At 46.4% G+C, this 104,801-nt stretch overlaps 3 protein-coding genes across 7 annotated transcripts; 2 read left to right on the top strand and 1 right to left on the bottom strand.

Annotated features, from left to right (window-relative positions):
- Window positions 1-8,823: 8,823 nt before the first annotated feature.
- Window positions 8,824-55,824, top strand: CDKL2 (cyclin dependent kinase like 2). Of its 3 annotated transcripts, XM_026653250.2 has the most exons (15): window positions 8,826-8,880; window positions 9,771-9,915; window positions 11,127-11,323; window positions 19,426-19,620; window positions 20,738-20,916; window positions 21,855-21,967; window positions 24,136-24,275; window positions 25,942-26,030; window positions 28,922-29,051; window positions 34,386-34,678; window positions 37,572-37,665; window positions 39,208-39,325; window positions 39,504-39,610; window positions 40,294-40,397; window positions 55,485-55,824. In XM_026653250.2, the coding sequence occupies exons 2-14, from the start codon at window positions 9,849-9,851 to the stop codon at window positions 40,351-40,353; spliced, it is 1,782 nt and encodes a 593-aa protein (XP_026509035.1). In that variant the 5' UTR covers window positions 8,826-8,880; window positions 9,771-9,848; the 3' UTR covers window positions 40,354-40,397; window positions 55,485-55,824. The 3 variants fall into 3 exon arrangements, with proteins under 3 accessions (XP_026509034.1, XP_026509035.1, XP_026509033.1); XM_026653249.2 differs by lacking the exon at window positions 55,485-55,824 and having other exon boundaries at window positions 8,824-8,880; window positions 9,767-9,915; window positions 40,294-42,761; XM_026653248.2 differs by lacking the exon at window positions 55,485-55,824 and having other exon boundaries at window positions 40,294-42,761.
- THAP6 (THAP domain containing 6) lies at window positions 49,361-56,681 on the bottom strand. Its single transcript, XM_026653251.2, has 5 exons — window positions 56,595-56,681; window positions 55,899-56,024; window positions 51,530-51,737; window positions 50,697-50,822; window positions 49,361-50,263 (listed from the first exon to the last, which is right to left on the bottom strand). The coding sequence occupies exons 2-5, from the start codon at window positions 55,976-55,978 to the stop codon at window positions 50,009-50,011; spliced, it is 669 nt and encodes a 222-aa protein (XP_026509036.1). The 5' UTR covers window positions 55,979-56,024; window positions 56,595-56,681; the 3' UTR covers window positions 49,361-50,008.
- A 197-nt stretch (window positions 56,682-56,878) lies between these two features.
- On the top strand, window positions 56,879-67,407 carry RCHY1 (ring finger and CHY zinc finger domain containing 1). Of its 3 annotated transcripts, none has more exons than XM_024208698.2 (9): window positions 56,879-56,960; window positions 57,758-57,877; window positions 59,199-59,314; window positions 60,956-61,034; window positions 61,610-61,654; window positions 61,823-61,881; window positions 63,075-63,101; window positions 63,602-63,722; window positions 65,663-67,407. In XM_024208698.2, the coding sequence occupies exons 1-9, from the start codon at window positions 56,898-56,900 to the stop codon at window positions 65,789-65,791; spliced, it is 759 nt and encodes a 252-aa protein (XP_024064466.2). In that variant the 5' UTR covers window positions 56,879-56,897; the 3' UTR covers window positions 65,792-67,407. The 3 variants fall into 3 exon arrangements, with proteins under 3 accessions (XP_024064466.2, XP_024064467.2, XP_024064468.2); XM_024208700.3 differs by lacking the exon at window positions 56,879-56,960 and adding an exon at window positions 57,254-57,349; XM_024208699.2 differs by lacking the exon at window positions 63,075-63,101.
- Window positions 67,408-104,801: the final 37,394 nt, after the last annotated feature.

Below are 104,801 nucleotides of genomic sequence, written 5' to 3'. Positions count from 1 at the left end.
TTAAACACTAAACACTTTCTTATACATTTTAACATCTACTTTGTATGATAGTAACACAAAGTGAGCTGGTCTGTCTTCCAGCTGTGAGTTTCTGTTCTTAGCGGACACCTGCGGCCTTGGCCAGAGCTGGTACTTGGCTTCCCAGCAGCACAACTGCTGTTTGTGTTATCTGTGATTGTGGGTATTTTATTCTTGGCAGCCATAATAGGCAGAAGAAAAAGTTAGTTACAGCTCCAGCATGCTTGTCTGCCATATTTGGAGTTCCACTGTTAGTGGATAAAAATACAGCCTTTAGTTAAACCGTGCCATATTTATGCAACAATGGTTCTTATATTAGTCCTGGAATACTTCACATTTCATCTGCCTGGTAGTAAACTACTCTTATTAAAATGCATTCCAGGATCATCAGCCCTCAGGAATAGGATAAACCCATGGCTGGTTATTTATGGCTCTCCTATTCATTACTTTTAATGCTCAAAGGCCACAGTAGACATGGTTTGAGTATCACATTACCCCTTCACCGACTTAAGAGGTAAAATATCTTGTCTTTGCTATTAAGATGTGTAAACCTGTTTATGCTGGCATGTCTGCAACCTTCCGAGTACTTCCAATCCTTTAACTTGTGTGTAGTTTTACAATCCATCTTCCCCAAATGTAAGTGCCTGTAGTTAGATACTTCACTCGGGTTGTCTGCAGATACCTTGCCTGAATATAAACTGTTGTGATCTCAAACTGGTAAATTGGCTATTCTGCATATTCAAAGGATGCAGCCAAAAAATAATAATAAAGTGGGGGATTAAAAGTTCAAAGGGCCTTTTTGATTCTGAAATGGTTAAAGAGCAATTTAATGTTCATTATGGGCTGAAACATCTCATAAGGTGGTCACTTTGTAGTATGACAAGTTTTTTAAATATCTAGTGCATACAAAGATTGTGTAGGATGTCATTTTTAACTGACAAAGTGGGGACATTTTGTAAACTTAGTCTAGTCACTTCTTGCTTCATGCAGGGATTCTATATCTGTCTTTGAAACTAAATTGGAGTGATTGTTAAAAGTGGCTATGGAGCAGATGCATCAACTCTCTTGTAAGTATCTTCATAGTATTATATGCCAGAACATATAATATCATAGTACTGGTGTGATTAATTTAGTTTTGGAAGATAGTGCTTGGGGGCTGATCAGTACTGAAAATAAGATTTAAACTTTGCTTTTTTTTTTTAATGCTCTAACATTCTAATCTTGAATATTAATTTCCTGGTACAAAACACGTGTCAATTCAATTAGCTTTGTGTCCAGAGGACTTCAGGTGCTGAGTCGTATACATGAACCATCACACTGCATTCAAATACATAGGTTCAAATTATTGTGCATTTTTAAAAAGTTGTTGACAGTGGCTGCATCTCAAAATTAAATCTCGTTAACTATCAGAGCAGGGTTTTGCTCTGTTTCTCAATACGAGTTGGTGACAAAGACCAAATGCAGGAAGTCTTTCAGCGTAAGCCATGCATTCTTTCTGTTATGTAGAGTAAATGTTTAGTACACTTGGCAATATTGAAAGTGGTGTCGTCTGTGTGCGGCCCCTTCTCGAACTCGACATATGTTGTGCAGGTCAGAGAGGGTTCCAGATGTTAATATCATAATTGTTTAATAATCCTGTTTAATCTGTTTATAAGCACCTAAAGGATAATAAGGTAATAAGTAATAACCAACATGGATTGTCAAGAGCAAATCATGCCAAATCAGCCAGGCTGGGTTGATTTAAATCAACTTTTTTCCTGTTTGTACTACTTACCTTGTAAAGAAAGATGCAGTCTCATTGGTTGATGTAACCCTTAAAACATGTTGATATACAATTAGAGCCTTTACACTAGATTTGGGACACCTTTTTGAGACCTGGGAAGGTAAATTATAATTCTATTCACTTATTTAAGCAATTACATAGCTTAATATTTTCAGATTCTAATTGTACACTATTAGTATATTAGAAAGTAGTGAATGATATATTGCTTATTTGCTAACTTTTTGCTCATGATTTGTCAAGCTGCCTTAGGATAACTGGAATTAAACATACAATACAGCATATAAGATTTATTTTTATTAAAACAATCTTAAGAGTTTTGGATACATAAACTTCTTATCAAAATATTTCACATTTACAACTAAATGACCTATCAAAACAGAGGGATTAACTGTCAGTGAACTAAACTGATTATTCCAGGCTCACCTGGGAGAATTTTCAAATATGTCTTAAGCGAAAGTTACTGGATCTTACGTTCCTACTTGCCTAAATCTCTTGGACATTCTCCAGGTTACTTAGGCTGTCCTTCAAACTTTTAAACTAGTAGATCTCATCCACCCCCTTGTTTTTATTCATTTTAAGCAGGTTTCCTTTTAAAAATAAAACATTATTTAAATCAAATAATTCAATGGATACTAAATTAATTTTTTCAATTTTTTTCATTGACTTCAGGGTAGATAAAATTAATCTAATTTCCGCCTTTGACTGGATTACTGGCCTAATGCATGGGAGAGGCTGTTGACACAGTCCCATGTGATAGTCTCAGCTCTAGCTCACCCGTGGTCAGAGATCCCGTGGTGGTCAGGGGAAATGCTACAAAGACACACTGAAAGCATATCTTAAGAAAACTCTGGATGTCACAAGCTGGGAAGAGCAAGCCACCAACTGACTCCAGTGGCGCCATATCCTCCATCAGACAGTGGCCCGCTTCGAGGAGACGCGCCTTGGCCTTCAAGCTGAAAAGAGAGAGGAGGAAGGAAAAAGAAATAACTTTCTCCCAGCAGGCCACTGGCCTGCCACAAAATGTCTGTATCTACTGCGGGCGGATTTGCAGTTCCAGGATTGGACTCCTGAGTCATCTCTGGACCCATATGTAAATCTGTGGTAGAGATCACCCTTGAATCGAGGGATCGCCAATCAATCACATGATAGTCTCATAAGCAAACTAGGGAATGTGGTCTAGATGAAGTTGTTATAAGGTGGGTGAACAACTGATTGAAAATCTAGTTATCATTGGTTTGCTGTTTAAAATGGGGGAATATAATAGGGTCCCGTATGGGTCAGCCTTGGGTCCAGTACTAGTCAACGTTTTAATTACTTGGATAATGGAGTGGAGAGCATGGTTCTAAAAGATGTGGATAACACCAAGCTGGGAAGGATTGCAAGCACTTTGGAGGACAGGATTAGAATTAAAAATTACCTTGACAAATTGGAGAAGATGAAATTCAATCAAGACACAAAGTACTAAGGAAAAATCAAAGGCACAACTGCAAAATGGGGACTGCCTGGAGTGGCGGTAGTACTGCAGAAAAGGATCTGAACCGAACATGAGCCAGCAATGTGGTGCTGCTGTGCAAAATAAAAAAAGGCTAACATCCTGCGAGGGTGTATTAACAGGAGTGTCATGTAAGACACGGGAGGGAATTCTGCTCTACTTGGCACTAGGGAGGCCTTGGCTGAAATACTGTGTCCAGTTTGGTGCTACCCATAAACTGGAGAGAGTCCAGAGGAGAGAAAGGAATGATCAAAGGTTTAGAAAACCTGCCCTGAGGGAAGGGTTAAAAAGACTGGGCATGTTTAGTCTTGAGGAAAGAGGGAGTGGGAGGGGACTTGGTAGCAGTCTTCAAATATGGTAAGGGCTGTTATAAAGAGGATGGTGATCAATTATGCTCCAGGGTCACTGAAGTTAGAACAAGAAGTAATATAATTAACTTGCAGGAGGGGAGATTCGTTAGATACTAGGAAAAACTTCCCAACTATAAGGATAGTTAAGCAGTGGAATAGGCTTCCAAGGGAGGCTGTGGCTGTTTTTTCAGAACAGGTTAGACAAACAACTTTCAGAGATGGACTTGGTTTACTTGGTCCTGCCTCTGTGCAGGGGATTGGACTAGTGACCTCTTGTGATCCGTGTTGCAGCTCTACATTTCTGTGGTTAACTGTTTTTATTGAGTGGTTACAATGAGTGATCGTCCTGAGGGGGGGATAATTTAAAAAATGAAGTTGGATCAAGGAGACTACAGATTAAATTACAGTATGTGCTGAGGCTTTCAGCAAAACACTCCAGCTACTTCATTGCACACATTTACTTACAAGCCTTTGAACTATTTGCTAGAGGAAAATGTTTTTTCAAGTGTTAATGTCTTTGCTCTACAGGCAAACTGCAAGAATCTGGAGTGTTTCTCTTCCTCTACTATGATTACAAATTCTGCATTTTCGCATCAATGTAGACTTGGCTGTGAGTAGTCAGTCTCCTTTATCTACTATTCCAGTGTGTGAACACACCTAAAACCAATCGGCAGTACTGGGAAGGAATTTGGCTAATGTGACTTCAAGTTGACCCACCTTATTTCATTTAAGGCGTCTTGATTTTTCTGACCCCTTCCAGATGTGGCCTGTGCCCAAGTCCATATGTGTGTGCTGGTTGGCTCTCTTTTTTTTTGCATTGGGTTGTTGTTTTGTAGACTGGTTTAATGGTCTGCGCTCTGAAGTGAGTCCTGATTGCCTCTCCTGCCTGAGACAGTTGCCAGTTTTCCCTCCATACAGGTTTCTTGATGCCATGTTTCTAATATCTGCCTGTGAATTAACAGCTCGGCCTTTGGGATACTCAGACTCCCTGTATGTTTATTGCAAACACATTCTATTGTATTGAACTGACGACAAGTAAGTGTTTCACTAACATTGTTCCACTCATTCACACAGCAGAGCTGTTTTCCCACAGACTGTTTCTGTATCCATCCTTCTTGACAACCACGTTTTGTTTGTGTGCCTTCTCTTGATAGGTGAGTGCTTCTTTCATGCTATCATGTCTGCTGCAGCTAACAACCTTGGGGGAAATCCAGCATTGCTGCCCCAAACTATGTAAGTGGTTCTGAGTGTCTGTTTAGCAATGTCAGTATTCTCTTGGTGCCCCAACCAAGTCCAGCACAGATGCTTGGATGGGGGAGCTTTTTCTTCTATTTGCTATTCTGATACAGAGAGGTTCATGTTGCTCAAGGACAGAGGTGGTGGAGGGGCAGGCCTGGATTCCTCTCCATGAGCCAGTGCTGCTCACTGAAACACTGCTTCAGAGAACAAGGAAGGTCTTGCAAAATGTCACTATGGTAAGGATGGCCCAGAGCTCAGGGAAGTATCCAGGTGAGAGCAGGATTGACCATTACATTTGCCTGCAGCAGCATTGGAGGCACTTATATCACACTTCTCCCTGCTTTGTCCAACTGCCTCTAGACTGGGGTAAGCCCTGATTGCCCAGTTAGCCTACTTGTTCTAACATATATCCAAACATGCAACGGTCTGTACGTGCTGATTGATACGAAGTTTTGGTCACAGTCCAGAACACCAGGCCTCTTGCTGCTGCTGCCTCCACATATCAACTGGCCTCTTCTTAGCTTGGCTCTTCCTTGCCCTTTGCCATCCTCTATCATGCCAATCTCTTGTTCACCTTTTCCTCTGGCAAATGACCTGTATTTCCATCCAGCAGGCCACACTTTCAACGCCTACAGCTTCTGGATCTCCAGGACCTCTGGCCTCACTTCCTGCTGAAATGGAATTTATCATGTAACTTTTTTTTATTCCCATGTTGATCTGTAGTGGGATACGAGGCTGGTTGCTGGTTTCCCTTTAAATCAATGAGTAGTAGGTGATGCCCCTTAATGTAACTTTAGCCATCTCCCTATGTTCCATTTTGTCGGTGAGGTGGACAGTAATAGACTGTTGCCTGTGTGAGCAAGTGTGCTTGGAGGCCAGATGCATAGTGATCTACTGTAACTTTTTTGAAGCACTCTTACAATCTTTTCCAACTGAAAAGCTAATATTGCTCTGTTGGTACCAGGGTGGTTCCAAGACCTTGCGGTAACTAGGTTATCAAAGGCTATCCCTATGGCTGGAAATCGCTTCAGCATTTGTATGCAATAAAGTAAGGAAGGGAAAAGTTCTCTGTGTAGTATTGCGGGAGAGCAATGCTGAGGAAATAATAGGGAAAGGATGGAAGGACTAAATACTGTACTTCTAACCGTGGCTTGGCTGATAGCCACCTGCTGTAGCTGAGTGCAGTGATTACAGCCCCCATGCTGTAGGCAAGCAATAAAACAACCAAGGAATTTGAGTGTGTGCCTAGACTGAGGTTAATGTTTCACTGTCCTAAAAAGGCTGTAATGCATAACCAAAGCCCCAGGTACCCTGTTGCAAACTTGACCTAACTTCTGCAGTCAACCTTCCTTCACCCTGTTGTAGACTAGCAATTGAGGCGCAGATGCCCTGATGTAAAGCTTGTGTTTTGGTCATTTGAGGCTATCAGCAAAATCTGTTAATAACCAGAGAGTTTCTTCTCTACGGCTTCATACTTTTAAAGTTTTCCATGTCATAGTAACTGTTTTGACTGACGCTGCTGTATCTTATGGCACTTGTGTAAGCTCTATGTGCAAAAACAGGGTCCCTTGCTCAAGGCCGGTGATTCTATTTCACGTGACACACCTTTCCCAAGCCTTGTGTCCTGAGAATAAAATGCTGCACACTATCTTGTGGTAGGGTTTACTTAGCTGCTAGTTACTCTAGTTTCAGTCTTTGCTCCCTCGCTCTGGTCGGCTAGGCCTCAAGTCTCTTTCAGGCTTATGTTGATAGGCTAAGGCAACTGTTTTTCCACTGATAATAGTTGGTGACCTGGGCACTTTTACATAGGCGGGGTGGAGATTAAATTAATGATTTATATCACTGAAGTAAGTCTAATGAATGATAAAATGGGACACTCCCCCTGACCAAGCTACATCCATTTGCAATAACTTCCAAAGATCATGCAAATCTCAGCTTGGCCTATTCAGTCATATGAGACATTGCATCATAGGCTGCAATTCCCATCATTTCTGGTCGATGAAAGGATGCTAACAATTCCATATAGCAATTCATACTTCTCATAATTCCCAAAGGGCAGCATTGGTCTACCTTCTAGCTTTTCTTCAACAAGTGAAGTGAGATTAAATAGCATAGCCCTGAGCCTCGTGTCCTCAGCTAATTGGGCATTTGCCCCCTCAGAAATGAGGCGTATGTAAAAGGTGTGAAATAGATGCTGACAACAGCATCAAGACTGCAGGTGCTTTCATGCCCTAGGGTAATAGTACTGGTGACTCCTTTCACACAGCAAACCTATGAGGGTAACCCCTCCTCCTTATACATTTAAAACCTTTTTTTAAAAAAAATATTTAACACTATTATAAAAGCCGAAGGCAAAGTGGGGTTTGTGGGTGGAGGCTGATAACTCACACCTCACGCCCCTATAAAAACCTTGCAACCCCCTCAAGGGTCACAATTTGAGAGCCTGTTCTCTAGGGCATGGACTGGGCTTGAAGTGATCCAAAAAAGCATGTTCCCTCCACACCTGCTGTTCAGGTGCTGTGTTTCCAGCCTGTTTCTAACCATGCTGCATTAGATGGTTTAAATCTGTCTATGTGCAATTAGGCAGAAGGGGTGAGGGGTCTGTCCAGGCGTGAGGCACGTGGGTTAAGGAGCTAGGACAGACTAGCAGGTCTGATGTGGTTGAGGGTATAATAAAGGCTATGGAAGGCGTACCAGTCTCACTGCCCTAATCTGTTTAGCTATTATCACCATTACTTGTTAACGAGAAACTGCTGAGCTTGAATTGATATGCAAACTAGCTACAATCAATTTAGGCTACAGAGGGTCCGGTGGCACCTTTAAGACTAACAGAAGTATTGAAGCATAAGCTTTCGTGGGTGCATGCCCACTTCATCAGATGCAAGTCTTGCGTCTGATGAAGTGGGCATGCACCCCCGAAAGCTTATGCTTCAATACTTCTGTTAGTCTTAAAGGTGCCCCTGGACCCTCTGTTGCTTTTTACAGATTCAGACTAACAGGGCTATGCCTCTAATAATCAATTTAGGCTTGAATAGAGACTGGGAATGGCTGAGCCATTACAAACAGTGAATCTATCTCCCCATGTAAATATTCTTACACTTATCAAACTGTCTGTACTGGGCTATCTTGATTATCACTTCAAAAGTTTTTTTTTTCCCTCTTAATTGGCCTCTCAGAGGTGGTAAGACAACTCCCACCTGTTCATGCTCTCTGTATGTGTGTATATATATCTCCTCACTATATGTTCCAGTCTATGCATCCCATGAAGTGGGCTGTAGCCCACGAAAGCTTATGCTCAAATAAATGTTAGGCTCTAGGGTGCCACAAGTCCTCCTGTTCTTTTTTCGGGGACGATGTTACTGGACGGCGTTTGCATAAGCCATTGCCTCTACCTAAGCGTGAAGAGACTTGCTTATAACGCTGGTAGAGAGAAAACCCTTGAAACTTTATTGAAACGTGACAGGATGAGCTGCCCAACCCCCGGCTGCTCCAGGGTGCAGCTCGGGAAGGTGCCAGTCATTGGCGACGGGGGGTGACTGGGACCCGGGATGGCAATGGGGAGGCGCTCAAGGCTCGTTTCCCCCCAGACCCGGCAGAGCGAAGCTCGGAGCAGGGGCCTGGGACGCGTTTTCAGGGGAGGGGCTCGCCTCGATGGCCCTTGCACGTGCACGTGCCCCTGCCCCTGCCTCGCGCGCACGGCCCCGGGGCCTCCCTCCGGCTCCCGCACGCGCTGCTGCTGGGGCCGGCTCCGGGCGGCCCCGCCCTCTGCCCGGCCCGGGCGGCGGTGTGTGTACAGCTGAGCCGTTGCCCCTGGCTACCGCCGCTCGCGCTCGCTGCCTGCTCGGGCCTTCGCCTGCCCCGCTGGCTGGCTGCGCGCGCGCCCGCCCGCCCCCGTAGCGGCTGGTGTCCCCGCGCGGCCTTTGCGCCTGGCGCGCGGCCGCTCCGCTCCGCCGGGTGAGCGCGCGCGCGCGCGGCTGGCGGAGAAGCGCTCGGGCCAGGTGGGTGACAATGGGGGAGGCTGCTCCCCACGCCGCGCGGGGCCCGGGCAATCCTGCCCTGGGGAGCCCAACCCACGAGCCACTCCTTGCCCGCGCTGCGGCCAGGGCGGGGGGCAGGTGTGCGGCGGGGGGCTGGGTGTAATGGGGGCGCCCCCTGCATGGGGGCGCGGGCGCAGGTGTGTGGCGGGGGGCTGAGTGTAATGGGGGCGCCCCCTGCATTGGGGCAGGGGGCAGGTGTGTGGCGGGGGCTGGGTGTAATGGGGGCGCCCCCTGCATGGGGGGGGGGGGGCAGGGGTGGGGGGGGGGGCTGAGTGTAATGGGGGCGCCCCCTGCATTGGGGCAGGGGGCAGGTGTGTGGCGGGGGCTGGGTGTAATGGGGGCGCCCCCTGCATTGGGGGGGCAGGTGTGTGGCGGGGGGCTGGGTGTAATGGGGGCACCCCCTGCATTGGGGCGGGGGGGCAGGTGTGTGGCGGGGGGCTGGGTGTAATGGGGGCGCCCCCTGCATTGGGGTGGGGGGCAGGTGTGTGGCGGGGGGCTGGGTGTAATGGGGGGGTAGGTGTTGCACTGGGGGAGGGGGTTGCAGGATGTGGCCGGGGCTCCCCCTGCAGAGAGATGGGGGAGAGGTGTATGGTATGCAGGAGGGGTGTTACGTTTGATGTGGTGCCACTCCCCCGCGCAGAGGGGCGGCGGGGAGGTGGATGGGGAGGTTAGGGGGTGTGATATGGGACTCCCCCTACAGAGGGATGGGGGAAGGGCATACAGAGGTGTTAGTGGAGGTTCTATATTTAAGGCTTTGGGAGGTTTGTGCCTGGATAAGGAGTGAACGGGGGGGGGGTTCAGTCACCGTGATATTAACCCCTCAATATTGCTGCAAACCCTTCCCCAGCTAGAGGTGAAAGCAAATCACCCCCAGAGCTACTTGTGAAGGGCTTGGATGCTGCGGTGATGGGCAGGTGCCCCATCGGTGGATGGAATGCGCTTGGCTGTATCACAGCTCCCCCTCGCCAGCGTTAGTTCTCCTCAGTCTTTCTGCAGGTTGGTGGTTTTATGTATTTTCTGGTCAGGGGGCTGTAGTGTGAGGGCGAGGGAGGCATAAGTGTTGTGGCACTCTTGCTTTGAGACTGGCTCACGCGTATCTCGAACACAAGACCTGCCTGCCTTGGGTAATTGAGGATTCAGTGAGTGTTTTGCATTTCCAAAGCACAGCATGCAACATTCACCAGTTACAATAGCATTGGGATGTAGGGCCCATCCTTAGTCTTATTAATGTCAAGGGCCAAAGTCTCATAGATCTCTGTAAGAGCAGGCTCATACCTAGCAATAAGAAATGATCTAAGCTTTCAGAGTTTGGGATTGGCCACTTTTGATTGTGTAATACATTCTTGGCCATATATTGATTCTTATTTTTTATTGGTATTTTTGAAATATTTACATCTCCACTTGGACCCATTAACAAGTCTATGAGAAACCAAGTGCAAAGAGAGTTATAACTGCATAAAGCATCCTATTTAAGGCTTCATTTAAACAGAAGAAAATGTGTGGAAACAGCAAAGAAGTTCTAAATGGAATTATTCCTATTGATGTTCAAGAGACGGCTCGATCATGGGTTAAGTAGTGCCAGTTAGAAATGATCAAAATGAAATTATCAGGTGAAAAATGAGCTGAGTTTCCTCCTCTCTGTGGTTGAGACAACATGAGTGATTGCTTATCTTCCTAGAACAATGTCAGTTCCAACCCTCTTCTGTACAGGCTTCAATCAGCCAGTCAAAATAAGCTATTACATGCAAAGTATTCTATTATCTCTGCAGTTTTGTATTTACTTTTCTGATCAGTCATATGTACGTTTTTTATTAAAACAGGTGTGTAAAATTCATAGCTGTTACTTTGTCATAAAGATACACAAACAAAAATATTTGTGCTTTGCATAAATATAATATTTTGCCAAAAGTCTCGCTACTACTTTGTTAACTTCAGTCCAGGCTTCTGACCTTGTCCTTTTGTTTCCATTAAAAAAATGTGCTGAGACATCTCAAACAATACAAACACTCAGCCTGCTATGTTGTTTTTTATCTACTGTCTCTCATAAGGACTCCTGGGAGGTCACAGAGCACAACTTGGGAAGGTTATGATTAAGTATGTCTGATGGTGGGGGCCGGGGGAGACTCATAGCAGTAAAAGCTGTGGAGAATTTGTCAGAAATGTAGACCTTGTGGTTGTGTATGCTTATCCTGGTTTATGGCTTTCAGCACAAAGACACAGCTGTTTCGGAGTTAAAATGGAAAAGTATGAGACCCTTGGGCTAGTTGGAGAAGGAAGCTACGGAATGGTAATGAAGTGTAGAAATAAAGACAATGGAAGAATAGTCGCCATCAAGAAGTTTTTGGAAAGTGAGGATGATAAAATGGTTAAAAAAATTGCCATGCGAGAAATCAAGCTACTCAAGGTGAGTTCAAAGTAACATGCAGACACCGGGTCCATTTTACCCAGTGTGCGCAGCAGTCACTTACAGTAAATACACTTCTATATGAAAGTCCCAGGATTAGTCTAGGAATTTAAGTTTTACAGACGCTGAAACAGTTTGAAGTAAATGGTGGGTTTTGATGCATATTTTGATTGTCATTCTTCTAAGAAAGATAGCTTTATATAAGAGGCACACCATCTATTTAGATAAGTCGTGTTACTGAAAACTTCAGTACAGAAGATTTTTTTGGGAAGGTATTACAGTAATATAGTAGCCTCAGCTGCTAGGGTTAAGAAGAAAAGTATATTCTGGTCTTAGATCCTGATTCAGGAAAGCAGTTAACTACGTTCTCTTAAATATTTTCTTGAATGGGGATGCTTTCCTAAATCAGGGTCTTACATTGTCACATTTCGCAGCCCTAGACAATTCAAAAATGCAAAAACTACAGTAAAGCTAGTAATTATCCATTATCATCTGTTTATGTTTATGTGTAGAATATTCATAACTATATATCACTATAATCTTGGACAGCTTTATAAATGTGTATTAGGGAATATTTTTTTTAAACCTTGCTAAACTATGTATTGAGAGATCTTTAATGAGTAGTGTCTTGTCTCTGCATTGAAATTACAGGATGTTTGTGATCTTAGAATTTGAATTACTTTTGAAAAAAATTAAATTTCTAGTGGAAAGTCATTTTATGTTTACATTTAGAATATAGCAACAATCTAGATGAAACAATCTAGGTATGGTCAGCTACTGTTGTTTTTAAAAATACCAATGGTAGATTGATTTGGCAGTTAGCCCAGATCAATTGGGAGTTACTTTTCTGTTTGGTTAGGTGCTGTTCTCAGTTAGTTGGCTGACACTAACTTTGTTAGGAATGTGTTTGTGTGCTCTCTATTCATGAGGGAAGGATGAAAGGAAATGAGATGCAAATGAAGCTGCAAACTTGATTCCCCCTTGACTGCAATTAAAGGTGTTTAAAGGTGCTGTTGGCAGATATTCTCTTCATCTGTCAATTGGAAACATATTAGTATTGTTAGATGACTGGAAGTGGAGCATTGCATGTGACAAATTAAAAAAGGAACTTCTGACAGCAAGAGGTGTACAGGAGCCCAACAGAAGTGTGTGACACTGTACCTAAAACCACAGGAATTGGCAGACCAGTTCAGAGCACTGATATATGGATTCTATCTCCAATAACTGCCAGTATGTGATGCTTCATTGGAAGGTGCAAGAAAACCTGCATCATAGATAATTGTGGAATAATCTACCCAGAGGGGTAAATTTCTTTCCAAGCCCCATCAGTTAGTGGTTGACTTATGCCATGCACTGAGCAGTTTTATAATCCTTAGATTTGTTTGTTCTGTTTAATGCAACTGGATATTCTCTGTTCTCCATACACATTTCTAATCCTTTTTGAATCCTGCTGTGCTCTTGGACTCAGTGATAGCTTGTGGCCATGAGTTCCATAGACTTATTATACATTGTGGTTTATTAAAACCATTTTTTATCCATTTTAGATTTTGTCACTTTCCAGTTTAATTTACTGTCTTCTGTACTATAAGAGGGTAAACAGGACCATCTGATTTACCTTTTCTGTGTCATTCAGTAATTTATATACTTTTTTCACATCCCCTTCCACTCATTTCCTTTCCGAACAAAGAGTCCCAGTTTTTTCCATCTCTCCTGATATGAAAGTATTTCCTTGCCTCTAAAAATGTGATTAGCCCCAGTGGTGTGGATTAAAAGAGATGACGTAATCCCCTAGTTACTTGGGATTGGCAGCCAGTACAGAATACAGAGTTTGCCCAGTTCAGAATGTGGGCCATCGCTTTGTGTACTAGCCACAGTTTCCTTGCACTCTACAAGGATAGACCTCACATTCCAATATAACATGACCCGATATAACACGAATTCGGATATAACGCGGTAAAGCAGTGCTCCGGGGGGGCAGGGCTGCATGCTCCGGCGGATCAAAGCAAGTTCGATATAACGCGGTTTCACCTATAACGCGGTAAGATTTTTTTTGGTTCCCGAGGACAGCGTTATATCGGGGTAGAGGTGTACAGGGCATTGCAAAGGATAAAGTATTATCCTGGGTCAGATGGGAACAAACTAAGTCCTGGTATTCCCTTGTCCTCTACCCACTCATAACACCAGACTAAAATGCTCTTCACACTATGTTGTGCAGATTTCCACAATGGGCCCTTCCCTCTGTCTTGTACAATTTTGATCAGCAGTGAAACAGTGTCGTCATTAGGCTTCAGTGTCATCTCCCCTTATTAAATGAAGGGGTACAATTTACACATACTGCAGAGTTTTTGTTTCAGGCTGTCAGCAGATTCAGGCAGATATGGCTTCATCACCTAACCCTGAAAATGTGAAATGAATGTAATCTTCACAACCGTAGACACAACTATCCTTTTAAAAAGTTTAAATGAAAGCTTAGATGCTGAGCATAAGTTACAACCACTAGGGAAAAGTTCTGGTTCCCCAATCTACTGTGAGGCAAGCCAGTTTGACCCTGGGTTTTATCCAGTCCATTAGCAGTCATGCTGTGTGGTATCAAGCCCCGGGCATACCCCGCTCCCAGGTATCTTAGAAATTAACTTTTGTTCCTGGATGAAAGACAGCTTGGCAAACAGCTTTTTACTATTAATATGCCATGGTCCAGTATATGTAGACAGTCAGTGAAAATACATGTCAGGAGAATTAATCTTGTTACGTTTGCTCCACATGGATGGAGTCCGGTGTCTTTAACAGCTGTGGAATTTTCTCCAGAATCTAAGCTTTAATTAAAAAACAAAACAAAAAAGACAAACCCCTCTTTAGCTCTTACGGCTGTGAAGCAAATATTCCTGTCCTAAGCAATGAGTAAACCCATGCTTGAATCTGTAAATAGCCTGAAACTATAGCTGCAGTGTTACCCGCACACTCTAGGGCCCCCCCACCTTTATCCTTCCCTGGGCTCAAGGCGTAACCTCGTTAATTTAGGCACCGCCATCCTTACCCAGTTCCTAGGGCTCAGGGTGTAATCTTCTGTGGGTTTGCGGGGCCTTTTACCAGTGAAAGAGCCTTACACAATAATATCCTTAACCTCTATTTATTAACAATCACCATAACAGAATGCACATGCTAAGCATGCAATGCTCCCCACTCCCAATAAGGCAGACATACTTTTCTTGATGGTTAGTCAAGATTAGATTGTCTGGGGCTCTGGCTTCTGCCTGGTATGATTGCCAGGGTATTGAGGTCTGGCAGCTCTGATCTTGGGCTGGGTCCTGGACTTAGGTTCCAAAGAACTTCTTTTTGGACCCCATATAGTTAAAACTTGGGTCCTACTTAGCTATATCTTAACCAATCATTTTAAACTGAAGTACTGCAAGACAGTATTTTTCACCAATCCTAGCCTACTATGAAACAATTCTTTAACCAATCAGACCCCAGCACCTTAGTTGATTTAAATCTTGCAAAATTAGTTATGCAAGAATCAAAGAATCAGACAGAAACCATACAGATAAACAATAGAGAAGTAGGGACCATAAAGGCAAAACAATAAAGAAGTATAGATTTCACAATCACAAATGTTAAGTGACTCCTTGCCAGACAGAATGCTGTCAAACAAAGTTTTCTTTAAACATCTTACTCTGTTTCTTTATCTGGTGCTGGTGGGAACTATTAGGATAGGAGTGCCTTCTTAACAGCCTGATAGGACAATTTAGATGGAATGTGAGGCTGTGATTCTTTGCTTCTTAGCTCATGGCTGCTGCTGTCCTACTGCGGCTGCTGCTGATTACTGCAGAAAAAGGCCTCAGACCTTACAGTAGGATAGGTGTGAATTGTGCCTCTTCGTTTCAAGTGGTGGTGATTCTGAAACCTAATAATGACAAATTAAATATGAACATGAACTATTTTACTGCTGATCATTTTCGCAGGAACACTCAGCTAATGTGCTTACCTCTCTTTGTCGGGGGTGTGGCACTTTAGGATCCCTGGCTGCTTTGTCTGGGGTGGCAAGGCAGCTCATGCTTCCTTTTCCACAGATACGAAGTCACTTTCCCCCTTCCCTGCAAGGAGGTGAGACCCCTGAGGTGCTTCTCCTCCCCAATACCTACATTCTGCACCTCCTGGGGACCAGAAACTCTAACCACCTCCCACAACTTTTCAGCTGCCCTCCTCTCAGATGCCCTGAACTCCCGCTTTCTCCTGGCAGCTCCCACTGTGCGTTTAGCTGTTGTTGATGTACTGTTCTTTGGTACCACGAAAACCTGGTGATGGGATACCATACATATAATATCTTATTATGAATACTATGCTGGGAATACTATGCTGATTGAATGAGTCACTTTCAGAGTGAATTTTATAAAAGCCTCGGTGTTTGAAAATGCCAGGAATATTGGCACAGCTGAGTAGGACAGAAGCCTGTATATCCATGATGTGGAATTTTAGGCCCAGTTTTCCAGAGTCCATAGGACTTATCCAGCAGTCAATTAGCAGGCATCTGATCTTAGGGAACATGTGTTCAGTTTATTAAAAGTAACCCAGCACTTGGCTAGGCATAATAGACTTAATTCCACTCCCTCTTCTGTAAAATGCTGCTTAACTGAACTGATTGATTTTTGCTGTGTATGGCAGACCTAGTAAAAATAAATTCCTCTCCATACGTTACAACAAATCTGTCCTGTTTAACAGCCTATTGACTCAATAAAGCAGCTCACCCAGTTACAAGACCGACGAGTAGATTTAAAGTGACGTGAAATACTGAATAAAGAGTGAACAGTGCTATTCCCAGCATTTCATCTTTATTTGATCGGGTTCTTTTACTTTGCTGTTCAAAAAGAACAGGAGTACTTGTGGCACCTTAGAGACTAACAAATTTATTAGAGCATAAGCTTACGTGGGCTACAGCCCACTTCTGCATCCGAAGAAGTGGGCTGTAGCCCACGAAAGCTTATGCTGTAATAAATTTGTTAGTCTCTAAGGTGCCACAAGTACTCCTGTTCTTTTTGCGGATACAGACTAACACGGCTGCTACTCTGAAACTTGTTGTTCAAGTTCTTTATTAGTTGACTGGGCTTTAGAATTCCATGCCTGTTGGGTCTGTCTAGTGCAGGGTTTGTCACCGTGGCATCCAAGTACCAAGTGCACAGTTCCAAAGTCGGAGAGAATTCCCCCTGCTGTGTGGTCCTTCTGCACCTTCTGGGGTGGGCTATAGTCATGAGCTGGTCCTAAATCTCATTCCATCCCTTCAGCCCAGCCTCACTTCAGTACAACCTCAGCTGTCCTCGAATGAGATTTCCCCTTCTGGGCCCATCCAGTACATTCCCCTTTAATCCATAAAGAGCCAGAAGGAGTTGTTTCCCAGCAAAATAGCTAATGGGACTGGAGTATTACAGGATATTTTGCTTATGTTCCTGCATTCTTGCATTTGCATATGCAACTTCCACCGTTGTTTTGGTAAGTGACAATGTCAAGCATTATACTTCAGACGTCACTTTCTGCCTGATTGCAGGGTGGTGCTGTTCAGATGGACTGTTAGGCTCAGCCTGCACACGGTTTTTGTACTAGTGTCACTATGGTGGTTTTTTATTGAGACAGTATATACGGTACAGCCCCTAGTGTTGGCACAGTTAAGATGGTATGAAGGTGCATTATACTGGTCTAGGGTATTCCCCTTCCCCAACAGGAATAAACTGTGCCAGCCTAAGGCCTCGTCTGCACTACAAAGTCTTGTCGGCGTAGCTATGCTGGCTAGGAGTGTGTGGGGGGCGAGGGGGGAGGGGGGAGGGGATCTCCCTCCCTCCAGCAGACACAGCTATGCTGGCAAACCCCTCAGTGTAAACACAACTATGCCAACAGAAGAGTGCTTGTATCAGCTTAGCTAATGTCGTTAGGACAGGTGCTGTAGATATGCCAGTTTACGCTGAGTCTATGCTAGGGGGCTCTGCCCGCGTAGCTATTTCAGCCAAGACTGTAGTGCAGACAAGCCCTAAGCCCGTTTATACTAGTGTAACAGCATCCAGACTAAAGGGATTGCACCACTTTAAGTATGCTGGTATAATTGAAGCGGTATGACTTGTGTGTAGACAAGGCCTTAGATACTGTGAATTTTGGGGTTGGTGTTCATATGGTAGCTTCCAAATACAACACCTTGAAAATGTCTTGTATGATTTCTTGAGTACTTTTCAGAAATATTACCAACTGCAACATGGATTACAACTCTCTTTTTAGCAGTGTGGGTTTTGTTTTGTTGCCTCTACAGATAAGCTAATAATACAAATGTAAAACGCTCTTGAGTTGGACTTTTCTCTTGTTAGACTATGGCAGTAAAATGAGTAGAAAACACACCTCCATGGCTTCATTTGCAGTTTTGACTTACCCTTTTTCTAAACCATCATTTTTAAAAAAAAATCTCAAAGGTGCCTCCCTCTCTTTGGTATGTTACTGTTTAACCTGACTGTGTCAGATAAACAGGTTTCATTAAACTATGTCTTAACAGAATTTTAGAGAAGAATGCTGAAGTTTGAACTCTCCATTTGTATGTTTAGTTTAAAGGTATTGCAGCACTATTATTATTTGTTGTAAATATTTACATTATGGGAATGCCCAATGACCCCAGTTAGGATTGGAGCCCCATTGTTCCAGGCCACGTAAAGTCACAGAGAAGAAAGTATCCTGGCTGCAGAGGGTTTACAGTCTAAAAACACGTGCAGCCAAAGGGTAAGGTATGGAGTTAACACTTACAAGCACATGAGTATGGTGGTGAATTGGCACAGCTCTGTAAGTTGCATTATTATAGACAAAATTTTTGTAATTGCGAGTGGAGAGGGGAATAGGAAAAGGAAGGGAAGAGAAGAGTTCTGTGATTTTTGGCAGCACATTACTCTTTCCTGAAACAGGTGGAGAGGATAAAGGTGAAGAATTTTAACCGTGTAGGCCCTTCCCTCAGATACAAGTACTTGCCTTCAGCGGTTCCTCTAACAGAGCTGCTACAATACACCAGTCGCATCCCTGGAAGACTCTGTTCCTGTAGGACTGGCAGGGATGGGTGATTGTGAACAGCTGGGGCTTGTATTTGCTAGATTGTGTTAGAACATGACTTTGAGGAGCCGGGCTAACCAAGACAATGTTGGACATGACAGGAACAAGCTGTGTTTAACATTGTGTTAACTGTTCGTGGGTAATACTGTGGGTCTGGTAAGGTTTGTTCCTGGCCAGCCGAGTTAAGGTTAAATATGACTGCCCCTGTCTACCCTGAGCGGAAAGTCGTGCTTGGCAGCATGTTATTTACTGTAATGCCTTGAGGATGTGATCTAACGTGACTGAATTTTCTAGTAAAAACTAGCCCCCTTGTCATCTGTGCTAGAGGACTTCTTGGGGTTCTGGTTTGCCCCTACAGGGGCAGAAATCCTTCCCATGGACAGGTCTGTGCAGGATTTTATTGTTAGGTTATATCCTGACCCAAACACTTAAGCCCATACTTAACTTTACACACTGCGAATAACCCCTTTAATTTAAGTGCATGCTTCTGTTTATGCACTCACTGAAGTCTTTGCAGGATTGGGGCCCAACTTAATACTGGTCACCTTCACAGGGCAAGGACTCATGAACTGTAGAGATCTAAATCCAGTTGCTGTGAACTATCTACCAAAGAGCGGAGGTGGGCTTTGAAAATTCCCTTTATGAATACAATCATGAGATTCCCAGTGTCAACCTTTCTATTGTAAACTAAATATGGATGTGTATTTACTCAGTTGCTTTTTCTGACTCTGGTAAAATGTGTACATGTGCCTCTTTGACTTATGAAATTAAAGTTATTTTCTCTGGAGAAGAATCTGGCACTGGCCACTGTCAGAGACAGGATATTAGCCTAAATGGATAATTGGATTGACCCAGTGTGGCCGTTCTTATGAAACCCTCGGGACCCAATTTTAAATATAAATCAGCATGAGTGTCATGTCAAAGACGAGAGGGTGTTTGGGATACCAGGTGTATTGCAGTTAAATTTTCGGGCTCTAGATCTCTCTTGCTGGTAAATGCTGATATGTTCTCCTAAAGTATTTATTGTTATATAACAGCAACTTCGACATGAAAATCTGGTGAACCTGCTGGAAGTGTGTAAGAAGAAGAAACGATGGTATCTGGTGTTCGAATTTGTGGATCACACACTCCTCGACGACCTTGAGCTGTTTCCACATGGACTAGATTACAATAGAGTTCGGAAATCTTTATTTCAGATTATAAAAGGAATAGGATTTTGTCACAGTCACAATGTAAGTAGATTGATGAGGTTAACTTTGCATTTAAGAAAACAACAACTTGAATGGATGAGTAGCTGCTAAGGTACTTATTTTAAGTAAAGCTTCAACTAGAAAGAAATATGTTAAGTATGCAAATGTTAATAGTGACAGTATTTCATAGTCCCAGAGGGACTCCGACCCAAGGTCCATCCAGTCCTCTAGCCTGTCTCTGATGGTGGCCAGCACCAACTGTTTCAGAGGAAGATGTCAAGTATCAGGGGGTAGCCGTGTTAGTCTGTATCTACAAAAACAACAAGGAGTCTGGTGGCACCTTAAAGACTAACAGATTTATTTGGGCATAAGCTTTCGTGGGTAAAAACCTCACTTCTTCAGATGCATCTGAAGATGTAAGAACTCTGTAGTAGGCAGATGTGGGATAATCTGTCCTTCACATAGGTCTCATCCTGGTCTCCAATGGTTAGAGATTTATTTAAGCTCTGATGTATGAGGTTTAATAGCTCTTAAATTTTTGTTGTTGTTGTTAATTTTGATTCTGGATATTCATGATGTCTCTTTAAATATTCACTTTTTTTAAATTTTGTTAAATTGTTGGATTCAACTTCCTGTGACAATAAGTTCCTCCGTTTAATCTCACATTGTGTGAAGAAGCATTTTCTTGTATATTTGGGAAATCAATATTGTTTTAGTGCATAGAAATTCTTTACTTTTAGCTGCATGATAAACCCAAAGCATTGAGATGTCTCAGCACAACACTTGACCATTTATTTAAAGAATAAAAGTTGTAAGGGCAGATTTTCAAAATCAGGCACATAAATTGTGCCTGCAAAGTATCTGTGCTAGGTAACTTCATGTGCAAAGGACACACTCCCGTGCACAAAATGATAATTTGTATGCAAAATGGGTGTTTGTGCACCCACATGCATGTTTTGGCATGTGCTTTGTGCACGGATTGTGTATGCATGAACGTCTTTTGAAGACTCAGCTTTGGTATCCACTGTGCAAGTGGAAGCTTAGTTTTTACATACATACAATGGCACTAGATTTTTTGGTGGGTCGGTCTACAGAATGTAAATTCTCGTGATAGAGAAACAGGAAATTCTTCAATTATACTTTTTGCTTCTCTTGTTAGATAATACACAGAGACATTAAACCGGAAAATATATTGGTCTCCCAATCAGGAGTTGTAAAACTCTGTGATTTTGGATTCGCTCGTACTCTGGCAGCCCCTGGTGAAGCTTACACTGACTATGTGGCAACGCGATGGTACAGAGCTCCAGAACTTTTGGTTGGCGATACCAAGTATGGCAAGTAAGAAAATGGGCAGAAGAGATTGCAGAGGGTTTTCCCTGCTTTGCAGACAAATTATAAGAAGGCTTTTCCACCATAACTATAATAACACAACAACTCCCCTTCCGAAACAACCTCCACCCCCCAGTACAGTTTCTATAACACACAAAGATAGAAGAGCCAGAGACTCATTAAAGTCCCCTAGGGGCCTCCCTATTGCCAATCTGTTTTACATGGAAGCTGCTTGGGTACTGTGGTGATGGGCGAAGGCAGTGGAAACTCCTGAGATGGATGGATAGATCCTTCCTATCATCTTCAAACAGAAAGATGCTAACAGCATTGTGGATTCTGAAGGCTGCAGGTTGTATAGTGGAGGAGAATGCTAAAATTAGATGGGTGGAAGGCTCCTCAGAACTTGGACAGATGTGCAGGGCCCTGACGGGAGGTGTGTGGAATTAATGGGATTTCTTTGCATTGAGGATCAATCCTGTAGACTTGGTCAATACTCCCATGGACTTCAGTGGGCGAAATCCTGGTTTGGTCCCTTTACAAAAATGTATGTACATATTATCTCTTTATAGAACCTTAAATCCACCTTCAGCAAATAAATCTTAAAAACAAATCCCTCCTTAGGAAAGAGCTTCTCAGCTTCTGCCTTGTTAATAAGGGGGAAAATACTACAGTGTGTTGTGTTACATGAGGGTGGGTGGCATCATTTGTGAACTAAGGTTTTGATTAAACAGCTCTTCACTTTTTTTATGCGTGGTTAAAACTGAAAACAGTCATCTTGCCACATGCCAAAACCATGCGCTGTCCTGGGCAGTGCTGCGTCAGGCCATGCAGCCTGCAGTGACCTTCTGGGCAACGAACACCGGCAACTTTGGGCTCAGATGTAAGAAGGAAACTACCCTGAGATGGTTTTGCCGGAGCTGGTTTCAGTCTCGGTGCTTTTCTTTCAGGGCTGTGGATGTGTGGGCCATTGGCTGTCTGGTCACAGAAATGCTTACAGGAGAGCCCCTGTTTCCTGGCGACTCGGACATTGACCAGCTGTACCATATCATGAAATGTCTGGGTAAGAACATGTCAGCTTTTTTCTGTGTTTAATTGGCAAAGGCTTATGGTACATCGTGGCAATGAAAAAAGGGCGGCACTGGGAGTAGTGTAAGCAAACGCTGTGCAAACAGTCTTGCCAAAGCGCCTGATTCTTGCCTTAATGCCCTCATGCTGTTTCAGTCGGGGGGGAGGGGGGGGGGAGAGTTGGTAAAGACGGATGATTGGGCCAAAACAGGGTGTTTTTTGTCAAGTGGACAAATATCCTCTTGGGCTTTGGTGAAGACCCCCAGATGTTTTTCATTTCACCTCTTGCCTCCTAGGCTGGAACGTGAATATTTTTTGTTAATGATTACAGCACTGTAAGATTTGAAAATACCACAATCTGTCCTCTGCTGTGTCTGACTGTGACTGGTTAGAAGCAAGCTGGTCTTAGGTTATTAGCAGCCAAAGGTTATGCCACGTAGATGTGGCCATGTCCGCATCTGATAGGAAAGGAAGCAGCTTCGTTGCCAAGGGAATATTTAAAATGATTCTCTAGGCTACCACAGCCATCTGGCTAGCCAGAAGCTGCCAGGTTCCTAACGGCACCCCTAGACTGCAGACTTCAGTAGCCAAAGTGCCCTCAGTTAAAGGGACAGATAGTGCATCTGCTGTCTCCTTGAGTTTTCCCCCCCATCCCACTGTCCTCACAAATATTGTATCCGGACTGAGCCTCAGCTAGCGTGCACTCATCTAAGCCACAGACCTTGGCCAGACACTGCGGAAGCCAAAAGACCACAAGTTGGAGCTGGCGAAAGGAAGAACTCGGTCAGAATGCTGCAGGCACCCCAGGCGGTCTCCCTAGTGGCCTTACGTACGGTACCCCCTGAACAGGAAGGGTGAGAGTGGAACCCTGACGTGCCCCCTGCAAGAGAGCTCTCAGCAGAGGAGCACGCCCCTGATGCTGCTGGCTGGGTTCTTTCAGAGAAATCCATGGCACGCCCGCACCTTGAGTACTGCATGGAGTTCTGATCACCCCATCTCAAAAACATATGTATTCGAACTGGAAAAGATAGAGAGAAGGACAACAAAAATGATTAGGGCATGGCACAGATTCCGTATGAGGAGAGATTAAAAAGACTGGGACTGTTCACCTTAGAAAAGAGATGACTAAGAGGGGATATGGTAAAATCCGGAGTGGTGTCAAGAAAGTGAATAGGGAAGTGTTCTTTATCCCTTCACATAACACATGAACCAGGGGTCACCCAATGAGATTAATAGGCAACAGGTTTAAAACAAACAAAAGGAAGTACTTCTTCACACAACGCACAGTCAACCTGTGGAACTCCTTGCCAGGGGATGTTTGGAAGGCCAAAAGTATAACTGGGTGAGTAAAAAACAAACAAAAACAACTCGATGAGTTCATGGAGGATAGGCCTATCAATGGTTATTAGCCAAAGTGGCCAGGGGCACAACCCCATGCTCTGGGTGTCCCTAAGCCAGGCCTCCAACGGCCAGAAGTCAGAACTGGATGGTGGAGATGAATCACTTGATGATTGCCCTGTTCTCTTCATTTCTTCTGAAGCATCTGGCACCAGCCACTGTCAGAAGACAGGATGCAAGGCGAGATGGACCATTGGTCTGACCCACCATGGCTGTTCTTATGTTCTTAGAAGCAGTAACGGTCACTCCAGTTAAACTGCCCATTCCTGCCAAGGTCCATAGCGGAACGCCCGGCGTCACAGGCACTGGCTAGAGCTAAATGAATCATGACGTGAGAAGTGATGACTGGGGTGCTGGCCGCAGCAGCATTTTAAGAACATTAATTCCTTTATATGCTGTAAAAGGGAGGGGGTCTCTTTTAGCTTGAAAATGGAGCCACAGTTAATTTTGCTTGTAAAAGGGAAGAGAGACCCTGCAAAGGCATCACTGAAGGGTCTCAGTCTCTAAGGTTAGTCTGGGCCAGGTTGAGCGATAGTTTTCTCAGCCAAGAAAAGCCTTTTCATATTGGCTGCCTTTGAGGTTCTAGATCCAAAATGTCTGATAGGATAATGAACCACAGTGAGACCGCTGAGAGCTGTAGCTAGCGTAAGGACAGTGGTAATGTTTACTGGCACTGACATCTACAATCAAGCAGAGGGCTACAGTCTGTGCTAAGCTTTCTGTATGCATTGGTGATACCATAACAATATAACCTATCCATTCCAGGCAACTTAACTCCACGCCATCAAGAGCTGTTCTATAAAAATCCACTCTTTGCTGGAGTGAGGTTGCCAGAGGTCAAGGAGGCCGAACCTCTTGAAAGACGGTATCCCAAGCTCTCTGCGGCAGTGTTGGATTTAGCCAAGGTAATTAATTAGTTTGGATATGCCTTGGTCTTCTGTTTTCTCCTTCTGTCCATCTTCCCTTTGCTCTTAAGGTTCTGTGATTTAGATTTTGGGGAGGAGGGATCAAAAATGCAAGGGAGAGGCTGCGTTTCTGGCTTTCTGTCAGTTCCCAGTCTAATTAACCATTAGCTGGGTTGGCAGTAGAAAAAAACATGGTGCGCAGCCCTCTTTCTTTAAACAAAACGCTGCTGTTGCTTCTAGTATTTAGTGTGTCCTCATCACCTTGTCTGTGCTTTCTGCTTCCACCTTTGGCTGTTGTCCTTACCCTGGGTCAACTGGGTCCTGACCCCCTTTGTCTCGCCCCACTTATTGCTTTTGCACTCAGGGGCATCATTTGCCAGGGGGACGGTTGCCCCCCGGAGACTTTTCATAGATCTGTTTTCTCCACTGCCCTGTGTCCCCTGCACTTCGGATAGGCTCTGTGAGCTGTGCCACTGGCAGAGGGAGGATAGGCTCTCTCTTGTTGTCTGCTACCTCATTGGCTGAATGGGGATGGAGCTGAGGCCCCCCCAACTTGTGGGGTTGGTGATGGGTGGGGAAGGAGGCTCTGAGCTGCTCTCCTTCCTGCCTGGATCCATGGCCACTGAGCACAGGGAGCAAGAGCTGTGGTCCCTGCTCCACATGCTTTGTTCCCCTCTCACGTCGAGCAGCTGCGAGGGTGGTGGTGGTGGGAAGTAGGGTCTAGTCTGGCTAGTGATTTGGAGACCCCATAGGCACAAAATGGCTAGGGGCGGCCCTGTCTGCCAGACTCTTAAGCGGTGGGTTGGGCACAGAGCGGGACAGGTAACACATGCTGACCAGTGTGTTACAGATGCAAAATCCTAGCAAGGAGCAGTTAAAACACCCCTTCTCTGTGATATGTGATTTTATATTGTGTGGCCACGTGGAGAGCAACTTTCTCTCCCTATAGCTAGCTGCATTCCGCGTGCATAGTCTATGAGCCAGAGAGCCACTTCCCTGTAACTCCTGGAGTCGGTAGCTTTCCTTGTAAAGAACGCGAGCAAGTAGGTCTGTCATTTGATGGTGGGAAGGAGTAGACAGGAGTCTGCCCTTCATCTTCCTCCCCAGAATTTTCTGCCTCTGTTACAATGGCAATTAGCCTCTAGAAAACCCTCAATTTTGCCTTAGCTGCTTTAGATTTTTAGTTTTGGGAAAATATGTATTGAACATTGCTGCTGCTACTGTGTGTGTGTGTGTGTGTGTGTGTAATACAATAATTTTGTTGGCCAAATAAAATAACACTTTGAACACAACTTATTTGGTTTCTAATGCTTAACATTGTCCATGCTGTAAAATCCCAACCAAAACATTAAAATAATCAAAATGAGAGAGATGGTTACAATTGAGGAGAAAGCAGATTGATGTCTGTCCGTTAAAGGCAGCAATTCCATATGGATGGAGTTTCCAAGTGTCATTGACTAAAATAGATGCAGCAAGCAAACATTGTTAAATTCCTCCAGTTTGTCCTCCCTGGTTTCATCCCTTAATCACACTGTAGCAGTGTTTTCTTCTATAACTTTGGACCTTGTTTATTTGTTTTCTTACTGTCTCTTTAGTGACTTTTATTTAGACATAGCAAAGATTTTGCATTTGCAGTTGCCTACCAAAATTTACCTGGGTCTTTTAGAAATGCTTGCAGGTCGATCCGGACAAAAGGCCATCCTGTGCTGAGCTACTGCAGTGCGATTTCTTTAACAAAGATGGATTTGCGGAAAGGTACGTTGTCTGTTGGCTTCTTGGTCAAAATGGCCGTGTGAGAGAAGGAAATAATGCCACTGAGCTGTGTGAGGTTCCGTGCTGAGTTTGCAGGGCTGGCAGTTAGAAAAAAGCACAAGACTTTACGTGTACACTGAGCACATTTGATATGGAAAATGGCGAACAGTAAACACGGTGCCCTGAACAGTGCCATTTTTACCTAGTCCTTTTGCAGAGTAGAACTGCACTTTCGGATAAAGAGCAGCCTTCAGTGTGGTTAGCATTACATGAGGGTAGTACTTGCTGCATGTTTAGCAGAAAAAAGAAAATTAGCGTGCCCAGGGAAAGTTAGAGAATTGCCTATAAAAATATTCATCGAGTTATTGCCATAAAATGCACAGAAAACGTATTAGAAATAGGAGTGTGAATTATTTGGCCAGGTTTGTTCAGTTTCTCTCAACAAAATTTGAGTAATTCTCGATCAGGGGGTCTCAAACTTCACTGTCCTGCGACCCCCTTCTGACAACAAAAATTACTACATGTCCCTAGGAGCGGGGACTGAAGCTACTGGAGCCCGGCCACCCTGGGCGGGGGGGGCCAAAGTCCGAGCCCCTCTGCCCTAGGCAGGGGGAGGGGGCAACGCCGAAACCCAAGGGCTTCAGCTCCACGTGGGGGGCCTGTAACCTGACCTTGATCTTCGGCTTCAGCCCAGGGCGGTGGGGCTCGGGCATCGGCCCCACGCAATGGTGCTTGGGCTTGGGCCCCAGGCCCCAGCAAGTCTAATGCCAGCCCTGGCGACCCCATTAAAGCAGGGTCATGACCCACTTTGGGGTCCCAACCCACAGTTTGAAAACCACTGTTCTAGATGATTAAATAATAAAACACAATTATACTTAACTTTATCTAAGTCTGGCAAAATACTGTAATCCTAGTAAGTCAGATCCTGAGTGGCTTATTTAAGTAGTACAGTATCAACACCACGTGGTTGCATATACAGCGTATTCCACAGTCCATTAAAATCAATGGAGTGCTCCCATTGTTTGTAGTGGGTTTCGGTTCAGGCCCATATACGCTTGTTACATTGAGTCTTGTGTTACTTGCTAAGTAGCAAACTAATGTGAATAAGGATCGCTGATAAGGATCGACACCAGTTTATATGCTTGAAGTCTTGTGCAGGCAGGTGCTAAAATGGGGGACACAAAGGATATTCCCTAATTTCTGATGCAGAAATTATGTGCATTCTTTTTTCCAAGTGACCTGTTCTCTAAAATACCAGGAGAGAGTACCACCAGTTTCACAGAAGCATTTAATCCCGCTCCTATTAAAGTGAAGGACATAAATCCACACTGTGTAGAGGTCAAAGCATAGGGGTTTATTACACACAGCGCTGGCGGAGTGTCACCTTGCTTATTAGGCTCAGAGACACTGTCAATCAATTGATTACAATGGAATATATAGATTTTCCATGGGCGGGGGAAAGTGACGGGGTAGGCAGTTCCACACCCCGGGATAGGTTTTGCAGCAAGACAAGATAGCACAGTAGCTAATGGTTAAAAGGTTACATAATGTCTCCGCCCATGGTCTTAAGTTAGCAAGTTAACATTTAATTAATACTTTGATAAAATGTTATTAGTATAAAATATATATGTTGAATTCTGATTTGGGGTCCATAGGAACGGAGCAACTCCTTTGATTGTTCAACAGATACATTCCTAAGGGTTAAAGCAAAGAAACAGTAAAAGCATATGGAAATAGAGATTGTCTCGTTTATGTCTAAGGCAGGGCATTGGTCCCTTGGAAGGGAGGTGGAAGGATGCCATATCATTATAGTGACATGTGCCAATATTTCATAAACTCAAGGTTGGATTTGTGGGAAGACTGTTTTCCCTTCAGGAGAAACACAATAGGAACAGGGATCCTTTGTTCAATTTGAAACATTGGATGAAACCTAATTATTCAGTTATTGCTTCAACATCTGGCATTTCTACTGACCAAGCATATCTTAGCAAAGGCAATGTCATCTTGTTTATTCTGCTTTCTCTTAGCTAATCACTATTAGCTAGGCCTCTGGTCTCTTAACCAAACTCTGGACTTCGGGTCTGAGAAGGAGCTGGCAAATCCATATACCAGGTTGTTATATAACATGCACATGGATTTTAACCCTTCATAAAGTCAATGGCAAAACACCCTTGGCTCCAGTGAGAGCAAGAGCGGGCCCATTGATTGTACAGTGGATGCTACTTAATAGCAATCCTGATGTTAACAACTTTCGGTTCATAACAACATTTTTCTGGGAACCAAACCTTTCCCATTGACTGTAAGTTAGTAGGATTCAGAGACTGGCACTAGGCATGCTGCTTATTGACAGCTATTTTTGGAAGAAAGGCCCTGGCTGCAGGCAAGTGTGTGGGGCTGCGACCAGGAAAGGCGCATCTCAGGGCTGGCTGCAGCCGCACAAACCTGCCGTTCACTTATTGGCAGCCTTCAGATAGATCAGCAACTTTTTGCTGGGAACGGAGCGATTGCAAATAAGCGGAATCCCTAGTAATTCCATCTGTTGTCCCAGAGTACAAGAGCAAGTGTCCTCTTTCATAATGTTTCACTAATATCCATAAATGACACAGACAACATTTTACATTACATCATTAATCGTTGCGTGCAGCAGAGGGAGTCACTGAACTGGAACACAGACGTAATTGCCGTGTATGTTTTGTTAGATGTATATATTCAGGCCACTTGTGAGGCTTTTTAATGGGTAATCCAGTTTGGCCAATTTCTCATTTTAAAAAAATATAATTGTTTGACTTCTTATTCAAAAGAGACGTAATCTGACTGGGCTTGGGGTGAACACCAAGTTGTGTAGATCTTGTACTAATGGAAGTTGCTTTATTTGTTTTTAATATGGAATATAGATTTACTCAGGAGCTTAGGTTAAAGGTTCAGAAAGATGCCAGGGACCATCCTTTGCCAAAAAAATCAAAAATTAGCAAAAAGGACAAAGACGATTCTTTAGGAGAAGAAAGAAAAATGCTTGATATCCAGGTTAGTAGATCTTGTTTTTGTTTTCCATAATAGTATTCATGTAATCTTTTAAAAAATCCGCCTGTGTGTGTGCATACGCCCCACTTCTGTAATTACATAGAGAAATGTATAGCTACACCTCTACCCCGATATAACGCGACCCGATATAACACGAATTCGAATATAATGCGGTAAAGCAGTGCTCTGGGCGGGCGGGGCTGTGCACTCAGGCGGATCAAAGCAAGTTCACTATAACACGGTTTCACCTATAATGCGGTAAGATTTGTTTGGCTCCCGAGGACAGCGTTATATCGGGGTAGAGGTGTATTTTTACTTTCCATTATTAAAAAAGCACCTTCTTTCATCACTTTCTGGTAAGGCAAGCATAATTCTTGGAAATACGCTTTTGTGACCTAGAGCTGTTGAAATTTTTTTCCAATAAATCTGGTCGATTATCAGAAACAATGTTTTGTGAAACTACAGCTTTTCTTGAAAATGTTAATCTTTTGCAAGTTTTTGACCAACTTTTTTCATTTATCGGTTTTTAGCATTCACTTACCAGGTTTGGTTTTATTTTTCTCCATCGCTACATTTGATTGGTCAACTAAGGTGCATTTGAAAATTTCAATTATAAAATAGAACAAAAAATTACGCTTTTAAAATCTGTGAAAAATTTGTTTTAAAAAATAATTTTGAATGGCGAAAAACTGGCCAGTTTAATAAACCAGTGAAATGAAAGAGCCTTTGAAATTTTCAGTTATTTTCCCTTACCCCAGCTGTATTTCTTATATCTTGATTTAATCACGGCCGAATGCAAGACAAGGCTACCCTTGTAGGTCAGTCTGAATCTATAGTTGATGCAGAAAATGTTGTGCACCAGCTGGGCAGTGTTAGTCTTAGGCAGTATATTAAACCTGCTCCCTGTCAATTCTGTTGCTGGGTCACATATAGCATACAGGCTGTGATATGAAAAACCCTCAGCTTCACTCTGGGCTATCTGCTGTGGCTGTTGAGATCAGCTGTGCCGCTTGGTGCTGTATCATTTCGCAGGGGTAATTCTCTGGAGACAAGACAGCCTCAGGGGAGGACCTTAGTCAAGATTTTCAAGTGACTGGTGATTTTGGGTGCCTCGGTTCTTGGGTGTCCTACCTGAGACACCTTTAAGGGACGTGATTTTCAGAGCATGGGTTCTCTATAAGGTCTGCATCATTTGGCCCTGCATCAATGTTTGTACATCATTCTTTTTCCCCCATTATATTATTCTCTCCAAATTGTGGTCTGGGTGAGCATCTGCCACTTATTTTGAAAAAAGATCCTTGTGTATAATTTCAAAATTATCCCAAGTGCAAATGCTATAGAAAATTCATGCCATTTGATAATTGTACATTATCCAACTCTTTTATATGTTTTATAGTCTGCAGTTTGGTGTCTATAAATACCATTGCTCATAAGCTTTGTACTCTGAGGCAATCCCAAGGCCTGTAAATTAACATTTGATTCACGAGGAAAAAATGTGGCTAGGATAAAGTCTGATTTAGGTTATTTTAGTTGAGAAACACATCTGTGGATTGCTGATAAAATGTAAAAGTACATGTTTTAATTCAGTTGGTGTTTATTCCAAAGTATTTAAAATGAATGTGCTAAAAAAAGAGAAGTGACTTTCATTTCTGAGCTGCGTTTTATTTCAGTTAATGGTTAAGTTTATGTTTTGCCTTTTTGGTACTTTAAACTTTAAAGGTCTCATAACTGAAAGCTGCACACACATTAATCCCGTTTTATTTGAGACAAGTGCAGAGTTGGTTTAGGAAAGGAATTTTTCTGGATTCATTAACATGCAGTGCAACACTTCTGTTATGAATTCCCTGTTAAGCGACTTCAAAAGGGAACAGATTAGATGGCAGCTGACTCTTTCAAGGTCAGATGAGAAAAAGCTATGTAGTGCTCAAGCTTTTAAAAATATAACTGGTGCAACAGACATCTAAGGAAAGACTTTATGTAGCCCAATCATTGCTCTTAGCCAGCCAGCGAATGTCCAGCAAACTTACTGGACTAATGGACTGGCTTTCACTTACTGGAAATAGCATCCATCCAGAGAACAGGAAGGGGCTGTGCTGGGTGAAGGATGCTTTTAAAGTACATTTGGATAAGGAATTCCAGAGCTCATGTAAAGCCTCCTGTGCATTATTTCTTTATGTGCAGAAATGTTGGATTTCCTTTTGGCTTCCTTGCTAAGCCCCAGAGGAATCTTTCCTCCTCCTTTTCAGAGGTGGATGGAGTGCTAAACTCTATATAGCAAAATGACTGTCTGGAAGCAGCATCTCCAGATACCAGGGTCTTATTGTAGGTCTAACCCATCACATACACCCTCCTATATTGTGTGTATAATGTTGTACATTTCCCTCCCTCGCCTTTGCACCAGAGAGTATTCAGTGTAGTTCTATCGGTATTGAGAGAGGTGAGTGCTAGGGACTTGGAATCGGCAAGCCCTGAGCATTAATCCTGCCTCTGATGCAGACTCCATCTGTGGTTGTGAGCAAGTCACTTAAACCATTTTCCTCATTTCCCAGTGGGTAAAATAAGGATGGTACATGGTTACCTGCCAACTACGCAGAGCTGTGATGAGGGTTCATTAAAGTGTGTAAATCAACTGACCGTGCACAGCATTATGTTGAATTGTTGCAGATCCCTGCTCCAGATGTAGAGACTTTTGCTGTAAATCCCACGCTAGGGACTGGGATCTGCCTCAGTGACACTTATCTCTGCTCTTGTTCCATTTCTTTGGAAGTAGGTCAGGATATCTCTATTTTTCGTTAGACTTTTCTGGCCTATCTGCCTCTTCAAAGCACCGGTGACTCCAAAAGCCCTCTGCCCATCCTCCTTTCAGCCCTCTCCTGCTCTCAGATGGGTTTCTCCATTGGGCAGCTCTGGTGAGCTGTGCCTTCCAAGAGCATGGGAGGTGTCCTGTTATGCCCATGAGTTGAATAACATGATTAGCCCTCATGCATGGTACCCAGGATTCCTTTTGTCTCAGAGCCTCTGGCAATGAAAAGCTGTAGGTGTCAGGCTAGGATCAGAATAATGGGTTGCAGCTTGTGTTTAAAAAAAAACAAAAAACAAAACCCACCACCAGGTTATGTCAAAACAGGCGTGACAATGTTGTGGCTGAGTAGGCTGATGGTGCTTTCATACCAGAGCCTAGAAATGTGTGTTGCTGAAGCCCCGACTGATGTGGGGTCTCATCCTCCATGATTTAGTCCATCAGCTTTGTATGCCGTCTTCATGGTGCATGTCACTGCGCTTTCGGCACATGTTAATTTCAGAAATATTATGCTCCATAACTTAACATCGCCTAGTTACTGGTGTGTTGCATGTACCTTGGCCTGCTGGGAAGGGATGCTCAGTTGAGTGAGGAATAGACACTGGCCTGGTCTAGACTTAAAAATTTGATCAACCCAGCTGCGTCACTCAGGGCTGCGAAAAATGCCACCCCCTAAGTGCCATAGTTAGGTTGGCCTAACCCAGGGGTCGGCAACCTACGGCAGACGTGCCAAACACGGCACGCGAGCCGATTTTGAATGGCACGCAGCTCCCTGACGTGGTCCCAGCCCCACTCAGCCCCCCCGCCCACCGCTCTCCCCTGCGGGGGCAGGACACAGAAGCTTGGTTCTGCAGCAGCCAAGCTTCCCTCCTCCCCCGCTTCTTCCCCCAGCGTGGTGCTTTCCGGCCCCATCTCCTCTCCGTCCCTGCGCCAATCAGCTGATGGCCCTAGCGAGGGGGAGGAGGAAGAGCGGCTGCATGCACACAGCTCCGTAGAGGACGCAGAGAGAAGTAGGGATGGAGCCTGGGGGAAGGGGGTGGAACAGGGCATATCCCTCCCAGCCCCCTGCCATGAGCCGCTCAGGGCAGGGGGCTGGGAGCACCCCCACGAGCCGAGCACCCCAGCCTTCTGCCCTGAACCCCCCCACCCCAACACACACCCAGCCTTCTGCCCTGCACCCCCCATACCCCCAGCCTTCTGCCCTGAACCCCCACACCCCAACACACACCCAGCCTTCTGCTCTGCACCCCCACAGCCCCATCCCTCTGCCCTGAACCCCTCCACACACTCAGCCTTCTGCCCTGCACTCCCTAGACCCCTCTGCCCTGAACCCCCCACCCCAACACACACCCAGCCTTCTGCCCTGCACCTCCCCAGCCCTCTGCCCTGACCCTTGAACCTCCCACACATCCAGCCCTCCGCCCTGAACCCTCCCACCCCAACACACACCCATCCCTCTGCCCAGCACCCCCACAACCCCATCCCTCTGTCCTGAACCCCCCACACACTCAGCCTTCTGCCCTGCACCCCCCATACCTCCAGCCTTCTGCCCTGCACCCCCCCACACACACCCAGCCTTCTGTCCTGCACCCCCCAGCCCTCTGACCTGATCCTTGAACCACCCACACATCCAGCCTTCTGCCCTGAACCCCCTCCCCCAGCCCTCTGCCCTGACCCCTGAAACTCCCCCCCCCCAGGTCTGGGGTCCCGGCCGCAGGCCCTGATCAGCCCGCTTCCGGCCTAGGTGAACAGAACCCCAGGCTGGCAGCGAGCTGAGCAGGCTGGTGGCGTAAGATCAGCATTTTAATTTAATTTTAAATTACGCTTCTTAAACATTTTGAAAATCTTGTTTACTTTACATACAATAGTTTAGTTATATAATATAGACTTATAGAAAGAGACCTTCTAAAAAGGTTAAAATGTATTACCGGCACGCGAAACCTTAAATTAGAGTGAATAAATGAAGACTCGGCACACCACTTCTGAAAGGTTGCCGACCCCTGGCCTAACCCCTTGTGCAGACACAACTAGGTTGATGGAAGCATTATTCTGTTGATCTAGTTACCATCTCTCGGAGAGACAGATTAACTACACTGATGGAAAAACCCTTTCCATCAATGTAGGAAGCATCTACACTACAGCGGGAGAGTTACAGTGCCACTGTAGCGTAGACCTGTCCTGCAACACGATTAGGCCCTGTTAGTGCTATTTTACTAGGCACCTAGGTGATGAGAAAGAGCATGCCCTTTAATTTTCCTAAACACGTTCAAACCAAACCTCCCGCGTTGATGGGATGTGGTAAAATAAATTATTTACATAGGACGGTGAGACTTTAAGTCTTTTGTAAATTATGAACTCTACCTTCTGCTGATGGAAAACGGGTGTTTTCTTCATAACATCACTACACTTCTACCTGAATCTCACCGCTTCTTATGAGTGTCTGTCGTCTGTTCTTTTTCCACACATGCTGCCGTAAATTAATGTTGACGTCCGTTCTAACCCCCAATAGGCGGAGTGACACTTCTCTTTCTAAACAGGACTTCAACATTGATCCAAAGATCAAAGATTCTAAACTGTTCAAGGTGAAATTATCCAAAGCTGAGGTGGAGAAAGCTGACAGATCTTCCAATATGAGCTCCCTGTATGACAGTGGAACCAGTCAGTTCAAAACAGTCCCTCCGACAAGCATGAAAGACTCCAGCAGCAGCTTGGATTACATAAAGAACCCAGGCATGGTTATTCCTCCCATTATCCCGAACCTTGCCACCATCACGCCCAATATAAGTGTTAACTCTGGGATGGGAACTATTCCTGGAACCCATAATTACAGGTATGGAAGCTAAATAGAACAGTAGAGGAGTTTAGCAAATGCTCCTTAAGGAGAGAGTCATGGAATGACATTGTTACAATGAAGGGGGTTAAATGGGTTTTGGGCAGGGCTGGGTGGGTGGTAAAAGATTTTCAGCGGTACAGGGGAGGGGCTGTAATTGTATTTTGAGATTATGGAATTTAAGAGTTAGAATTTCTGCTTTCCTGAGTTTATGCCATTCTCCCAGCTTCATGGAGCATAAAGGGAGCTGGTTATGGCTTCCTGATTCTCTCCCTGGCCCTGATGCAACTTCATGGCTGCTGTAATATATGCCAGTAGGCAACAGTCCTTATGGGACCAAACACCATTTAGAGATTCCCAGAGCACAGCATGCTCTGACCACTCACGCTCGCCCTTACGCACTCCTTCCACCATAGGGTGGCATCAGGATTGGCTATGACAGCTCTGGGGACACTGTCATGTCATTTTCTGCTTTATTTGCACCACATGAGCAGCACAAAGCAGAGCAGACAGAGGACTGCCTCTAGGAGTGTAACCACAAAGGAAGGTATCAGTTAGAAGGCAGTTATCCTAAGCAAATTGATTGGGTTTTTTTTTTTGTATTTGGAGATCCCAGAATCTACAGCTGGTGAACACGAGTTCTTGTCTGTAATACTTACTCCTGGGGGAATTCTGTGCCACTGCACACATGCAGAATTCATGTCCCCCTGCAGTTTTTTTTTCTCCGCAGAAAATACATTCAGTTTACGCCTTTCGCCCACCAGGGGCTGCTGTGGCGCAAGAACAGAGAGCAGCTGCTCACCAGTCGTAACAGCTGATAGGGAGAGAGCAGAAGCTGCATTTCTCACAGCGCCCTGCCAACGGGGCCAGGTGAGGAGGCACATATTGGGGGAGTGGGAAGATAGAGCAGGGCACACGGGGTTGCTGGGAGGTCAAGTAGACGGGGGTTCAAAAGGGCTAGTGTGGGGGACAGACTGGGGTGGGGACTGAAATGGGGTGGAGGTGCAGGGCCACATGGGGTTGGGGGGGCAAGGGTTGGCTGAGTGGGGGTGCAGGGACACATGGGGATGGGGGAGGGTAGGGGCAGGGGGTGCAGGGACACATGGGGATGGGGGAAGGGGTGCAGGGACACATGGGGATGGGGGAGGAGGTGCAGGGATACATGGACGTGCAGGGACACATGGGGACAGGGGCAGATGTGCCTAATGAATGAGAGAGGCTAGGGGTCAGCCAGGGTCTGCATGGGGGGAGGCTCCCCAACCCCATCATAACCCTCCCACACACACACACACATCCATACTTCTCCCAGCCACATCCAACAACCCTCCAGGTTCACTCCCAGGCTCCTTCCCTCTCTCTCGGCTCCTCCATTACCCCTGACTCCCCCAAGCCTTTGCACTGCTTCTGAGGGGTGTGGACGTTTCTGTATTGTAGTTTAAATGAATGATTACTCAAAGTTCTGTATTAATATGCTTCGTAAGGAATCTATATGTCCAAAAAAAAAAAATCCTGAATCTTTCATTGTCTGCATTGTTACAGACATACTTGTTGGCAGGTATTTTGAAATAAATTAGCAAAATAATTGAAACTGACATGATTATATTGTTATTTTGACAAATAAAATATGCAGAATTTTAAAGTATTTTGTGCAGAATTTTTATATTTTTGGTGCAGAATTCCCTTAGGAGTAAGTTCTGTGTTAGCAAATAATGGTTTATCAGCTATTCTGGAAACATACAGACATGGATCAGTGTTGCAGTCTGGTGTATTCCTTGCTGTAACAGATGTTTAATAATTATGGGCCAGATAGAGCCCAGGGTGTAGGGGCATGAAAGAGGGAAGGGTGCAAAGATCATCCTTCTTGTCCCTTCTGCACAGGATCTGGGACACACATACTCACTTGAGCTCTGATTTGCGGGACTAACTGTAACTGTCTCAAAGGGGGCAAGCAAGGCTGTGACCTCAGTCCCCGCTGTAGCTAGTCAGCTGTAGAAGGGAGATCACCCTGCACCCTCTTTAGGGGTGCAGTAGCACCTGTGCTCCGTTTGTCCTCTGGGTAGCTGCAGGAAGTATTGTGGCTCTGAAGATTGTTTCTTGGGGCTCCTGCTGGTGCAGTTAAAGGGCCCCACACCATCCCCAAACACAGGTCTGTGCATAGAAGGCACAATAGTGAGCCCTAAATACAACTATAGCAGGGAGAGAAGAGTGACTGCAAAGAGTTTTGCATCAGAAAGCAGGAGTAGGAGAGCGCTGTCTGTGATTAAAAAATTAGACAGGCAGTATTCTCACTTGAAGTCAATGGGATTCCAGGATTTTGCTTATATGTGGGATGGATTGTAATCTTCCCCACTGTGTGTGTGAAACAACTTAGTTCGGAATCTAGAGTGTGTATCAAAAGTGGTGAAAATGTATCTGCCCGCTCACCAGCCCTCCCCCACCACTTCAGTGTGACCCAGCTTTGATGTCATGCTACGTTCTGCCAGCGAAGAAGGATGTGGGATTCTCCTCTCTGGTTGGAGTAACTAATACAAACCCTCACAGGACGCTGGCAGGCTAGTTTGCCAATTACAGTCCTAGATACCAGCCTTATGAATGGATTCTTGAGGTGAGTCCATTGCAGCTGTTTGTCCGTATCACAATGCCACACTCTTCTGGGAGAGACTGACCTTGATTTTCATTGCTCGACAGGCCCAAGACTAATAGCAAGGGTACACTTCTGATCAGGGTTGTAATCCACTGGCAGTGCAGTGTATATGTTAGAGACCAAGAGCTCAACAACTGATTGTCAGGGCTGGATGTCTCACATTGCAGCGTTATTTTTATATGATGATGTTGCCAAGAGATTATTGCTAATTCTGACTGGAGTCTTGGATTTTTTTGTTTTTGTTTATAGAGTTGATGAGAAGACTAAAAAATACTTAACCCCTTTTATAAAGCAAGGGAAACATTCACCAGCAGGGCATTACAATGTCAGCTTTGGCACATCGGTAAGCATCATCCTTCTCCTGTAGTGAAAACAATGTATTTTAAACTTCAGTATTTACTTTCATGTCATTAATACCTTTCATTTCGGCCTTCTCAAGATATATTTCCCTTCTTTGGTTTGGGGACATCATATATAATAGTTTACTCACAGTCATGTTATGTGATTGTATTGTGCTGGAATATTATTTAAGCTAGAGGCGCTCTCCAAGAGATCTAAATGATAGACATGTATTCTTCTAGACAAGTGCAATTACAGTTTCTGGCCAGGCTGGGAGGAGAGACAGGTGTTGGCTTTGGTGACCAAGTAGTTCAGGATTTACATTTATAATTTTCTGTGGACAGATTGTAAAAACGAATGAATCACTCACATAAATGAGTGGCTAGTGGCTCCCACGGAATTCTCTTTGAAAGGCCATGCCGATTTAAAGCCTGATGCTATAGTCATTATTCAGGCAAAACTCCTCTCAAGATCAGTAAGAGTTTTGTCTGAGTAAGGACTGCACAGTTGAGACCACTTTCCAGTTTTTGATGTTCTGCGTAAGTGTAGGTGATTTCCTTAAATTACTGATTTCCTAAAGCTTGTCTTGAGGATTATTCAACAGAATGTTTCTAGGAAAGAATACAGGCTGTTTTGGTACTCTGACGCTTGAGTAAGTCTCATAGTAGAGAATCTCGCTTCTTTTAAACCTGAATAATGGTTGTTGTCAGATGCTACCGGTGTGGTGCTCTGCTTTCTCCTATGTTGATATCACTCGGCTGCGTGCGTGTGTTCCCTCTGTGTGCTGTCCCAGCTCTGCAGATCGCGGACACAGCAAACCCGACGAGAACCCCCAATAACCACAGAGTCTAGTAAGATGCAAAGTCAGGTCGAGTAGGTTTATTGCGACCTTGGACACAATTGCAGTTCCCCGTAGATTACTTAGTCTACCGGGCATACTACTAATAGATGCCTCTTGGCAATGGACCCGGCTCAGTCAGTGGCGGGACTTTCCACTGCCCCCTAGGCCGGACAAAGACACCACCCCAGGGATACATTATTATACACAGGTACAAACAAGTTACACATCACTCCTGACGTATTGAGGTGCAACCCCTCTATGCAGCAAGGTACAACCCTTCTACGTAGTAAGGTGCCGTCTCTCACCTTGTACATGTTGGTTTGAACAAAACAACACTATCCATCATATTCCCCTTTTGGCCCTGTCATTGGGATGGGTCAGCCTGTTCCTTGTTGTGTGTGGAATGTACAAGTATGCGAATGTTCTGATATCTGGTGTCCAGTACCTTTTAGGTATGTCTCTTTTTGCAGCATCAGCCCTTTCCTTGCCAGCTTCTGTGAGCAGGGCCTGCCTCTGGCTCACAGCTTAACTTTGCTTTATGTTAGCAAAGTCTTGACCATTACTTTAGTTCAGGCCTTAGGCCTCATACCAGGCCTCTGATACCAAGGTTTATATCTCAGGGCCTCCTCTTACTACAATGGTTTTACTTTTAGTACCCCTCGCTTTGCTATACATTACTCCTGTAACTCAATCCCTTGCTCTCAGGTCTCAAATGAAAAGAACGTTCTTCAGGCAAACAAGAAAAGATGGGAATTCTCCAAGACAGATGTGCGTTTGCCTGAGCTAAACTATAACCATCTCCCTGAACTCAAAGGAGTGGACGGTACGAGCTTTAATTTGCTGTTAATTAAAACTGGATGATAAATAAGTTGCATCAAGACATTTATTTTTTTAATCATATTAGCATGTGACAGGTTTTCTGAGAAGGAAATATTGACACTGTATGCTTAAAACAACAACAAAAATCCATAGCAGGCAATGCATTTATTTGTCTTCTGCAGCTCGAAATTCCAGATTTGTCAAAAAGGAGAACAAAACAGTCTCAGAGTCTCGCATTCCATCCCTTGCCACCATCGATCTTCACAACCCGAGCCTGGCTTTGCAACAGGTGACGATCCAATGAAATGCTTTGCACTGTTCTTCTTGGCTTTTCTGCCAAGGTTTTCAAAGCACGTTGCAAGCAGCAAGAGCAAAAAGGTTCCAGGCAGTCTCTCTCTGCAGCACATTGCATTCCAGGGTGTCTGATGAGTAGCAGCATAGTCACTGGAGTAATTTGTTTTAGGACAATGCAGGAGTTTTGGAGCTTGATGGGGAAAAGAACCATTTTGGAAAAACTTTTGGCCCAAATTTATGACCCTGGGATTACCCTGGGGGCAAACCTGGACCGTGTTCGAGGTTCACAGTACAACCACAATTCCTGTGTATTTCACCTGTTTTCAGGGTTTGTTACACACAGCACATGGCTTACAAATGGGTGAACTGAGATGCAGAGGCTACAGACCAATGCCCATGGTGACACAGTGAGTCTAGTGGCAGAGTGGGAAATAGAACCCAAAAGTTGGAGCAGAAATGATTTGGCCATTCTAGGCAAAAAGAAAACAAAAAGGGCGAAGGATGGGGAAAAAACCATGTATGCTGATTTGCAATATGATCAATGAAGAATCTGCCCATGTTCTGTTGATATTGCACCTGGGACAGGCAGAAGGTTATTGATGATCAGTTTTACTAGGTCATACTGCTTTTAGGCTGGTATGTTAGGAATTACATTAATATTTGTTTTCTGACTGGCAGATATCGGGAACATCACTGCCAGATGCTTCAGAAGCCAGCTTCCCTCGAGTAGAACACTAGCCCGGAGAAGAACTGAGGGATTGGGTACTTTTTGCCTCTGAAGCGTATGTATTACTTTCTGCAGCTTAGCCTCTTGTTGCCTTTCAAAAAGAACACTTGACAAGGGCGGATACCTTTTGTGGGTTTACTGAAGAGAGAGCCTTCCGATGTTCAATATCGCCGTTTGCAGCATACTCGTGTTTAGAACGTATTTGTGCTGCTGCCGAGCAGGGAAGACCAGTGCATGATTTTGTGAATGGGTCCCTTTTCCTGTATCGTGCTGTGTAGTTCCATGCATATGTATCTTGATCCTAAGTGGATTTTTTTTGTGTGAAACTGACCTGAGGTGTTCGGCATTAGAGACGGGGATGGAATGCATTATGGAATTGTGTGTGTCTTCTGAAAAGATGGTTACCCAACAGTGAAACTAAGTCAGTGTGTTAGGATACTGATCATCTCCTGTTGTGGGGAGAAGAGCTGTACCCAGAGATGGATGAGGTTTTGTGGGGCCCTGGGCCAGAGTAAGTGTGGGCCTCTCCCCACCACTTCTGCATGCAGTCCCCTTCTTCCCCTGGCACGCCTGCCAGGGAAATGGGGTTAGAGCGAGTGGGGCTCCTGCTGGGGGTGGGGTCGGGGCGTGGGGCCTCCCCCGCTCCCTGGCGGGAGCACCTGGCAGGCAGAGCGTGATCAGGGTGCATGCCCATTTTTCCGGGGGCCCCTGGGCATGGGCCCTGTTGGCCCAGTGGCTAATCCACCACTGGTGGTACCAAGGTCATCCAATACAGTTATCTTGTAGTAAACTATTTTTCTTTAAAAAAACAACAACAAAAAACATCTTTATGGTCAGTTGAGAGCCCCAGGTCTCAGTGAGAGAGCGCAGGGTTACCAAGATTTATGAGCCAAGAAAAGATGGTAACTCCTACCCTTTAACCTTTTTAAAGAAAAAAGAGAGCTGGCAAATTTAACAGACCCAAAAGAGAGTGACGTATGGGAAACTTAGATAACGGAAGAAAAAATTCACTGAGACTACACGTTAAAGACACACTGTCACCATAAAAATTGTCAATGGAAAATGTATCAATATGCTATCAATAACGCTTACATTTAAAAGTTAAAACTGAATGAATTTTAAAAATCTAATATACTTTTTGCCATGTGTTTACTATTGTCATTTCACTAATTTTGGGTAGTGAAACTTAAACTGCTCACTTTCCGTGACTGGTTCCCAGGCTCTGGCATAGAGCTGATGTATTTGGATTTCCAACACTACAGGGGACTGTTTAAATTTTAATAAATCATGTTTTTGTGAAATCTTTACAAATCATCAGTACAGACGTACTCGTGTTGTGGTTTTTTGTGACACCCTGTTTAATATGAAATACTAATTTTGGTCCTAAACTACAGACAACATCACTAAAATATCAGAACCGTTTGAAGATAAATATTTGTGCATTGCCTGCATATCCTCATCTGTGTACCTCACCCCTGGCAGCATCCTCCTGCAAATACTGACCCTGCTCCTGAACCGGATTCAGTTGTTGGGAAGGGCTAAGGGATTACTGTATATAAAATCCACTTCAGGGATTGTTACCATCCGAAATCAATTAAATCAAGAGATGTCTCCAGCATTTATATTGAGAATTTTTGAATGGTCTAGGATTCTGTAGCATTAGTGACTATCAATTGTTGAAATGGATCTGATAGCTGCTTAAAGAAACACCGTCAAGTTGAAATCTCGTCAGTTAAAGGAAGTGCATTAAAACTGGTTTCTGGTGTTTCAACTCTACCAGTTGTTGTTTTACAGTCACATTTTCCTGTTTGTGGGTTGTGTGTGTAGGTTATTTTTGTGGGGTGTTTTTTTTTTTTCCATAACTTCCCTCTTGCCAAAGAAAAGACTTACACAAACAGGGGGAACTGACTGACTTTGCAGAGCGAATGGTAACACTGATTATATACACACAGTGCTATCAAATGCACAAAGTAAATAAACTGCAAAAAGGAAGAAATCGTGTTTGCTGACTTCTTTCAGTTATAACAACTTTTTTATAGGTTACTTTTCTAACTGGGCTACAGTGGGAACTGCTGGGGGCTTGGCACTCTTGAAAAGCCTGTTACTTGTTTAGGAGCCTAAGTAAGGAATTAGCCTATTTTCTTAAGTTGGTGTCTTTATAAAGTCCTCCCCATAGTCATGGATACAAACTATTAAGACAGAAGCATGACTTTTAAATAGGTGTCTATCTTTTTTTCCGGGGCGGGGCTTGTTTTTTTACTTTGCATTATGACACAATTTCCTGCCATTCTTGGTTTGTTTGTTTTAAACTCTGAAGTCCTAGGTGCATTTTTGAAATACTCTCTCAATGTAAAGGATGTGTGCAGGTTTCTGTCCAAAAGGAAAATGTATTTCCTATTTTGAGAAAAAGAAAGATGGTTCTCGTCTATACAGATTATTATACCGTACTTGTCACCATAGTTCTGAGCACCTTCTGATCGTGCACTGAAGTATGTGACTTACATCTGTCATGTGTGGTTTGTTCTCTTTCAGCCTCTAACCAGGTGGAGAATTGTGTGCACGGTGTACTGGTTCATTTTGGTAGGGTGTTTTCCTTAGGTGCACACTTTTCTGTATTTGTGTCAGAGCGGGCAAGTCACAGCAGTGTGCCTTGTACTTGGAGCAGAAGGTAGTGAGGTTTGGGAAGGTCCCTTAGTTCCTGGGCGGAGTTTGTTCCTCCGTCTCAGACCAGCTTCTTCAGGCAAAACTCTGTCTCCTGTGCAAACAAGCTTTATTCTTACGGTAGAAAGTTCCGTTGTGCCAAAGGAGCGGAGTTATCAGCCTCCCACGGCTTTAGGTGATCTTCCCATGTCCTGGGCCCAGGCCATGGAGTGCCTTGAAGATGGGGACTGAGACCTTGAACTTGATTGGATATTCTCTGGGAAGCCAGTGTAGGGCGTGGAGGCCGGGTCTGAGGGGTTTGTGGTGGCCCGTGTTGCTGAGGAGATGCGCTGCAGCTTTTTGTACTAGTTGGAGTTTCCTAAATGCTGAAGGCGTCATGCCCAGGTATATGGCATTGCTGTAGTCCAGATGGGAGGTGACAAAGGCGTGAATAACTGAAGCCCGATCATCGTTCTCTGAGATGGGATGCCGTCTCCTAGCCAATTGGAGGTGGTGGTAAGTGTTAATCACAGTTGCTGCTATATGAGAACTTTGCGTTAGCGAGAAATCCAGGACCCTCCGAAACTAGACTGCATTGACCAGTTGTGGGTGTGTGCCTTCAACCCAAGGAGACCGCACCACGGCTACAAACTCTTCAAAGTACTTCCTTCTGCCCACCAGCATCACCTCCTTCTTGCCAGGGTTCAGCTTCAACCAGCTGTCCTTCATCCGGGAGCTGATCGTCTCCAGGCACTGGGCCATCTTGGAGGTAGTGGGGGTGGTCAGATGTGGTGAAAGACAGGTAGAGCTTGTGCCAGTATTAGTGCTTTAAATGCAGTATGTGTTCTCAACCCAGAGTGGATGAGGTTTATTCATATTTGGAGGATGGCATTTGGTCTTGGCACAACAGTACACAACCGAGACTAGCAGTTCTCTAGTGGGACGTGGATAACGTTTACGATAAAGGAAGCAGGCGTTGTGATTGGCCTCGATCTACCATCGGGCTCTTCTAGCACCCAGCCCTGCCCAAGGACAGAGGGCTCTGCATTAGCAGACTGCGATGCAGGATTGGGAACTGCATTAGTAAATGTATGAGGACACCCCCCCTTCAGATGTGGCAGCTCATTTTCCAGAGCGGTCCTAGAGATCTTTCGGTGGCTCATTTATCACTGGGAGTTGGTTTGGGCTATGACGCAGGTAATCATGGAACTGACATTTCTTGCATATTAGCTGCTGCTCTTACAAACAGCCCTGGGGCTTTTGATAGCTGGTGTTTGGTACCGGAGATCTTCAGGCAGACACACAGGGTGTGGGTACCAGTGTACACTACGTTTACAATAAGAACATTGAGCCCTTTCTGTCTGTAGGTCTCAAAACGCTGTCCAAAGGTGGCTATGTATTGAGTAAATGACATGTGCGAGGTGACACAGCCAGTTCAGTGGCTGAGCTGGGAACAGAACCCAGGTTCTCTGCTCCTACTCCCATGCCCCAGTGGTCTGGGCTGCTGCCCTTACTGCTACATCACATACATCAGGTTGGTTTGTCTTTTACATTTTGCTTTTGTTCATTCTTCCTGTACCTGAGAATGAGATCTCTGACCCAAGAGCCTGAGAGTGAAGCGATGGAAAATAACTCCCCCAGTGTATATAAAAATGTGCTGTGTATTTCATTATCAATACTTTAATGCAAATATTTATCAGTATGTTTTAGAGAGATTCTGTTGCTTTAATGCAATGTTACCAGTTTTGTATTGTGCACCTTATAGTTCACTTCCTTGTTTTTGGTCATAATTCTTGGACTCTGATATCACTTTTCCTTTTTGAGGAGGTGGAATAGTCACTGTCTTTATGGTGTGCTCTTAGCTTTGTGCCTCAGCGCTGACTTGGACAACTCCTTGCTGAAAAACGTTTCTTGATCTTAAGATCAAAGGTGGTTTGTTTTAACGCTGCTCCCGATGTATGTCTAATGCGAATGTGCTTGTAGATACCTTCATATGATCAGCCGCAACTTATGATTCGTTGGAAAAGAGAATAATAAAATGATAGGGTTTGAATGGTATAAAGAACAAAAATAAGAGTGTTCCCCTATGTGTTCGCTTATCTATGGAGTGGTTAGTTTCCTGTGCATAGTTTGGTATTGATAAGTGTGTGTGATAAGTAAAAACAAGAGAGCATATTTCTAGGGCAAGGCCACTGCATTGATTTATTTTGTCTATCCATAATGGAGTCCTCTCTTCTATTCCTCCACAGGGAGGGAATTTACACATGTGAGCGAATTGGGGGGAATGATCCGTGAAAGTCTCAGGGTACTTGTGATGTGCAGAGCCTTTGCAGAAGTGAGGTAGATTCCCCTCCTGCTCGCTCTGTGGATAATGCAGCAGGCTGCAAGTCTCTGGGTATCCAGTCAAGATCCAGTTCTGTAGCCATCCTACATACAGAGCTGCTACCGCAGTCAGTCGGTGGGATTATTGCATCAATCGCAGCCATAAACTAGCGCCTTCCTGCCCCAGGGCCAAATCCTGACCGCTGTTTGTGTGCAGCAGGGGCAGAGTGTGGACATCAGTGTTGAAGAAAAGTGGCCAGTCTGTCTGATTGTGACAGGGCAGGATCTCACTCCTGTCTCTTTCCCGGTTACAAACAGCTTGGAGATCTCCTTCTGCTAAGCACGTTGTGTGGTTTTTTTCACAGTGTCCTCCCCACACCCTTTACAGGCTTGTGCAGGCCCGTATTTACAGGAAGCCACGATCCTCAGCTAGCTTGGCCAAGGAGGAGGGAAGATGGAAGGGATCTTCCCCTGGCAGATTCCTCTAGGCTCTGACTCTGAAAGTCTCATTCTGTCTCCGGCTCTTCCTTCCTGTACCTATTCTACCTTCTGCCTAATGAGTCTCTTAGCTCTCCTCAGCCCATCCCAAGCCATCGATTAGGCACAGCTCTTCTTAATTGGGTCTCCTCTAGTGCAGCTAATTGGAGCTGCAGGGACCAGAGTGCTAGATCAGCTGTTGTTGCTCAGTGGGAGGTAGGTGCTTAAATATTTTCAGTATCTGGGTCTCAGATACTATGCTGATAGGGAATATCTAAGTACCCAGGGAGACATGCTTGAAATTGGCACAGCCTGGGAGAGCGTTGCTGAGATGTTGCGATCTCAGGCCTTTAACAGCCGCTCTGATTAGCGTCAATGTGGAGAGGTGCTGAAAGCCGCTCTTTAGCATTGCTAGGGGCTGGAGTCGTGCTGCTCACCCGGCTTGTGCCTTGGCAGTGCTCAGGAAGGAGTGCCGGTAGTGCCAGTGTGTGGGAGCAAACTGAGCTGACGGTGTAGGGAAACGCGGCTTCGCATGGAGCCGCGGGAGCAGATTCAGCACAGGCTGATAGAAAGCTTCCCAAGAGACTGGCAGTCCCCACTGTGTGAGTGTCACCTCTCCCAGGCACAATGCAGACATGGGTCAGTTGCAATACTCCAGCTGTATTTTAACTCCCCTCATCCCTGTCCCTTCAGCTTGGGTTAATAACCCTCTGAACTCATCAGTGCTGACAAGCATCCCTGACCTGCCCAGACGGCGCAGCCTCCCACGTCAAGGCATTCTGGGGGAGGGATATCTGCCTGATGCCCTGAATGTTCTACCCGGCGTGGGTGGTCTCCCAGCCATACCTGGGGCGGAAGCTTAGACTAATGCAGCTTTTTAGTTGTGTGAAGGAGCCATCTCCAGCTGCCTGTGCCTGGGGGATAGTTATAATACTCTAGGGCATGTTATGGAGGCAATAAGAAAAAAGTCCAAATAACCCCATGTAATGTCTTTCCATTTTTTACTGTCCCTTATCATCATAAATAGATCATTGTATTAAAAACATAGAAAGTATCTTCTGGATTGAATAAAATACCTGTTTGAAAATATTTGGGGAAAGCCACAATGCATCTTTGCCCCCCTTCCTGCTATCCGCATAAGGGCGTTTTTTGTGTCTCTTCCCCTAAGAGCAAAGGATTCTTAACAGCCTAGATCCTGAACCTAGAAGCCATCAAGCAAATGTGGATGCTGTGTGTGTGAATTATCAATGCTACTGCATAGTTCAGAAACTATATACAGCAATAAAAGCTGCCTTAGGTGCATTCTTACTCTGCAGAACACTGTGGGCTCCTGTAAATAAATTTACACTGGTTTTATAAGAACTATGGATGCTGAACTGAAAGTGTTGTTAGCAACTTCCCCGTTGAGCACACTACACCCAGCCCTTGAGCACTGAGTTCATACGTTGTTGTTTAGCAAATGCTGTACTTCAGTCTCCCTCGCTAAGAAAACAGTGCCCAGAATAGCTACCTCTTTCCCACCAACACTCTTTGCAAAGGGCGTACGTTTCCTGTTTATAATGCACCTGAACTCATTCCAAATTGATGCAAATCTTAGACCAGGAAAATGCCACGTGCTGACTGCAGAATTAGTGACTGATGCCTTACATCTAATACACTCACGATACAGAGAAGAACAAATGATCAATCCATGATCTTAAAACATCCTGGGGCAAACTTCACCTGGACCCTCGAGAGAACAGCTGAATGTGAAATCATAGGAGTGGGATGGAGGTCATAGAGTCCAGTGCCCTGCTATTGCAGGCAACCACCTCGTATAATTCCATTCATAAATTTATCAAGCTCCATTTTGGGAGCTCTGCACATGCACTCCAGGGTAGTAAAGATCTAGATTAGGGCTGTCGATTAATCGCAATTAACTCACACGATTAACTCAAAAAAAAAATTGTGATTTAAAAAAAATTAATTGCGATTAGTTGCAGTTTTAATCACATTGTTAAACAATAGAATACCAATTGAAATTTATTAAACATTTTTGGACGTTTTTCTACATTTTCAGATATATTAATTTCAGTTACAACACAGAATAAGATTACAAATATTTGCACTGCAAAAATGATAAAAGAAATAGTATATTTCAGTTCACCTCATACAAGTACTGTAGTGCAATCTCTTTAATCGTGAAAGTGCAATTTACAAATGTAGATTTTCTTTGGTACATAACTACACTCAAAAACAAAACAATGCAAAACTTTAGCGCCTACAAGTCCACTCAATCCTACTTCTTGTTCAGCCAAGTGCTAAGACAAACATGTTTGTTTACATTTATGGGAGATAATGCTGCCCTTTTCTTATTTATAGTGTCACCAGAAAGTGAGAACAGGGGTTCTCATGGGACTTTTGTAGTCAGCATTGCAAGGTATTTACATGCCAGATATGCTAAACATTCGTATGCCCCTTCATGCTTCGGCCACCATTCTAGAGGACATGCTTCCATGCTAATGATGCTCGTTAAAATAATATGGTTAATTAAATTTGCGATTGAACTCCTTGGGGGAGAATTGTATGTCTCTGGCTTTATTTTACCCGAATTCTGCCATGTTATAGCAGTCTCGGATGATGACTCAACACATGTTCATTTTAAGAACACTTTCGCTCCACATTTGACACAATGCAGAGACGTGAGATGTCTAAATATAGTTACAGCACTCGACCCAAGGTTTAAGAATCTGAAGTACCTTCCAAAATCTGGTGTGGGATGAGGTGTGGCACTTGCTTTCATAGATTCTAGGACTGGAAGGGACCTCGAGAGGTCATCGAGTCCAGTCCCCTGCCTTTTAAGACTTTCAGAAGTCTTAAAAGAGCAACGCTCCAATGCAGAAACTACAGAGCCCAAACCAGCAAAAAAGCTGGTGGCATGACTCGGATGATGAAAAGAACATGCGTAGGTCCACTCTGCTTTAGATTGTTATTGAGCAGAACCCGTCATCAGCATGGACGCATGTCCCCTGGAATGGTGGTTGAAGCATGAAGGGACATATGAATCTTTAGCGCATGAAGCGGGCAGCATTATCTCCTGCAAATGTAAACAAGCGTGTTTGTCTGAGCGATTGGCTGAACAAGAAGTAGGACTGACAGGTTTCAGAGTAGCAGCCGTGTTAGTCTGTATCCGCAAAAAGAACAGGAGTACTTGTGACACCTTAGAGACTAACAAATTTATTAGAGCATAAGCTTTCGTGGGCTACAACCCGTTGTGGCCCACGAAAGCTTATGCTCTAATAAATTTGTAAGTAGGACTGAGTGGACTTGTAGGCTCTAAAATTTTACATTCTTATTTTTGAATGCAGGGTTTGGGTTTGTTTTTTTTACATAATTCTACATTTATCAGTTCAACTTTCATGATAAAGAGATTGCACTACAGTACGCGTATTGGATGAAGTGAAAAATACTGTTTCTTTTGTTTTTTTACAGGGCAAATATTTGTAATCCAAAATACATATAAAGTAAGCACTGTGCACTTTGTATTCTGTGTTGTAATTAAAATCAGTATATTTGAAAATGTAGAAAACATCCAAAATATTTAAATAAATGGTACTCTATTATTAACGGCGCGATTAGTCATGCGACTAATTTTTGTAACTGCTTGACTGCCCTAGTCCAGATATTAGAAAATTTCATTTAAATCCAGTCCACGATGGGTCATTATTCCGGAGAAGCTCCTTTGCCTTCTCCTGGTGAACAGCTCAACTCATCGCTACTGCCACAATCACTTGTCATCTTCCAGCACTTTCTCCTATCTATACAAATAGGGGATGTTGAACTTATCTCCAGAGCCTGCTCATGAGACTCCCCCACTCTCTCCAAGTCTCCTGTGCACTGCTTTAGTCCTGATTTGTACTCTTAGGGCCTCACTAAGGTTCTGCATTATGAAATCTAAGATAGAGGTGCCTCACCCTGCTAATCTGACAATTGTTTACATTTATATTTTGTCTTTTGTAGCTCACACTCCTGACCACTACCACAGCCCTCAGAGACCAAGACACCCTGTTACATGAGGGAGTTGTGTCTCAGGAGCAAGGATCTTGCCCAGATGGTATCTTTAGAGAAAACAGCTTCTCCAAAGATCTGGTTGGTCCTGTTCACTGAGTGCTGATGACCAGCTTAAAACATCCCACTTCTGAATGTTGAGTTTAGGGAGACTTTGCAGCTATTCCTGCTGCAGTTACTTCAGTTGATAGTCTTCTCCTGTGTGCCCGCCTCACACCACTCCCAGCAATAAACATCCAGTTTACAAGCCGTTTCGGGGCTGATTAGACATTTGTTCTCCAGCTCCTGGATCACCGTCCTCAGTGATTCTCTGCGTTGTCGTTCTCTGTCTAAAGTCTTCCTCAGATGTTCCTTGGCCTCTTCGAGCTCACTGATTACCTGATCTAATTTACACTTCAATTTCTTTGGACTGTCCATTATGCTGTAACTGTGCTCCTGGAAACAAAATTCAATACATTAGACATTCTCAACTTTCCCAAAAATCTCAGACTTCCACATGTTCTCCCCATTCACCAAGAAGGGGTTAAGAGACTGTTTAAAAAGCCAATCCCAACTCCCATTAGCAATCACTTTTTGCAAAACCATGTGGAGTGTGCAAAACCAATCCTCCTAGCTAGTTAATCCACTATGGCTTAATGGTGGAACAATGTATAAGAAATGGAGCTGCCCTTACTGCTCTCTGGTGAACAATAAATTTGAGGGAGATGCTTGAACTGATGCTCTAACACAAATGAAAACGGACACTGAGCCAAATGCACTGGTGACCTAAGAGGACGCCGTTCCCTGCGGTTACACTGGCAGTGAGCATGCCCCACTGTTTTGAAAGTCTGCTTTATTTAGGTGGGTTCAAACAAGTCACTTTACTTACCAAGATGAATTGGGAATGAAATTCTCCTGTACTGAAAGGCGAATCCACAAGCTGGTGGTTATGAACTGTTACTGGCAGTGTTTTCAGCGGAGTGTTTCGTCTGCCATGAACTTTTCCTCGTCTCTGCTGTTATAAATACATGTTTCACACTTCAGTTATTGAGTTAGAGACAGCAGAAAGATGGGATTGTGCAGGCTAATGTGTGGCTGCAGTGTGCTGGAAGCAGGGGGAAAGGTGAAGTGAGGAATGAGTCCCACGGTGAATTGGGATGCTAAAAGCTATTCGTTAAATAGAGATCTGTCATTGCAAGAACTAAGGTGAGGAGCTCTCCTGGGTCCCATCTAATAGGCGCTTTCCAGCCCAGTCTTTTTGGTATGTTGGGAATTTATTTAATGATATTATTGATTTGTATTAGGAAGCCCAGTAAAGGATCAGGACCTTATTATGCCAGGTCTAAAGCAAATCCCTGCCCTGAAGAGCTCACAGAATAAGCATTTGGCTAGGCTTGAGGTAATCAGTTTCACTTCTCATTTTATGTACTTGACCATTTCTTGTTCAGACTCACAATGGTTATTTTAAAAAAAAGCCTTCAAGGGCCTGATCCTCCACTGTTTACTCAGGCAATTCTGCCTGAGTACTGAGAGACCGAACAGGCCCAGAAAAATGCTAATCTTTGGGCACAATATTTTTCCACCTCTTCTCCTGTTACCTAGTGATAATCCAAAAGAAGAAAACATCTTCTGCATTCTATGTAAAGTGCAGGGAAAAGCCTGCCCGTGTTTGCCAATACAGTTAAATATAGGAACAATCACCTGCAGATTATAAAGACCAACCTGGAAGTGAGAAGGAAATTCAAAAATGGAAGGGATGACTCCAGGTTTGAGCCTGATGTTGGGACCTCTTGTGTCGAAGTCTGACTTCTTAAAGTGGCGCGAACATAACACATCTGCTTTCTTAGGCTCCCACATACCTGCAGAGTTCACATCGAGCCTTTTCGTGGCCAACACCCACCTTCTTTTGGCCTCCTCATCGGTGGGGAATCTAGGACAAGTGTGCAGACAGGAAAGCAAGTTGAATAGATAGCTATAGAGTCTCTAGCTTTACATAAGTATCTGTAACTCGTGATTGTAAAAGGGCAAACTTACAGGTAGCTTTGTGATCACTCCTTCAGGCAGTGTATAGCCTGTGTGTGATTGTATGCAGGTTGACACCCACACCCTACTCTAACCAGCCATGCCCCGCTGAGGTATAGAGCACTCCCAGCACCGCCTAGCAGACCCCTCCTTGTGCTCTGGTTACAGAGCCAACCATGTTATGACCTTCTGTGCAGGAAGAAAGGGGCTGTGTCCTCCCCCACAAGCTTTTGAGTCAAATTAATTCACTTGTATCCTGTTTACAGTAATAATTCATAAATCCTCAAGGAACTGACCTGGTAAATACAAACTGACAGAGGTGGGTTCAGTTCTGCAGCCAACGTCGTGACTGTTTCCACTGACTATTTCTGTATGGCCTTTCATTTCAGAGATTCCAGACACTTCACATTTCATAAGACTATGAACTGATTTCCCCAACATCAATTTTGGGTAGGGTAGAAGTGATTAGTTTAGACATAAATATTCCTCACTCAGATGATATGAAAATGACTGCTCTATTTTAAAGGATGACACATACGTAGTGAATCTTTTGAGGTATCTAGTTCTGTGAGTGGGAAAAAAAACACATTAAATGGAGTTTTAAAAATTTCCACAGCCACAGACCCACACCTGAGTCTGGATTATTTTGACTTTTATAACCAGCATTACGAGAATTATGTTACTTTGTGGCTACAATGTTTAGAAGATGATTTCTTTTGGTTGAGTCTGGGATGAGACAGAGGAAAGCCTTAAAATGTTCCTTTGGATAATCATGGGATACACATCCTGTGATATGACTACGTTTTCTGCACCCTTTCATTGTGCTAAACTTTATTTCTAAGATATTATTATTACTCAAGGGGACAGGCATTTGAGTTCATGTGTATTTTGGAAAGAAAAATACAAAATACTATTTTGATGGCAAGAAGCAGCCACTCTAAATGACTGGGTTTACAAACAAGGCTGCATGTACGAGTAAGGAGAAGAAATGCCAAGTGAATGAGTTACATAAGAACGGCCATACTAGGTCAGACCAAAGGTCCATCTAGCTCCGTATCCTGTCTTCTGACAGTGGCCAATGCCAGACGCTTCAGAGGGAATGAACAGAACAGGTAATCATCAAGTGATCCATCCCGTCGCCCATTCCCAGCTTCTGGCAAACAGAGGCTAGGGACACCATCCCGGCCCATCATGGCTAATAGCCATTGATGGACCTATCCTCCATGAATTTACCTACCGTATATACTCATTCATTAGCCCATTCGTTAATAAGTCGACCCCCCAAAATGGATAGGTAAAAATAGCAAAAACTGTATGACCCTTTCATAAGCCGACCCTATATTTCAGGGGTTGGAAAACTTTGGCTCCCGGCCATCAGGGTAAGCTGCTGGCGCGTTGGGACGTTTTGTTTACTTGGAGCGTCTGCAGGCATGGAGCCCCACAGCTCCCATTGGCTGGGAATGGTGAACTGCAACCACAGGAAGGTGAGAGGCTCCATGCCTGCAGACACTCCAGGTAAACAAAACGACAATGTATTAGATATTCAATTCAATGATTCCATAGAGTTTAAAATCGTCAAATTTTGGTGTAGACCCGTTTATAAGCCGACCCCCGCTCTTTGATGCATCACTTTTTTACCAAAAATATTTGGCTTATGGATGAGTATATACTTTTTTGAACCCTGTTATGGTATTGGCCTTCACAACACCCTCTGGCAAAGAATTCCACAAGTTGACTGTGCATTGTGTGAAGAAATACTTCCTTTTGTTTTAAACCAGCTGCCTGTTAATTTTATTTGGTGACCTCTAGTTCTTGTGTTAGGAGGAGAACTAAATACACTTCCTTATTTACTTTCTCCACACCAGTCATGATTTTATAGACCTCTCTCATATCACCCCTTAGTCATTTCTTTTCCAAGCTGAACAGTCCCACTCTTATTAATCTCTCCTCATACAGAAGCTGTTCCATACCCCATATCATTTCTGTTGCCCTTTTCTGAACCTTTTCCAAGTCCAATATATCTTTTTTGAGATGGGGTGACCACATCTGCATGCAGTATTCAAGATATGGGTGTACCAAAGATTTATATAGAGGCAATATGATATTTTGTCTGATTATCTATCCCTTTCCTAATGATTCCCAACATTCTCTTCACTTTTTTGTTTTGGCTGAGAGATTATCTTTAATGGAACAAATATAGACTACTGTGGCTATTGGCAGAGACGGCGAATAGCATGGGCAGAAATAGACCCTCTAGGGCAGGGGTGGCCAACCTGTGGCTCCGGAGCCACATGCAGCTCCTGTATAGACACCGACTCTGGGGCTGGAGCTACAGGCGCCATCTTTCCAATGTGCTGGGGGGTGCTCACTGCTCTGCCACAGGCCCTGCCCCCTTCCCCCCCCCCCCACCCCAGCCTGCTGTGCCCTCGCTCCTCTCCCCCAGAGCCTCCTGCACACTATCAAGCAGCTGATTGGAAGGGAGGGGGAGGCACTGATTGGCTGGGCTGCTGGTGGGTGGGAGACGCTGCGTGTGGGTGGCGGGAGCTGCTGACGTATTACTGTGGTTCTTTGGCAGTGTACATTGGTAAATTCTGGCTCCTTCTCAGGCTCAGGTTGGCCACCCCTGCTCTAGGGTCTATTTTAATCCACATTTGGACAAAATTTAAGATAATTGTATTCTAGTGGTTGTGTTAAGGTTGGCAGAACGTAAAGCAATAACTAGAGATTCTTTGGCTGATTCCTCTTTCAGGTTCCCCAAGTGTAGGGCAGGAATTAGTTAGAAGCTTTAATATCAGAGGATTTCTCCAGCCTGCTCACCTCACTTTGTCTGAGACCATCACACTGGTGGAATAGCAGACCAGAGAGAGAAAGAGAGAGATCATTCCCCATACGCTCCACTAGCAAATGGAGACAACCCTATCAGGTGTTCTGCAATCTCTGACTACTGTCCAGAATGGAGGGGAGTTATTCACACTGCCCACTCGGAACAGAAGGTACTTTCTATAAGTTCCTTAATAAAAGAGCTCAGATGGGGTAAAGGGCCATGTTTAGTGATGAAGGCAGTTTATATAGTTTTTTGGATCCTATGGAACTATCTTTTGTTATTAACACTTTCTCTGCCTTTGGGTTTCCACCTAAATGCCCAGTTTATCCATGCCCACCTTAACCCCAATCTTCTATGTTAGATAACCAGGAGAGAGAAAATAACCTTCTTTGTTCACTTTTAATCAATTTGATTATAAATATCTTGACTTTATAACTGACTCCATAAACAAGACATGGTGAAAGTCAAAGTATCAGAGGTCTGGGCATGAGCTCTTTTAATGGCTAATAAAGTATCTGTTGCTGAATTGGACCAAGTTCTCTCTTTTTGGAGTGTGCTCTGTATTGCCAGTAGCTTCCCCCTTATGAAGGTTGTGTTACTTTAACACTCTAGAAGCCAAATATTTTCAAATGACTGTACTATGCAATGTAAACATTTCACCCTCTTTGAACCACAGGTGAAGGCAAGCAGCTTGAGCACAGAAAAATCTTGAAATGTACAAGATTAAACTATGCCAAGGAACAAAAACAGTGGAATGATGATACTTTCTGTGTGCTAATTACTTAATTTCTATCTTCAAAGATATTTACAAAAAGTTTTATTGTTTTCCAGATGAGGTAATGAATGGGCAGAGAGACGGTAAGAGACCAAAGCTACAAAGCAAGGTCCTGCTCCTGCAAGCATCTCCCTGCAATGGGAGGTCCTATCCCACCACGGACCAGTTCCAATGAGCAGCGTCCAACTCAGTAGCAGCACTGGGATTAGAACCTGGATTTTGTAACTCTAGCTCTGGGAGCATGGAACTGGCTCACATCTGCCCCAGGTTCAAATGTAGACAGGAATCCTACTTTAAAAAAATATGCGGAGAAGTTACACAAGTCTATCAAGTTACACAAGTTAGATAAATGTCTATCAGAGATGGTCTAGACAGTATTTGGTCCTGCCATGCGGGCAGGGGACTGGACTCGATGACCTCTCGAGGTCCCTTCCAGTCCTAGAATCTATGAATAAAAGTCTGAACCTTACACGTGAAACGTTAGTCCTCGTAACTTGGAATTCGGCAAACATCTCGATGCACATCCAATCGCCGAGCAGCTCTTCACCATGGCACTGGTGGCTCATCACAGAACTGGGGGGGAAACTGAGGCTGAGCTGGGAAGGAAATGAGGTAAGTAAGTGACGGCCCCATTTAGCCTGGCGCGTTGACTCCAGCGCGTGCATGGGGGCACGTAGGGTGACCAGAGCCCAAGTATGAAAAATCGGGACAGGGGCTGGGGGGGTAATTGGAGCCTCTATAAGAAAAGCCCCAAAATCGGGACATCTGGTCGCGCTGGGGCATGACACCCGCACGGCCCCGTCCAGCACCGGGACCCTGTACGGACCGGTCCGAGACAAACTAACGCAGCCCAACGTGTTCGGGTTCCATGTGCTTTTAAGGGGGGGGGGGCGGCGTTAGTCACGTGCTAATGAACAGGATGCAAATCAGCTGGGCGCCACCTCGGTGACTAGAATGACGTAACTCCCGCGCTGCGGGAGACTTTCCCCGGGGGGAGGGGGGGCACTGAGCTAACCAGAGCTGCCCCGGGCCGGGGGGGGGGCAGGGAACCGGCACAGCCCGGCCGGGCCTGGCTTCGAACCGCCGCCAGCCCAGCGTGTCCCCGGGGGCCGGGCCGGGCCGCGCGCGGCAGAACCCGGGCGGGGGATGGGGGAGGTTCCGGGTACCTGGGGGCAGCGGCGCTTCCTCCTCCGGGCTCTTCGCTTCCGCCCCGCTTCCTCCGCCGGAAGTCCCGCTCACGACGGAGGCCGGAAGTCAGGGGCGGAAGTAGTTCGAGTCGTCGTCGTCGGCGGCGGCGCGTCACCATAGAGAAGCGGGCGGGCGGGCGGACAGAGCGGTTCCGGCGGCGGCGCTTCACCATAGAGAAGCGGGCGGGCGGACAGAGCGGTTCCGGCGGCGGCGCGTCACCATAGAGAAGCGGGCGGGCGGACAGAGCGGTTCCGGCGGCGGGCAGGGGGCTGTCCGCAGCGATGGCGGCGGCGGAGGCCGGCGGGGCGGGCTGTGAGCACTATCGCCGCAGCTGCCTGCTCCAGGTGGGCCGGCGCAGGCCGGTTTCGCGGGGGGGACCCCGGCCCATCCCGGGCGCCGGCAGCTCGTGTGGCTCCTCCCCCGGGCTTCGAGCGGGGCCGAGCCCAGCGGCGCGGGGAGCGGGTGTCCGGGCTCGGGGCGGGCGGGCGGGCGGGGCGGGCTCTGTCCGCCCCCAGCTTCCCGCGGCCGTGTCGCTAGATCACCCGCGGAGCGACCCGGGCCGGCCCCAGCGGCTCCTAGTGCCGAGCTCAGAGCGGCCGCCCGGGGAGTCCGCCCCAGCCCCTGCCCCAGGCGCTTTGTCGTGTCCTTGTCTCCCCGCCCGAGCCAGGCAGGGGGTCAGCGCTGTCCCCTGCCCGCCTAGGGCTAAACTCGGGGCACATCCTAACTTCCTCTGGTGTGTGGTGGGGCCAAGCGGCTGTGGAGGCCCAGGGCCGTGACACCCGTCCTTCGTTTGCTGCGCTGGGGAGATGGACCTTTAGAGCTAGAAGCATTTGTTGGTGGAGAGTTAACCTGGCTTCAAGCGTGTTCCCCTGTACGCTTCCATTTTCGGTCACCGGCCCTTTTCCTTCCTCTCTGTTCCCAACCCTATCCAGGCCTTGCTCTGGGGAGCCGAAATCAGGCCATTCCCAACCTCTGATACCTTACAAAGAAGAGACCAAGCTTGTGCTGTCACTAGCTCCACCGAGCTGACCTAGTCTAGGGCTTTGAAACACTAAAAGGGCAAATGAAATCTAGGCGCCCCCGGGAGTTGTGACTTACTTTTGGTTTCTTCATAGTTTGGCTCTTCTTTGTTTTTTTCCAGGCTCCTTGCTGCGGTAAGTTCTATGTTTGCCGTCTGTGTCATGACAGCAAGGAAGATCATCAGATGGATCGTTTTAAAGTAAAACAAGTGCAGTGTGCAAAGTGCAGAAGGATCCAGCAGGTGATGGTGTAGACTTTAATCTTTTCAATATGCTGTGACTGTAATTGTCATCGTCTGAATGGGATTATAAAACACAGATGCTTAATAGAGGGTCTTAATTTTACTCTGTGTGCGTGGGGGTAGATTTCGCCGTTCCTTCAAATGGTAAGATAAGACTAAAGGGAATTTCTACATTTTAGGGGGAAGTTGCATTTATCCTCTTTCCATACTTAGCCAGTTAACATTAAAGGAGGAGAAAGGCAGTTTCAGTTCCTAGCAAAACTAATATAAACACTCTAGTCTAGCTACAGAACATAAATAAATTAATGGAGATATCCCATCTCCTAGAACTGCAAGGGACCTTGAAAGGTCATCGAGTCCAGCCCCCTGCCTTCACTAGCAGGACCAAGTACTGAATTTGCCCCAGATCCCTAAATGGCCCCCTCAAGGATTGAATTCACAACCCTGAGGTTTAGCAGGCCAATGCTCAAACCACTGAGCTATCCCTCCCCCCTTAACATGGTTAAGGTTATAGACTGAAACTCTTACAACCAGGTCCCTTGGCTTTGTTACATTTGTAGTGTGGACAGGACCTTAATGTGTCTCCTGTAGCTTCTGATCGTTCCCTGTGTTCCTGCAGGTAGCACTTCCACAGCAGCACTAGTAAGTGCGGAGATAGGTGCTATAGAAAACTCATCTAGATAATGAAACTTACAACCATATCTGTTTCATTCTGCTGTTTTGGTATTTCTGGACCAATGCTGTGTACAGGATTTGTGTCTAGATTTGATCCCCCCCCCCCCTTCCAATATACTGCCACAGTAATAAGAATGTAGGGGGGGAGGGGAGAACATAGGATTCTATCTCGTGTCCACCCAAACTAAGTGGCTTGACCAAGTATGGCAAATCCTATAGCCCTATTTCTCGGGCTTATTCTGTGAGACAAAGTTTGAAATCTAATTCTTTAGACAGCGTGTAAAATGTCCCCAGTGAAGACTGTTTCTGATTAAAAGAATAAGGAAACTTTATAAAAATCCTGTCAGGATTGGCAGGTGCAAACATGGATTTACTGTGACACAAGACATTTTAGGCCGGCAATTCTAAACTCTAAACTTGCATATATGCATCATTTTTGTGGGCAGGAGATGGAATGGGGCACAAAGCTATATAAAATCCTGAAAGTATAGGCTTTGTCATGTGGGACAACAGGCTGTGCTTACCAAGTCTTAAGTTTAACCCTAGTGACAACGGCCCATTAAAGTGCTAGCTTAAAGAACTAAAAGAACCCCTCTCACCCAGCAAAATGTTGGTAGTTGCTTATGTAATGTGTATGTACTCATAGGCTCAACAGAGTTGTGAGGATTGCAGCAGTACGTTTGGAGAATATTACTGCGGTATATGCCACCTGTTTGACAAAGACAAGAAGCAGTATCACTGTGAGAAGTGTGGCATTTGTAGGTACTGTATTTAAAAATATTAATATTTTTTCTTCAATGTTTATTATTCATGTTTCCAAGTTTACAAAGCAATTCTGCTTAGGTTGGCTTAAATATTGGTAACTTTAAGATATAGTATTTGAAATTGAAATTATGCATTGTGTTTAAGAATTCAGGATGCTAGAAGGCAGCTATGAGTTTAAAAATAGGTCTTGCTTAAAGAACACTTTAAAAAGTCATTCCATTATTTGCATATAGTTTTTTGCCTCTGTGTGTAATGTAGATATGGGAAAGTTTAGGGGGTGTCCTTTTATACTGAATTCTCATTAATAAAGGGACAGTTTTGTCAAGTAATGACTTGTTTAAAAGCTTTCTGTTGCTTTTAAATGCCTAATTAAAATGGATTTTCCTAAAACAATTCTGATTGTAGGTCTTAAACTTCATGATTCCCTTTTGTTCACTAAAATAAATCTTCTAGTGATGTTGCACAGGTTTAACGCAGTCAGGGAAGGGAAAAATTCCCCCCCCATCCTCTGTTGCATATTCTGCACTCATTTCATGTATAGAATGCCAAAAACAGAATATGCAGTAGAGCGCTGTACTTTGGGTAAAAGATCTGTAATGTTTGTTGTAGGAGGGGGGAAAGACTTCTTAATTTTCCACTGCTGCAAAAAAATTGTCCTTTAAAAAGATCTACACAAACATCTTGAAATCTTGGTGGCTGAATTAAGTTAATATTGTTCTGTGTTTAAACTATAGCAGCATTCTGCAGCAGACCTATGCTATGCATTTTCATCTAACTCCTCTGTACCACTGATTAATATTAAGGAAAGCAGTCTTAGAATTTTTGACTTCCACAGTTATAAACATGTTGGTGCTAATTTCTCTTCATTTTAGAGAGAACATTAACATGATAGTTCAGAGTCTTTGTTTCCAGAGATTGGGTTCCAGAGATTCCTAAATGCATGACTTTTGGAGAGATTTGAACTGTGTTTACGTAATAGAAAATGTGTAAAACAAGTGTCTGTTTAACCTGTGCTAATTGTAGTTACTTAGATCTATTGTTACTAGGAAATAACAGGGGTAGCATCTGCAAATCTGAGACTAATAGTGGATTTTTTGAGATGCAGGGAAGCAGGCTGCATATTGGAGATAAGCTTTTCCTTCTGATGTAGCTCAAAAATAATGAAGGTTTGATCTTTAAAAATGTCACTGAATACATAATGGTGGGGAATTATTTTAGTACAGGCATCTGTTGAAGCAGTTTCCTTGCACTGCAGCTATTGTAAATGTCTGCCATTGTGAAAATTAATAAGTGCTAAAGAGGGGGAAAAGTTGGTGGCTACCATAAAACAAAGGCCATCATCTTGAAAATATACTTTATCTTAAAGTTGCCCTGGTTACTGTTAAAAGTGACACTTACAAATATTTAATTTAAAGGCTCGAAGGAAACAGTTAAAAATATTGTGCTTTTGACAGCTCTTTGTGTAATCAGTTTCACTTCTTAACTGCATAAAATGTCACAGTCCTTTTAAAATAAAACATTTTCTTGATCTGGGAGAGAAATAATCTTTTCTAAGTGTGAAACTTTTCTTGCAGGTATTAAAATGTAAATTGTACAGAAATTGGCAAACTATTCCTAACTGACTGCCTGTCTCTTTAGGATTGGTCCAAAAGAAGACTTTTTCCATTGTTCAAAATGTAACTTATGTCTAGCCTTGAGTCTTCAAGGAAAACATAAGGTATGAATGTAATACTCTATAGTTTCATTTAAAAAGAACACAGCTCCCCCCTAGCACTGTGTTTATGAAAATGAGCTGTTATGTCCTAGCTAGGACATGTATAATACAGACCAGGGCTGTGCATACTTTCCTCCTTCCACCAATGTCTCGCAGTCCTGAACAGCAACATTGATCAACACTGGACTTTTGTATTGCTTCCCTTGCAATGTCAATCCCATGGAATATACTCTTTGAAATTTCATTGTTCATCTGGAGGTCCCCGTATCTGTGATCAACTCTTCTAGAAATGTTTTAAGATTCTCTGTTTGATTTGCCACTTTCCTAGTGGCATCTAGTTGTTTCTTTTTTGGAAGTCCCATAACAATTAAAAAAAAAATTAAAATTGGAAATTTTAGCCTTCACAGATTTTACTGGAATCCCCTTTGATGGAATTTGAACCCATCTTTGGGGTAGTAAAAGGTTTCATGAAACTTTTATATATTCTAAGGAAATGTAGATCCAAGTACTTCTATTATGCAAGAATCTACATTTATTTTTCTTTCCTGTTAAGCTGTCTTTTTTCTTTCTTTACAAAGTGCATTGAAAATGTCTCCAGGCAGGACTGTCCAATATGTTTGGAGGTAAGGGTTGTTTTTTTAAATGTTTCCGCTATTAAAAGTTTACTTGAAAATAAATTCTATAGCTTAATTGTGTACCTACTGAAATATTCTTTTTTGGCTTTGACTTTAGCTTTCTGGGTGTGTTTGGTACTTGGGAAAATACATGCTAATTCTTATGTCTTGAAACAGGACATTCACACCTCGCGTGTTGGAGCCCACGTTCTGCCGTGTGGACACCTTCTTCATAGGTAAAGCCATTGCCATAGAATCCTCAATATTAGAGATGGAAATCTATTGTATCTTCCAGTCCATCTCCTCACTAATGCAAGCCTGATTGTTCTCTGCTGTCTTCAGTAGTGGTCCGAATGTCCCAAGCAATGGGGCTTCCGTCCTTTCCCTTGGAGACTGCTCCCCAACCCAGTAAAACTTCCTGACAGAGAGGCTTCCTTGATGTTCATCTTACATTTTCCCTTGCTTAATTTCTTCTTGTTACCACTTATACTACAGCATATCACCCTAAATAATGTCCTCCTTGGTGCAGTCTGTTGTGCCGTCCCCTCACTCTGGCCCTATAATGAGCAGTGTGTGTCTGGAGCCTCCTGAGGAGCCCAGTTGGCTCTATGAAGGCACCCCCTGTGGAGCTTGTTGGAGGGTCCAGGACTCAAGTTGTCTCTTAACCAGTCAATATATTTAACTCTTAATTTTCATCCTGCATCGTCCTGGCGTCCACTGAACATTTCTATTGCTCTAGGAAATCTTTCCAGTTTGTCATTAATTTTTATGCTGACATGGTGCTCAGAACTGAATACAGCACTGCCGGAGGGTGGTCACAACAGAGTCATGTATTTCCTTCATGTCCTGTGAATCGATGCAACTGTATATTCAACCCAAAATGTCCTTATCCCTTTTTTGTTTCTGTTCGCTATTATGTCTCATTGGACATACCTTTGAATTTCTTCTATTCCTAGGTCTCCTTCATTGTTGTTTGCCGGGCTCCCCCTCCTACTGACTGTACGTTGTAGATTAACATTCTCCAGATGGAGCAGCATGAATCTTCCCTAACTGAATCTCTCTTTGCTCTGTTCTGCCCATCTCCCTGACTCTCTCTGAAGTAGTTCTCTGTCCCTGTTGTTTGGAGTGATCTTGAATCATCTGCAAGTTTCATTCCCACGCTATTGACTCCTTCCTCCACTTCACTACTGAAGATGTCAGAATAGGACCTAACACGTTCTGGTCTCCTTGGGTCCCTCTAAACACTACGTGTTGGTGCTTGGTTGCCTCCCTCTTTCCACTGCCATACGAATTATTTTTTAACCATAGCTCTTTGGCTAGCTCGCTCTTCCTTCAGTTGAAGCCCCACTTTTCTGTCCAGAGGGTTTAAACCACAGTGACTTCACCTTCCTCGTGTAGCTACTAATGTGACCTTGTGTTTTCTTTTTAGAACTTGTTATGAAGACATGTTAAAAGAGTGAGTATTCTGACCCCACTTCTTCCTAAGTACCATGGCAATGCAGACTCCTGAGCTGGAGAAGTAAAGATTGCTTTGATGATCCAGGGCTGAGTGATTTAAAGGCAACTGTTAACAAAGCAGTCTCTCCTCAGCTACTTCCAACAAATGCTGTGCAATGTGTTCATGTTGTACATCACCTGTCTCATTGACTACGCTGTCATATAATCCCATTCATAAACTTATTGACTACATCTTCAAGCTAGTGGGGTTGTTTGCCCCACTGCTCCTGTGGGGAGCTGTGCCAGCCCCTCACTCCTCTGATGGACAGACGCCTTTTGCTCCTTTCCAGCCTAAATTTATTCATGGCCAGTCTATCCCCATTGGTCCTTGTGCCAACGTTGTTCTTTACATTCAAGAGCTCTTCTCCTTCCCTGGGGGTTTTCCTCCCCATCCTGATGTATTTAAACTGACTCTGTCACACCAGCATCTTCCTGACTTGTATTTTGTCTCCTTGCCAGAGGTTACCGATGCCCCCTGTGCATGCACTCAGCTTTAGATATGTCCAGGTACTGGCGACAATTGGATGACGAAGTGGCGCAAACCCCCATGCCCACGGAATATCAGAACATGATGGTGGAGGTAAATAGCGACACTTTTTTCTCACCGTGCCCCCTTCCAGTCTCCCTCCATTATTGGCCACTCTCTGCCCTCCTGTTAGCCAGAGTAGAGAGCAAGCAGAGCTCTCGCTGAAACAAAAGGTAATGTTACCCTTTGGCATGATGCAGAACAATTTGTTTCTCATGTTCAGGGGATCAGGTGACCAGCTAGGTGAAGAACTATGTTGTTCCTTACCCACCTGCGCCCTGGTATAGCATTGCACTAGGCAGGGGGTGGGGGAATTACTCTTCTGAAACATCAGACAACAGCAGATCAGGGAGCCACTGTCCTCTGCAGGAGCAGGAATGTATGGTCTCCTCCCATTTCAGAGTCAACATACTGTTTGTGCAAAGCACTCGGACGTTTGCCAGTGTTAGAGTGGCAAATTGAGTGCCGCTATTCTAGCCAAGGGTAACTCAGCCTTTGACATCCACATTGGGCCTGGCTTCTGCTTGCTAGTGAGACTTAAATTAGGACCAGGGCTATGTAACTTATTCCAGCCGCACCCACAAAGCCAGCCCAGATGCCCCACTTCCCTAGTGTTTCTTGGATTGAGGATGGTTCAGCTTTTTTAGTTGATGTAGAAAAGAACATATTTCCTAGAATGGGTTATCTGAAGTCTCATAGAGCAGCGTCAGGGAGCCCCCACAGACGGAATTAGCGTAACCAGTGCTTTGTGTCCTCTCCAGTCTTCATCTGCTGGATTGTCTCGGAAAGCCAAATTTGTTATGCATCTAATATGCAAAAAATAAAAAGGTAATCAAAGTTGTTAAACAGCACACTTATCTAAACCATATTAGTAAAAAAAAAATTCATAATATTAAAAAAGAAAATTTGCAGTTTGCAAGGCTTAGAAGGTCTTAAATCTAGGGCACCACATGAAATTAATAATTCAACTGCGCCAATTATAATTGCTGTTTAAAATGAACAGGAAATCATAAAAAATTAGTATATGTAACAATATAAGTACAATAGAAAATAAGATCTATAACCAGCATTATCCCAGTGTAAAAATGGCAACATAAGGGAAAAATAAAACAGACAGCCTGCTGTAAACAAATCAAGCACAGATGGTTCTGTAAGTGCTCAGCTGAAATAAACCGGACCACCAGTGCAGGAGTTTGGGCCCAACTAGTCATTAAAGAGATTTGAAGGAGGTGGTACTGCTAGGGACACACTATGTGCTGTGAAATAACACAACTTCTCGGTGGAGACAACACCATGCCATGGGAGCCTGAACCTCACCTCTCTGACTGAGATTGGGACCCATGCCTTATGGCCACGTGTAAAAATAAAAATGTAACGGAAGTCGTGACAGACAGTGAGAATCACTGGTGGCCAATCTCGTTGCACCTGTACCTCCCTTGCCCATTAACACCGCTGACTTCATACAAAGGAAAATAGAGCAATTGGTGCCCATTGTCCAACTAATAGCCAAGCAACAAACAATTGAAAACAATACTGTACCAAAGGAGGTGAGTTTGGGCCCCCTGGTTCATACTTTAAGCCTAATATTAAGTCATTCAAATAATTATCACCACTGTGGTCTTAAAAATGTGCTGCTAAATATTAAACTTAACCCCCTCCCCCAAAAAAGAATACAGATACTACAAATAGCTATATTTTTTGTTTTATATTACTAAAACCTAACCCAACATAAATAAGCACATACAAACCCCTCATTAAAAAAAAAAAATCAAATTAAAAACAAAATATATTAAATAAATCAACAAAACTCAAAAAGTAAAATATCTAAACCAACTAAAATAAAGGACAAAAACTGTTTACTATATATAACAAAAAAATAAAATAAGAATATAAAAATAAAATAAAAAGACATCTGGTAGTAAGCAAGTTTTGTTCTAGCCACAACGTTTTATGCAGCCTCCTGTTTGTCTTACGGCAGCTCTGTTTTATTACAGATCCTTTGCAATGACTGCAGCACCCGGTCCACGGTTCAGTTCCATATCTTAGGCATGAAGTGTACAAGCTGTGAATCCTACAACACTGCTCAAGACGGAGGATGCAGGATGGCTCTGGAGCAGCAGTGACTAACACACACATCACGTGTTACTGGAAAGAAAACCATCCTTGTTTGATATGGCTGCTAAGGCACACTGCAACGTCTCATAGTACAAATGGTTTCTCTGTTCACGTCTTATCACAAAATCCCAATTCCTGGTGCCGAATTCAGGCTCCTTAGGAGACTGTCACTCTCTGCTGTTAGCATAGCCTACGATTCTCCCACTGCAGTGGTTGTGAAGTGCAAATCCAGTCAGAGCGCCTGTGAGATCTCACCCCTCTGCTTTCTACGGTGATGCTCCGTGGAGAGTGTTCTTGTCTGGTGGAACTTCCCCTTCCGTGGTGCTGCGCATCTCACACACAGTGTTAGTCCTAGAGAACTGCAAGTTTTAGAGGAGAGCTCAGCTGTCTTTTCTACCACACTGTATAGATACATATTTCTAATAAGATGATTTATAAGCAATAGCTGTCAGAACTGAACTGATTCTGTGGCATCTGAGGGCTCTGACCAGATTCTGTGGAGGCTGTTACTTCCAGGAAGAGAGGGCATCAAGAATAGACAGATACCCATTCTGCATAGAAATCTGTGGGAAAGGTCAGTAGCTTGGAGTGCTATCTTATGGAAAGCTTAAGTATTCAGTCTTTTTGGTAAATAGATTTTGTTTGTAAGTTTATTTGTAGGTGGATGAAGTCTGGGAAATGGAGGTGACTATAGATGGAAGAGGTGTGGTGGTATAAATCATTTATCTTCATCTACATCTCCCATCCACAACCTGCACAAAGTAAAAACGGGCAGGTTTATTGGTGTAAAGCAAGGCTACTGTGTGTCAAATCAGTGTGGGTATATAACACTTTAAAAACAGGGCTCAAAGCTGCTGCTTCTCTACTGATTTCTCGGGGGAACTAGCTTCTCCACTTCCTAGTTCCTTTCACCTGCTGCAATTACACTAGCTATTGATTTCTCTCCACCCCGAAGGCCCTGATGCTGAAAAGTCTTACCAACATGCTTCTTTTAAATATGCCAGTGGTCTGTTCACTTCAGTGAGTCTATTCAGGTGCATAAAGTTAGGCATGTGCATTCGTCTTTTCAGGATTGAGGCCAAAAATAGTTAATTCCATTGATTCTGCAATTTTGCAGAAATTCTCCAGTTTAGGGACACTCTCAGGTGGCTTAGGCCCAGTCTTTGCTTTTGTGGTTATGTTTTCATGAAACTAGATCTTACAAAACAGTTGTTAAAAGCGTCTACAGTCCAGAGCGTTGGCAGTCTGAATACTGCGGGATGGCCCTCCTTTGTGAGAGCCAGTGTGTGAAAGTAGCTCCAGGTATATATGAAAGACCTTTGTCTCTTTCATTGTCAATGCAGAAAATCACAAACCTAGCTTCTCGCTATATAGCTTATTTTTTAAACTTGTTCTAATTATCTAAAGTGTCACTAAAATTTTATTTTTCATCTGACAGTGTCCCTTTATGCTCAAAAATACTTCAACTCTTAAGTGGTGTGTGATAGTATTAGTGTATCCTGCTACTGAAATCTAAGTGCATATACATAGGTATCTTTTTCTAAAGCACTTTTCTCAATGCCATAAATTAATGTATTTTGATGTACAGTAATATCTTTAATAAAGCAGATTATAGTAAACTCTTCATTATCTTGGTGGTCGATGTTCCTGGGAAGTGTCAAGTGAGTTTGAACTAAAATAGGATGGTGTAAAAATACAGTTTGACAGTTAATTTCAATGGCAGTGATGGATTTTTCACTTCTCTAGATGCTGGACCCACTGGCGTGGGAGGATGCAACTCAGCTGGAATACTACTTGACTCAAAGTTTTTATACTAGATCTATGCTGTGCCTTTTGACCTGCACAGTTGTTCACGCTGGAAATAGTTTTCCAGCAGCTCATGTTGTTCCTCAATCTCTCCATGGCAGTCCCCACAGCTACACTGGACTCTGCATGCCTCCCTCACGAGGTAATTTGATGTTTTCTCTGCAGTTACGACCGCGTGCAATAAATGTGACTCTAATAGTGCTATGGAATGTTGCAACATCCATAGTTAGTAAGTTGCAAATTAAGCACAGACAGTTACCTTGACCTCTGGGGTATGTCTAGACTGCACACTCCTTTCAGCAGCATTAGAGTACATAAGCGATACACACCCCTAGCATGGATACAAATAGAAATGTAGACAGTGAGACACACAGACAGACCTGAACGCTGTGGATACGTACCCTACTCGACTCTGCTTGCCCAAGCAGTGCAGCCCCATTTACACTGCGGTTTTTAGCAGCATAGTGTCCCGCTGCCTCCTAGCTGCTGGAGTCTTTCCCCGTTGCAGGGAAAGGCATTGGTAGCTGGAAAGACTGGCTGGGGGACGTAGCGGGGAAAGGCTCCGTCAGCTCCCCACTGCCAAGTCTTTCCCTGCTTGCCCTACCCTCAACAGAGCCTTTCGCTGACGTGCGTAGCGGCACCCCACAGTGTGGACTCAGCCTGCTTTTCACTGTGGCGTATAGCTACAGGTAACCTGCGTGCTGCTACGAGAGGTGCGCAGTGCAGATGTAGCCCTTGTGACACCCCGTTCTAACGTGCTTAAATCCAACATTTGACCTGCAGCTCCCTGACCCCACTTGCTGCTGGATACTAAGTGTATTCATGTGCCATCCTCTCGGGATCTCTAGAACAGTAGGCAGGACTAGACGTACTTTTTTGCAGCACAGGTGAGGAAGGTGGCTGCTGTGGGTGTGTGTTAGGCAGTGGTGAAGTGGACTGATGGCTCCATTCTTCCTAACTTTGGTAAACAAATGTCTTCCCAGACATTGAGTTCATGTGCACGGCAGCGGGGAGGTGTAATTCCTGAAGTGGGTAGACAGACATGCACTGAAAATAGCAGCGTGGCCATGAGCCTGTACCTAAGATCTCTGATGGAATTGTACTCGGGTGACTAGCCTGAGCTGCTGCCCATGCCGATCAGAGCTAGAGTGGGTACGTCTGCCTGAGTTGGAAATTACACTTCTCGGCTGCAGTGTAGACCTGCCCTATCAGTGACAATTGCCACCACTGTCGTTCGAAACCCAAAATGCAAATTAACAGCCTTTCCCCGTGGTACTGTGCTAAGTGTATTATGGTGGTTGGACAGCAACTTACAAAGCAAACACCACTGGACGCTTTGCCTTTTATTTGAATAGGATTTGTGGGGCTGTTCCCCCCCAACAGAGGGGAGCCTACGAAAGCAACAGTGAAGAAAAATCCTTGGTTTTGTCAGTCAAATGAAATAATACAGTTCAATATTAAAACTTGTTGATTGAGTGACCTACCCTGCTGTGTCTAGCTTGGGAAACTGCGAATCAGTTTCTCTTTTCTGTGTATGTGTATTTATCAATCAGATTAAAACTGCTTTTTTTTCCCTGTCCTTAAGGTCTGATCTTTAAATTGGTCGGGACAGATCCAAATAGTCATACACGTAATGTGCACAGCCTCTATGCCAGTGGTGTGAGCTGGGCACACGGGTAAACGGCCTTTTTTCCATAGGACACAGGGGCAACATCTGTTATGATTTGCTCCATGTTGCTTTGGAAACCTGCAAAATTAACATTCCAGCAGAGGCTAATCGATATATTTACTGTTAAGGAGAAACATTTTGTCTCCAGATCGTGCTCCTGCCAGATTCTTGCAGTGATGGAAGCACAGGCTTGGGACGTCACTGACTAGTCTAGCAGGAGAAGTAGATGTTTTATCTGACGTGACAGATATGTTGGTGGCCAACAGATGGGCTGGGGAGTTGCCCTCCTAAATGCCAGTACTGTCGGCATTCAATGAGAGCAAGCTGCAGCTACTGCCAGCAAGATAGTAATTGCGCTGCTCAAGAGAGACTCAGCCAAGTTAAAATGCAACTGTTTGGGTCTGCCCAGCGACTGCCACCCTCATTTGGAACGGTCGGTGCTTGTGCTGAGTAGAGCAAGAATTAAAAATACTACTCCAGTCTCTAATAACATCCAGACTTAGGCCTGGTCCACACTACCCCCCCACTTCGGACTAAGGTACGCAAATTCAGCTACGTTAATAACGTAGCTGAATTCGAAGTACCTTAGTCCGAACTTACCGCGGGTCCAGACGCTGCAGGCAGGCTCCCCCGTCGATGCCGCGTACTCCTCTCGCCGAGCTGGAATACCGGCGTCGACGGCGAGCACTTCCGGGATTGATCCGGGATCGATTTATCGCGTCTATACAAGACGCGATAAATCGATCCCAGAACATCGATTGCCTGCCGTCGGACCCGGAGGTAAGTGTAGACACACCCTTAGCCACGAAATTAGATACAATTCTGTGGACATGCTCTGTATTGCATGAAATATCCCTGTTTACTAATGCAAGCCAACTCCTTTTTTTTAATAGGCAGAGGCTTCTTAGAGTTAAGAGCCATTAACCTGGGCCAAGATTTGAAAAAAGGGATGCCTATAATTAAGCTCCTCAATAAATGTCTGGCTTTTCAAAAGAGCTAAGCCCCCCCAAGCAGCTCCCACTGGCTTCTGGAAAGCTTGGCTGTGAGATTTTTATGAAGAATATCGGTGTGGAAAGCTTCTCAACAGCAACGTGAAGCGCAAGTTGCTGCTTGTTCATTAGTAGGATGTCTTAGCGTGTGCTGCCATTTATGCAGAGTCACTGAGTTAAGGTTCTTAGCTGCTTTCGGGCAGGGCTTGCCTTGGTCCCATTTCTTTTCCATTCTAATGATCTATGTAGAATTGGGTGCTGAGCTTTGATATTTTTGTCCCCCTAAAAGAAGCCCCTACGTACGTACCTTCCTGTTCTAGCTATGGCCACTATTGCTCATTGGAGCTTGGGGGTGTAATCATTGCATGAAGCAAGCTGAAAAGAATAGTAATGTGGGATTAAAAACTCTCACATTAGAGAGAATATTTTATGCTCTAGCTGTTTTAGAAGTAGAGGGATGTCCCTTGCAAATAGAAAGAGGTATCTCCAAAAGACTCTCTTGAATCACAGGATCCATGAGCTGAATTAGGGGGAGGGATAGCTCAGGGGTTTGAGCTTTGGCCTGCTAAACCCAGGGTTGTGAGTTCAATCCTTGAGGGGCCATTTAGGGATCAGGGGCAAAAATCTGGCTGGAGATTGGTCCTGCTTCAAGCAGGGGGTTGGACTAGATGACCTTCTAAGGACCCTTCCAACCCTGATATTCTGTGAGTTAGGAATAGCTTACCTATTTATGCTTGATTCAAAAACAAAATGACAAGGGGTTAAATAATAGTATCCAGGGATCAGGAGGGGGTTTTTTGTGCATGCAGGAAAGATACACGAATTATATTTTCCTTAGAAGAACACAAGTTGCATCTGAAGAAATACAGGTGATGGTGGGGGCTGCAGATCAGAGGAGGGACAGCAGAAATCACATTGCCAACTTGGAAAGCAAAGTTCTGGGGAAAGGAGCTTTGCCTTTGTGTCTATAAAGAGTGTACACGCCTGTATTTGTATAGAAATGGGGCATGGAATGGCAGTGGTGATATGGATAGGAGGTGAGTGGATGATTACATACAGAAGCTAAGGGCAGCATGGTCCTTGCATCCCTCTGTGCAAAGAGGTCAAACCTTCAGGAATCATGCGATGAAATAGTCCTTGGACTGACTCCTGCTGCTGCAGCAGTTAAAGAAGTGACTGGACATGAAGTGATACAGCTTGCTCCAGGAATAAGAAAACAATACAGAACACTTACACCTCTGCTAAGTGCTATGGAGACACTACCTGTCCCTCACCTCAGCCTGCTCCCTGGCTATTTTCTCACGTGCCGTTCTGAGTGAACTTTTACAAGCAAAGAAAACCAAGTTCCCACTGTTCAGGCCAGCAGGAGAATACTCTTCCCAATGTGCATAACGACAGCCAGCTGGAAAGCAGGGATTTCAGTGATATGATGTGGAGACTCCAGGTGTTTATCCCGAATCGGTCACTGTGCTGATTAATCTACCTTGCAGTAACTCATGTACACTAATCCTGTGGTGGTGGTGATGGATTAGCATTTTACAAAATAGGTAATCAGAAGCAACGCACAAATAAATTGCTGGATAACCACATAAAGCTATTTCCAATTGCTTTTCCATACTCCGTTAGCGATATCCTAGATCACGGGTGTCAAATGTGCAGGCCCTGGGCTGGGTACGTGGCTTAATGTATCTGAGGCCCACACAACCTATTTAGACTAGAGAATCTGAACTTTAAACCAAAGTCGGTTTCTGGCCCTCCTGGCTGCATAGATGTGGCCTCTGTTACCAGCTGGCAGGTTAAGCAATACCATGGTGTCTTCCTGAGTCTGCAGCAACAGCCAGCGTTATGGAGGCAAGTCTGCTCTCTGAGTGCACAATCAGCCATTGACATATGCCCATGGCCAGCTAGGACCGATGCTGGGGTACTGTGCACCTCTGCCAGGGTGAACCTAATGCTGAACATGTGGCTTTGAAGTGAGGGAGGAGGAGGGGAAAAGCTGCCTTTGATTCAATACAGCACTTCCCTGTTTAGCACAGGCTGAGGTATGTGACTCTGACCTGTCAGGGCCAGGGTGGACATTTTGTTTCTGTGCTGTCCAGAATGAGAAGGAAATGCATCTGGGTCCCCTCTCCCCATTGCTTGGTTTCCTTAGAGAAATATCAGGCTTCTGCATCAACTGGCACCAGCTGCCTCTCCAAGTATCTCCAGAGTACTCCTGGCTGGAGGAGGGTCATGCATTTTTGTGGAAACATTCAAAATTATTTTCATTTGGCAGGTTGAGAAGAGAAACAAGTTTTTGTTAACTTGACAACTTTCGTAGACATTTGTAGACGGGGTTTCTTCCTATTTCTACTTTCTCCTCCCCCACTTTTGTCACAGAAAAAAAGGGGACGCAAGAAGGGAGAAAAGGAAAAAAATAGAAAATATTTATTTACAGATTTTAAGAAAGCAAAAAACCAAACAGAACAAACAAAATTCTGTCCAAAAACAAACTTAGAACCCCACCCCCCTTTTTTTTTGATAAGTTTGTTTTTGATAAAGGCCATTTTTCAAGAACAACAACAAAAAGTGATGTTTGACAGTTCTGGACCAACTCCATGCTTTGGAGAGTCAAGGTGCTCTCTGAGCGTTCCCTGGCTTTGAATTGCTCCAAGCAAATCTGTGAGGATCTGGACAGGTGTCCGCTTATGGCTTTCTGTATACTTCACCCAAGTGAAATAGCTAGACCTGAATCAAGGGCTAGGCATTCTGTACGCCTTCTTCCTTGGCCAAATTCCGCTGTGCTAAATAAATAAAAATTGTAAAAGGGGTTTTTTATTTCTTTAGAGTCATATGTTGTTGTTTAGGATTTTGATGTTAAATAAAAATCTGGATCAAAAAACTATCCCTCCAACTAGATAAGTCACGCCTGGCAAGCTAATCCACCCTTCCCCTCCAGCTATTCAATGTCTTCAAAGGTCTGGGGAGAAAGCCATGTGCCTTAAAGGCATAGGTGAGTTCACACCAAGTTGGGAGGGAATTCCAATGCTCTGGTATTCTCAATATATACCAGCAGGGCTTCAGCTCAGGTGTTTCTGCTGATCTTAGCTGTGGAAAAAGCAAAACTCCCACCTGCTCTATGCAACCCTAATGCTGGGGTTCCGGAGGCATGGCTCTGTCTGACCCATCTTGTTCATCTGCTCCGACAGCTTTGGTCAGTATAGGCAGCTGTCAATGTGCTTCAGTGGGGTTTGACACAGGCCCAGATTTTGCCTTGTCAGATTTACTGTGTTTATAAATCCACTAGCAACAATGCTCATCCTTTAGCATACACCCGTGTTGAGTGCAATCCAAGTGTTTAGAAGGGACCATTGTTATCACTGATTATCGGTCAGTGATTTCTGCATCAAGGCCAATCAGCGGGTGAGCTGTAGCGTAGAAGATAGATACTAGGTACAGTTGGAGGTAATGTGCCAGAATAATTGTTTATATAATTAAAAAGCGAGGGTGTCTCCTGTGGATTTCTTGGGTTCCCCGTTCAGCTTGCTTGCTGCCTGCGGTGCGGGCCCGCTGGGTGGTGGGGAAGGTATTCCACTAGATCTGGTTGGCAATTTCCCAACAAAACAGGTTTGTCACGTCCCAAATTTCTCATGAAAACAAGTCCGGTTCAATGAACTTTCAGGGAATCCCAGGCAGGGTTTCCGCATAGAGTTGCTGTCTCCCTGGCTGCCAGCTCTCCTGGGGGCTGACGGGGAGAGCCCGGTCATGTGGGACACTCCCAGGTTTCCTGGCTCTATGACAGGCCTGCCTTGCAGACTGCCAGGGTCTGTGGCTCTGGAAGTCCTGGCTTAAGCTGGAAGTCCTGGCTTAAGCTGAAGGTCCCAGCTCCATGGCAGGGAGCCCTGGAAACCCCAACTTTGATGGGGGCTCAGCTTCTGTCTCTGTAGCAGGGAGCCTGGAAGCCCTGAGATCCCTGCTGTAGCCAGGGCTCTGAGACAATACCCTCTCCATACCATACCTGGTAGCTGGCAATCCTGTGGGACACCAAGGATTAAACAGCTCGCTGGCTTTCTGAGTGGGCCTCAATCAGGGCAGGTGAGCCTCATCTCCTAATCAGAGTCATCCCAGCACGGTAGCCACCTGCTCCCCTTTCCCTTGCAGGTGGTGCTGGGAGATCAGAGCAGGGGGGAAGCACAGAGTGGGGGTGAGGTGGCTTGGAAAGGAGTTTGGTAAGTACTTGATTTTTTTTTTTTTAAATAAGGGCCAATAACTGTATGTTCTTGTTTGTGTTCCCTGCTTGAGTCTGAGCAGTGCAATGCTCTGCTGCCTGATGAGCAATGAGTTTGTAACCTGCCTCTGTCCCGGCTCTGAGTACATTCTCTCAGGCGAGAGGCCCTGGGCCTGTATTTCTCCAGGGGTGGAATACTGCAATTCTCCCTCCCTCAGACTGGGCCCTTGTGTATCCCCCCCTGTTTACCCAGCAGGTCCCACTGAGTCCAGACCACATGTAGATCTTCCCTGTGGGAGTCTGTGAGCAGGGGCGAGCGCAGCGACCAGGCAACCTTCTGAAACCAAAGGCTGCTTGTCCTCAACCCAGCGTAAGAGAAACAACGGCTTTTAAACCAACAAAGAGTCTACCCAGCCCTCTGTCCCGCCCCCCCATTCTGTGATGGTGACCTAGGCAGGCCTAAATTCTTCTGCCAGCCCCCAGCCCTGGGTGTCCTGCTTTCTCCAGCAACCCCCTTGGCTCTGGAAAGAGGGACTCCCACTTCATCCAGCCGGAGTTTCTTTGCTCTTGGCAGTTTCCGGGCTTTTAGCCTTGCTTGTCAAACCAGGCTCCTCGGCGCCATTGTCTTGTAACAGCCCTCAAGTGTTTGCTGAGGGGTGGCTTATCTTGAGCTAGTTTTTTGCCTTATATTGGTTTCATTTTATAGGGGAACTATATTAATACCACAAAATATCTTAATAACCAGGGCACAGTTTTCCTACCTCATTACAGGGCAGCTCTACCTCTGCCCCAATGCGCATGGCAGCCTGGCGTGTGGTAAGAAGTCTTCCCATCAGCTAACTCAGGCTTAACCCTTTCGTCATTCTTGTGCCCTGTAAGAAATCTCCTGTGGTTTGCAGGGAATCTTCACTCTCACTTTTTTTTCTTTAAGACTAGAAAGAAAAAAGAAAAGGGGGGGGGGGAACCTCATTTTACAACTGACTCCCCTGAGCTCGGTGGTTTGTGACTCACCAAATCCCAGTCCAGCGTTGCCACCTGGGCTTGTGAGTTCCTTGCTCTGACGATGTCTAGCTTGTTGAGCTTAGAAACTCTGTCCGCTTCAGAAGTGTTTGTAAATTCTTTAGGCCGGGGGGGGGTGTGTGTGGGTTATTTGTAAGTGCCCCTGTTGCACCTAATGGATGGGTCATGTTCAGAATGGGTATAATCCCCTAGAAAAATACTTCTGCCTGGGTCTGGAGTTGTTGACTTTGACCTTAAAGACTGAACTCACTTTCTTCAAATGTGACCTGGTTTTTAAAGCTTCTCTGGGCTAGCTCCAACCAGCTGAAGGCTGACTTCAGTACCATTACCCCTGGCTAAAGGCGGGGTAAGACCACTGCAGTCACTGGTGCTTTAATGTATTTACATAGGGAGAGCTGAGAGACCATTTGGTTGTGGGTCCAGAACTGGCTTCAGCCGCTTTGGATTGTGTGAGCCCAAACGTCTAGCCTGACCGTGCCGAGGGTTTGTCTGTGGACTCTGTCCAATAACCCTGATAGCAGAACTGGTCTAGTTCACGCTTTCCAAACCTTTCAATGTGATTCCAGGCCTTGAAAATTTCAGCGCCCCCCCGCTCCCCCCAATTTTTTTGGGGCAAATGGAAACCGCTTCTTGGTTTCTGTTGGGGGCGTGTTGCCTTGAGCCGTGAATTGCATATTAATCGGTTAGGGTCTGTCTATATTGCATTGTAAACCCAGGTCTGAGGGCCCTGGGCTTGGTGTGCATTCAGACTGCACTGTAAACCTGGGCTTACAATGTCTTGGACCCGGGTCTCTGAGCCATGCTAACTGTGACGTTGCACCCCATATGATTTTATGAAAGTATGCTAATGAGTGTGAATATAATGTAACTGGAATATGCTCCATGCAAAAGGTCTCTTGTAAGGTATTGTTTCAAACACGCTGCACTTATAATCTATTGAGGGTGGTCATCCTATTTGTATAAACGTATCACTCTTGTATCTGAAACTAGAAATATGAAATATAACTCTGAGGGCCTAGTGTAATTATGCAAAGTGTGGGCCATTAATGGTGGTTTGGAATCTTGATGGCTCCCATCAACCAGGACAATTGACTGTGGATGGCTCTGTTTGCAGGCAGGCCTTCCTGTGAGTCAGGCTGGGAGGAGTGAAGGCTTGGGGGTCTCACAGGACATGTGACCATGTCACCTGGTACTAGAATCCATCTTAAACCTGGTGCTTTTCCATTGAGAAGGGGGGTGGGGACCCAGAGAGACAACAGATTCCTGCCTTGTGCCAGAGCTATATAAGGGGGTGGAGCAGAACAAAGGAGGCTGCAGTCATGAGAAATACCCTAGTTACCACCTTAGCTGGAACAAGGGCTGTACCAGGGGAAAGGATTGGGCCCAGACTAGGAAGGTGTCCAGTCTGTGATAGAAGCTTATTGAAACATCTGAGGGCGAGGTTTTATCTGTATTTAGTTTTCTTACTGTATTAGGCATAGACTTGCAAGTTTTATTTTATTTTGCTTGGTAATTCACTTTGTTCTGTCTGTTAGTACTTGGGACCACTTAAATCCTACTTTCTGTATTTAATAAAATCACTTTTTACTTATTAACCCAGAGTATGTATTAATACCTAGGGGGGAGGGGGGGCAAACAGCTGTGCATCTCTCTCTATCAGTGTTATAGAGGGTGAACAATTTGAGTTTATACTGTATAAAATTTATAGAGGGTAAAATGGATTTATTTGGGGTTTGGACCCCATTGGGAGCTGGGCATCTGAGTGTTAAAGACAGGAACACTTCTTAAGTTGCTTTCTGTTAAGTCTGTAGCTTTGGGGCATGTGGTTCAGACCCTGGGTCTGTGTTGGAGCAGACTGGCATGTCTGGCTCAACAAGACAGGGTGCTGGGGTCCCAGGCTGGCAGGGAAAGCAGGGGCAGAAGTAGTCTTGGCACATCACTTGGCAGTTCCCAAGGGGGTTTCTGTGATCTAACCCGTCACACTAACGTGTCCACGCTGCACTACGCAGCCCCCCTGACTCACCTCTGCAGCTTGACCCGTCTCCCCACTGCAGAATGATGGGGCTTGGACTCAAGTCACGGCGGGGCTTGGGCTCTGACCTGCCCCCTAGCAGAGTCACAGGACCTGGGACTTCAGTGCTTGCTGAGCCAGGCCAGGCTGATTTGTTGGTAGATGGAAGGGGGGCTTGGGCTCAAACCTGAGTAGAGCCTGGGCTAGCATGCAGTGTAGACACACCCTTAATTACCTGGACTGTATGTCTAGCCTAGACAAGGCAGACTTGCTTGCTGCTAGCTGTGCTTAACCCTAGGTTGCCTACAATGTGTGTGTCCTGGAGCACCAGTGTGTCCTGTCTCTATTACACTCCAGTCCTTTTAGTGGATGCCTGTGAATTAAAATGTGTGAGAACATTCCTAAAAGCCTGAGCGTAGGCGAGCCCTCGGACTGGGGTTCTGCCAGCCCCCCGGGTGTCAGGCTCCTGCCCCTGGCATGCCAGCACTGGCTCGGTTGTACATGGGTGACCCCGGGTCCTTACTGGCACATCAGGGCTGCGCTGACATCCAAGGTTTTGCTGTGTTGCTGGGCCACTGTGAACCCTTGGCCTTCTACACAGCCTGGGATCGGGCCCTCGAGCGGCATACGATTTCTGACCAGTGACCCATGCTACCGCCCCAGCCTGCCAGTAAATGTAGCTTCTGACCAGGTCCCCCTCTCCTGTGGCTGCCAGGATGGTCCTTGCTGGCCATTGGCCCACCTCTGTCCTAGCTACCAGCTTCCCCGGGTGCTGTAGGCTCTACCCACGCTGCTCAGGAATCTCCCCCCAGCCTGTGGCCGCTCCCCATTCAATGGCCAGTGCCGTCTCCCAGAAACCACAGCATTCCCCCCACCCAGCGCACTGTGCTTAGCCGGCTCTCGGGGTGCTGGCGCTCCATCCCGGGGGCGGAGACGCTGACCCTACAAAGTGCACGGCGCTGGGGGAGCTTACTTTGCCATGAACTACGCAGGCTAGACAAGGGATTCGTTCCTCTGCTGACTCTGGGCTGGAGGCCTCCGGCTGCCCTGCTCTTGGTGGGCAAAGCAGGAACAGGAGGGGGAGCTCACCCCAGCCAGGGAGCTGGGCTGCCTCGGTCCCCCTGCCTTGAGCCCCAGCCTGGTCTGTGCACCGCCAACCCACCGCCATGGCCTGAGCCGCATGACCTGGCCCTGGGGATTACACGCTCGGAGGCATTTCCAGTGGGGAGGTTGCTGACCCCTGGCCACACGCTCATCCTGCCTCCAGTGGCTACTGGGTGGCAGCTGAACTAAGCAGAGGTCGGAGGTCACTAGGCAATGAGGGAGTTGTAGGGGATAGCTTCTCCTGTGCTGCATGGCCCCGTTCGTGTAATGGGGGAGCCTGCTGGTTACAGGGCAGGGAAGTGCGTGGCCCTTAGTCCAGATAGAAACTGGGGAGCACCATTGATTCCTGCCAGCAGAGGGCACCCAAATGCTTCCATTGAGATGAAATGTGTCCCCATGGCATAGCTGGCCCCTGCCCTTAGCAGTCTGGCGTCTTCCTCAAGCTCTGGCCTGGAGGGAGCTGGATTGTTACTCTGCATACCAGTGCTCCGAACAGGGCAGAGCCAGCACACGCTACCCGCATCCGACAGGCCTCGGCTTCCATGCTCATCCTTCAAGCAGGCCAAAGGTGCAGCCCGTCACGGGTCACCTGCACCATTACAGTATTAACCACAGGTGCCTGCAGGGGCATCCCCCAGGCCCAGCTGCAGAGAGGTCTGTCTGCCCCGTTCCTGTAGCAAGTGAGTCTGCAGCGTTCTGGAGGCGGACAATGCGGGGCGGGGAGTGCGGGAATCTTGCAAAGGAAAAGGGTACTTTTCAGCTTGGAGAAGATTTGAGGTTGAAGTACCCGTGAGGGGCACCCCTTCCCACTCCCTGCTGTTCAGTTTCTTTGAGGATGCTGGTGCACCAGAGGAGTGATGGGGTGTTTGATGTGAATCCCTTGCTAGATTTCAAGTACCACTGCATTAGGGTGACCAGACAGGAAATGTGAAAAATCGGGATGGGGGGTGGGGGAGTAATAGGAGCCTATATAAGAAAAAGACCCAATAATCAGGATTGTCCCTATAAAATTGGGACATCTGGTCACCCTAGGTGCATTATGTGTCTCATTTCCAATTCATCCAACAGGTGTATCCTAGTGGAGTAACTGCTGCCAGTGGTGCGGAGAGCGTTCTTGGCGCTGGAAATCCCTATTTCCTGGGGTCTGTGGCCCAAAATCCAAGGCAATCTAAGTGGTGGTGCTGGGGGGGGGTGTCCAATTCTGCTTCCATGATGTCAAAAGCTGAACTCCTGTGTGTGAGACCAGATTCTCTCGCCCCTGAAATCAGTGAGAGTGGAGGTCCCAGGCAGAGGGGGGGGTGGAGTTGCAGCAGCCAACAGGAGGGTGGCGGGTACTAGCTTTTGGCAAGTAGTAGCTTTTTGGCAGCTAAAGAGGCTTTTATGTCCTGTTAATTGCTATCCTGGTCTGGCTCTGACGCTGCGCCCTCAGCATAGTCGTTCCATCCTGGTGGACTCGTGCTGAGCTGCTGACATGGCGTTTGCACTGACATGCTCTTCCCTTTGAACTTGGCCCTGCAACGCTACTGTAAATTGAGCCTCTCCAGGGGAGGTCTCCATCTGCGGGGAACGCCGTCCGTGAGCACCAGCTTCGTGGACCCGGAACTCGAACTCAGCACTCTTTTACAGTAACGTTTGTCAGGCCCTACTGACCCCTTCATCCCGACTGGTTAAGTCACAAGAGGAATCTACCTTCTAGGCCGTGTGAGGTGCTCATGCTCCAACTCTGGGACATGGGGCGGCTGCGCCTGCAGAGAATCTACCTGGTGTGACTCTGCCTCTTACCCAGTTCACTCTACTCTTGCAGCAGGGCCAGCATAGACCAAGAGCTAATGGTGTCTTAAAGGTCTGTTGCTAGTTTGTGATGCTCCTCTTCTAGATCAATAAATGAATGGCCATTTGTAGCCATGTGGATTTTTGGCCTGGAGGTCACAAATACCTGACCCCCCCCCCCTTCCCTACCTCATGCTAAATGAGAGGGGGGTTCCTGGCTGGATGGGAGGGTCTGGGTGTCCCGGTGTGGAAAAGGCTGAGTCGTGTGTCTAGCATGCACTTAGGAGCATTACAATATTTCTGACCTTGGCCAAAACATGGCCCTTAATCGGGAGATGTCTCCCTTGGTTTTGCTGGAGGAAGACCAGGCAGGACCTGTCGTTCGTTGTACTGCTGTTGAGGCCTGTTTGAAACCGCTTTAGTAATAATTCAAGTCTAATGCGAAATTACTCTGCCTCTGAGATCATAGGGAGGGAAGTATGGGGAGGACGTTTGATGTTGGTGAGTTTGTACCAAACCCTAGACTGGCTGGGCTGTAAAACCCCAGTGTAAGACACAGGGTGCACTAAGGCACCGGTCACTTCCCAGGGCTGAGGGAAGGGCTGGGTAATTCCTGATGCTCTGAACCATTCCCCACAAGGCGGGCTCTGGAATCAGACGGAGGTCGTTTGGGATCAGACACATCCTTGTAGAGGGAGAGGGAGATCTTGAGCCAACAGTAAACAGGCCAAGTTCGTCCAAGGATAACCATGTCTGTCTGTCTCTCTCTCTCTCTGGTGCTTGGAAATGAAGCTTAGGGTGCCCAGGGAAGGGTAGATGGCTGTGCTCTGACCCCACCAAAGGGGGTTTGCAGCATGCCCCTGCAGGAGGTGATACTCCTTGAAAGCAGCATTTTCTGCTTCCTTTTTCCTGTGTCAGCTTCCACATTTCTCTTGGGGAACAGGCCACTGAGGCCTGTTTGTGCTAAGGCATGTCTCTAACAAAAATTCCCACCGCTGCTGTCACGATGGATGGCTCCATCTTTCTGAAACGGATTGTTTCCATTTAAACAAAACAGATACAACTAGACCCAAACAGGCTTCCACTCAGCTTGAGTCCCAGCTTTGTCTTTTTACCCACCATCCCACCCCTGTCTAGCATGCCTGATGGCATATAGCACTGGTTCTCAACCAGGGGTACATGTACCCCTGGAGTACACAGAGGTCTTCCAGGGGTATGTCAACTCATCGAGATATTTGCCTAGTTTTATAACAAGCTAGATAAAAAGCACCAGGGAAGTCAGTACAAACTAAAATTTCATACAGACACTGACTTGTTTATACTGCTCTATATACTATACACTGAAATGGAAGTACAATATTTACATTCCAATTGACTGATTTTTATAATTCTATGGGAAAAATGAGAAAGCAATGCGTCGGTAATAGCACGCTGTGGCATTTTTCTATTTTTATGTCTGATTTTTGTAAGCAAGTAGTTTTGAATTGAGGGGAAACTTGTGGGGACGCAAGACAAATCCAACCCCTGAAAGGGGCCCAGTCGTCTGGAAAGGTTGAGAACAGCTGGCGTACAGTGAAATGTAGTGGGTGAATAACATACTACAGGTAGACAGGACAGTGGCTCATGCTAGTTCAGCCATCTCCTCCTTGCTCTGGTCCCCAGTGCTGTGTCTCGCTCTTGGCTGGCCTCCTTTGAGCCCTGTGGGGATGGGGAGTCGCCTGATGCCACTTCTGAAGTGACAGACTCTCTTCGTTAACCTTGGTCTGGGTGAGCAGTCCCTGATGGGTACGGGTCTGACACAGGCAGGAGGCACCACTGTACTGGGAGAAGCGTTAGACTGGAGTAGGGAGGCCGAGCCGCAGGGGCTTAGCTCTGCTGGAGGCTGTGACTCTACTGATAAGATAATCAGGCCCTGCTGCGCCTTGCCTATCACAAGGAAATGTGTAGTAAGAAGATAAAGGCCCCCCGGGGCTGGTAACTCACTTCCAGCCAGTGCCATGGAAACAGCTGCATTAACCCTCCAGACTGGAGGATATGATGGAAATCAGAGGGGGTGGAAGGTGTAGAACTTGGTGGCCAATCCACCAAGGGCCTCTCAGTACTCGGGGTTTTAACCGTGAGCACTGTAAGTGCCATCCTGGGGCCTCACTAAGACTCTGCGAGGCCCCTAGCTAGAACGGGAATTCTCCTTGTCTTGGTGTTGAGTGGGTTCCATCCCCCTGTCCGGTGGGGAAGCACTAAGCATGCCCGGCTCGTGCATCTCATTCTGAGTGTAGCAGCAGGTCTAGCTAGCCCAGCGTCCTTGAGGTCAGGGCTCCCTCTGGGCCCACGCAGAGCCCGGTGGCCATGTGAGGCCTCGAAGCGCAGAGGCTGCCAGTTCTGCCTAGCCCCTCCGTGCTCTTGGCTCTGCTGGGCCTGGGGTACCCACATTGATGCATGTCCTCCCCTGGAGGCCTTGCTGGGACAGTGGGTCGTGACTTGTTCCCCTGAGACGGCCAGGCACAAGCAGGGGCCGGGCACAGGGTGAGTCATGTCCTGACGTGAAGAAAGGGACAGCAGTACGGAGCCACGCGTGCGCTCTTGTGGAGATATGTTGTGGGGCGTGACCCTAATGACACAGCCTAAGTGCCCCCCTCCTACTGCAGAGACCTGGGGAGGACCGCGTTGTCTGCTCTCCCAGCCTGTCCCGGCTCTGGTCGCCATAGATATCCATCCTTATGTTCTTTCCCATGAACTCCAGGAGCTTTTTGAAGGAGAAAATGCCTCCACGCGTCACTGCCTTGCCCTAGCCAAACCGTGCCCGAACCCCTAACTCTGCTCAGGTGTGTTCTGGACACCAGCTGGGCAATGCCAGTACTGCATTAGTCTCTCACACTCTCCTAGGCTGGTCTTGTAATGCCCAAGGAAAACGCCAGCTGTGATATGGTGATCCTGCACTTCCTGTCTTCAAAATTAGGTCTTCCAAATACAATTCCCTTCTCACTAGAGGGGCGCTGGGCCGATGTTTGAGATGTTCCTGGGGAGGAAGCAGGGTGTGGTGGCATGGCCGCTGGACTAGGACTTGGCTTCTAGTCCTGGCTCTGCCACTGATTGGCTGCGTGTCCTTGGGTGCGTCATTTCACCACGCTGCCTGTTTCCCCTCTCACCCTTTGCCTTGTCTAGTCTGGCTGCAGACTTTTGAGGGTGGAGAGGCTCTCCCTGAGCACGTACAATGGGGCTCTGATCTACCTTACACTGCATACGAATACAGCATTCCCCTTGTGTCTCCAGTACCAGGTGCGCTAGTGTCGCGGCATTAGGGCTTGCAGGCTCTGTAGGCTGCAGCTACCAGAAGATGACCTGCTCACAGGTGTATGTGAGTGGGTTTGACGTTCTAGCCACTGCTGTAATATAACAAACTTCCTTCAGCATTCTCCCTGCGTAAAAAGAGGTGACACTTCGGCTTCTCTTGCGGGGGCTGGGGTTTGAATGGTGTTGGAAGTGGGGGAGCAAGGAGAGTTGCTCATGTCCGGAAATGAGACCAGCCAAGCTAATTTTTGACTGTCGCTCCCGGTGTCTCAAAGGCCTGTGTAACAAGCCTGCGAGATCAGGGATGGAGCCTCCGAAGCAGATGGAGGGGGAGGAGGTGGGGGGAAGTTACAGAACTGCTCTCCCTCAGACTATCAGTAAGGACACTCCTTTTCCAAAGGATGATGTTTAGCACATTCTGGGAGAGGGTTGATCTCTCCTGAAAGATCCAGGTTTAGAACAGGACACCTTCTATTGTGTAACCAGGTAACAAAACATGGGCTCATGTTACTTGGAAACCAGGCATTTCACGTAATGCAAGCGTTGCCAGGGTTATTATCTGTGTTTAGTATTTGGGAGGTCAATACGTGGCTAAAGCAAGGAAAGTCTTGACCCAGGTCATTCTGCACTGGACGCAAACCTTTTCAGAAACTACTGCTGCCCACTTCCAACAGTGTGCTGCATGGCTTTGCAAATCAATGGAGTTAAAGGACAGACATGTGATGAGTCCATCTTGTCCCCCTGCCATGCAGTGTGGTCCTTTTACCCGGGACTTGCACTAAATTCGATGGGGATTTGTGAGCTGTGACACACGTCCGCTCTTTGCCTCCTCCTTGTGGTGCCATGTACCCATGAGACACAGCTGTGGGGGCCTCAGGCCTTTGTAAGCTCCCTCAGTCTGTAAGCTCCCTCTGCCAGCCGGTCTTGTCCCCATGTGCTGGGAGCTGACGTGAAGGTATCCAAGCAGGGAGCAGCGGAAGACCCGGTCACAGCAGCAGAGAGGACCGTGGGATGGGGAGGGGCAGTGGCTTGCCTCAGTACTGCTCTATCCCAATGATACTGTCTCATACCCACGTGCTGAGCTGGATTGCAATGGCGGGTCGGAAGGGGACTGGCTAAAAGGCACAGGAGGGATCACAGCCTTAAGGATTGGTCCCCAACATAGCCGAGTTCCAACCCCCTGGGCTGAGTTTGCTTTGCATTGTAGCTGAGCAGTAACTGCCAACCGGTGGGATGTTTGGGGCACAGTCTGCAGAGGAATTAAGTCCCCTGGGGGGGAATGATTGTTCCCTATATTTTATTCCATTGATGTGGGGGTGGGGGTACCTAGAGGATCCACACGCTGAAGCTTTGGCTCTCCACAGGACCCACAACAGATAGAAGATGTTAACACAGATGCCCCTTGCCTCCTCTCCATCGCCCTGGCCCCAAAGTCAGGTGCTTTGCAAAAAAACCCAAAGTGAACTTTTGCAGGCACAGCGCCACCAGCTGGGGGAAAGGCAGGCTTGTGCTACAAAAGGCATGCATTTCCTTCCGGGGGTGGGGGTCAGGGGAGTGTAAAGATGCCCAATTTTGGCCCTGGGATTTGGCAAAGCAGAGCGCTCACTGAAAAGGGTCAGTTTCCCCAGCGCTAGGGAAAATGTGTTCTCGAAGCCCATACTAAATAACAGCAGCATGACTCACGCTCCTGTTACTCCCCAGCCAAAACTGCTCCATCTCAATCACCCCACAGAGCCGGAGTAAAGCAATTGTAATAAGACACCTGCAAGATCAACATTTCCTGTCTAGGAAATACGTCTTGGCTTAAAGTTGATTTTCCTTTGGCATTTATCTGAGGCAGCCATTGCTCTGTGGCGAGGGTCTGTTCCCCTGACATTAACTAACGCCAATACAAAAGCATTTTTGTATTTATCAGGGTTGAAAATGGGCACTGAGGAAATGCCCTTCTGTTAATCTCTTCTTTGTCAGTCCTCCTAACACACCCCATGCTGTAATCAATCACTGTAAAATTGTGAGAAAAACCTCCTCGGCGTGTGTGTGTAAACAAATAAAGCGACTGATATGACTACATCCCTTTTGTATTCTTGCCAACAGTTTTCTTCCCCCCCTCTAAAACACAATGAAATAAAAATCCCCTAAAATATTCATGTGTATTAAAATGAAAATGGCAAAAAGCTTTTGACCAAAACCGAGAATTGAAATGTAAAAATCGACTGCCTGGGGGGAAAGGGTTTGGGCCCTGATTCAGCAAAACACTTAAGGATGCATTTTGGTCCCATTGAAATCTTAAAGTGATGTGCCTTCTTCAAGGTTTTGATGAACCTCTACAAGGCATAAGAGATTTGAGTGTCTATTTGATTTTCATGATCAGATAAGTTGACAGGCTGCTGTCCCAGAAGAATAAATATGGGTCAAATCTGGTCTCGGTCTTGTTAAAGCCATACAAATTTCTCCATGTGCTTTCCCCAGAATAAATGCTTCCAGTCTCTCTTCTCAAAAAAAGCTGTCCAGGTACTTTTCATCCAGACCGTGAATTCTTGCAGTCGTCAGTACAGAGCTGGTTAGCTGAGATCTCTGCTTAACTACGCGTTGGTTGTACAGATGTCACAGCCCGGGATGAGACCACTGGCTGGGTTTAAAGGTGCGGCGTGCTTGGTATTGTGATCCAGATGGCGGTGGCGGCGACTCACTTGCTATGTTCTGAAAGCTTTTGAACCTGCTCTCCATTCTTCCAAAACCATGTTGGTTCAAAGCTTTCTGGTGTCCTTCAACTTTGGGCCAGTACTGTGTCTACACTGAGGCCTTGCTCCTGCAACTGAATCCATCTAGCCTGGTGCCTGTACCTGTATGGAGCCCCGCTGGCGCTGACTAACGTGCAGCGTGTGGGTGCCAGTATCTCTCTGCTCACGTCACCTTGGCTAGTCTCGAAGAGGGAATGGACACCTGGTAAGTCTTCCAATATGTTCAGGGCTGTTATAAAGAGGATGGCGATCAATTGCTCTCCATGTCCACTGAAGGCTGGGCTAGAGGTAGTGGGCTTAATCTGCAGCAAGGGGGATTTAGGTTGGGTAGTAGGAAAAACTTTCTAACTCCTAAGGGTAGTTACGCTGTGAGAGACGGGAATCCCCATCACTGGAGGATTTTAAGAGCAGGTTGGAGAAATACCTGTCCGAGATGGGCTAGCACAGGTGCCGGCTTCCTCCTTTGTCCCAAGGGTGGTCAGCCCCTGCTCAGCTCCAGGCCCTGACCCCACTCCACCCCTTCCCCCAAACCCCTGCCCCCCCTCTTCCTGCCCCCACTCCTCCCCTGTCCCACCCAGTTCTGCTGCCTGCCCCCCGCCCCCCAGGCCTCCTGCTCATCTCGGAACAGCTGATCACGGCGGGCAGGAGGCACTGGGGGGAAAGGGAGGAGCTGGCTGCCGGTGGGTCCCAGGCACCTGCTAATTTTTTGTTTTGTTCCTGTGGATGCTCCTCTGTGGGCTAGGTTTATTTGGTCCTGCCTCAGTGCCGGGGGCTAGACTTGGTGACTTCTTGAGATGCCTTCTAGCCCTGCATTTCTCGGATTCTCTGATTGCAGGACTGACTATATGTTTCTTTAACAGACTTAGCCAATCCTAACTATGCCCCAAGCACTTCTCTAATGCTTAATGAGGTGGTTCCTCACCGTGAATCGAATGCTAGCTGAAGGTTAATGTAGTTTCTCACAGTATTTCCAACTTCCAGGGAAGTGGAAGAGGCAAAGAAGGCTAAATAACAAAGCAATGGCTCCTGTAACGCAGCAGAATTCTCATTGGCGCGTGCGGACCTGGCAGACGGGATTGTGCTGCCACGTTCGGATCCAAACTTCCCTTTAGGTAGGAGCAGTTCAGGTGTGGGGTTCAGTCTGGGCTCGCCCCAAGGGTAAAGCTACTGATAGTGGAGTAGCTGTCCCAATCAGGGCTCTGCTTTGCCAGGCACTGCAGAGGAACTCTAGGATTGGTCAGTGCTGTTGAGTTGATTAGCCAATCACCTTTAAGCCATCCTTTTAGAATGAATAGGTGATTCTATCTCACTACGACAATTCCAGAGGAGAGCTAAACATTCTGAAGTGAACTTTAAGGTTTAGTGTAACTTCTCTACTACTGTCTAGCTTGTTTTAGGTATTGATATGGTTCCCATCACTGTACGATCTGATTGCCTCACACTCTTTAATGTATTCATCCTCACAACACCTCTGTGGGGTGGAGTAGTGCTATTGATCCCATTGGCCAGATGGGAAAGTGAGGCACAGAGGCTAAGTGACTTGCCTGAGGTCACATAGGAAGTCTGTGGCAGAGTCGGGCCTTGAACGTAGGTTTCCCAAGTCCTAAGCTAGTGCCTTAACCACCTCCTCTCTGTTTAGGGTGACCAGATCACAACACTAAAATATTGGGACACATTGGGGTGTCGTCAGCCCTGCCCACAGTCCACCCCTGCTCCTCCCAGGCTCCACCCCCTCCCCACTCGGGCGGCCCCCCTACTCCCTTCCTCATCCCCCCCGGCCCCCTGCTGGCTTGCTGCGTTCCTCCTCAGTCCCCCACCCCCCGCTCGCCTCCTCACCCCGCAGGCCTGCCCGCCCACTTGCTGCTCACTCGCCTTTTCACCCACCACTCACTCCTACGGGTTCACCCTCCCCTCGCCCACCCAAGCATCCGCTCTCGCTCCACCCCCTTCCCCAAGTCCCTGCCCCTGCCCTGCCTCTTCTCCACCTCCTCCCCTGAGCGCGCTGCGTACCCGCTCTTCCCTCCTGGAAAGTGCTAAGCGCTGCCAAACAGCTGTTAGGCGGCGGGAAGCATTGGAAGCGGGGGGTGGAGCGGGGACGCAGCGCGCTGGGGGGAGGGGAGGAGAAGGAGGCGAGGTGGGGGGGAACTTGGCTGCAATTTTTCCCCGTCACCCCATGGGTGTTCCAACCCTGGAGCACCGACGGAGTCGGCACCTCCCTCCCGCTCGCCTCCTTACCTGAATATCGGGACAAATGGCGTCCCGATTGTACATTGATCGGGACATGGGACAAAGGGTTAAATATCGGGACATCTGGTCACCCTATCTCTATTGATGTCCTCCTTCTTTGATGTAGTAAGTTTTCCCAGTCTCTACAATAGGCTTGTATGTAGCACTCAAGAAATGGCTTGTGATAGTTCTGCGCTTCCTTTAGCGCTGTGATCATTTTGCTCCAGGTGTTGTATCTGGGCACTAGGGTGCCAACCCAGCCTAACACTTAAGCACATGCTCGCTAAAAATACTGCATACAATTCGAGGAGCTCTGACTCCAGCAGGGCCGTAACCAGGGCGGGGCGAGCGGGGCAGCTGCCCAGGGTGCAAAGCCATGGGGGGTGCGGGGGAATTGGGTGGAAAAGTAATGAAAAACGCCAGTAGGATTTGCAAATATGCTTGCTTACCCCAGATGCTAAAATGCCTAGTTACATTTTGTAGTAGCAACCCCTCCTCTGAGCAAGGCCAGCACTTCCATGGAAACATGGGGCGGGGGGGAACGGGCAGCAAAGTCTGAAATTGCAGCGTTGGTATCTACAGTCGCTCCCCCGTTCTGCAGCCAACACCTGTGCTGCTGCTGTTCCCCCTGCGCGCAGGCTGGGTGTGAAAGACACTTCGCTGTTGCAGGAATGCAATGAGCATAAGCCAGTACAATCACTCTGTTTTCTATTTAACGTTCTGACGAAATACATATTTAAAGAGGCAATGACTCTGCCTCCAGGCAAAGCCCTTGATGAGCAAAATTCATCCCAGTGCCAAGCTTCATAACCATGGGGTGATGCCTACTGGTACCCCATTTCTGTGAAAAGGGGGATATAATGGAAGTGGTGACAAAGGTGCTAGTGTGAATGGGATTGGGATATTTGCATCAAACGCTCCGGCATTGGTATTGGTACACCTGATAAGTGTAAACAGTGCTATCTCGGAAGCTGATGGTACCTATTTGATTTGAAAAGCACCATATAAATAATCTGAAATCTCCAGTTTGCATCTCTGAGTAGGTTGTGTGTGTGTGTATATGGATATTGTGTATGCACTCTTTTTTAATTTCCGCTTAATTTGAAATGAGTATCTGTTTCAGTCTGGAATGAAGACATATTTCACCTTTGGACAGGAGGGGGGAACATCTTTGCATGACTACACAGTTGGCGGTTTGAGGACACTGAGTTGCAAATCAAATAGAAGGGTCATTACACATAATGAAGGGACTTTACAGGGAGGTGCTAAACGATGTACTGTATATATTTATGGGAACTGTAGCGGGCTGAGAGAAAGCCACGCCTGTGTGTTACAAAGGGCAATGCTGAATTAAAACGCACCTTCTAGCAACCATTTCCATAATGTTCTTAATAAAATTATTTCCACTTTTGCTGGGGAAAAAATGCTGTTAATTCATTTGTCTAGCAAATTTATATAATTACGGTCTCACGCGTAGCAGCTGTGAGGAAGCTGCAGAAGACTGGAGTGCCAAGTAACCTTTAACTGAGTTTGCTGCTAATTATAAAACCAAAGTCCAGAACCAAGCAAACTTTAAGCTAGGCCTTCGTAGTTTCTGAACAAGAGAAATTCCTCTGTAGGCTCCATACACAAAATGAAGCGCTGAAGGATAATTATGGTTCACCTGAACAGCGGTTCCTTTGGCAGAAAGCTTCAGGACGTTGTCAGGTTCAAAAGCCTGTTTTGTAAGGAGCGGCTTCCTCACCGCTTTTACTAACACCTTAGAATGAAACTGAAATTTGACTTTTTCCACCAGCTACGCTGTTAGTTTTTAACATTTCCCTCCACTTGGGCAGGGTGGAGATTGGGCAGTTTCACTTTGTTCTCACAGCCTGGTGATAGCTGCAGCCCCCCTGTGGTTGCTGTTTGTGCTTCAGCTTGTCTCACCCTCGTGTGCACGCCCACCCCACCCAGGTAAAAAAATACCCGGTGGAAACACTTGCCCATGTGGTGCTAGTTTCTGGGCATTATGCCTCGTTCTAGGTGGAGCTCCGTTTCTCTTACAGCTGTCTTCATTGAAGGGTGTGTTCACACCCTGGAGTGTGTGAGGTTTAACCCAACCAATAACAATACCAAGGGGATGGGTACTCTAGGAGAAACCATACCGGAAAGGGATGCTGGGAGCAACTTCTTTAAAATTCTGCTACTTAATTGAAGGGAGGGTTGGGCTGATACCTCTCTCTGGTGGAGTTGCCCATTCTCTGGATGTTGCTAATGTTGCCTGACTGACAGGGTGCTAGTGAACCTTGGTGAATGGGGGTGTAACTGTGCCTCAGTGGATCACAACTGAGAATACCAAATTCAGGTACCTGAAAAATAGGGCAGACACCCCCCCAAACTGGTGGTTATTCTCCCATGAGATATACCAAACTAGCAACAAAAGTCAACTTCTGTCTCACCGCACTGGCTAACAAGAAGTCAGAAAAGCTGTTTTCTTAGGTATCCCAGTCCTTGTATCACCACCAAAAACACTAGACTTAAAGATGAGTGGTTCTTTAAAACCAATTTAATCAGATAAAAGGTTCTTCTGATCCCAAAGGACCAGCCACACACCCAGATCAATATACAACTCTAGGGTGACCAGACAGCAAATGTGAAAAATGGGGACAGGGGGTGAGGGGTAATAGGAGCCCATATAAGAAAAAGACCCAAAAATCAGGACTATCCCTATAAAATCAGGACATCTGGTCACCCTATACAACTCAGATCTTACCCAATAATCACGCTGTAGCCAATTCTTTAGTATCTAAAATCTAAAGGTTTATTTATAAAAAAAAAAAAAGAAAGGTGAGAGTTAAAATTTGTTAAAGGAATCAAATACATACAGTAATTGCAAAGTTCTTAAATCAGGCTTGTAGCAGTGATGAAATAAACTGCTGGCTTAAGTCAAGTCTCTGGTTGCTTCCAAATCACTTGAAGGTCCTCAGTCCCTTGGTTAGAATGTTCCCATTAGAATAAGTTCATAGTCCAGAGGTTTGATCAGGAAAGAGGAAAAATGGAACTGTTTCCAGGGCCTTTTATAGCTTCTGCCAAGTGAAGGGAATCCCATTGTTCTCACTGTGGAAAATTATCGGTAACAAGATGGCGTTTGGAGTCATGTGAGCAAGTCACATGTCCATGCACGATTTTGCGTAGTCCTAGCAGAAGCCATTACCAAAACTCCAGATGGAACATTCACAGGAAAGTCCATTCATTAAGTGTAGATGGGCACCTCCCATGGTGCGCTGTGAGTTAAGTGTTCCTTGATGAGCCACTTGATTTGAATAGTTCCTTCAAGATGTCCAGGCTAAATACCTTGTGGGCGTTAACCCAGGAGCAAACATATTTGAAATCCAGGTATAGAGCCAATGCTGATAACTTCAAATACAAACATGATACATGCATGCAAATAGCATAATCATATTTAGCAAATCATAACTTTTCCATCGACACCTTACTTGACATCATTTGTACAAGATTTGTTGCAATTATAGAACAGTGGTAGCAACATTGATCTCCATGGTCCTATTTAATCAGATAACGTCACAAGGGGTTAACTTCTGCTCCCTGCTTGCTCTCGATACAGATGCTGGGGGAAGGACTGCAAACTGGCTGCCTGGGAGATGGTCCCGTGCCTTTGGGAAGGGAGAACTTCACGTCTACGCACCTTGTTTGGCGTTGAACCTGAACAGTGGTCTGTTCTGCGTACTCTTTTTAAAGGAGGGAGTCTTGCTGGCTTTCTTGTCCTTGGCCTCTGAGCTCTAATACAAAGGGTTTCTCGTAGCTTACTGGGTGATGGTGATTTTTGTGGCAGACTCTTGTTACCCATGATTTGCCACCGTTGTTGTATCTTATTCCTACTGAGATGGGTGGCCTTGGGGTGCTGCTGTTGCTATGGGCTTCGAAACCCACACGTGGGGAGAGGCTCCAAAGTCTGCGGGGTTGGCATCCCTGCTGATAGTCCCCAGACAATGATGGCTGTAGTAACAGTGTGAACACGCTTTCCCACATGGCTTTGCCATAGCCTCTTCCTTGTAACTTGCAGTGAGATCAGCTTTCTGGTATTCCACTCTGGGGCTTCTCTAAGCAGCCAGGTGCTTGGCTTTGTGACATGGCTGAGCGTTCACTTGTAAGTCACTCGAAAAGACCAATTTCATTTGCAAACTAAAACAGGTGAACGTCTATTGCTGCCCCCACTGGAGTTGCTGTGATGCTCTTGTTTCCCTGAAATCAATGAGTGGTAACATGTACCTCATACAATCCATGCCCCAGCAGACGCACTTGATATGTTGGCAGCGATGGAGCTAAACTCCAGTTCGCAAATGTGTTAAACTGGTTGATTAACCAACTGCCCCGGCAGTCGATCTGCGTCATGCTGTTTCCATTAACGTGTGATCGTTTGGGAAATGAAATGGCTGGAGCTAGCTGTCCAAAGTTACAGCCTCCCTCCTACTGGTGGTATAATGTTTCCATGAAAAACAAGAACCAAAACGGTAGTTCCTATCAATTTGGAGGTAGGCAGAATCACCGGCCTGATGCATGCTACCGAAACTCCCCCTGTTCGGAAGAGAGATGGTGTCCTGGAACAACAACCTCTGAGTTTGTTTACACTCTTATGGGGGCCCAGCCAGTGATGAGCTCCCAAAATCCTAATAACCGGGTCCTCGGCGGCACTTCGGCGGCGGGGGGGGGTCTTCACTCGCTCCTGGTTTTCGGCGGCATTTTGGCGGCAGATCCTTCACCCAGAGCGAGTGAAGACCCCCGCCCCTCCACCCCTGAAGACCCAGTAGGGAACCGTGCGGTGAGTACAAGCCCCACGTGCCTGTCTCTTCTCCCCCCCTCCAACCCCAACCCACTTCCTGCCCCCAACTGCCCCCCTCAGAACCCGCAACCCATCAACCCCCCCGCTCCTTGTCCCCTGACCACCCCTTCCTGAGACCCCACCTTCTAACCAACTCACCCTGCTCCCTGTCCCCTGACTGCCCTGACCCCATCCACCACCACCACCACTCTGACAGACCCCCCGGAACTCCCATGCCTACCCAAGCCCCCCGTTCCCCATCCCCTGACCGCCCCCCCAGAACCTCCGCCCTCTCCAACTGCTCCCTGCCCCTTATCCAACCCCTCCTCCCAGCCCCGGCCCGGCCCCCTTACCATGCTGCTCAAAGCGGCAGGAGCTGCTCAGTGCGCTGGCACCGGCGGCTCGGCGCACTGGGGCTCTGCGAGAAGGGGAGAGGGGGAGGGGACGGGGGAGCCTCCCCAGCTGGGAGCTCAGGCGGGCCGGACAGTATGGTCCTGTGGGCTGGATGTGGCCCACGGACCGGAGTTTGCCCACCCGCCGGCCCCTTTACAACTGGTTCTACACCAGCTTCTAAATTTATCCACCGGTTCTTGCGAACCGGCTCCAGCTCAACACTGGGCCCAGCCATGCGAAATGGAAGGCCCTAAGATCAATGAACTTCACAAGACCCCTGTGGAGGAGGGATATGTCACTCATGGGGAAAGCTGAGGTGTGGAGACTAAGTAATTGACGGCGTGTGACTTTGTGGAAGTCAGGAGTGGACCATACACCTCCCAGCTGTGAGTCCAGTGTCTTCACTGCAAGACTGTCCTTCCTCCCTGTGCCTGAAGCGGACTTTGTAACAACTCAGTCGGAGATACGTCACCCACCCAATCCAACCCAGGTTTCACGTGAGAACGAGCAGTGCACTGGGGCTATAATCTCTTAGAATTCAGTTAGCTTCAGGCAGAAGATTGGAACTCATTCATTTCCAATAAGCCTTCTGTGTTCTTCGCATCTACCCATGGGGCCTTGGCAGAGGGATAGCTAGCAATCTGAAACCTGGGCATCAGCCCATGAGTAGCCTTCCTGCCCAGTTCACTCCTCTCTCTAGGTCGATGTCTCCATTACAAACATTGCCCCAAGAGCACTGCTGTTCTAACTACTGATGGCAGCAAAGCTACCATCCATGCTGAACGTGGCCCAGTACCACCGCTGATGGAGAATGAACAAAGGTGGAGATTTAGCAAGGTGTTTAATGAAAGCCATGCTACCGAGAACCTGCCCACATCCTGCTAAGGCACGGTGCACCTTCCCCCTCACCAAACTAAACACTGTGTGTCAATGTTAGTGGCTTATGCCTGTCCACGTCTGACCTTCTGGTCCTGACTAGTAACCTGGCTTGTCAAGGGAGTCCATCCAGTTGGGTCTGTTTTAGGATGGCTTAAGTTTGGGGGTGACGTGTGAACATATGCATGATGTGGGCGGGAGAAGGCAAAAGGGATCAGTCGTTTTGAGCAGCCTATTCTTGTTTTTCAACCTCTTAGAGATTCACATGTAGCAGTGCTCAGAATTTCAGAGCGCGCTATCTGAAGCACTGGGGGGCTGGCAAAAACATAACCGCAACAAGCGCCATTCTGCCCTCATTACCATACCAGCTGCTGAAGATTTACAAAGCCTGCAGGAAATAATGCTGCATATGAAAATGCATGAGAAAAGCCCCAGTTGTATTTAAATAGCGTCTGGATTCCCTAAAGCAGGAAACTCATTGTCATGTTTAATCTATAACCTAATTGTTGAGGTGAGCGATGGTGGCTCTGATTCCCACCACTGCCCTGTCCGAAGGAGTGGGGATGGATTTATGCCATGCGCTCAGCCTCTAACAGGTTGAGTTCAAGACTTTGTCATATCTAAACAACCACCTGTTTGCCTTCCCTTGCCACTGCCCTGCAGATGCTGCCCTGTTCCTCTAGTGTGTAATTATTGGGGTGACTCTGTACCCCAAGCCCTTAGGGTGCCGGTAGTGTCTTGTGTGCCGTGTCTTGAAGGCAAGCACTCTCGGCTCTTCAGCACGGAGGCCTTGTGGGTGCTAGCCTGGGTGGGTCCCAGTAACCACTCAGACACATGGTGAAGGGAAATAGTATTTTAGGAGGGCTGGCAGGAAAGGGAAAGGTTGCAAATACCCTAGATACTGAAGCTCTAACAGTGACAGCTCAAAGTGAGTAATAGCGATAAGGGCTTGGATCCCTCGGGCTGCCCACCCAAGAGGTAAGGCCGGGGGGCCCTCTCCACTCATCTCTGTTCAAACAAATAGGGGCTTGTGGGTTTCCCAGCCAGGCTCAGTCTCTCACTGGAGGGCCCCTCTGCACTGGCCCTCTGCCCAGCTGCTGCTGCTCCTCCATATGTTCCCCACACACCTGTAACCAGCTGTACTATCCCGCGGTGGGGAGGGGGCTGATGGGAGTTGTAGTCCCTTGCTAGCAGATCTCTCAATTGATTTTCTATCCTGTATAGAGACGGGGCTGAGCCAAACACTTGTTTCCTGTAATAGAGGGTCTTGTTTCTGGGTTTCAAGGTTCATGTTAAAGAAATGGGCTACTTCTAAAATTTCTTTGAACACTCTCCATGTCTGTGGCAACTTTCCCTCTTACCCTGGTGCACCAGGGACACCACCGGGCAGCATAGGGCTATCCGAGGCTTTGTGGCTTCTTTGCAGCCTTTGAGCCATCATAAGGGGCTGCAGCAGGGCCTGGAATTGAGTCCTGTCTGTAGCCAAAGTAAGTGGTGGTCAGTGTGCGCTACTCCCTAGGGCTGGATCTCGACTGGTAAAATTGAAGCCCGTGATCCAGCGCTGCTCCAGTGGTATTCGTGGCAGAAGTGTGATGTAGACAGGCTGCTGGAATTCTTACCACCCTACTGTCTACTCCTGCCCAGTTTTCCATGGTACTAAAAACACCCGTGCTAGGCTGTGATGACCCTAGGCTACCGCCATGGCTACAACTGATGGCAAATCATGCCTCCGAGTCTTTTCCGCCTGTAGGAAGGCAAAGGGGTTGGTTGGAAATGAAGGAGAGAGGGGTGACATGGACCCCATCAATGCTACCCAGCCCCCATGTTCTGAGATGGTTTATGATCAGTCCTCAGACCATCCCTGGTTGTGCTGTGTCTCCGTGGGGTCGTGACAGGGCTTAATGGCTTTTAACAGCAGTTCAGAAAACTTCCCCATCTCCCTAGCTGACCCCGGCCAGTGCTACCTGATACGGCTTGTGGCATTGGAAAAATCCCTTGGGACATGAGATTTTTCTGTGTGGCTTGGGCCTAAACCTTCTGGCGAGCTGTAGGGCTCCTGTGAGGTTAAGGACACAGCTTATTCTTTTCTGTGCTGTTGCCCAGGGTGACTCTCTCTCTAGGAACAAATCTCCTTTTGCTGTCGTGGCTGGGGCACGTGTCACTCCCATCTTCTTGGTAGGACACGGAGGTGGCAGGTGCCCTGCTCTGAGGCGCACTCCCAAAGCCTGGGCCTTCATGCTCTCTAGCATCATTGAGTGAGCACCTCCATTGGCCGTGGTGCTGCTTTTGAGGTCTGTACTGACGCTATTGAGTATGTTCGCTAGAGTAGTGGCTAGGGATCCACCAAGATCAGGGCCCCATTGTGATAAGTATGGTGTCCCAAAGAGCTTACAGTCTAAATTGATCAGACCGCTGCTGGGGTAAAGGGGTGGCCAAGCTGGGCTGTTTTTAGCCCCAGTGCACATGCAGCGGTAAACATGCAGGTTGGCTTGGCCTGTTGAGGTCCTTTTCTTAGCCCTAACTCGTGTTGAAATCAGCGGGTGTCTGGACTAACACTGGGCTACAGGACAGGGTCCTACAGTGAATAACTTGTTTTATAAAAATCTGTGTTGCCAAGTAGCTTCAGGTGTGAGATAGAAAGTCGCATCCAAGAGAGGCAAACTCAACTGACAAAGGGGATCGTTCTCCAGTGACTTCCTAAAATGACGCCCAGAACCTCTCTGGTAATTATTCCTCAATATGACTGCAGTATGCACAAAATCCAGCAGCTGCCAACAACATGGGCTTGAGCGCCTTCTCCTGGCTTAAAATGCAAATTGTTGCTGGCACTTGGCTGCGTCTGCAGCTTCTAGGAAGATGATATAGGTGCCAGGAGTGGAAAGGGGGCTACAATGAGGAACAAGAGGAATAGGTTGATGCAGACCCCATCTGTCAACTGGAGGAACTAGCAAGACTGCCTTGTCCTCTGTGCTCCCCTGCAGAACAGACAGGGCACTCAGGTCTATAAACCTGCAGAACTTCAGGGCCATCTGTGTGGAGAGCCCATGGCACTGCCCTGCCCTTGGGTTCTCCACCCGTTCCTGTTTCTGTGGTAGCGTGGCTTCCCCACCAGCCATTGCACCCAGAACTCCACTGATGGTTAGGGTGGGAGGGAAGCTGGCATTGCAGTGGGGTCTGTAGTGAAGTCCCAGGACAGCATTGTCTTACCGTTGTATTTGTTAGCACTTTTTTTTGGATCCAGTCTAGTTTGCAGTGTGCTGAGCTATGGGGTTTCCATTATGTTAACGCGCTGTGATCGGAATACAGCAGCTTAAATGAATGTTATTGAATCTTCCGGAAACTGCAAACGTCTCATCAATATGTCCGACCTTGTTCCAGGAGAGGTCACAGAATATTCTCCTGCTGGCAAGGAACCTTGATGGAATTAAGTCTTGCTGAGATTTTCGCTGCATTGTATCTGAGAGTCACTGTTAATAGGTCACCAGAACCCACCTTCCTAGGAACTGTTGTTATATGAGCGGTGGATGCCGGAAGAGGAGACTGTTATTTCTCAAACGATGTGTTGATCCACTTGAAGGAATCATGTTCCTGCAATATCCTTGAAAGACTTATTGTATTGAGTTTGTGGGCTTGGATTGTATATAATCTTTCTCGGGGGCAGACATAACAGATGCGAACCTTTCAAGTCTTTTCAACTCCCAGGTTTTTGTCTACATTTGTGGCTGTGTATATGGTACCTGTAGCTACACACTGTAGTGTAAAGCAGGCTGCATCCACATGGCAGTGTGTAGCTACACGCAGCAGTGAAAGGCTCTGGCAGGGGGAGGCAGCGGGACACCACATTGCTAAAAACTCACTGCAGTAAGTGTAGACATAACATACCAGACTGGTATGGACTTTGGGGACGTTAAGTGTTAAATGGGTTTCCTGGGGAATCCCCAGAAAGAGGTAAATGCAAATTACTCAACGCCAGTTATGCAAACCTCCAACCAGAGCCGTCCCTTGGGTATAGTGAATTGAGGTGACTGCTTTGGGGGGGCCCCACAGGCCGGTGCAAGTGGCTGGCACCGGGGGGGCACGGGGCTGGCAGCACTGCGGGACCTTGGGGGTGCTGCAGCACGCCCCGTCCCCCTAGTTCCTGCACCTATTGCGGGGGCTGATTTGTCCCGGGCCCCACACCCCCCTTGGGACGGCCCTGACTCCAGCTTTCTGAAGCTATGATCTGAGGAGAGAATCATTGTTTGCTGATTAGCTGTTACAGGAGGCCAAGGTCTAAGGCCTGAATAAAAAAAACGCTGGTCTGCCCAATGGGTGGTTCTGGATCTAAGACAGATGAAGCTGCAATCGGGGAAAACCCAGTTGTGGGTTTTGAAGGACTAAAACCTACCAGAGCCCTCGGTTGGATTGGGGGTGGCCTCGGGTAAGCTTTCTAGCATGTGTGTAGGTTCTTTTATTGTTTGAATGGGTTTTCTCGGTAATGCTTTTACCTTAAGAACAGAAGCGTTTGCTTAGAAGGAGCTGTGTGGTACCTTACAACTGCGGGCAATACTCTGGTCATCCTAGCCCTTGGGGCCGGGGGGGAGAGCAAAGCGCAGGCGCTGGCTTGCTGAGGCAGTGTGGTTTGCTGGGGATAGTGCAGTAAGTCAGGGAGCAGTGCAGCCTTCAAATCCCGGGTCAGGAGGGAGTAAGACGTGGGTCTCTGCGACTGGATGGATGGAAGCCTAAAGTGGACCCAGAGGGGCAATGCAGGTGCAGTTACCCTGATGCTGTCCAGGGGTGAAAGTAAAGTGGAGCTCTTTCCGGTATGGAGCCGCTCTGGCCCCCCCGGAGGGGGCGGGGTCTCGGGCGGAAAGGGCGGGGCTGGAGGTCAGAGTCCCCCAGCCAGTCCATCTGAGCTCCCTGGCCCACGCTGCCCGGGGCTCCAGCGGTGATTAAAGGGCCCGGAGCTCTGGCCAGCATTGCCGTGGTAGGGTCAGCAGCGGCACGAGCCCCAGGCCCTTTTAAAGCGCGGCCCCGGGGCAGCTACTTCTCCCCCCCCCCGGCACCGCTTTAACATCGCTGCCCATTTTGCGCCCCCCCCATTGGCGGCCTGCTGGTAGGGACCCGGCAGGGCTGCCAGTCGGGGGTGCAAAAGGGGCTGCTGTGGCAGCGCTTTAAAGTCCGTGGTACGGGCCGGTACAGGCGGCTACTTTTTACCGGTACGCCGTACCGGCCCGTACGGCCTTACTTTCACCCCTGATGCTGTCACAATAGGTATCAGTGAAGGTGGCGCCACCAATGACCTATTGTCACCCCTGGTTGCAAAACCTGGCTCTACCACTGATCCTAAGGTGTGTGCGGCACAAAGCACAGCGTCAGCAGCTGTAAATGCTGCGTGAAGGCAGCGTATGTGTTTAATTCATGCAAAAAGGTATGTTAATGCAACAATAAAGCTCATGAAGTCAGGAAAGGTGATCATTAAAGCTGAATATCTGACCCTAACCCTACCCCAGGTGCACATGCATTACACTAGGCCACTAACAGTTTCATAATAAGAAAAATCTAATCCCGCCCTCTCCTCGCTCAGACGGCAGAATCCTTTTTGTGCGAAGCTCAGATTCTCCTCCTTTTGTCAGAGACCAATCACGGCGAATTTGTCTGTCAGGGACTTGTTATGGCTCCTAAATGATAGCAGAGTGCGGGTAATAGCTCTGTCGAACCATTTTGATGCGATAGCTTTTAGCTCTAATTCAGGCTGATCCAGCACAGCGCTTAACACAAGTAACGTTTTGTGTTCTTTAGTCTCTGGGAGCTGGTTTTCTGCACAGGCTAGTATTACATGAGTTCTGCAAGTTTGTCAGGAATCACTTCAGATTAGATGTGCGCTCTTGCTGAATTTGGACGTGATAAACCGGAATAAGATGCAGCGCACCTTAACGCAACAGTGCTTGGCCTAATGTGACATGCTGCAAGTTGGGAGAGGCGCTCTGGCTTTCACATTGGATCTCTGCATTAGTAGTTTGCAGAGAAAATAGTTGCCAACCTTCTCTAAAACCATTAGGATGAATGGCAGCTTCCTGAGCACCAGGCTGTATCTGTTCGTGAGCTGATTGGATTTTGACAGCTTCTGAATAGCACGTCACGTCTGTGTCTCGGATCAGTGGGAAGGTGATGAAAAACTGGAGAGACTGCTTTCACGTGCATCAGAACCACCCCAAATACTGCGTCCGCAAAAGGAAACAAAGCCTGAATTGGGATCCTGTATATTACAGGAAATCATTAAAAAAACACGTTTTTCCCCCCTTCTGTGGTCTTGAGCGTATTGTGAAATTAGGAACAGATGGGTGTGTTGCTACATGGTGGGAAACTGCTTTACATCCCAGGAGACACTAGGGGTACAGAAATGAACAGGGGCAGTGTAACTACTGATAAAGCAGACGGATCACTGAAGACTGCAAGAGTAGAACAATGACTTGCTAAGTAAACAAACAGCTTGATAAACTTACATCCCCTTAGCAGAACTTAGCACTTGCCCTGCCCTGAAGAGTTTAGTCGAAAGCCAAACACCACCCAGGACAATGGCTCAGCTGATGGAGGACCAAGGGGTTACTAATGGTGCGTAGGGAGGATGGATTTAACTGGTCTGATTTGTCCAGCTTCCAACCCTTTTAAACCAACAGATAATTATGGTCTAAACCATCTAATTCTTGAAACGGAACATGCACTCAGACCACTGGTATGTGCCCTCAACCGAGCCAAGTCTTCCTTTTCCGTGGGAATATTTGTAATTAATATTAACCCCTCTGACTGTTGAATGTATTGTATGCTGGTTGGTTGTCAGAGAGGTATGCATTTCCATTGGTGTATGTATACAGTTTGTGAAGGGCTTTGGTATAAAAGACAGTTTTTTGTAAGTGTAAAATATTAGTAATTACACTTAAAATGCTTTCTCCAGCGGTGTTTAACAGAGTATTTAGAGCTGCCTGTGTCTTGAGGGTGTGGTGCGAAAAATCTTTAAAACCTACAATAAAAATCTCAAGGATGACCTTCATGCCCCTGACCTGCAGCACGGATCGATGTAGTACACCTTCATTCCACGCATGGACATGGAATGAAACAGAAATCCTTTAGCCCTGAGAGTACTCGCATGTGTAATCACTTTAGCCCGCTACCTCCGAGCTTCTTGCTGTCTGTCTAACTGATCTCGTCGGCAAAGAGAGGCTGATTCTTCAGTGTAAAATTTCTGCAGCATTTTTCCCACCAGCAGAACCAGGCTGTCTGAGCAGCTTCCTGCCTGCCTCAGAAGTTGTTCCGTGGGGAGTTGTTACTAACTCTTATTACAGGTGGGAGACCGGCGGAAGAGCTGTTACCATCAGGACGTTAATGTCTATTTCTCAGAAAGGCATTCGTTAAAATCGAGAGGCAGCCTCCTGCCAGACATCAGTCAGCCACTGAGCTATTAACCTACAGCCGAGCACTGCTTGTGATCACTTGTTCTGGGGAACTGAATTTGGTCTTGTGCTGAAGCTTTGTAGACGCGTGTTTGTAACTAGAGCTGGTGGGACGTGTTCTAAGGAAACTGCTGGAATTTGCCGTGCAGGCTGCCCAGAGCTGCCGCTCCGTTACCTTTGGCAAAGAATGTTGAAAATTGCGGTTTTCGTCCCTCATCGGAACGAAACCAAATATCAAAATCCTCCACGAAACAGTTACCTTTCCCCCACAGAGCTCTACTGTACTTGTAACCTCTCTGACTCAACCAAAGTATCCCTTTTTTCCAGCTAAAGAGGGAGCTGGAATCAAACAGAGATGAGCCAACGTTCCCCATTCTCCTCTTCACCTCAGACAATGGTTTAGTGCGTAAGACACTAGACTGGAACTCTAGAGGCCTGGTTCTCCCACTGGCCTGCAGGGTGGCCTTGGGCAAGTCACTTCATCTCTGTGTGCCTCCACCGCTTGCCAGTCCTGTCTATTTAGGCTGTAAGCTTTTCAGAGCAGGGACTCAACTTTGTATGTATAGTGCCTACCACAATGGGGTCCCAATTTCAGTTGCAGCTTCTATGCACTACTGTAATACTAATGCTATTAATTTTCATCTGCGGGGGAGGGAGGGAGGGAGGTGGGGCTGTGATTGTGAAATAATTAACTATGGTATATTGCCTATAAACATTTTTCTTCCTATGAATCTTTATCAAGTGACGGATTATTTGATATGCCTTTTAGTGTAAGGAATAGAATTATGGGCTGGGGGAGGGAATTGCTTGAAGGCGTCAACAACCTTGAATCCTCCTGTGCCGATGTTGCATTATATTTTGCTTTGTAAGATTAATGGAAGTTGTGTCTGAGTCCCCTAGAGTTCTTGGTTATTCGATTTGGTTGAAATTTTCAAACAACTCAAGACCTGTTTAGAAATGGTAGCAAAATACAATTGATCACATTGGACGTTCCATGGCAATTGGAAACAAGTGATGAAAAACGAAACTCAAGTTACACAAGACGTTCCCAAAGCAGCCCGTCGGATGGAATTTCCATCGGCAAAAAAATTGTAAAGAACCACAGACGAATAAATCTTCCCAGTAAAGCCAGAAGGAATCATTATGGTTCTCTAGTCTGACCTCTTGCAGAGCATGGGCAATGGAACCTCACCCAATAATTTCTGTATTTAGGCTTTAGTTCCGCCACAAGTTATTGGGCTATCGCTTACAAAGCCATCCAGTCATAAAATCTAAGCTCCTTTTTGTGAACTGGAAAACTGAAGTTTGCTCAGTTCTCTGGCACGTTTTGCAACAATAATGTCCCTGGATAAACTCCATGGCAGGTAATCATTTCCCCGCTCCTCCCAACCTGAATTGCTCCTGGGGCTTGAATTGAGGATATTTGTGGTGGTCACTCCCCGGTCTAATGTGTGTTATGTTTTGTTTCTTCCTTATTACAGCTGTGTTGTAATTGGCCCAGGTCCCATCGTTTAAATTTGGGATCAGCTTGACCTGGATCAAATCCTGAGGATCTTCTGAAATGAGACAGAAAGGAGAATTTTAAAGCTATACTTAGGTATTTAGGCCTCAATCCAGCAGTAGTAGCACCTAGGAGCCTCACTCATGGATCAGGGCCTGTTCTAATATATAGCCCTATACGTTTACCCTAACTGTGCGCATAATGATAAAAAGTGAGTAAAGGTCCATAATATATCACCAAGGCCGGCTTTAGCAAGAGCGGGGCCTGATTCCTGGGGGCGGGGCTTGCCACAAGCCCCGCCCCCAGGAATCGAGCCGCACTCCGGCCAGGGTCGCCGGGCTTGGGTCCGGCCCGGAGCTGCTCAGCGGCCGGAGCCGCGCCATGGGGGCCGGGCCGGAGCCGTGCCGTGCCGTGCCGTGGGGGCCGGGCCGGAGCCGCTGGGGCTGGCGCGCTCAGCCGGAACCGGGGCCGGACTGGGCCACGCCTCCCCAGAGCCCTTCTCTTGCCCCCCGCCACTCCAGCTTACCTGGTGCTGCCTGCCCGCCCCTGCTTCTTTTCAGACTTCCCGCGAACCTCTGATTCGCGGGAAGCAGGGGAGGGGGAGGAGCAGGGGGCGGAGCGTTCAGGGGAGGGGAGGAGGGGGAAGTGAGCTGGGGGCGAGGTGGAGAGCTGTGGCGCGGGGCCCGATTCAGCTGAATCGGCCTAAAGCCGGCCCTGTATATCCTAATAACCCCCATCAACATGTGTTGTTCTAGAAAGGTGCGAAAGCAATACAGACAACAAAAAGGCCAACTGACACAACTCAAGGACTGTGTTAAGTTCATGCTTGGTAAACAGGAAAAGTGAGGAACTGGAAACCAGTGGACCAAAATTGGTGTGTTACAGATTAGACCGAACTGGTGGACAAAATAATGAGAGGAATGGGCTATTCCTCCCGTCACTCCCTTTTGGGGTTCTTTAAAGAAAGACTTTGGGACAAAACTTGGCTCCTGAAGTGAGCTTCATCATCATGGCTGCCACCTCCACCATCTCCTGGGACACTTTGCCATCCTGATCCGGAGACCTGTCCAGGCCAGAGAGAGGGAACCTGACAACATCGCCACCGGCTCAGGCTAAATCCAAAACGCCACCTGGGCTCAGGCCCCCTCAGAGGTCCAGAGAGGCCCAG

Source organism: Terrapene carolina, unplaced genomic scaffold, assembly GCF_002925995.2.
Source record: "Terrapene carolina triunguis isolate 2854851 unplaced genomic scaffold, T_m_triunguis-2.0 Scaffold136, whole genome shotgun sequence".
In the NCBI taxonomy this organism is placed as follows: Eukaryota; Metazoa; Chordata; order Testudines; family Emydidae; genus Terrapene; species Terrapene triunguis.
Note: the sequence above shows the minus strand (reverse complement) of the source record. Positions and strands in the feature narration are given on the sequence as shown.

Coding starts and splice junctions, on each gene's coding strand:
- CDKL2 (XM_026653250.2), top strand. CDS start 9,849: ATGGAATGCGCTTGGCTGTATCACAGCTCCCCCTCGCCAGCGTTAGTT. Junction 9,916..11,126: donor TCTCCTCAGTCTTTCTGCAG/GTTGGTGGTTTT, acceptor TATGGCTTTCAG/CACAAAGACACAGCTGTTTC. Junction 11,324..19,425: donor GAGAAATCAAGCTACTCAAG/GTGAGTTCAAAG, acceptor GTTATATAACAG/CAACTTCGACATGAAAATCT.
- THAP6 (XM_026653251.2), bottom strand. CDS start 55,978: ATGGTGAAGAGCTGCTCGGCGATTGGATGTGCATCGAGATGTTTGCCG. Junction 50,823..51,529: donor AATTTCCTTCTCACTTCCAG/GTTGGTCTTTAT, acceptor TATTTATAACAG/CAGAGACGAGGAAAAGTTCA. Junction 50,264..50,696: donor TTCATTCCCAATTCATCTTG/GTAAGTAAAGTG, acceptor TTTTGTTTCCAG/GAGCACAGTTACAGCATAAT.
- RCHY1 (XM_024208698.2), top strand. CDS start 56,898: ATGGCGGCGGCGGAGGCCGGCGGGGCGGGCTGTGAGCACTATCGCCGC. Junction 61,882..63,074: donor TGTGGACACCTTCTTCATAG/GTAAAGCCATTG, acceptor TTTTCTTTTTAG/AACTTGTTATGAAGACATGT. Junction 63,723..65,662: donor ATCAGAACATGATGGTGGAG/GTAAATAGCGAC, acceptor GTTTTATTACAG/ATCCTTTGCAATGACTGCAG.